This window comes from Balaenoptera physalus (assembly GCF_965194825.1).
Source record: "Balaenoptera physalus genome assembly, chromosome: 9".
NCBI classification, from domain to species: domain Eukaryota; kingdom Metazoa; phylum Chordata; class Mammalia; order Artiodactyla; family Balaenopteridae; genus Balaenoptera; species Balaenoptera physalus.
The window spans coordinates 43383665-43505470 of record NC_138888.1 but is presented as its reverse complement, the minus strand read 5'-3'; the positions used below and the strand labels follow the sequence as shown (position 1 = coordinate 43505470).

At 38.9% G+C, this 121806-nt stretch overlaps 1 protein-coding gene, 1 long non-coding RNA gene and 1 pseudogene across 3 annotated transcripts; 2 read left to right on the top strand and 1 right to left on the bottom strand.

Annotated features, from left to right (window-relative positions):
* Nucleotides 1–9283: 9283 nt before the first annotated feature.
* Nucleotides 9284–37084, top strand: NUS1 (NUS1 dehydrodolichyl diphosphate synthase subunit). Its single transcript, XM_082475437.1, has 5 exons — nucleotides 9284–9877; nucleotides 24707–24832; nucleotides 26098–26247; nucleotides 30128–30227; nucleotides 34239–37084. The coding sequence occupies exons 1-5, from the start codon at nucleotides 9394–9396 to the stop codon at nucleotides 34327–34329; spliced, it is 951 nt and encodes a 316-aa protein (XP_082331563.1). The 5' UTR covers nucleotides 9284–9393; the 3' UTR covers nucleotides 34330–37084.
* A 24561-nt stretch (nucleotides 37085–61645) lies between these two features.
* Nucleotides 61646–91426, top strand: LOC309667246. The gene is made up of 2 exons (XR_014267657.1): nucleotides 61646–65555; nucleotides 87135–91426. It is a non-coding gene; the product is annotated as an uncharacterized lncRNA (long non-coding RNA).
* A 6046-nt stretch (nucleotides 91427–97472) lies between these two features.
* LOC309666712 (calmodulin-binding transcription activator 1 pseudogene) lies at nucleotides 97473–106661 on the bottom strand (annotated as a pseudogene). The gene is made up of 2 exons: nucleotides 106640–106661; nucleotides 97473–101166 (listed from the first exon to the last, which is right to left on the bottom strand). The product of its transcript is annotated as a calmodulin-binding transcription activator 1 pseudogene (transcript).
* Between the last annotated feature and the right edge of the window lie 15145 nt (nucleotides 106662–121806).

Below are 121806 nucleotides of genomic sequence, written 5' to 3'. Positions count from 1 at the left end.
TCTAAATTGTTGAACATATAATTTTACATTTTTCCTAATTTTAACATTATGTGGGAGTAAACTTATCTGATCGATAACCTAGTATAAGAAGTTCGGTAAGTTCAGATTAACTAGTCTCTTTATGAGAAGACAAATCCAGGAAATAAATTTACAGATTAAAAAAAAAAAAAAATCCAAACTGTCAAACAAGGATAATTCCTCCAAGGATTTTGGATTCTTGTATAAAAATGATTACGACCTAGCAGTTTCTGTGAGAAAGTGACTTTTTTTTTCCTTAAAAAGCTAGTACATAGTTCAGTTTCCTTATTTTCTGGGAATTCTAGTAATATCAGATTTATGCAAGCACTTTTTAGCCTCTATAAACCAATGTGAATAAGGCTCCTTTCACTTAAGGGATTTTGTAGTTTAAATCAGGTGTTGGCCAACTTTTTATGTAAATGACCAGATAGTATATATTTTAGACTTTGTGGGCCTTGTGGTCTCGTTGCAACTACTCAACTCTGCCAGATACAATTCATAAATGAATGGACATGGCTATCTTCCAATAAAACTTTAAAAAAAAATGGTGGTAGGGCTTCCCTGGTGGCGCAGTGGTTGGGAATCTGCCTGCCAATGCAGGGGACATGGGTTCGAGCCCTGGTCTGGGAAGATCCCACATGCCGCGGAGCAACTAGGCCCGTGAGCCACAACTACTGAGCCTGTGCGTCTGGAGCCCGTGCTCCGCAACAAGAGAGGCCGCGATAGTGAGAGGCCCGCGCACCGCGATGAAGAGTGGCCCCCGCTCGCCGCAACTGGAGAAAGCCTTCCCGCAGAAACGAAGACCCAACACAGCCAAAAAAAAAAAAAAAAAAAATGGTGATAGACTTCCAGTTTATGATCCAGCATGTAAAGAGTTTGGAAGTTGTTAATCTGTTGTAACAAGGCAAAGCTAGACAAACTGAAAAATCAACAACTCTTCTTAGATCCATAAGGGAAGTGAGGTCAGAGGGCAAACTGCTGCTCTCCAAATTGGAGAGACAGACAGGGGAATACAGAGAATTGCAACTTATTGGAGCAGAAACCTCCACGGGAGCCAGTGCTGTGGTAGGAAAACCTGAACTATATTGATGAATTGCTGGAGGCTCAGAGTGGACAGGTCTGCGAATTTAAAACTCTGGGGGTCCCAGTCATCGGGAGCCTCCCCCCTTTTGTGAGTTTTACCTCCAGGAACTCAACCAGGTGCTCAACTGAACACTGGAGAAAAATTCCCTCATGCTTCTGGCAATAGGAGGGGGAAAGGGACCATTTTGAAATATGCAAGAGCATTCTGTTATTCTTAACGAGACGGGCTCTCAAGAGAAACTATTTTACCAGAGCCTCAACTGTTGGGGTTTTATCAGAGCCTAACCGACCTAGGGGAAGACAAATACCCAACTCCAGCCCACTCTAGCCTTTCATGTGGGGGAAGGGAAATACAGTTGGCCCTCTGCATTTACTGGTTCCACATCCATGGATTCAACCAACTGCGGATAGAAAATATTCGAAAAAAAAAAATCCAGAAAGTTCAAAAAAGCAAACCTTGACCCTTTGCTGCACTCCAGCAACTATTTACATTGCATTTACAACTATTTACATAACATTTACATTGTATTAGGTATTATAATAATCTAGAGATGACAAAGTATATGGGAGAATGTGCTTAGGTTATATATAAATCCTATACCATTTTATATAAGGAATTGAGCATCTGAGGACTTTGGTATCCACGGGGGTCCTGGAACCAATCCCCTGTGGATACCGAGGGATGACTGTACCCAACTCTAGCCCACTCTAGCACCCCAAAAATGAAATACTTAGGTATAAATCTAACAAAATATGTATAAGATCTCTATGAGTAAAACTACAAAACACTGATGAAAGAAATCAAAGAGGAACTAAATAAATGGAGAGATATATTCCATGTTCATGTATAGGAAGACTCAATACTGTTAAGGTGTTTTTCTTCACAACTTGACCTATAGATTCAATGCAATCCCAATCAAAATCCCAGCAAGTCAATTTTTGGACATCAAAAAATACATCCAAATATGTATTTGATAATTCTAAGGTTTATATGGAGAGGCAAAAGACCCAGAATAACCACCTAAATATTAAAGGAGAAGAACAAAATTGAAGGACTGACACTGCCCAACTTTACAGCTTACTATAAAGGCACACTAATCATGACAATGTGGTAGTCATGAAAGAATAGACAAATAGATCAATAGAACAAGATAGAGAACCCAGAAATAAATCCATATAGTCGACTGACCTCTGACACAGGAGGAAAGGCAATACAGTGAAGAAAAGATAGTCTTTTTATCAAATGGTGCTGAAACAACAGGACATCCACATGCAAAATTTGAATACAGAAACAGACTTTACACCCTTCTCAAAAATTAACTCAAAGTATATCACAAACCTAAATGTAAAACATAAAGCTATGAATAACAGATAGGAGAACACATAGCTGGCGTTGGATATGGCAATTACTTTTTAGATACAACACGAACATGTGATCCATAAAAGGAATAATTTGTAAGCTGGACTTCATAGTATTAAAAACTTCTGCTCTGCAAAAGATAGTGTCAAGAGAATGAGGAGACAAGCCACAGACTGGTGGAAAATATTTACAAAAGACTCATCTGCTAAAGGACTGTTATTCAAAACATACAAAGAACACTTAACACTCAACAACAAGAAAACGAACAACCTGATTTTAAAATGGGCCAAAGACCTTAACAGACACCTTACTAAGTAAGATATACAGATGGCAAATAAACATATGAAAAGAAGCATCATGTAGCATCAGGGAAATGCAAACTAAAGCAACGAGATGCCACTACACACCTATTAGAATGGCCAAAATCTGGAACACTGACAACGCCAAATGCTAGCAAGAATGTGGAACAACAGGATGTGAAAACAACCTAAATGTCCCTTGACAGATGGATAAAGAAGATGTGGCACATATACACAATGGAATACTACTCAGCTATAAAAAAGAATGAAATAATGCCATTTGCAGCAACATGGATGGACTTAGAGTTTATCATACTAAGTGAAGTAAGTCAGTCAGAGAAAGACAAACACCATATGATATCACTTATATGTGGAGCCTAAAATATGATACAAATGAACTTATTTATGAAACAGAAACAGACTCACAGACATAGAAAACAAATTTATGGTTACCAAAGGGGAAAGTGGGTGGGAGAGGGATAAATTAGGAGTTTGGGATTATCAGATACAAACTACTATGTATAAAATAGATAAACAAGGTCCTACTGTATAGCACAGGGAACTCTATTCAGTATCCTGTAATAAACCAAAAGAAAAGAATATGAAAAAGAATATATATATACACATATATATGTCAAATTGAATCACATTGCTGTACACCAGAAACTAACACAACATTGTAAATCCACTATACTTCAATGAAAAAAGAAAAAAAGGAATTGGAGCAGCAGGAACGTTCAGTCTTAATGGCGGGAATGCACATGGTACAGCCACTTTGAAAGACAGTTTGGTAGCTTCTTCCAAAGCTAAACATACTCTTACCACACGATCCAGTAATTGTGCTCTTTGGTATTTACCCAAAGGAACTGAAAACTATGTCCACACAGAAACTTGCACACAGGCTTTTATGGCAGCTCTATTCATAATTGCCAAAACCTGAGACAAATAAGACGTCTTTCAGTAGGTGAACAGATAAATTGTGGTACATCTAGACAATGAAATATTAGCACTGAAAAGAAATGAGCTATCAAGCCATGAAAAACATGGAGGAACCTTAAATGCATATTGCTAAGTGAAATAAGTCCATCTGGAAAAGCTGCATACTGTATGATTCTAACTATACAGCAATTCTGGAAAAAGCAAAACTATAGAGACAGTAATAAGATCTGTGATTGTGAGGAATGGGGAGTGGGGGGAGGGTGGGAAGGATATACAGGTGAAGCACAGAGGAGCTTTAGGGCAGTGAAAATACTCTGTATGATACCATAATGATGGGTACAGGTCATTATTCATTTGCCCAAACCCATAGAACATAAAATACGAAGAATGAACTGTAATGTAGCCTATAATCCTTGGATGATAATGCACGTTCATCAATTGTAACAAATGTACCAGTCTCGTGGGGTGTTGTAACGGAGGAGGCTATGCATGTGGGGATGCAGGAGGTAGATGGGAAACCTTTGTACCTTCCTCCCAATTTCGCTGTGAACCTAAAACTGCTCTAAAAATAGCCTAGATCTAAAGACAAAATACAATAATGTCCTGTGGGATTTAAAACATATGTGTAAGTAAGTACGTTGCAACAATTGCATAAAAGGCAGTAGCGGGTAAGTGGGTTTGTGTTAGTCCAGGTCCTCTAAAAGCAGATGCCCAGACTGGAGTAGCCATGCAGGAGATGCGTTAGGCCAAGGCCTGTGAGGGGACATAGGGAGGGAGCTGGGGAAGGACAAGAGAGCTGTCAGGTCAAATTGTACACATTCCATGTGCTTCTCACATGTGCAGGTGACACATTTACCAAGACTGACTGCAGGTTGGGGCATAAAATATGTCAAATAATGGAAATCGTTCATATATGTTTTCTGCACACTGCAATTAAGCTAGAAATTGATAAAGAAAAATCTCCCAAATGGCTGGACATTAAGCAATGTATTTCTGAAAAACGCATGTTCAAAAACATCATATTGGAAATAAAATATTTGTAATTGAGGGATAATGAAATATTACATATCTGGAATGCCAGAAGGAATGGAGTTTGTTGGGTTTTTTTTTTACCTTTTATGCAGACAATTTCAAACACATTAAAGTGTAATGGGACCCCTTGGTACTCTCTGTTCTATTTTGCTGTGAACCTAAAACTGCTCTAAAAAATAAAGTCTGTTTTTAAAAAATAAATAAACAGGGAATGGGACAGATTTGGTCCGTGGCCATGGTCTGTTGACCCTTGGTCTAAATTTTTAATATCCTACAAAGGATGGAGGAACATACACAACTACACCAAAATACAGACAGTGGGAAACTCCACAGGACAATCTGGTTTCTTCGTATATAAATTGGAAAGGAAAACAAAGAGAAGGAGGTGGGATGAATAGACTGAAAGAGACCTAAGAGGTATATCAATCAGTTGCAAAGTGTGGCTCTCACATGGATCCTGATTCAAACTGCAAAATATAAAAATTTAAAAAACTTTAGGATTATATAAACAACTGAAAATTTGAACACTGATTTGATATTTAATGACATTCAGGAAATGTTGCTAACTTTTTTAGGTGTGATAATGTACTGTGGTTATATATTAAAAAAGAGCTCATCATTTGAGGTATGATGAAATTTTATGATGTGTAGGATTTGTTTAAAAATATTATGAGGGATTTAGCTCTGTATTTGGGGGAAGTGAATGGGGATATAGGTTTGTTCATGAATCAGTCACTGTTTAAGCTGGGTGATGATACATGGAAGGTCATCATGCTTTAACGTATTTGAAATCGTTCACATAAAAGTTAAAGCAAACAAACTCCACTACATTTCCCAGCCATATTTGCTTCTTCATCACCTGCAATTTCCTTACATTTTTTTCAGTTTATTATATACTTAAAGTGCACTTTTTTCAAACTAACTACACATAGCTAATCTAGTTAGCTGTGGGATTAAATTTAGACAACACAACCCATCTTTTATAAAAATGCATTGCCACATTCTTACATCTGAAGTGTTGTACAGCTTGCAAAATCCACCCTGTCTTGCTGGTTTGCACTCTCCATAACATGTTTTAGCTGAGCATTCAGCGTTGCTTCTAAATGTTCTGCAATTGAACAGGTTTAATTTTTAATTTATCAGTTGATTTATCATATAAATCCTATGTACTAGATCCGTAACTGCTCGAAGAATAACTTTCCAGTAGCTGTATAGATCATTTTCTCTTTTGCTCTATAAATGATATGCCACCAAATGTGGTGATATTAAAGTTTTCTCTTGAATGACCAAGAAATTGTTCTGATAACTGTATGTCTTTTTCTTTGTTTAATTTTAAGAACCTTATTGACAAATTCAGCATGCTGTGTTTCCAAGTATTTTTTTGAAGGTTTTAAACTTTCATTTGCAAAGATATCATTACAAATTTTTTTTAAAAGTTCAGGGTCTCATTTTTGGAGCTTACATATTTGACAAAAATATATTTTAAGATAATCTTCTTTTTAAATTCTTATGTCTAGTTCTATTCTTGCAATGTGGCTTGATGGAAATCAAAGTTTACCCTTTGAGCCAACATTTTTTTCTTAATATTGTCATTCTTTATGCTTCAAGATCCAGCAGTTGAACCTGGACCAGGCCTAGGTATTTTTTACTTAAAGAGGCTTTTACCTTTTAATGAGAAAATGATGCATTTTAGGGGCTATTTGTATTAGCTCAACCACAAGGTTACAACTGCCAATAATGAAAACTGTAGTAAATGATAATGTCCTTTCTAAAAAAAAAAAATACTGAAATTTTGTCTCATTTTTTTTCTGTAGTAGATTAAATTACTGAGCTCTTACTACCGAGCAGACATTGTGCTAAACACTTCACATACACTATTGCCCTAATTCTGACAACAATCAAATGAGGACTGGAATAGCATCACCTCCATGGTGCCATTGCCACACTACAGATAAGGATACAGGGAAGGGAGTAAGTGGATGAGCTAGCCGAAAGGATCTTCCTTAGAGCCCAGCCTCTTACACATTATCCTGAATTGTTCATCTCTAATAGTTTTCTGTAAAACTGAGATGGTTCTACCTGGCCTAGAGAGATCATATGTTTAGTTGTGAAGATTAAGTAAAACTTAAAATATTTTTGTAAACTGAAAAGAAATCAAATACTGTTCCCATAATGTTTGGGACGTAACATCTTTCTGAGGCTGTGCAACTCTTTCTGCATTTTTCTGTACATGGTAGAATTTGAGGAGTTTAGATATGCTTAAGTCCAAAATTTGTATTCTGAACCCTTAAAGTTCCTGAAAGTGCCACATTTACCCCCTTTTGGGGGGGGGAGAATGACAAATAAGAAATCATTTAGAAAAGAAAGAAGTTCAGAAACTTCTTTGGATTGAATGTACATATATATCTCTCTATATATAATAGGACATGCAGTGCAGTTTTCCTGTTGTCCCAGAATTGTGGCTGAAAACAAAAGGCAATGAATCTGTCTCCTTCTACGCGCAGGGATGCAGCCTGAAATGGGAATAACCACAGGGCGCCTTCATTCTTAGCCCACTGAAAGGTGTCAAAGGAGAGACATGGGCCCCCATCTCTTCCCACCTCCTCTTAGGAGACTGAACATCCCTTAAGCCAGGAGACCTGCTAACCTACCTCTGGCTTTCTAGTAGGAAACAAACAACAGGAAAGATGCCAGGATCTGCATACTGGGGGTGGTGGTAGAGACTGTCAGATGGAGATGGTTTGCTTAAGTTTTCAATTCAAAGAAGTAGAAAAGTTGCAGTCTGCATGTGCCTTCACACCTGAGTTGGCCATGGGGAGATAAGATTGATGCCTCTAATCGTGGCAGAAGAGGCAAACAGTGGGACAAAAAGGTGAGGATAGTAGAGAAATATGGCAGGGTGTCAGCTGGGGGTGCCGGGGTGCCCTGTGGAATATGTAGCCAAATTTCAAAGGGACGCTGGTGCCCGGGGAGCTTCCTTAGCAGGGCATCCTGGAGTCCCATAAGCAACAGCAATGGCCAGTGAGGAAGAAGACTGCAGGCTTTCCTGGTCATGGCCTTTCCCCGCCTCCTCTTCTCTGCCCATCACCAGAGGAGCAGGTGCAGACGAGACCGAGGGAGGTCAAAGAGTGTGAAGGGGGTGCCTGTTGCCCAGCCCTCACTTCCTCGGGCTGAGCTGCCAAAGGGAGGAAAATTTTGAGACGAACATGAGATTCAAGTTTTAAAATAAAGTGAAGTGAGTCTTAGAAATGAAAAGGAGACTAGTTGAAAAAGTGACAATGATTGAAACATTAAGGCATGGAGCCAAGTTGTTAACAGATGTTTCCCAGTGGAAAAAGGGGCCCTGAAAAAACAAGGATTAGGTAGGTATCACAAAAAAATGCAACTGTGTGATTTCATATATAGGTTATGTATATGTATATATAATAAAATATATAATATATAACACGTAATAATATTATATATACAGACCCACATATTTAGGACGGTGAGAAGTACTATAAATAGAGCCATGAAATTTATGAGGAGCCGTGAGATTTACAAGGAGGGAGAGAGAACTTCAGGTTAGGGAATCAGGGAAGTTATATTGAGGAGGTGGCATATAGGATGAACCTTGAGAAATGGGTCGGGATTTGGGCAATACCTAGTTGGGAAACAGGAATTCGGGAGAAGGGAAGATCTTGTGCAAAAGGGGCAAAAATGGTACAGAACTGCTGCAGGGAAGTACAGAACTGGCCTGGAGGACCACTTTGTAGTCCTGATTGGCTGCGTGAAGGGGATGATACCGCAGTATGGACAGTTTACATCAAATAGAGGTGGTGACTGAGGTCAATCGTGCTGGTAGTTAATAATCGCTGAATGAACGAATGAATGAATTGAAGAATGAAGTGACTGGAGCGCCAGGCGATGTAACCTCTCTTTTATGAACTAAGCAATGAACAGCCTGTAAGGATACCGACTAGAGAGGAACGACGTGGGCAGAAAGCACTGTGTTTCAGTAACATTACTAAATATCCTCATTGCCACTCTTGGAAGAATTAGCCTCAGCTAGAAGATGTAACCGAAGTACAGACCTCTCTACGGGGCACACTTCCGCCTCTGAAGGCACTTCCTTCTGGCGACCCTGGTTGACCTCCAGCATCAACACATGCTGAAGGCTACTTTCTACCCCTAGGTTCCTTCTGGCATTTGTAATTTCCAATCCACTTGGGCCACTTTTACTCTTTGGAAGCCGTTTCTGGGGGGGCTATGAGAAGAGACAGACCGTTTAAGATGCCCAGGATCCGAGGGACGCGGGTTCCCGGGAATCGCCCATGCTAACCAAGAAGACGCGCGCCTGACTGACGTCCTGCTCCGAGTGTTGCCGGCGTCTGCTCCTCGCCCTCCACGCGACGAGGGGGCGCGCTCGGTCTCCGGCCCAGCTAGTTCGCAGCCGCACGCCGTCCCTCCCCGCGCCGGGCTAGGCCACATCCTCGGACCCAGAGGCCGCGTCAGAGTTCCACGTCGACCAATTAGAACTGTCCATGTAGTGAGGGGGGCGGGGCTGCCGAGGCAAGAGGAAGATGGCGGCGGGGGCGAGGTGAGGTGTTGGCAGTAGAAAGGGGTTTGGGTGCGGGGGGCGGGGTAACGCGGAGTGATGGCCCGTGCCGGCTGCAGGGCCGGATGAGAAGCGGTCGCGCCGCGGCTGTAGGAGAGAGGAGGGCGCCCGGGCGCCACGAGAGTATGACGGGGCTGTACGAGCTGGTGTGGCGGGTGCTGCACGCTCTGTTCTGCCTGCACCGCACGCTCACCTCCTGGCTCCGTGTTCGGTTCGGCACCTGGAACTGGATCTGGCGGCGCTGCTGTCGGGCCGCCTCCGCCGCGGTCCTAGCGCCGCTCGGCTTCACGCTCCCCAAGCTCCTGGCTGTCGGCAGGAACGGCAGGAACCGCCGTCACCACCGGCATCCGCGCGGGGGGCCGACCCCGGCCGCCGCCCACCCGCGTCTACGCTGGCGCGCGGACGGCCGTTCCCTGGAGAAGCTGCCTGTGCACATGGGCCTGGTGATCACCGAGGAGGAGCAGGAGCCCAGCTTCTCGGACATCGCAAGCCTCGTGGTGTGGTGTATGGCCGTGGGCATTTCTTACATTAGCGTCTACGACCACCAAGGTAAGACCGGGAGGGGGTAGGGGGGCCGGGGCGTCTCCGGCCGTGGGTACCGCGCATCGGGCAGGTGGACCCGGGGCGCGTCGCTCGGCACAGCCATCCCGGCTCCGCGAGTTACCTCGTCCGGAGGCCCTTAAGTGCAAATTATGGTGCTGGCGCTTTCGAGGAAGGGAGATAGGCTTAATTGGACACCTACTAAGTTCCTGAATTCGATTCAGTTGCCTTCTACATATTTAAAAATATTTCTTATTCGTTATAATGTCCCACTAAGGTGGATGATGTTTCTGTACCCTTGTTTCACAAATGAGGGAGCTGAGATAACATTCATTGATTTGTTCGAAGTTAGAGAGGTAGTAATAGGAGGATTGAAATTTTAGCCAGTCTGTGCTTTTCCACAGATTTACCTTTTTGTTACACCGCAGTGGTTCCTCAGAGAGGCTCAAGGCACTGTTCTTAAGTCACAGCAGGTTGTGGAGGATTTATGCATAAGCTAAGTGGTTGGGGACAGGTGGCATTTGAAGTGGGTTTATGAAGAGTACGTGAGAGACTGGATAGACAGAAAGGAAAGTGGTCACCGTCTGTCTTCGGAGGTCTGAGATGTTGTGCGATCCTTGATCCTCAGGGGCCAACACAATACTTGTCCTCCCATAAGTTTTGATTGAGGAAATTTTCACTGTAGGGAATTTTTGTAGGTACAAGACTTCAGCATTGCTCGGGTAGCTACAAACCTAAAGCGCAGTGCTAGGCATATTCCTTGGATTTTTACATTTAATTTCATGGATTCTCAGGCTTGTGGGGTGGAGGGTAGACACACTCACATGAGTGGCATGGGTAGCAACAAATGTTGGGAGTTAGTAACTGCTATGAGAAGGGGGAAGAGAAATTCTCATTGGAGAAACTTGAGAAGTGCCTCCAGAGATGGCGTTTAAGCCGGATGTTGAAGAATGAATAGGAGATAAGGTTGGGGAAGGCTCTAAATGTCATGTTTGGGTTTCAGTCAAATCCTGAAAGCAATGGTATTTCCTTAAAGGTAAGAATGATTTAGGAGTATTGGTATGAAGGAAAGAAAACTAGTGTTTTAGGCTCTGTTCAGTACCTTAAGTTACTGGTATGCTCACAGAAGCTACAACTTGATTTTTAATCTTTAAGTCTTTGTTAGACAGGCAGGTTTAAGTGTGACATTTTGTCAGAAAGGTTAAGTGGAGGTCAGACAGCACCTCTTGCAGGCTATTAGAGTAATCTTTGGTTGACTGATTGCCTTCCTTGCAGCCAGCAAGGAATATGGTGACTTATAGCCTGTCATCATCAAATGATAACTTACCCTGAAAGGTAAAGTTTAATATAGTCAGGGGCTGACATTTTATGGAGCTTGCCAGAACAATAGAAATCACAAGACTGTTATAAGGCGATGCACTCTTTGCTTAAGCAGTGCAACAGAAACGTTGGGGGAAAAAAAAGTAAGTGAAGCAGAAACGGAAATTAATTAAAGCTGTTGAGCAATGTGGTGAATTCACTTTAAGTGAGTCACTTATATCCAGGGGATTCTTTTAAAGCAAGTACCTTTACCTTCTAGTAGAGAAGGAAAATGAATAGCTGAATAGTTTAAATTGGTGGCTGCCTACGAATGCAGATTATAATATTGCCACACTTCCTTGTTCTGGCAATTCCTGTTCTTAAATTGCTGATGTGATTCAGAAATAGCCTGTGTCATATTCGCTAAAAGAAAAATGATTGGTAATGAAAAGGAAGAAGTCAAGCTAAGCAAAAGGAGTTTTACGAAGCATTTTCAGTGCATGGACTCGAGCATTTTGTGTCTACTGTAAAAGCAATTTCAATTATTTTTTAAGGGATAAAGGTTAATTTCATTGTTTGAAATAAGAGGCTTTCGATTTACTCATCCTTGGTTTTGACTGATTGATTCATTCATTTAACAGGTGACAGATTGGGTGTGTGTTAAGTACCAGATACCGTTCTAGGCATGAGAGTGCCCCAGTGAAAAAAACAGACAAAAATTCCTACTTTCATGGAACTTACATTTTAGTGGAAGTCTGACAAATATCATAAATGAGTAAGATGTATTAGATCATAAAAGCAAAGAGGAAAAATAAAGCAGGGGTCGGGGAGAGGAATGTTGAAATTCAGTGGTGGAGTAGGGGGTGCAGTTTTAAATAGAGTGGCCAAAGAAAGCCTCCGTGACTTTTGAGTAGACCTAAAAGAGGTGAGCGATCAAGCCATGTGGATATGTGAGAAAAATTATTCCTTTTTCAGGGGAACTGTAACTACTTAAGCTATATTCGGTTTTCCCAAACTTTCACTTAAACCTATTTCTATGTAAATATTTAACTGATTTTAAAAATCCTATTGACATACTCTTAAACGTCAATTTATTGAGTACCTACTGGGATACAAAGAAGTACAAGAAATTGTCTCTCTTAAAGAGTTTATACTCAAGTTAGGGATAGCTGCTAAAAATTAATGCAAGCTAATATATAAATGCTAGTGAATGAAAGAGACTTTAAGGAGAAAAAAAGAGAAAAATCCCTGAGGAGCGAGGTAACCTCCATATGTCCATAGGAGGTGACATCTGAGATGGGCCTTGCAAAAATAGGTAGAATTTGGATTAGCATAATCAGTACAGTGTTCTTTGTGTGTGCGTGTGTGTGACAGAGAGAAAGAGAAAGAGAATGGGGAATTCCCCATTGGCAGCATTCCCATTAGAGTAGATTAAACAACAGCATCGAGCAGTGTGTTGGGATCAGTAAATATAATAGGTAAGTTTATGTAATGAAAGGTTGAGAAATGAGGTAGGATGAAGGCTTGGCCACCTGTTCTGGTTATCTGTAGCTTTGTAGTCTACTCCAAAGCATAGTGTTTTAAAACAATTTATGAGTTGACTCGGTTCAGGTGGACAGTTCTTCCTTGGGGTTGGTTCTACTCGTAAGGTTACAGTCAGGTAGTAGCTGGGACATAAAGGTTTCTTATCATACATTTAGTGCCTGGTTTGTGATGGCTGGAATAGGTGAGGACAGGTCGGTCATCTGTCTTCACATGGCTAGCTTAAGCTTCCTCATTTAGTAGTGGCCTAGGGGTAGTCATACTTCTTTTCTAGGTGTTCCCAAAGAATTAGGCAAAGGCCAAAGCTGCAAGACTTCTTATGACCTAGCTTAGGAAATCATACAGTGTTACTTCTGCTGTATTCTCTTGGTCTGAGAAGTCACAGGTCTGCCCCAAATCACGAAAATGGAGAGGAAGACTTCACCTCTCGATGAGAAAATGGCTTGTGCAGCAGGAGTCGGGGCTGGGCTGGTGGCAGCCATCTTGGAGACGAGCTCCTGTACCACCTTGCATTTTCCCCTGTCTTGTACCCCTTACCCTCCCAAATTTGTATTTAAATCAGTGTTCATTCTAATTATAGTTGGATTTAGATTATATTTAATTCTTAGACTAAAAAAAAATCCACTGATATTTACCTTGGTTTGACTCTGCCAACAGACTGATCTTTTCATTTTCGTCTACCTGCACTCTTTCTTGATTATAATCAAGAATTTCTGCAAGTAATAATTTCATCTGTTAGAAATTGGAGTTGTTTTCTCAGGTATTTCTTGAGCTCAGAATTCTAGAAGGGAGATTTGGCTATTTTGTCTACATTATTATAATTTAAGAAATGACCATAATTGGGCTGGTACAAAAATTGGAGTTTGGGGCTTTTGGTGCTGTAGCCTTGGGGGTGTTATGCTTGCCTGGGTTCACTTGAAGTACACCTAGATCCAAGTTACCTAGAGATACATTATTATCTTCAGTGACGGAACCTGTTCATGTTGCTCAGCTGTATTGGTGCCATGCTGAGAACCTTGCTGTAGGGCAGTAGTTTTCAAAACATGGTCTGTGGACCATCTGTGAATGAGTCATTGGGGGTGTTTATAAAAAATACAGATTCAGCACAGTTATTGATCAGACCAAATTAGGGGAATGGGACCTGAGCATCTCTATTTTTATTAAGCTACTTATATGATACATTTGCACATTGAAGTTTGACCCTAACACAAATGAAAGGATAACCTACTAGTATTACATCAAATTATTCATTCATCCTTCATGTTCCTTTTCATAAGTGAAGATAATCTTGGGTGGGTCTTAATATTAATTATTACTTAATATTACTTTTTTTCTTTCTATTTTATTTTATTTTTTAATTAATTTTTATTGGAGTATAGTTGATTTATAATGTTGTGTTAGTTTCTGCTCTACAGCAAAGGGAATCTGTTATACATATACATATATCCCCTCTTTTTCAGATTGTTTTCTCATATAAGTCATTACAGAGTACTGAGTAGAGTTCCCTGTGGTATACAATATGTCCTTATTATTTATTTTATATATAGTAGTGTGCATATGTCAATCCCAATCTCCTAATTTATCCCTCCTCCACCCTTCCCCCCGGTAACCATAAGTTTGTTTTCTACATCTGTGACTTTATTTCTGTTTTGTAAATAAGTTCATTTGTATCATTTTTGTAGATTCCACATATACGCAATATCATATATTTGTCTTTCTCTGTCTGACTGACTTCACTCAGTATGACAATATCTAGGTCCATCCATGTTGCTGCAAATGGCATTATTTCATTCTTTTTTAATAGCTGAGCAATATTCCATTGTATATATGTACTGTATCCTCTTTATCCATTCCTCTGTCCATGGACATTTAGGTTGCTTCCATGTCTTGGCTATTGTAAATAGTGCTGCAGTTAATTATTACTTAATATTACTGTAAATTGGAGTGATCCAGAATAAGGCATTGCCTTCTATGTGAGAATTCAGCAACAAAACCAATCTTTTGTGTTGCTCTTTTTAGTGTTATTTCCGTAGTTGTAAATCTTATACTAGGTATCGTAGGAAATGGTTTTTGGATTCAGATTTCTTACACTAGAATTAAAAAGATCTGCCCTGTGTACTCCCAGCCTTCTCAACATATTTCTCACTATTTTATATGCCTTTTGTTGCATCCATAATTAGGTTACTTGATGTTCCCTCCTTCTGGAGTGTCCTCTTCTCCTCTTCTTGGCAAATGGCTATCTAGCTTTCAAAAGGCTATCATTGATCCTTTTAAGTCTATCCAAACTATCACCTCTTAGGTAGTCTCTCTCGGCTATTCCATTCCTAATCTTGCTCTGTCCTTGAATCTCCTTAAATATTGTACATCTTTAAAGGTACTTCCATTCTCCATTTTGTGAAGTAGTAGTTGTATGTATATGTGCCCGAACTTTCTTACTAGATTGTAAGCTTTGCAGATGCTAGCTGTCCTTCTCATTGTTGCTTCACCTACAGATTGTAGCTTGGTGTTTGCATGTAATGAGTAGGTCAGTATATATTCCTTGAATTGGAAGAAGGGGCTGCATTTCTTGTAGATAAGAATGATGAACTGAGTTGTAATTTGTTTCCCAACACCAGTACCCAGAAGCCTTAATTAAAATAGTGGGGGGAAATGAACATAGTTTGCCCTAGTTTACTTATTTGGCACACTGACACAGATGCTGTTGGGAAATATAATTTTATCAAGTATTGTTCTCCTTACACTGAAATACAGAGTTACCAGAAGTGTTGAAAGTCTAAATATAAATGTGATTAGATTTGATATACAGACAATACAAACTAGAGTACTTGTCTTCCCTCATGTGGAAACTCATGTAAGGGAACATTCTATTTCTAATCTTCACCTTTGTATAGTACATTTCAAAAATAATACAGGATTTCATATTTATCTTAACATCCTGGGATGTCCTCTTCCCTTTTTCTACCAAAGGGCTAGCTAGCTACCTGTCAAAAGCTATCAGTAGATCCTTATACATCATTCTCACTATTACCTGCTAAGTAGCCTCTCTTGACTGTTCCATCCCCAGTTTTGCTTTGTCTTTGAAAAGCTCTATCCTGCTTTTGAACTGACCTCATTCTCTGAGTACCTTTCTATTTAACTGTACTGGATTTATGTATGAAAATAAACCTTTCCTTAATAATAATAATTACTCTTTGTTGCACTCTTACTATGCACTAGATGCTATGCAAAGAAGTGAATTAAATCCTTAGCACTTTTAGCAGTCAAGAAACTGAGACTTAGAAAACCAAGAACCCATATATAGGAAGGGGCAGATCTAGAATTTGAATCAGATTTTATTCCAGAGCTTTTGTACTTAAGCATTATGCTGTACTGACTTCCACTGAGAAAAGAATGTAACCACAGTACAGTCATGTTAGTACTCTTCCTGATTATGTTGTGTCATCTTAAAGTCTTGGTAAAGTGGGTACTTATCTAGAGGTAGTAGAAATAATCTGTAAAAGATATTTAAAGGTAAATAGAATTTTCTTCATACTACTAATATAAACATTCATCCTTTGAGTTGTAGGACACACTTGACTTTTTTAATCAACTAACTTTAATTTTATGGAGCTCCTGCTCTGTATCGAACTGTTTCCTTGTCAGGTGAGCAGAGTCTGGGAAGACATTCTCATTTTAAAAATGTGCAGCCAGAGGCTGAGAAAGCCCACTTGGCTAGTTTATTTTACACATCTCTCCTGCTAAAGAACTCGGACTTAAAATTTAGCCAGCGCTCGTTCCCGTATGCTGTGCCACCATCACACATATCTTTCTTGGTACAACATGCTCATTCCAGTATAATTGTTGTTCTATGAGGTATCCTGGGGCTCGCGCTCTCTCTCTCTCTTTTTTTTTTTTTTAATTTATGTATTTTATTTATTTATTTTTGGCTGCATTGGGTCTTCATTGCTTTGTGCGGGCTTTCTCTAGTTGCAGCGAGCGGGGGCTACTCTTCCGTTGCGTTGCGCGGGCTTCTCATTGTGGTGGCTTCTCTTGTTACGGAGCACAGGCTCTAGGCACGCGGGCTTCAGTAGCTGTGGCTCATGGACTCTAGAGCGCAGGCTCAGTAGTTGTGGCGCACGGGCTTAGTTGCTCTGCGGCATGTGGGATCTTCCCGGACCAGGGCTCGAACCCGTGTCCCTTCCATTGGCAGGTGGATTCTTAATCACTGCATCACCAGGGAAGCCCTCCTGGAGCTCTCTCTTGAAATAAAATTGTTTAATGGCTTATAAGATTTGTTATGACTACTTCCGTCGTGTAAAATTTTATTGGTAGATTTTTTTAAAAAATTATTGTTCCATAAGTATATGTTTTTTTCTCTGAAGGTTGCCTCTAATAGTGTTATAATTGGATTGTTAGAGAATTAAATGAGGATAACCACCAGATAACTTACTTAGGTGTCTTGTTTAAAAGAAGAAAGGTAGACTATTTCGAAGGATGGGCGTTTGTTTGCAAAAAAGTATTACTTTAGTTCCTTAGCTGGTGAGATGCTTTGTAACCAGAGAGATTGGTTCAGTGTTTATCTCACTTTTCTTCCCTTCCTTTCCCTTGTCCTTATAAACACTTGCTGTTAGATATTTCTTTAAAAATCTGTTTCTATAGAAGGGAAGGAATAATCACAGTAAAAGTTCAAATTTCAGATCTAAAAGAAATATTAAACATATTTTGAAAGTCTCATTTTCTAGAATTGATTATTCAGTTCACGTAAATTTTAGAAGAAGCAGTATTTAAGGGATACAGATAAGATTTGCTGATTGAATACTTGTTTAATTAAACTCTTACTTGGTTCCCTTAATTCGAAAAAACTATTACATCATGGCGTTATTACCCAGTTAATGTGTACATAGTTGATTGTTAGGGTAGACTGAATATTGAAACTTATAAATAACTCTAAAATGTAATTTTAACTATTAAAGACCCCAATAAGGTCTTTATATCCCGAACAGTATATAACCTGATTGGTGGATAGGACATACTTAATTCTACTCTCTTTGAAATATTTTCTCTCCTGGCTTCCATGACATCATGTTTGGTTGGATTTCTTCCTTTCTTGCTGACTGTTCCTTCTGAGCCGTATGTCTGGCTTGTTTTCTCCACTTCTAAAAGTTGAGATGTCCTAGAATTTTGTGCTGTATGTGTGCCCTTGTCTTTCTGATGTTCACCCTATCTCTTAGATCAGGGGTCAGAAAACTTTTTCTTAAAGGGCCAGCTAGTAAATATTTTAGACTTAGTGGGCTGTATGGTCCCTGTCACAAATACTCAACTTTGCCAATATAGTCAGAAAGTGGCCATAAACGAATGGTGTGACTGTGTTCCAGTAGCAGTAGTTTGCTGACTCCTGTCCCAGATGGTTTTTCCAGTCCTTTGGCTTTAACTGTCACATGTATGCTCACACTCAGGTTTGACTCTCCAGTCCTTATCTCTCCTATAATTCCAGGCTCCTGTATCTCACCCTACCTAACATCTCCACTTTGATTTCTTTAGGCATCTCAAATGCTTAACATGTCCAAAACAGTACTCTTGAATTTCCCCCCCAAACCTGTCTTGCTCAGCCTTTTTCCCTTCTCAGAAAATACTACTACCTTCCAACCAACTGCTCAAGCTAAAAATTTAGATGTGAGTCTTCTACATCATGTTCTACCTCTAATCTTGATCTTCTAGAATATATCCCAAATTTCCCACTTGTTTTGGTTCTTCATTGTAGCCATCCAAGTTTGAGTTTTCATTATTTTTCACCTGGATTGCTGTAGTAGCCTCTTAATTTATCTTCAGTTCTGTTCTGACCCCTGTATAGTCCATTCTTCACCCACCAGCAAAGTGATCTTTTTTGGTAATATTATTCAAACTCTGAATAAAACCTTCCAACGGCTTCCCATTGTACTTGGAATGTTTTCTGAATTCAGAGACCTTTATTGTTAAATAATGCAATTGTTAAAATAATCATGAGACTACCACCAAAGAAGGATACATGTTATACAAGTGAAAAAAGCAGGATACAAAATTGCATGGTCATATATGCCAAGATTACACATGCATGTGGACAAAGGCTAAGAAATATTAAAAACCAGAAATAATTGTATTATGATGGTAAGATTAAGGGGCATTCAATTTGTTAGGAAGGATGGTTAAGGGACATATCCTTATTGTCTAAACTTTGAACATCTTATACAGTTTTTAATACTAGAATTCAAAAAGGATATTTCTTAGGATATAAAAAGAAATCTACATTTGGTATAGTTAGTGTTTATCAAAAACACCAAAAACATTGTTGTCTTTCTGAGGTCCAGCTTTCCTAGCATAATATTTTATTCTTTCATGGAAATTGTAGGTTTTTCTGGGTGTGTGCATGTGTGTGTTTTAAAAAATTTCTGCTCTTTCATGTAGCTTTTCTGTATATGTTTCCAGTTAGTTTACATGTGGGAAATTGAGAGTGCATGAGATATAGTTGTAGAGCAACAAGCATAATGTAAAATTCTTTAAGTCATTATTGCAAAAACTTATTTTATATTCCCAAGTCATTCTTAAAGAATTCAAATATCTGTTACCTTGTGACTTCTTAAAAGCCTTTTTATTTATTTATTTATTTTAATCTTCATTGGAGTATAATTGCTTTACAATGGTGTGTTAGTTTCTGCTTTATAACAAAGTGAATCAGTTATACATATACATATGTTCCCATATCTCTTCCCTCTTGCATCTCCCTCCCTCCCGCCCTCCCTGTCCCACACCTCTAGGTGGTCACAAAGCACAGAGCTGATGATCTCCCTGTGCTTTGCGGTTGCTTCCCACTAGCTATCTATTTTACGTTTGGTAGTGTATATATGTCCATGCCACTCTCTATCTTTGTCACATCTTACCCTTCCCCCTCCCCATATCCTCAAGTCCATTCTCTAGTAGGTCTGTGTCTTTATTCCCGTCTTGCCACTAGGTTCTTCATGACCTTTTTTTTTTTTTCCCTTAGATTCCATATATATGTGTTAGCATACTGTATTTGTTTTTCTCTTTCTGACTTACTTCACTCTGTATAACAGACTCTAACTCCATCCACCTCACTACAAATAACTCCATTTCGTTTCTTTTTATGGCTGAGTAATATTCCATTGTATATATGTGCCACATCTTCTTTATCCATTCATCTGATGATGGACACTTAGGTTGCTTCCATGTCCTGGCTATTGTAAATAGAGCTGCAATGAACATTTTGGTACATGATTCTTTGAATTATGGTTTTCTCAGGGTATATGCCCAGTAGTGGGATTGCTGGGTCATATGGTAGTTCTATTTTTAGTTTTTCAAGGAACCTCCATACTGTTCTCCATAGTGGCTGTATCAATTTACATTCCCACCAACAGTGCAAGAGTGTTCCCTTTTCTCCACACCCTCTCCAGCATTGATTGTTTCTAGATATTTTGATGATGGCCATTCTGACCGCTGTGAGATGATATCTCATTGTAGTTTTGATTTGCATTTCTCTAATGATTAGTGATGTTGAGCATTCTTTCATGTGTTTGTTGGCAATCTGTATATCTTCTTTGGAGAAATGTCTATTTAGAAAAGCCTTTTTAAAAAGAGCTCTAGTCTTAGTTTTTTTCAAAAGATTCTGCTCATTTGTAAAGGGGTCAGCTTTATTTATTTTATGAAGTTTAACTTTTTGGGGGGGGAAATTCAAAATTTAATAGTAAGATGGATTTAGCCTTGGTTATCAGCATTAGAAGTAGTTACTGAACTGAATAATTAGAAGCCAGGAGACCTGGATTTCAGTCCAAAGTCTTAGACTCTTGACCAAGGACAATTGCTTGACCTTTCTGGGTCTATTTCCTCATCTGTAAAAGGATGGGATAAAATAATTCTTGCAGTTCATTATTATATAACTCTGTAAAATACAGGTTTCTCAGAAATTTGAGTATTTGCTAATGTTTTTCCCTTAGTTATTTCTAAATGAATACAATCTCAACTTCCTTTTGCATAAAATGACTTTTGTTATAGTTTCTTTACTTTTATTGATATTACATCATTTTGGCTTTAGATTCTGTGAAGGCAAACAAGATGAATTATGGTATGAGAAAAAGACTCTTCCACATATCAATATATTATATTGCCAGAGGAGTTGCCTGTCTCAGTCAAAGGCATTCTTATAACTTGTTGCATTTCTTGTGACGTGAAGTGTGTATGTGTAGACTTTGAATCCTGAAGAAAATTATAAGCTGAGAATATTGCTTATGGGAAATAAGATAAATACCATAGAGTATAATCAGGTTTCTGGATGGGGGTCAAGCTGTGAGGTATCAGGAATTATTTTGCTAGTAATCTATCTTATTTATGCATTTAGCACTTCTCAGAAGCTATACTTTTTAATTTCATGTCTTCATCCAAATCAGCCAAGATAAAGGTTCAGTTTAAAATAACTTTATGGAGGTCTTTATAGAAGGTACTTTGTGCCTCTAATATTTTTTCTTTTTAACAGAATTTCTGCCTGTATGCAATAAGGAAGTGTCTCCTTTTATTGTGAGAGTTTCCTGGAAATTTCTTAAAAATTCCATTCAGTGACATGTCCATTTAGGTTTTGTTGTTGTTAGGTGGCACCCTGTGCACTGATAATTCAGTTTATTAAGTAAACATTGAACTCCTGCTATGTGGAAGGTGCCTTAGGGGGAAAGAAATGGGTAAGACCCAAGTTCACAAGTAAGGCTACAGTTCAGTGGGGTGGGGGAGAGTTAAGCTGTAACTAATAAAAAGTAGAATATTGGTTTGTTAAGGAGTTTGAGCAAAATGTGGGTATTTGGAGGGAGTGAGGTAAGTCAGAAGAGAAATTGAGCCTGGCTCAATCTGGCTGGGGAACTCAAAGTTTTCTTGAGGGTAAATGACATTTCAGCTGGCCTGTGAAGAATTAGAATTTTATAGGTGTGGGGCTGGGAAGGTAACAAAGGATGAAGGTTGGAGTCGCTCCAGGTGTTTGGGGGGGCAGTATAAGGCAATCTAATTTGCTGGGGATAGAGTACTGTAGAGAAATTGGAAGCTTCAATTATTTCATAAACATACATTATTTCTACCTACCGAGTATGGAAGCATAGGATGGAATGTTAATGCTGATCTGAGCAGTTTGTTCTTGATACATTAAGCATTTTGGGAGCCATTGAAGATAATAAAGTTGGAATGTGCCAGGATTACAGATGTACCCTAGGAAGATCAATCTGGTACTTAATCTAGTGGTCCATGCTAGAAGGGGCAGGAATACCCATTAGAAGGTGGTTCTAATATTACAAAGAAGACTATTGCTTGAAACAGTGGGGACAATGGACAAAGGGAAATGGGTACAGGGAAACATTGCTGTAGAAGAGTAAAGGGTGTAGCATCTTAGTAGGGCACTGGGGGTGGTGGTGATAATGCTGGAGTAGAGAGGGTGCCTGGGTGACTGAGCAGGTAGTGACGTCTTTATAAGAAATAGAACAACAAGAAGAAGGGCTGAGTTTTTTGTTTTTAAACAAAAATATAAACAGCTTTACAGCAGTTATGATTTTAAATCACCTATTGTCCCATCAACCTTACATATTTACTGTTCTCATATTGCCTGTTCTCTTTTAGGCCTTATCCTTAAGTGCATATAAGTTTCACACTTACAGTACTGTTTCTTTCTTTCTTTCTTTTTTTAACCTGATGTAATATAAGTGTTTGAGAGCTAGCTTTAAAAGATAAGCTGTAAGCTGCCAAGTTTTAGATTTGTTCATTTTCAGATGCTTACACAACTTCAAGGTGAGATTAGATGTTTGAATGAACTGAAAATGTTAGGAACAAAATGCTGATCCTGTTTTTACTTAAAATTTTAGTATTTTGTTCATCATGGATGTTTTGCATTAATTTTAATTTTTAAAGACAGTTATGTAAGTATCTTTACACCAAGTTATTATTAATCTTAATTACTGGGTTTTTTGTAAACTACCCTCCACGCAGTCCCCCCAGTTTTGTCTTACTCATATTACCCTGGTCCTGACGCTGAGTGGTATTAAAGTCCCGTGAGTGACTAGAATCAGAGAGGGAGGAGCACATGGACCCAAAGAGGGCTGAAGTAGGAACTCTGAAGAGTAATCTCCATTTAGAGGTGGAAAGAGGAAAAGGATTCAGTGCAAAGGGGCCATTCAAGGAGCAGATTGGGAGTCGATCCAAGGGAAGATCCTCACACGAGCTGGGATGAGGGTAGGATTCTGAGAAGGAAACAGGCCTCTGACCTGTCATCGTCTTGCTGCCGACATTTATTGAGTGTCTGTTCTGTGCTTGGCCCTGTGCTAGCCTCTGGTAAGCAAACAGTAAGAGTCCTACCCACGTGGTGCTTATATGACCTCTTTTGAACACCCTTTCCTCATGTCTCTTAATCGCTTTTACAATAACCCCACTTAAATATTCTATCATCACCTGTCTAAAACTAAACTTGTCTTTTCCTTCAAACCAGTTCTCGTTGTAGAATTTCCCTTCTTTTTAAAAATGTTATCGTTTTCTGTTATCCAGGATTAAAGTCACGGAATTTTCTCTGTGCACCTCTAATCAAGTCATATTCTTTATTCTCTCAACTCGTCTTTTGTAGTGAATCCTTTTCCACAGCTTTATCAAATTATGTGTGGAATATTGCAGTAGTCTGCTGCCAGACTTTCTCTATCACCAAAAACCAAACTGTCACCAGGTTGGTTTTCCTAAAGATAAAGATTTCCACACATTTCCACAGGAAATGAGTGGTTACCCATTGGGTAGGCAAAATGAATGAAAATTAGGCCTATTCCCTTGCCCCTTTTCTCAAATCATTTGTACCAGCGGCATTTGTCTGCCCTTTGAGCAGTCAGTGCTTGTTTTCTTAAGCATCTTCCCCATCTAACTATCCTCTCCATTTTCTTCTCTTTAACTTTCTGAGGTCAGCTCAGCTTAAGTCTTGCTTGTTTTTTTACAAGGTGTTTCCCTAGCGAAGGAGACTGCTTTCATCCTTGAACCGCTATTACACATATTCAACCAAGTTGCCACTATACAGCATATTCAGCAGATTCTGTGCTATTTTATATATATACTTATTATGTTCTCTCTCCCAGTTAATCTTTGAACTGTTTTAAAGACAGGACTGAGAATACAGAGAAGGAACACTTGATAAAGATCAAAAAGGCAATGGCCACTAGAAAGCTGGCCTCTCTGAAAATAGCCAAATTATTTTTAATTAGAGCTCTCTGTATTAGTTTTATACTAAATGTATGTCACATAGTTCCTTCATCTTTCTCAGTGATATGATAGTAATTATAGTTTTAATTTTTCTGTACATGGTTGGAGGATCAGAAACAATTTTATGTAATATATTTTCATGCTTTGTTTGAATTTACGAAATTTTGCTTTCTTTACTTTTGTCTATTCTCTACTTTTTACATAATTCATATTATTTCTTCTTACCATAAAAACAAATGAATCAAATTGAGGTAATAGTATTGTGTGCACAGAGTAAATCTGTAGGGGAATTACATTAGGCTGGGAGAGAGGAAGATAGAAGCTTTGGATCACTGCTGCAGTTTATAAGTTCTCTGACAAGTCTCTTTTTTTTTTTGCCAGTTTTATTGAAAAATAATTGACGTATGTCTGACAAGTCTCTTAATGGTCTTACTGAGACTTGGGTATCAGTTTCTTAATCTGTAAATAAAGGTGTCAAGTAAATGGTTTCTTAAAATTTCTTTCTAGGTCTAAATGTCTCTCATATTCATATTGACACAAAGTTGTTACCCCTGTCCTTTTTTTGACTTTAGCCCAAAGCCAGACTCTTGTAATAACAGAGTTTTGTTGTCATGTTTTCCTTTTAGATTCTAGTTTAGGGTTAGTCATCAGTGATTCATTTGGAAATTGTTCAGTTCTGGATCCAGGGTTGTTTTCACAACAAGTATCCGTTAATCATTGAAGGGAGTAAATTAACCTAGTTGGGATTCCCTTTTTTTTCTTTTTAAGGTATTTTCAAAAGAAATAATTCCAGATTGATGGATGAAATTTTAAAACAACAGCAGGAACTCCTGGGCTTAGATTGTTCCAAATACTCACCAGAGTTTGCAAATAGTAATGACAAAGATGATCAAGGTAAGCGTGAGTGTAAAGTTGAATATCTAACATATGCAGATATGTTTTGTGTTTCAAGGTACTCATTCATTTACTTATTAATTTTGCCCTGTTAGTCTTTATTATCACCATCTTTAATCATCAGAGTTAGACTTTTCTTTCTTCATCTTGTTAAAAGATAATATTTAGAAAAAGATAAAATCATGATTCATGGATATTAAAAAATAAACACATGTTAAAGATTTTATTTAACTCAAACAACCAGGAGCCAGGTAGATTTTACAGCCAGTTCAAAGAGAATCCAAAGAATGGAGATATTTATAGATCAGAAATATTGAAATAAATATATGAATAGAGGCAAAACTTGTTTTTCAATGGGATTAGAATGAACATAATTGAACCTCTACCAGGCAAAGAATTGCATAAACAAGAATAGGGCATTGGGACTTCACTGGTGGTGCAGTGGTTAAGAATCTGCCTGCCAGTGCAGGGGGACATGGGTTCGAGCGCTGGTCCGGGAAGATTGCACGTGCTGCGGAGCAACTAAGCCCGTGCGCCACGACTACTGAAGCCCCCGCGGCTAGAGCCCATGCTCCACAACAAGAGAAGCCACCACAATGAGAAGCCCGCCTAGTGCAATGAAGAGTAGCCCCCGCTCGCCGCAACTAGAGAAAGCCCACGCACAGCAACGAAGACCCAATGCAGCCAAAAATTAATTAATTAATTAATTTTTAAAAAAAAGAATTGGACATTGCTATCGGTTACCTAGAATCCTGTCAATTGTAAAACACCTCCACAGAATCAGAATTTGATAAGGTGGATGTGTGTGCTATAGACAATTCATATTCTATTGAAGCACATTTTTTTCCTACAGTCTTCATTTTTGTCTTCTGTGTTATTGCTAACTGTACTATAATTGTAGATGGCATTTTGAGTAGGAAATTGTAAGTTACCCTATAATTAAAATTTCTGTTTTCTAGAGGATTTATTCACAGATACAAGGTCATTCTGAGCACTTTGAAAAGAAGGCTGTATGTAAATATATACACAAATGTTATATATTGGTTCTTTCAGAGGAGAGTAGCCAGGTATGTTTTGATATTGAAATTGAAGGGCTTAAAAGATTCTTGTTTACTATAAGAACTGTACTTTTAGTCTGAGCTTAATATTTCTTAATATCATGGGTTGTAGACCCATGACAAATGAAAATGTACATAGTCCTTAAGTTATTTTGAAATATATCTGGAAGAGGGTATTTTTTAAAATATCTTGTTTTTTTCCTCCAGTTTTAAATTGCCAATCAGCAGTGAAGGTGCTGTCCCCAGAAGATGGAAAAGCAGATATTGTGAGAGCTGCTCAAGACTTCTGCCAGTTAGTAGCTCAGCAGCAAAAGAAATGCACAGATTTGGATGTAGATATGTTAGACAGTTTACTTAGTAAGTCATATATGTTTGTTCTTAGTTTTGTCCCACAAGGATACAGTATGAAGGAGACTAAGTTCCATTTTATTGTTGTTGTCATTATACTTGTTATGTTTTTGAAGTTTAGAGACACAACATGTGAAAATAGTTTTGAGATAATGAAATTTGTAGTCCCCTCACTTGCATGAGGAATTATTGGTAAAGGAGAGGATCTGAAAGGATTTGGGGGGAAGTGATGAATATTCTTAAAAATAGGTCTTCTGCTTCTGCCTCCCTCTTTTAAAATTTATTTTGATTTATCTTTTCCAGTTTTATTGAGATATAATTGACATACAGTGTTCCTCTTTCTTTTTAGTTTGAACTCTCTTGAATATTAAGTTTGAACTTAATAGCTATTTAGGAAACAATCCCAAGAATATAATAACTGCTATCATCCGTGACTCCTTTTTAAGTATTCCTTCTATTATGTTATACCAACTATACCACTATATTTGTCACGTTATACCAAGTGTAACATTATATTTTATATATTTTTCTTCAATTGTTTATAAAAGCCTTTAGTTTACTTATTCTCTCTAAAGTTCCCTAGGAACTTTTTGCCTTAACTTTATGGTCTTTTTTGCTTATTAGCATTATCCTTGATCCTTTTGAAGAAAGGCAATATTTCTAACAAATTCATGTCTGTTGATAGCTTCTATAGCCATACAATTTCAGACATGTTTTTCATTCATTCACATAGATTCTCCTTTTACCTTACTTATTAATCATCCATTTTCTAATTCTCAGTCATTTATTTAACTCTCAGTTCTTTGTTTCTTTTGCTTTGACATGTCCATTACAGAGCACAGTCTCTCTCTGGCCTCTTGGTCTCACTAACTCCCTACTTTAATTGACTATTCACTTCTTACCCTACTTTCCTATTCTCTGCTCTGTCATTGCCTAACTATTCAGGCTGAATGAATAGGCTTCAAGTAAACCATTGTAGGGGTTCTCGAGGCAGAGGTTACTGGGGTGTTGACTGCTTCCTGGATCCTGTAAGGCCCCAACCAGAGAGTAGTTTTGAGGATGTCCTAAAAGTGGTGCAGGGACCAAAGAAAGGTAGTCCTTCAGATAGCCTTTGGAGGCCATGTATTGACTGCAGGGGTTTTAGACCCATGATAAACGAAAATGTACATAATCCTTAAGTTAACTCATTAATCTGACAGAAGCAAACCCTGTGAATATTGTCACCCCCAAGAGTTCCCTTGTGACTGCAGTTAATCTCCACTCCTATTGCCAATATGAAGCAACTGCTTTGTTTTCTTCTAGAATTTTTATAGCTTTAGCTATTACATTTAAGTCTAATCCATTTTAACTTAATTTTTGTGCATGGTGTGAGGTAAGGGATACCAGTTATTTATCCACCACCATTTGTTGAAAAGACTGTGTTTTCCCCCTTTAATTACTGTGGCTCCTTTATTGAAAATCAGTTTTTCATGAATCTGTGAGTTTTTTTCTGGACTTTCTATTCTATTCCATTGGTCTATATGTCTGTCCTTAAAATGCTGCAGTGTCTTGATTACTATAGCCTACCATAATGAACTTTGAAATTCAAGCAGTGTAAATCTTTCAACTTTGATTTTCTTTTTCAAAGTTTTAGCTATTCAGGGTCCTTTACATCTTCATATACATTTTAAGATGAGTTTGTCAATTTAAAAAAACAAACTCTGTTTTAATAGGGATTGAGTTGAATCTGTAGCTCAATTTGGGGAGAATTGCCATCTTCACAATCTTCACTATGTTCATCTTCCAATCCATGAACATAGTATATCTCTCCATTTATTTGGGTCCTAATTTTCCTCATAACAGTGTTTTATAATTTCAGGGTATAGAGTTCTACTTCTTTCAGTTTATTCCTAAGACTTTTATTCTTTTTGATGCTACTGTTAATGAGATTTTTTCTTAACTTTATTTTCAGAGTGTTTGTTGATAATATATGGAAATACAGGTTGGTTTTTTTTAATACTGATTTTGTATCCTGCTTTGCTGAAATTCACTTAGTAGTTCTAGTAGTTGTTTTTGTAGAGTCTTAGAATTTTCTAAATACAGGATCATATTGTCTATAAATAAAGATGACTACTGCTGTCTCTGCTCGGTTTTTCTATTTTTAATTTTATTCTTTAGTCTGGCATTCTGTGTCTGCATAGTTTAATGTGTCAGACAGTGGTTTGCACACTGGTTGTGCTCAAACACCTTAAATTTGTAAGGCTTCCAAGATCTTTGTGTGATGTTGGAGGGTGCATTCAAGTCAGTTCTCAGGTCTCCTTGACTGTACCTTTCACTGGACTTTCTTGCCACCCTGTCCTGTCTGCCCTCCTTCTTCCCTTGCATGTGGTATTTTCCTAGTCAGCCTGGATATATGGAGAGCTTATATGAACCAGTGTTGCCAGCATCTCCCTGTTAAATTTCTGTCCATTGTTCTGCTTGCCCTAATGGTGGGCTACAACCTCGGGGTAACAAAGCTGTGGGTTTTCCTCATTTGTTTCCTTTTGAGTCCATAGGTTTTCACCATTGCTCCCTCCCTCCTGCCCACAACCTCCAAATTGAGTCCATATATTTTGGCTACAAGCAGCAAATCTGCTAGCTTTTGCTGTCAGTCCCCTGCTGGTAAAACTACTGTTTCCTTCAGTTGATGGAGATAGAGACATGGGGGTTGGGGGCATTCCCAGGCAGGAAGACCAAAAGACCTACAGTTCTTACCTGAAGCTCTAGCTGGTGTTTTGTTTTTTTAAAGAATAATCATCTGCTCTGGTTAATATCCAGTGCTCTTAAGTGATTGGTTTTGTCCAGTTTAATACATGTTATTTTTGGAGAGGATTCGTCACCCTCTTCACACCACTATTAGTCAGAAGTCCCTTCTTGCCTTTTCTTTGTGTGTGTGTGTACTAAGGAGGATTTGCTTTTTTAGCAGGAAGAAGAATATGTGTTCTACTTAGTCTGTTCACTCTGCCAACATAGGCTTTTAAAGAGACTTTGTTATGGAAATAATTCTTTATTACTGCTGAAGGGACCTGTCTAATCCAGTCTCCTTATTTAACAAATGAAGAACTAAGCCCTGGAGAGACTGTGTGACCAGAAAGTTAGTGGCTGAACTGAGGTTATTAGAAGCTGTTAAAACCTGGGTCTCTTGGATTAAAGCATCTTTCCTGTTATACCAGTGATTCTTTATTTTAAGATTTATTTTACTTTATTTTTAAGCAGTTGAAATATTTCTATCCCATTTTTCTCTCAAGCCAGATCTCATATGGAAACCAGTCTGTGAAGCAAAAAATGGCCAGACCTTGGTTGAGGCAGGTGTACAGTCTCCTTTTCCCCTCCTAGGGAGCTTGGGCTCTGGGGAATACTGAGAACATTTGTACTATATAGCTAGAAGTTGGTCTTTCTGGAGTTGGTCTTGCTCTGTAAAATCAGAGCATGGGGAAGGAAGGAGAGTAGATAACTTTTTAAGTTGCTTTTCATCTCTGAAGTTATTTAGTTCTGTGGCCAGAATAAGTATTAAGTCCTTAAAGCAGTGAGGGTCCCAGGATGCGAAGAGAACACTTAAGTTGAGTCTTGAAAGATAGATGGGATTTAGGGGCTACTAGTAGGGTTTAGGGTGGGAGTTGGGTTACCTCTCCTTATCAGGTAATCAATCCAGTTAAATGGCCTTTAGAGGAAACTTCCACATTTGGAAATAACATAGATATAAAAGTATATGTTGGGCCGTGGAATAGGGGTATGGAAACATACAAATAAAGCTTCTGAAGAGAACAGATACGTAAAGCATAAGAAACCAATTTGATGAACAGATTTTGCCATTGGTCGTTTTTTGGTAAGCAATGTGTATTAAGTTCATGTGTCTTTTTATCTTTCCAAGGTTCAAATGGTTTCCCTGATCCTGATTTAGTATTGAAGTTTGGTCCTGTGGACAGCACACTAGGCTTTCTTCCCTGGCACATCAGGTTGACTGAGATTGTGTAAGTAATTAAAAGTGTACTGACTTTGGTTCGATCCAGCAAGAGTTTCTTGAACCCAGCACCGTACTAGATGTGGTGGGAATTCCCAAAGAATTATAATACTGGATCCTTTCCCTCAGGTATTTGACAGTATCAGTGGTAAAATAAAAACCTGTATCAGTGACTCAGACACAAGAGAGTGTATGGTTGTGCAAATGTTTGGTATTGAAACTAATCATCGTAGGAGATCAGGAGTGAGAGAGAATGCTGTGGGCCAGAGTTGTTGATTCCACAGAAAAGATGTGACTTGATCCAGGGTATATAAAATGGGTAGAATTTTTGTAATTAAAGAAGAGGTGGGAAGTGTAGGGGGTGAGCAAGGGGAAAAAAAAAAAAAAAAAAGAAAAGCTGGGTGGGAGGGGCAGGGCGTGAACATCACGTTTGAAAGAAATAGGGAACTGGCCACACCAGCGCAGAGAGTTAGTGTTAGATAGCAGTATAAGGTGAAGTCAAATTGTTTGGGGGTGTTGACCTTGGGAATGCTTTAAATATCAGCGTAAGGAATGCGTATAATTGTTTAGAGAGGCAGTAGGAAATTGATGAGCCTGTGGGTAATGTGGGAATGGTGATTCTGGAAGATTTGTTGGGCAACTATGTACTAGAGTAGATTGGGTTTGGGCAAGGGTGAGGTAAAAAGACAAGTGACGAGGCCATGCCTATAATTTATGGGAGAATACATTGATGAGAATGTAACTGCTTATTTGGCAAACTTTTTGTATAAAGGGCCAGAGGGTAAATATTTTCGGCCTTGGGGGCTACATAGTCTCTTGGAACTGCTCTTCTCTGTTGCCACTAAACACTTGCTAGTATAGCTAAACAAGCATGGACAGTATGTCAACAAATATGTGTGACTGTGTTCTAATCAAACCTGGTTTACAAAAACAGGTGGCAGGCTCCTGGGCTGTAATTGCAGACCCCTGATTTAAAATAAAGGAGAGACTTAGGAGCCTTAGAATATATTTAAATTCTGAGTCTTAGGAGGAATATACTACAAATTTTCTTTCTCATGAGAACTAATTACCAAGCATACTTGCAGGCCTAGCACTTTACTATCAATTAATTGCAGTAAAAACTAGAGTAGAAATGAAGTGATTCCTAAGTTCTTAAGCCTAAGTGACTGGGTGAATTATGGTGTTATTGAGACAAATGGGAAAGTCAAGGGACCATTGATTTTGAAGGGAAGATGTTGAATTCAGGAATAAGAAGAGTTTGAGGCCAGAGTCTGTTTATATGGAAATACTTAAGAGGGCAGATGAAGATGTAGAATTGGTGCTTGGATGAGAAGTCAAGGCTAAGAATGGATCTTTGGGAGTTGTCAGTAGGAAGTAGAAGTAGTTGAACCTGTGAGAATAGAGGACTTCCCTAATGTGTTCATAGAAGAGAACAGTACCAAGGGGTCCTGTATGAAATGCTTCAAGCTGGGGGCAGGAGGGAGACGAAAAGAACACGTAGCATGTTAGAGTCAGAAAGGGCTGTAGGTCGTCTGGTACTGCCTCCTCATTTCATAGGCCAGGAAAATAGGGAAGAGACATTACTCAAGCTTGTAATAAAGTGGAATTAGAACCCAAATCTCCAAACTCTGGGTTTCCTTATGGTGATATGTGTTTCTCTTATCTCTTCCTCCCCCCACCCCCCGGCCCCCAAGGGTTTTCCAAGTCATTTCAGATGGGCTCTAAGAAAGGTAGCAGTGATATTTTGTAAGGTTGGGAGTGGTTTGGTAGGAAGAGTATGTCTTAGAACATAGATCTTGGTTTGAATCTTGGCTATGCAGCTTGGTAACATGACTTTGGAAAGCTATTGAAACTTCTCTATATTTGTAAAATGGGCATTTTAATTCAGAGTTGAGGATTTAAATCTGATCATGGGCATCAGATCCTGGCACATAACAGGCTTTCCCACAGATCTTTGTACATATGTCTATTATAGCTGTATAATGTTATTTTGAGGTTTGCTCTGTATTTGTCTACTGTCCACCAGACTGTAAGCACCGTGATGACAGGAGAGGTGTCTTAATCACAATGTAGAGAAGAAGACTGGAGCCCTGACGGGACAGACCAGGAAATAGCAAGACTGCTTCTGAGTCACTGAGGGGTAGTGACACTAAGTGCTTCTTGAGGAGTGACAGGAGATGAGGCCGTTGATAAAGGGGGTAAAATGAAGACAACCTAGGAAAGTGGGTAGTTTGAAGAAGACATTGGAAGCAAGCTTTAGCAAAAAGAAAGTCGTTACGTTTGTCCTTGAATATCATTTCAGTAGAGTAAATAAGATAAAAGATTGATAGCAGAGATTATTAAGAGATAAGGAAATGGAGGGAAACAGGAGGCTTATTTCAGAATTCTTAACAGTAAGAGGAAGGATAAAGATTATATGTCAGTTATATCTCAATAAACCTGGCGAGGGAAGAAAAGGAAGGATAATGAAAATATAGCTGAAGAGAACCACAGGGTCAGGCAGGAGTTCATTATGGTAGGTTTGTTTAGTCCTTTTCTTATGTGCATGTGACTGTAGAATTCTGAATGTGAGTCTTGTAATCTGACTGGATTTTGGCTCTGATACTGTTTGAAATGTCCAAAACATCAAAGTAAAGCTATATAAATTAGAGATTTTTTTTAATGTTAATTATTGAAAATTATTTTAAGTCTTTAAAATACTTAAGGGGAAACCCTCTGGCTGTGAATACACTTGGTCTTAAAAGTGCTTGTCTTCACATTGTAGTTGCCCCCTTGAGCGATCGAAAATGGTGGAGATAAATATTGTTCATTTATTGGTTGCTCACTACATGGCTTCAGTAATCATCATGTGGGGATGCTGTGTTGCTCTGCCAGCATTCAGCCTGACTTTTGTAAACTGTTCAAGTAGCACTGGCTTTACTCTGAGAAAGCCGAGTTCTTGAAGTAAATTTGAGTGAGATCCTTTATAAATAGCTCTTCAGTTTTGCATTAATCTGGACTTATGCTTTAATAGGCTCTGAATCTCTCTAGCACTTCATTGTGCCTTCATCTTGGAGGATAAAAGAATATTCCAAAGTATAAAAGTGTCAGAATTGAAAATGGTCTAACATTCCAATGAATTCATTGTAAGTTATGTCTCTTAGTAATTTTCACTTTATCCTTAGAATTAGAAATATAATGTAAACCAACAAGGACCTACTGTATATATAGCACAGGGAACTCTACCCGATATTCTGTCATAACCTATATGAGAAAAGAATCTAAAAAAGAATGACTATATATGTATGTTTAACTGAATCACGTTGCTATATACCTGAAACTAACACAACACTGTAAATGAACTGTACTCCAATAAAATTAAAATACTTTTTAAAAATCCCTTTAAAATCTCAAAAAAAAAAAAAGAAACGTAATGTATAAATTTTTTGTTCGAGTGGTCCATAGATCTGTGTGAGCAAAGGTAAGTCTTATCATCCTAAGTAGATTGCCTTCAGAAAGGCTGAAGTCCAGTACAGCGTTTATGGTACTTTGCCACTTCCGTGCTTGCTTTAGTCTTTTGTAGACTCACCTACCAGGTTTAATAAATTTAAATAAATTTCATCAGCAGAATCTTGCCTGTGTTCTTTAAAAGTAGTATAGAAATTCATGGTTTAGACACAAGTTTTTTCAAAGGAGGGAGATGAGATCTATCAGATGACATTTATGTCTTAGATGCCTGGTGGTGCAAGATTGTTAGGGAGCCTCAAAAATAAAAATTAGAAACTTGGAAATAAAAAAACGTTCTGAATCTCCATCTCACTACAATTTGCTTTTCTCTTCTTGTGAAAGGAGGGATTATTTTTTACTTGAACTGTTTCACAGTGAGTTTAACAATCATTTAGTAGAAATAGTTTGACGTACTCTAGGCTTATAATTTACTTTCTTCTGTCCTTAATCTTTTTGGTCATTACCCGTCTGGTTCCCCCTCCAAATTACAGCATATCATCTAATTGCTTTTTTTCTCCTTTTATTTTTTTTTCAGCTCTTTGCCTTCCCACCTGAACATCAGTTACGAGGACTTTTTCTCTGCCCTTTGTCAATATGCAGCCTGTGAACAGCGTCTGGGAAAGTAGTGATCCCTGGTTGTGTAATTTGATTTCAGGCTTTTGGAGAAAAGGACTCAAGTGACTCTGATGTTTACAAAGCACCTATGAAACCCTGTACACACCTAGTTCATAATCCTCATAATTTATCAACAAACACAAAAAAGTGTCTTACTTGAGAGTAAGAGTACATGTGAGTGAGCGTGAGTGTGTGTGTGAGTGTGTGTGTGTGTGTGTGCGTGCGCATGCGTGTGCATGCGTGTGTGGAAATAAACTTATAAATGGGGGAAGTATTGGAGGAGGAAATATGTGGACTTGCACCTTTGAGCAAATAGCAGCGATGTTTTAGGAGCTGAAATTTCAGATTTACAGGCTTCAGCCCCAACTACTTCCCTTTTTTGTGGGGAGAGAAAGGGGTGATTAAAGCTGTTTTGTTGTTGTTTGGGGGGGGGAGGGGAATAACTTTTGTTCAGTCTTTCCAAGTGACCAAACTTTAATTTTTAAGAATAGTATATTGACGTATTAAACGGAAGCATTCTGAGTTTGAGGGATCTCCAGAGGAATGGAGTTCTGTGTTGTTCACATGTTAAAAGTTTGCTCACCTTCGGAGCAGAGGGAATACCTATTTTCAGACATCCGTCCATTTTCATCTCTTTGTTATTGTCAAACAATGTGACTTGAAAATGTCACTCTGTTGTCTGTGTTCTGGGTTGTGAAGATCACTTGAAAAAGAACTCTTACAACATAGAAATGCAGAATTTGAAAAATTTTAAATATTGTATGAGGCAGTCATAAAAGGTGAAAAGGTTGTAATCTTAAAAGTAAAGGTGAAACTTTCCTGAATAAGGAAAGAAAGTTTTGATCTCCTTTTCTGTTTGGTGGGCAGTGGGCTAGATAGTACCCAAAGCTGGTTTAAAAAATTTCCATTAACTGTGTTTATTTAAATAAGCATTTGAGGGAAATTACCGAGGCAGCTCTTTTCCTCAAAAGTAACCTGTTCCTCTTTGGAATAGCGCATTTAGGACCATGTTAGTACCCAGGATTTTTACTTAATAAATCCTGACGGTGACTTTGCGTAAAAATATGATCTTTAAGTAAGATTGAGGCCTGTGTAGGTAATAAAACATTACCAAAGTCTACAAAAGTAATTTAATTTTGCATGTTCTCTTTCATGGCAGAGAACAGCACTGGTTCTGTTACTTTTTAAATGAAGAAATGATTTTCTGATAGGTGTTCAGTTTTTCTTCCCTCACTGCTGATACTCGGACAGAAACCATTATTCTTTATATTTGATGGGCTGTTTTCAGAAGAATCTTATTAACAAGTGCACAATAGTTATCCAAAATTGTATGTTTAGAATGGAATAGTTTAAAAACTAGGTCTCAGAGTCTGAAAAATAGCAAAGAAGACTGGATTTGGAAAGCAAGGTCTGGAATTGCTTGCCAAATTCTGAGGCTACGAAGAATAAATGTTTTGACTTTGGATTCCAAAACCCCATTTATGATTTTAAAAAACACTTGAAATAAAATGATTATAAACTAAATTTTGGTTCAGTGACGTTACTTTGCACATTGTAGTTCTTTTGTACATTGTGAGACTTTTTTTTAAGTCTTAATTTATTGCTAAAAGCTTTGTGTGATGCTACAGCATATCTCTAAACTTTACCAGAGAATTTTTTATTTCTGTTCCCCTGTACTGTCATGCATGTTCTATTGAGGCTTTTTGGCCTTAGTTGAAGACTGAATTTTTGCCTTTTATAAACATGTGTCTTTTTTAAACATTCTGGAATATATATGGTTTTAATGAATTAAATTTAATGGGCCCGATTGAAGTGAAGGGATTTAATAATATTTGTTAAAATGAAGTTAGTCAAATAAATTACCCACTGGGATATAGCCAAAGCCACTACAGGTTTAATAGTTGAGTCTTTGTATTTTTATTTCTCCTTATATTTCACAGCAGTGTAGTGTTACACATTACAGTAAATCTGTAACCTGTGACCTGAGTCTGTTATAGCCCTAAGTAGGAAGAGACCCTTAAAACAAGTTGCTGAGGATTCTGATTTCAGATATAGGCATTCCAGATCCTTCCCATGAGTTTAATTGCTAGTATAGTCTCCACAATTTGAATGACATCAGTCATTCTGTAATTCCTACCCAAATCATCTACTAGTTATGCATTATCAGCGGTCCCTTTGCACTCCCAAGAAGAACTGATAAAAACTTTAAAGAAACGTGTTGTTTGTCTTGATGTGTTTAGAAGAATATTGTCTTTAAATTGTTTCTTCTTGACACTGCCCACAATGGAAAAATTATCAAGTTAAACCTACCTTATGGATGGCAGCTTGGAGCTTAGCAAGAGGTTGGAGGGTTTGAATTCCATTCCCAATTCTGGTTGTGTTTTGTTTCTTAACACTGATTACTGTTAGAAAGTTTGAAAGCTGGTTTTGATGTGAATAGCAAATTCTGGTATATTGTGACTAAGGCTTAATAATGCCTGTCTTAAGAGAGGAATGTGTTATAATGTTAATGAACAGTGCCAAATACACTGTACACATCTACAATTTAATCTTTGAATGTATGTTACTTGATTAGTTCCCTCCTGTGTGATGGTACCATGCATAGAGTCAAATCCTTGTGATGTTTTGTATGGCTTTAGACTTTGGCAACATGTAAATAATGTGTAAAGCAAGTTTTTATGATTAAGGAATCAAATTTATTGAATTTTACTATTGAAAGTTGAAATGACATGTATGAACAAAAACAATAAAAGAATATACACTTTTCATGGACTATAGTATTATGTGAATGCTACATTCTAAACATGTAGGGACTGCAAAAATGTAATGGGAAACTCATATGACAAGATAGCAATACTGTTTTTTTGGATGGTAAGTTCTTGATTGAAGTATATTCTCATTTTTACCAGATTAAACATTTGGAATCGTAAAATGTTATTTGCTTTTTGCTAGGTAACAGGTAAAATTCAGCTTTGCCATTGGTAAAATTGTCAAAATTCCACAGTGATTAAAATCTGAACAGTTTTTTACTGAATATGGAATGCCAAGTTGAAAATGTATATGTGTACTCTTTTAAAAAGGAATTTGACGTTCTCGTTAAACCAGGAAATAGAAGGGTAAGAGCTGTGGTTTGTCTTACGTTGCATAGAGTATTCACTTTCTAACTCGAGGATCTAATTATAAGATAGCTGGCTTTTTGTGCATAATTTTTATCTGAAATTGTTTCTCAAAGGTCACCTTTTTAGTTAATAGGAAATGCCTTTAACAAAAGTTAGTGTAGGAAAAGTTCAAGATAGTTTGAAATAAAACCCAGGAAACCAAGAATACGGCCAGCAGTTGTCCAAGAATCCTAGTCGATAGGACATAAACTGCGATAAAATTGGTGGAAAAGGGAAGTGCAAAAAATTTGAGACTTGAATAAAAAATACACATTCATTCTAAAAAAAAAAAAAAAATTAGAGAATTCAGAGAAGCAGATGTAAGGGAAAATAACTTCTAATTCCATCGCTCATTGATTACATTTTTGGTGACAATCCTAGAACTTTTTTGTATTTATATTTTGAAACGTGGATCGTACTGTATAATAAAGGTTTAATAAAGAGATTCTTTTTAAACTACAAACCATAAATTGAGTCTTGCATTCTATTTTGTATTTGGTTATTGTGTCTGGATATAAACAATTACATGACATGAAAATAAAATGTTTGGAAAAAATTATAGTCCACATTCAGTTGTCCTTAATGAGTATTTAACCTTGGCCCAAATTCTTCAAGTAATTTTATACTCATCTCTCTTGCCTCCATCTTCTAGAGATTCAGGTACTGTAAGTTAAATTTTAGCATCTGGATTCATATCCAGATGATTGCAAAAAAAATAAAAAGTGTATGTCCTCCCAGGTCAAACTATTTGGATTATCTGCTATTGACCATGTTTACACTTTCCTTCATTAGCATTAATAATTTAACTTGCTTTTATGAGGACAAGAAAAAAAATCTGTCTCAGGAAGGAAAGCCTGATCAAAATGATAAAATCAGAATTAGGTGAGTGCTAACAGCATAGTTTTACTTGCACAAAGTATTTAATATTTCCTTTCTGATGATTGATTTCAACTGCTAAATCTTTTATGCATTTGGTTCTGTGAACTATTCCTTTATTTTGATACATGTATTTTGCCATGTTATTCCCCAGTAGTAGGTGTACATAACAACTAAGTTTCTTATTTGTACAAAATTTAGTGAAGTAGATGGGTAATGGTATAGTAACCAACTGTTTTCCCCAGAGAGGAACCTATATTTTAATTAGGTTTCAGATAATTAGAAAATGGAACATAAAAATGTGGAAGTTACTTAACTGGAGATGTTTGGCAGCATTTATCCAATGTAGTTGTACTCAACTGGAGTGATTACGCCCGACAATGGACATTTGCTAATGTCTGGAGACGTTTTTATTTGTTACAACTGGGGGAGGACAGGCCAAGGATGCTGCTAAAAGTGCTGCAATTCATCCGACAGCCTTCAGAACAATTATCCGGCCTCAACTGTCAGTCAGCGGTGCTGAGGCTCAGAATCTTTGGTCTAGTGTAGTTTATTTGAAGAGGGGTGGTGAGGATGTTGCCTAAACTATGCTATATGGTAACTGTAAAAAAAAAAAGTTTGTTTAGATTTGACTATAGATCATAGTTTAGAGATGAAATGTTATATATGCATATTTTAATTATATGAAATGATATATTAAGTTTTTTCCACTCATAAGTTCTATTTATTATTTTTACATTTATCTTTGGCATTTTGAGATGCCTACCAATTTTCCAAAGCTTGTCAGCTTGTTGCCTGAATTTATTTGAGAGAAAGTAATGTTTTTTGAAAGATAGTAATGTTTTACACCGGTATGATATTATAAGAAATCTCATGCTTCAAATTACTCATTGTATAAACAAACATCAAGTTAGCAATTTCTTTTATGCATCCTGTAGGTAATTGATTTCCACATTATATAACCATTTATATTGTTCTTAAAAATTATCTTTAAAATGCTTGTTGTATATACATCCCATGCTTATTTTTGAGATACATCTCCAAGAATAATAACTAAATCATTGTTATATTTCTTTACCTCTTCCTTTTTTAGCCCTCTGAAAGTGACATTGATAGAAGTGGCTTCAGTCTAATGTGATTTTCCCAAATATTACCTGCAATTCAAATAAGTAATTGAGAGTGCTTCTTGTAAAGAGATTTTGCTTGGCCTGGACCTCAAAGAGGACTTTTCTGAGGGATAATTATAGAGGTATAAACCTGCTTATGTTCAGGTGTACATGGGATATATGTATATGTGAAAATAGTCCTGGTAAGTCTGTCATTAATTTTGGAGTGTGAGGTACAACAATATAGAGTCTTCAGGAGATTAATAGGAAAGCATAAGAAATATCCAGGCAAATGATTTCATTACATATTAATTTATGAATTACTTGGAAGCTGAAGTTCATCTACGTAAATATGCAGAATATCAAGTTTTCAAAATCAGACTTTATCAGTTATACTCTGAGATCCTCAGCTTATCAGATGGAATATAAGACCAGCCACAATGCTCAGCATATCAGTTGATGATGCTTTTAATTATTTTTAAAGAAAGAAAAACATAGCTTCCCTACTGCTTACTCTTCTGTGCCCAGGGAAAGCAAAGCGAAGTTAACACAACCAGCATGTGTACATATTCTATTCATGCAGGTAGAAGTAGGATTGTGATTGATTGCTGTGTCCAAGGGTAATCATTGCCAAATTCCCCTTTGTAGGTCCTATACCATATTCTATTATACTTCCACTTGCAGTGTATGAGATTGCCTATTTCTTTAGAGTCTGCCGCCATCAACTTTTAGATTTTTGCAATTTGATGGATGAGAAATGTTTTTTGTAGTTTTAATTTGCATTTTATGGTAGATTGTGTTTGCAAAGATGGTGTAACAGTAGTTCCCATTCCACATGCTTTTTTTTTTTCACATGCTTTTTTACTGTGTTACTTTGCCAGTTTTTCATAATGCGATAGAGTCTATTTCCCTGTTCCTTGAATCTGGGCTGGCCCTGTGACTGACTGTGATTAATAGTACGTGTCAGAAGTGACACTCAGCTTGCAAGGCTGCATCTTAAAGATCTTGCTTCTTCCTCCTTGTTCTTGGAGCACTGAGCCATCACATAACGAGGTCTGTCTTGCTGGAGAGACCACATGGGGGTGGAGGGGGGGGAGGGTCCCAGAGGGAGGAGGAGGGAGAGGGAGAGAGACTTAAGAGGGGCTATAAATGGAAAGAGATTTAAAAGACATCAATCAATTACCTTGCGTAGACCTTATTTTAATCCAAACTTCTGTTTGTTATTTTTATTTGTTTCAGGTTAAATGTATATATTAGCTTGGAGAGAACTGACATTTTTATGATGTTGAATTGACCAAGAACAAGGGATATCATGGCATTTGTTCAAGTTTACTCTTGAATTTTTCAGTCTTTCAAGACGGTTTTAAAATTTTATTCATGTAAGTGTTGCAGATTTCTAGTTTGCAAGTATTTAATCTTGGTTTACACCCAAGTATTTAATCTTGGTTTCTTTTTCTTTTGTATTGATTTTTGTATGTTGATTTTATATTCCACTACCTCATTGAATTCTCATATTGTTTATATTAGTTTTACTTTTGTTTTTCTTAGGTTTTCTAGGTATTCTATCATCAGCAAATAGAGATAATTTTACCTCTTCCTTTCCAATTCTTATGTTTTTAACTGTTTTTTCTTTTCTAATTATGTTTGCTAATACCTCCAATGTAATAAGTGGTGGAGATAATGGGTAACGAAGCCTTAAACTTGACTTTAGTGAGAATGCCCGTACTGTTTCTCCTCTTATCAGATGCTGATTTGGAAGCTAAGCATATGTGTATATTTATATTTATACATATAAATTGTGATAAGGAAGTATTCATCATTTCCTATTTAAATACTTGATTAAATAGTAAATCAAGAATTGATGCTAAATTTTGTTCAAGGCTTTTTAGAATATATGGAGATGATTGTATGATTTTACTTCTTAGATCTTCTAATATGGTGAATTATGCTAACGGTTTCCTAATATTAAATCTTCATTGTATTCCTGGAATAAACCACACAGAGATGTATTGTTCTTTTTTAAAAACTGAGCTTTTGGATTCTCTTTGCTGATATTTTAATTATAATTTTGCATTGATGTTCATAAGTGAGATATGTCTGAAGTTTTCTTTCCTTTGCAATGTAATTCAGGTTTTGGAATCAATGTTATATTTTACAAGAATACATTGGAAGTTTTTCTTCTTTTAGAACAGTTTAATAGGGTTGGGATTATTTGATCTTTGAAGATTTGATAGAATTCCCCTCTGAAACCACCTAGACCTGGTGCTTGTTTTGGGGTTAGTTCTTTGATAAGTTTTTAATTTCAGTTTATATTTTCTATCTCAGTAGAGGCCAAATTTGGTAAAATATATTTTCCTAGGATACCTATTCAAGTTTTCAGATTTATTTGTAAAGACATGTACTAAGTAATCTGTCAGTGTTTTCTTTTTTCTTAATATAGCCTTTGTTTCCAAGTTATTTTTCCCTTTTCATTTCTATGTTGTGTATTTGTGTTTTCTTTTTCTTTTTTTGATTAGTTATGTAGTGGCCTCATTTATTTTATTGATTAATTTTTAAGAACCAGCTTTTTAATTTGTTAGTTCTATTATTTCATTTTGTTTCTAAACCATTATTTGTGCCTTATCTGTATTATTGCATTTCCTCTTTCAGTTTTCTCTGTTGGTATTTTTATAGCTTTTGAAGTGCATATTTAATGCAGTATATTTATTCTTTATTTTTCTTAGTATAAGTATATATATAAGCTCTAAATTTTCCACCAATCACTGATTTAGTTGTATCCTATACATCCTGTTTTTATTATAATTTTTAAAGAAATTTGGCGATTTTGGCTTGTCTTTTTGCTCTTACCTAAGTTGTGTGTTTAATAAGTGGTTTTTAAAATTTTCCTGTTAAAATGACATTTTTGGCTTTAAAAACTTGTTTAGTGGCTTCTAATTTTACCATATTGTGATCAAAGAAATATTGTTTGTATTTTCCTACTTTATACAACTTTTTGAGGTGTTCTTTTTGACATAATATGTAGTCAGTTTCCTCAACTGTTTCATGTTTCTTGAAAAGAAGATAGATTCTTTAATATCAGGGTACAGATTTTGATATATATTCATATATATAAGTATCTACCTTACTGAGTATGTTATTTAGGACTTTTCTATACTTACGTATATTTATTTTTATTTTGTTTTGGACTAATAATGATGTATTATTAATATGTGTGTCAATTTGTCCCTGCATCTTCTCACGTTTCTGCTTTATGAAGGTGGCCACTATGTTATTTGGTATAGAGTTATTCAAAACTGCTATATTTTCATTATGAATTGTGAACTTAATGTTATAAAATGTCCTTCTTTGTCTTTGTTCAATGCTTTGGGACCTGAATTCATCTTGTTAGATATTATGCTCACAGCCCTGCTTTACTTTTGTTTGCAATTGCCTAGTCTCTTTTGCCTATTTCTCTATTTTTAGCCTTGTTTTAGAGGTGTCTCTTGAATACAGCATAAGCTTGGATTTTGCTTTATTAAACTATGTGGGAAAAGATAAATAGTTTGTTAAGCCTATTTATATTTATTGGTATAACTTACTTGGTGAGTCTATGCATTGCTGTGGAGACAGTCCAGCTAAGACTTCCAAATTCATGCTTCCTAAGTGTTCAGTAACGTGTATTATTTTTATAAATGAACACCTACATAGAGTAAACTTTTATATTAAAAAAGCCAGGGCTTTATATTTTATGTGTATGGTATATATTTTGTTTTACTTACATAGAATTTTTGTATAATGTTTTTTATTTCAAAATATTCTACGTGACTTTATTTTTCTTTGATTGACAGTGTTGACCTGAAATAGACTCACAGATATTTCTCCAGGAAAGGTAGGTTTACTTGGGATCAGCAGAGAATTGCAATTGTGGGTCTGAAACCACGGCAAGCTTTGTTCAAGTCCCCGCCACAGCAGAGGAAGGAGGATGCTTTTACAGAGAGGAAAAGGAAGCTGGGAGGGCTGTAGTGAACAAAGGGTCCGTGGCTTTTCATTGGCTGAGTCCTTGTCAGGACAGGAGTCTTCCTTCTTCCTGTTGGCTCTGCTGTCGTTTCAGAGCATGAGAGCGCCCCCTTCTGGTTGCACAACTCTGTTCAATTGAGGTTTCTGTGTATTAATTTTTTTTTTACAACAGTTTAAAAAATCAAATGCGCTTGGTATTTTCATTGACATTTTCTTTTGTTCTTTTTTGTTGTACCGTCTCTCCCACCCCATAATAATAATCTGCTCATAGTGGGTACTTGGTGAATACTAGGTACACAAATGACTGTCCCTAGGCGACTTTAATCCGTGTTTGAATGTGTCTACTGGAACCGAATCTGTGATCTAGAGACCATCAACACTGTGCGGCTCAACATGATCTAGCCATTCTGTTTTCAGGCAGAATTTAAAACACTACTGTTCATCATTTCCTTGAACCCAATTTCCCCTTAAGCTAAATGTGTCATTCTTATTTTAGTGGGCACTTTTGTCTTTGGTATTCATATAAAATGTTGAGTAAATGGAAATTTAAACAATACTATTTAGCGACAGATGATGGTGGTGTTCTAAGTTGAATAATGGCCACCCAAAGATAGCAAGTCTAAAACCCTGGAATTTATAAACCTTACCTTAAACTTTGGAAAGAGGGTTTTGCAGATGTAATCAAATTAAGAATTTTGGGAAGAGGGGATTGCCCTGGATTATCTGGGTGGGCCCTAAATGCCATCAAAGTAGCTTTAAAAGAGTGAGGCAAAGGGAGATAACACAGACACAGAGGAAAGGACATGACAGATCAAGGAAACAGTGTGATCATGGAGGCAGAGATTGCAGTGATGCTTTCCCAAGCCACGGAATGCCTAGAACCACCAGAGCCTGGAAGAGGCAAGGCATGCTTTCTCCCCTAGATTCTTCAGAGGGAGTGTGGCCCTGCGGACACCTTGATTCAGACTTCAGTCCTCCAGAACTGTGAGAGAAAAAATTTCTGTTGTTTTAAGTCACCAAGTCTATAATATGTCACAACAGCCACAGAAAACTAATATAGATGGAAAAGTTACTAAAGCCGTATGAAAATGGCTATTGTAGTAGGAGATAGCCTGGCTGTATAGTGTGTGTGTGTGTACTGATGTGTGTGTCAAATATATTTATAAGTAACCAATTTGTCTTCCAATGTAATAAGTTATTTTAAATCTTTTTACAATCTGTTGCTATTTGTCTATATAATCTCTGAATTGACTGAGACTATTGTGCCAGGAAGACAAAGTTTTTAAGGCTAACTGCTTAAAAGGCAGAGTGCATTTAAGGCTGAAGGAATGTGAATTTGGCTAAGTAAGGTATGTTTTGCCCTCAAAGATCATTGAACTGACAACCACCTGGTAAAACCAAAAATTTTTGAACAACTGGTTATAAGCGACCAGTCTCGTGTTGCTATGTCCGACAATTCAGAGGTGTAGTGGACTGTCAGCATTTCTACGGCTGTCCACCTTCCAAACTTTCCCTCATTTCTGGGATAATCCACCATGAGTCTCAGTGGAACACAGGCTGCTACCTCCAATGATAGTTAATGGTTAATTTGTCCCTCTCCTCTTCTTCTTGGAGCCAGGACTTGGTCATATGACCAGGGCTTAGTTAATTAAACATTCCAAGTCAGGACCCTGAATCTTCAGTGACTGCCATATGCATAGGGACGGTTAGGCAGGATTCACAGCAGCAGGGGCAGTTGTTTCTGCTAAAAGCGCCCTGTTTCCTCACTTCAGCGCTGTCTTGGTGTTGGCTCCTAGTCCAAGTTTGGCCCCCTCCCCAGCATCCCACCAATAATGTGAATTCCCAATATCCTTCCAGTAATTTCCCTTTTGACTTGAGAGAACTGGTGTCAGTTTCTGCTACTTTTAGTTTGAAGGTTTCTAACAGATGTATTGGCTCTTCTTAATGTCTTAGTATCTATCTTAACTATCTTACTGTTTTCTTAAGAATTCAGGCTTCATTAATCCAATAGGATTTCTGACTCAACAGAAAGTGAAAGTGAGCCTTGGACAGGCTTAAAATACTAGTGTTGATTATCTTTTCAAGGCATACCAAATTGTATAAAGTAATCGAAACATCTAAGGAGGTCTTTGTGACAAGTTAGCTAGTGTTTTAGCATCCTTATTATCCCCAGGATAATTAGAATTCTGCTCGATACTTTAAGATAAAACTGATAAGTTTTTTTGTTAATTAATTAATTATATGGCACGTACAGAAAAAATTATAATAAAATTTATTATTGGTTGCTTCATGCCAGTCATTGTTTTATGCGTTTTATACGTTATCTTATTTAATCCTCATTAAAATGAGTCAGGTACCATTAAAATTCCTAGATAAGGAAATGGAGACATTGGCAAAAGAGAAAAGAGGGGGCAGCTGATAGTTTTGTTACCCTCTAAACAACTTCAACCATCACTAGTAAGTCAAGTACAGTGAAGTCCAGACAATCCAGTCACTGCAAGACTTAATGCATCCTATATTTGTGACTTAAGTGTGGCTCTCAAAACAGCACCACATACAGATGGTGCAGCTGGCGTAGCAGATGTAGATTGAAGCCAGCTGCAGAATTGCACAAATGAATCTATAGTTTAATTTGATATATATGTATATATAAAATTGTATAATTGTGTAACATATAAATATAATTTTTTTAAGGAACACCTTCCTCATCTAGAAAATCATTTGGGATTACTTAAGGCAATCTCAACTTCATAGCTTAGCTGAAAACCATATGGAGAATCTTGATATAGAGGTAGAGACTAAAAATAACTTTTAAAGAAGTTAGTATGGCTTACATTTCATGATCAAGCTGGCAGAAATAGCTAACTTTTTAGGCTGTTCTCTTCTTGTACCATACTTTGTCCCAGTGATATTTTACCTGTTTATCGTGGCATATCTCATACCTCCAAGTGGAAGTCTCCAATGGTGAGGGCCTGAATGACTCTGCTGGGGTTATATGTTTAGTGCCTGTTTTTCCTGTTGGCTAGGTTCCTCACCTCTTCTCCGTGTAATCTCATGACCTCTCCCTCTCCACGTGGTGTCTTCGAATTGCCTCTGTATATGGTGTTTCCAGTAGAGTAGCCAGACTTCTGACATGGCAGCTCAGGGCTCCCAAGAGTGCAAAAGCAAAAGCTGCCAGGGCTTCTGCCTTATTGTATTGGTTAAAGCAGGTCACTGGGCCAGCTCAGATTCAGGGGGAGGAGATTACAGAAGGACTACTTTGGGCGTCACCAAAGAAAGAGTGGAGCACATGGTGTAAAGGCAGCATCCCAGCCATGTTTGTGTCCAGCCGTTATGTGCATGCACATGCTGGACGTTCGATGAAAGATTTTTCTCCCTTCTCCTTGCATCACATCAGATCCTTATTTCAACTACCTATGCACAGATGCAAAAATAAGTACCTCACATCCCATATTTATCATGCTATTAGTATTTCTTTGTGTTAGGTCAGATTTGTAATAATTTTCGTCAGAGGTTAATGCAGAATTTAGAAAGCAATGAATTGTGCCTTATCGTCAAAATAAAGATCAGATCAGAACAGAGTGAGAATAATTTTCTGAGAAAAAGAATAGGTACATCCTATTGGTTGATTTTTTTTAAAACCAGCATTCTTAAGGTATAATTTATGTAATACAATTTAAGGTATAATTAACATAAATAAAATGCATAGATCTTAAGTGTTGTTTTACTGAGTTTTGACAATTTTATACACCTACCCAAAACGACATAAATCATTTCTATCACCAGAGAAAGTGTTCTCATGCCCCTTTCCAGTCAGTTCTCTCTCACCTCCAGGAGCAGCTATTGTTATGATGTCTATTACCATAGATTCGTTTTGCTGGTTCTTAAATTTCATGTAAATTGTATAGATTATACAACCTGTTGTGTCTAGATTTATTTACTTACCATAATGTTTTTGAAATTCTTCCATTTAGTTGAGTATATCAGTAGTTCCCTTTATTAAATAATGAGTAGTTTTCCATTGTATGGATATACCACATTTTGTTTATCCATGCTCCTGTTGATTGATTGACACTTTGGTTATTTCCAGTTTTTGGCTGCTATAAACACTCTTGTATCTCTCTGTCTCTCCCCCTCTCTTTCCCTCCCCCCATACATACTTGCTGAATCAAAGAGTAAATGTATATTTAAGTTATAATAAATTGCCAAACGGTTCTCTAAAGTGGCAGTAGGGAATTCCCTGGTGGCGCAGTGGTTAAGAATCCGCCTGCCAATGCAGGGGACACGGGTTCAAGCCCTGGTCTGGGAAGATCCCACATGCTGCAGAGCAAGTAAGCCTGTGTGCCACAACTACTGACCCTGTGCTCTAGAGCCCGCGAGCCACAACTACTGAAGCTCGCGTGCCTAGAGCCCGTGCTCCGCAACAAGAGAAGCCACCACAATGAGAAGCCCGTGCACTGCAGCAAAGAGTAGCCCCCACTCGCTGCAACTAGAGAAAGCCCGTGAGCAACAATGAAGACCCAATGTGGCCAAAACTAAATAAATAAATAAATAAGTATAAAGTGGTAGCAATGAAGAGAGTTTTAGTCACTTCCTATCACCACTAATGTTTGGTGTTGCCAGTCTTTTTAGCATTCTAATGGACGTGAAATGGTGTCTTGTAGTTTTATTTTGCATTTCTCTTATGACTAAAGATGTTGGACACATTTTCATGCACTCATTGGCCGTTCATATACCTTCTCCTGTCAAGTGGCTTTAAGACGTTTTCCCACTTGTATAATTCTTTATATATTCTGATACCAGTACTTTGTCAGATCAATGTGTTAAGATTATTTTTATCCTCAGTCTATGGCTTGTCTATTCATTTTCTTAATGATATCTTTTGATGAGCAAAAATGTTTACTTGTGATTAAATTCAAGTTATCAATTTTAAAAATTTTACGGTTAGTCCTTTTTGTCTTGTCTAAAAATATTTTAATGGTCCAAGGTCACAAAAGGTATTTTCCTATGTTTTTTAGTAGACATTCTATGGTTTTAGCTTTTATATTTAGGTCAACTTCCATTTGAACTGTAGTCAGAAAAGATACTTGTTATGGTTTCAATCTTAAGTTTTTAAGACTTGTTTTGTGGCCTAACATATGATCTCTCCTGGAGAATGTTTCATGCAGACTTGAAAAAAATTTGTCTTCTGTTGCTGTTGGATAGAATGTTCTGTGTGTGTATGTTAGATCTATTTGGTTTATATTATTGTTCAAGTCCACTGTTTCCTTATTGATTTTCTGACTGGATGATCTATCTGTTATTGAAAGTAGAGGTACAATTATTGTATTGCTGTCTATTTCTTCCTTCAGTCCTATTAATATTTGCTTGATATATTTTTGTTCTCCTATATTGGGGTGCATATATATTTACAATTGTTATATCCCCTTGATGAATTGACCCCGTTGTTGTTATATAGTGCCGTTATTTGTCTTTTTTGAGAGTTTATGACTTAAAGTCTATTTTGTCTGACATAAGTATAGTCATTTCTCTCCCTTTTGGTTATCATTTACATGGAATATCTTTTTCCATCCCTTCACTTTCAGCCTATGTGTGTCATTAAAGCTAACGTGACTCTCTTGTAGGCGCCAAATTGTTGGTCACTAAGGCAGGCCAGGTATTGGGGTCCCCCATGACATTCACTTCATTCTGTCACTCTACCGTGCTGCCTGGGCTTCGAGTGGGGTGAAGGGTGTAATGTGAAACTGTCCTTCCTACCCTCTTCATTGCATCTTTTCTTATTTCCGTGCTCCATCCAGGTGCTGTAATCTCTCACCTGGAATCCTTCGCTCTTGTGAAGGTATTTTTGTGAGTGGTTAGTTGTTCAAATTGATGTTTCGGTGAGGGGACCAGTGGTGGAAACTCCTATCTCACCATCATGCTGACTTCACTTCAAACTATTTAAAAACTAGACGAAATAAGGGCCACTTTTTGATGCAGTAATCTTGTTGCTATCCATGGCTTGTTGTTATAAGTCCCATTTCTCAAAAAGAGTTGCAGCATCAGCAGATTTCAATGAAGTGGTTGTTAAGCATATTTGGCTCATGAAGGCCGATTCCCTTCCTAGTGATCTTTATCCAATTGAAAATAGCAATCTTTGAATATGCTAGTCTTTGTGCAGTGAATATTAATGTTTTCTTTATTTCTCCCAGTGATAGTGTGTCAAAACGGCATTTGACAAATCAGTCAACTGAAACAAAATTCTGGGGTCACCTTAATGCCTATCTATTTCATTAGGGGTGGAGTCACATCCATTGTGTTCACTTTTCTTGTTTTATTTTCATAGCTAGATACATGATTTAAGGGCAGTTTACTTGGAGAAATCACATTTCTCTTACATATGTTACGTGAAATAGGAAAAACCTAATTCTTCCATCAGAATATAGGAATCTATTAGACATATACACCCCTACTTCATAGGAGTGAAAAGCTTCCTTTTGTGTCTCCTGAAAATATTAAGGTATGGGGCTTCTGGAATGAAGAATTTGTTGTACTTCTGAGTTACTAGTTGATGTTTCTCCTATCTGCACTGTACATCTTTATGCAACAGATCCTGTTTCTCCCTTTGCATTGATCACTAGGGTGCTCAGAACCAAATGGGTATTCTACTTTTACTGAATATGAGTATCAATTCTGCTTTCACATTATAATTTTTAGACTTATTTTTCACTAAGCCCAGTTTCCTCATTTACTTATTTTAGTTTTTAAAAAGCTTAACTGGCCATTTTTAGGTTGTCCTAAAAAAGTGGATCTCACCTTTGCCTATATTAAATCACAAAGTTTTGAGGATGGGGTGAGGGTGTTACCCAGGCTTCATCAGGAAGGGTAACCCAGGTCTTGCTGGCTCTTGCCCTTGCACTTCTTCTGTCCTCTGGGCTCTGATCTCTGTCCACCTGGTGACAGATACATGCTCTCTCTCTCCTTCCCCATGCACCTGAGCACAAGCTTCTCTGGCAGATGTTCTCCACCCACCCCCTCCCCTATTCAGATCATCTCATGCAAATAAATATCACAGGCTTGCAAATGCTCTACTTCATAAAAATTCCTGAAATCCTTTTAGCTCAACCCAGATCCACACTACAGATTTATTCAACCTAGGAAGCCAGGAAATGTACAGAGCACAGGGGAGTGACCAGACTTGCTCTATTATTTCCACCTCTGTTTTGTTTCTCTGCAGCCCCAGGGCTGTGTTTCCATTCCAGGTACTCCAAACATTTTTACTGCTCTCTTTTCTACAGTCAGTCAGGTCACAGCCAGGGTGCACCCATGCTGGTGATACCCTCTCATGAAGGCTTCCTATCCATGATTTTCTTGCCTCTGATGCACATGCTATTCATGGGATGTAGATGGAAATTGCTCCATTAATTTCCTGACACTTGGTTGAATATGTGCTTCTTGAGAAAAACTGTGTGCACCGATAATTGGGAAACGTATAGGAGTCCTGTGCCCTTTATGGCTTCAAAGAAAAGAACATTAATTAAGAAAATTATTCTCCTTTTTTTTTAATTTTTATTTTTTTTATACAGCAGGTTCTTATTAGTCATCACTTTTATACACATCAGTGTATACATATCAATCGCAATCGCCCAATTCATCACACCTCCACCCCCACCCCCCGCCGCTTTCCCCCCTTGGTGTCCATACGTTTGTTTTCTACATCTGTGTCTCAATTTCTGCCCTGCAAACCGGTGCATCTGTACCATTTTTCTAAGTTCCACATATATGCGTTAATATACGATATTTGTTTTTCTCTTTCTGACTTACTTCACTCTGTATGACAGTCTCTAGATGCATCCACGTCTCAACAAATGACCCAATTTCGTTCCTTTTTATGGCTGAGTAATATTCCATTGTATATATGTACCACAACTTCTTTACCATTCGTCTGTCGATGGGCATTTAAGTTGCTTCCATGACCTGGCTATTGTAAATAGTGCTGCAATGAACATTGGGGTGCATGTGTCTTTTTGAATTATGGTTTTCTCTGGGTATATGCCCAGTAGTGGGATTGCTGGGTCATATGGTAATTCTATTTTTAGTTCTTTAAGGAACCTCCATACTATTCTCCATAGTGGCTGTAACAATTTACTTTCCCACCAACAGTGCAAGACGTTTCCCTTTTCTCCACACCCTCTCCAGCATTTGTTGTTTGTAGATCTTCTGATGATGCCCATTCTAACTGGTGTGAGGTGATACCTCATTGTAGTTTTGATTTGCATTTCTCTAATAATTAGTGATGTTGAGCAGCTTTTCATGTGCTTCTTGGCCATCTGTATGTCTTCTTTAGAGAAATGTCTATTTAGGTCTTCTGCCCATTTTTGGATTTGGTTGTTTGTTTTTTTAATATTGAGCTGCATGAGCTGTTTATATATTTTGGAGATTAATCCTTTGTCTGATGATTTGTTTGCAAATATTTTCTCCCATTCTGAGGGTTGTCTTTTCGTCTTGTTTATGGTTTCCTTTGCTATGCAAAAGCTTTGAAGTTTCATTAGGTCCCATTTGTTTATTTTTGTTTTTATTTCCATTACTCTAGGAGGTGGCTCAAAAAAGATCTTGCTGTGATTTATGTCAAAGAGTGTTCTTCCTATGTTTTCCTCTAAGAGTTTTATAGTGTCCGGTCTTACATTTAGGTCTCGAATCCATTTTGAGTTTATTTTTGTGTATGGTGTTAGGGAGTGTTCTAATTTCATTCTTTCACATGTAGCTGTCCAGTTTTCCCAGCACCACTTATTGAAGAGACTGTGATTTCTCCATTGTATATCCTTGTCTCCTTTGTCATAGATTAGTTGACCATAGGTACGTAGGTTTATCTCTGGGCTTTCTATCCTGTTCCCTTGATCTATATTTCTGTTTTTGTGCCAGTACCATATTGTCTTGATTACTGTAGCTTTTTAGTATAGTCTGAAGTCGGGGAGTCTGATTCCTCCAGCTCCACTTTTTTCCCTCAAGACTGCTTTGGCTATTCGGGGTCTTTTGTGTCTCCATACAAATTTTAAGATTTTCTGTTCTAGTTCTGTAAAAAATGCCATTGGTAATTTGATAGGGATTGCATTGAATCTGAAGATTGCTTTGGGTAGTATAGTCATTTTCACAATATTGATTCTTCCAATCCAAGAACATGGTATATCTCTCCATCTGTTTGTATCATCTTTAATTTCTTTCATCAGTGTCTTATAGTTTTCTGCATACAGGTCTTTTGTCTCCCTAGGTAGGTTTGTTCTTAGGTATTTTATTCTTTTTGTTGCAATGGTAAATGGGAGTGTTTCCTTAATTTCTCTTTCAGATTTTTCATCATTAGTATATAGGAATGCAAGAGATTTCTGTGTGTTAATTTTGTATCCTGCAACTTTACCAAATTCATTGATTAGCTCTAGTAGTGTTCTGGTGACATCTTTAGGATTCTCTATGTATACTATCATGTCGTCTGCAAACAGTGGCAGTTTTACTTCTTCTTTTCCAATATTCCTTTTATTTCTTTTTCTTCCCTGATTGCCATGGCTAGGACTTCCAAAACTATGTTGAATAATAGTGGTGAGAGTGGACATCCTTGTCTTGTTCCTGATCTTAGAGGAAATGCTTTCAGTTTTTCACCATTGAGAATGATGTTTGCTGTGGGTTTGTCATATATGGCCTTTATTATGTTGAGGTAGGTTCCCTCTGTGCCCACTTTCTGGAGAGTTTTTATCATAAATGGGTGTTGTATTTTGTCAAAAGCTTTTCCTGCATCTATTGAGATGATCATATGGTTTTTATTCTTCAGTTTGTTAATATGGTGCATCACATTGATTGATTTGCATATATTGAAGAATCCTTGCATCCCTGGGATAAATCCCACTTGATCATGGTGTATGATCCTTTTAATGTGTTGTTGGATTCTGTTTGCTAGTATTTTGTTGAGGATTTTTGCATCTATATTCATCAGTGATATTGGTCTGTAATATTCTTTTTTTGTAGTATCTTTGTCTGGTTTTGGTATCAGGGTGATGGTGGCCTCATAGAATGAGTTTGGGAGTGTTCCTTGCCTTGCAGTTTTTTGGAAGAGTTTGAGAAGGATGGGTGTTAACTCTTCTCTAAATGTTTGATAGAATTCACCTGTGAAGCCATCTGGTCTTGGACTTTTGTTTGTTGGAAGATTTTTAATCACAGTTTCAATTTCATTACTTGTGATTGGTCTGTTCGTATTTTCTATTTCTTCCTGGTTCAGTCTTGGGAAGTTATACCTTTCTAAGAATTTGTCCATTTCTTCCAGGTTGTCCATTTTATTGGCATAGAGTTGCTGGTAGTAGTCTCTCAGGATGCTTTGTATTTCTGCGGTGTCTGTTGTAACTTCTCTTTCATTTCTAATTTTATTGATTTGAGTCCTCTCTCTCTTTTTCTTAATGAGTCTGGTTAATGGTTTATCAATTTTGTTTATCTTCTCAAAGAGCCAGCTTTTAGTTTTATTGATCTTTGCTATTGTTTTCTTTGTATCTAGTTCATTTATTTCTGCTCTGATCTTTATGATTTCTTTCCTTCTGCTAACTTTGGGTTTTGTTTGTTCTTCTTTCTCTAGTTCCTTTAGGTGTAAGGTTAGATTGTTTTTTTGAGATTTTTCTTGTTTCTTGAGGTAGGCTTGTATAGCTATAAACTTCCCTCTTAGAACTGCTTTTGCTGCATCCCAAAGGTTTTGAATCGTCGTGTTTTCCTTGTCATTTGTCTCTCGGTATTTTTTTATTTCCTCTTTGATTTCTTCAGTGATCTCTTGGTTATTTAATAATGTATTGTTTAGCCTCCATGTATTTGTGTTTTTTATGTTTTTTTCCCTGTAGTTCGTTTCTAATCTCATAGCATTGTGGTCAAAAAAGATGCTTGATATGATTTCAGTTTTCTTAAATTTACTGAGGCTTGATTTGTGACCCAAGATGTGATCTATCCTGGAGAATGTTCCGTGCGCACTTGAGAAGAAAGTGTAATCTGCTGTTTTTGGATGGACTGTCCTATAAATATCAATTAAATCTATCTGGTCTATTGTGTCATTTAAAGCTTCTGTTTCCTTATTTATTTTCACTTTGGATGATCTGTCCATTGCTGTAAGTGAGGTGTTAAAGTCCCCCACTATTATTGTGTTACTGTCGATTTCTTCTTTTATAGCTGTTAGCAGTTGCCTTATGTATTGAGGTGCTCCTATGTTGGGTGCATATATATTTATAATTGTTATATCTTCTTCTTGGATTTATCCCTTGATCATTTTGTAGTGTCCTTCCTTGTCTCTTGTAACATTCTTTATTTTAAAGTCTATTTTATCTGATATGAGTATTGCTACTCCAGCTTTCTTTTGATTTCCATTTGCATGGAATATCTTTTTCCATCCCCTCACTTTCAGTCTGTATGTGTCCCTAGGTCTGAAGTGGGTCTCTTGTAGACAGCATATATATGGGTCTTGTTTTTGTATCCATTCAGCAAGCCTGTGTCTTTTGGTTGGGGCATTTAATCCATTCATGTTTCAGGTAATTATCGATATGTATGTTCCTCTGACCATTTTCTTAATTGTTTTGGGTTTGCTTTTGTAGGTCCTTTTTTTCTCTTGTGTTTCCCACTTTGAGAAGTTCCTTTAGCATTTGTTGTAGAGCTGGTTTGGTGGTGCTGAATTCCCTTAGCTTTTGCTTGTCTGTAAAGCTTTTGATTTCTCCATTGAGTCTGAATGAGATCCTTACTGGGTAGAGTAATCTTAGTTGTAGGTTCTTCCCTTTCAACACTTTAAGTATATCATGCCACTTCCTTCTGGCTTGTAGAGTTTCTGCTGAGAAATCAGCTGTTAACCTATGGGAGTTCCCTTGTATGTTATTTGTTGTTTTTCCCTTGCTGCTTTCAATAATTTTTCTTTGTCTTTAATTTTTGCCAATTTGATTACTATGTGTCTTGGCATGTTTCTCCTTGGGTTTATCCTGTATGGGACTCTCTGCGCTTCCTGGACTTGGGTGGCTATTTCCTTTCCCATGTTAGGGAAGTTTTCTCACATCCTTTCTCTCTCTCTTCTCCTTCTGGGACCCCTATAATGCGAATGTTGTTGTGTGTAATGCGAATGTTGTTGCGTGTAATGTTGTTCCTGAGGCTGTCTTCATTTCTTTTCATTCTTTTTTCTTTACTCTGTTCCACAGCAGTGAATTCCACCATTCTGTCTTCCAGGTCACTTATCCATTCTTCTGCCTCAGTTATTCTGCTATTGATTCCTTCTAGTGTAGTTTTCATTTCAGTTATTGTATTGTTCATCCCTGTTTGTTTGTTGTTTAATTCTTCTAGGTCTTTGTTCAACATTTCTTGCATCTTCTCTATCTTTGCCTCCATTGTTTTTCTGAGGTCCTGGATCATCTTCACTATCATTATTCTGAATTCTTTTTCTGGAAGGTTGCCTATCTCCACTTCATTTAGTTGTTTTTCTGGGGTTTTATCTTGTTCCTTCATTTGGTACATAACCCTCTGCCTTTTCATCTTGTCTATCTTTCTGTGAATGTGGTTTTTGTTCCACAGGTTGCAGAATTGTAGTTCTTCTTGCTTCTGCTGTCTGCCCTCTGATGGATGAGGCTATCTAAGAGGCTTGTGCAAGTTTCCTGATGGGAGGGACTGGTGGTGGGTAGAGCTGACTGTTGCTCTGGTGGGCAGAGCTCAGTAAAACTTTAATCTGCTTGACTGCTGATGGGTGGGGCTGGGTTCCCTCCCTGTTGGTTGTTTGGCCTGAGGCGACCCAACACTGGAGCCTACCTGGGCTCTTAGGTGGGGCTAATGGCAGACTCTGGGAGGGCTCATGCCAAGGAGTACTTCCCAGACCTTCTACTGCCAGTGTCCTTGTCCTCACAGTAGACACAGCCACCCCCTGCCTCTGCAGGAGACCCTCCAGCACTAGCACGTAGGTCTGGTTCAGTCTCCTATGGGGTCACTTCTCCTTCCCCTGGGTCCTAATGTGCACACTACTTTGTGTGTGCCCTCCAAGAGTGGAGTCTCTGTTTCCCCCAGTCCTGTCGAAGTCCTGCAATCAAATCCTGCTAGCCTTCAAAGTCTGATTCTCTAGGAATTCCTCCTCCCGTTGCCGGACCCGCAGGTTCGGAAGCCTGATGTGGGGCTCAGAACCTTTACTCCAGTGGGTGGACTTCTGTGGTATCTATTCTCCTTTTTTTTCATTTAAATCCTTCCAAGTTATGTAATCAAAATATGGTTTTGTAATTTTTCCCATTCATTAATTATCCCCTTTAGCTATTTGATTCAAGTTAGTTCAATTAAATATTGAACTATATGTAAGGCAGAGTTATAAAGTATAAAATAAATAAGACATTTCTCCTACTCATAAGAAGTTTTAGAGTAATAACGTTTTTTCTCACCTCTGGCTGCAGGGAAGAATCCCTTGGGCAGGACTTAAAAACACTGATGTCAGCACTCTAGTCCCAGGAACTCTGATTTAAGTTGTTTGGGGTGGGGTCTATGCCATTTTTTAAATATTGAAGTATAGTTGATGTACAGTATTATATTAGGACATTGTTTTAAGGTGATACTAATGTGCAGTGAGGGCTGAGGACCACTAAGGTAGGCACATGGGTTATGCACGAAACAGCTGTACTGCAAAGCAGAATATAATTTAACTGTTAGAAGACAGATACCATCACTAAGATAAGGTCTCCATTCCCCACAGCTTCCTTATAACCACCTGCCACTCTCCCCACTGTGTTCTGGGTTCGTTGCCTCACCTCTCTTCTCTCATAACTCCCTACGGTTACTCCAGACAGAGCATTTATCAGTAACATTTTTTTTTTGTGCCATTTATCAGTAACCAGTGTTTTTGCTTCTGGACTAGATTCCTTGAGTCCAGGGACCAAGGTCTGCGGTCAGATTAACGTTATTTCACATCTGGGCAGCTCATGATACAGACAAGTTTCTTAACCTCTATGACTCCCAGTTATTTTTCTATAAGGTGTCAAAAATAAGAGTGCCTAACTTATAGGGCTGGCATGAGGATGAATGAAGAAATGCCTGTACAGCACTTAGTTCAGTGCCTGGAACATAGTGAGTGGACCATGAATGTTAGTTATTGTCATTACTAGTTTCTCTTGCCCCATACTGATTTGTACTTGTTAAGTACTTAATAAGTAAAAATACCACTATACTTGACTTCACAGGCCAGATTTATTGAACTCCTACGAGTGTTAAAGCACATCTTTAACAAAAGGCAGGCTGCTGGTAGTCCAAACAATGCCTCTGTGCATCTTAGAAAAAGGATCCTGTGCTGGTTTTGCTGTTCTCCACACTTCCCTGCCCTGGTCCCTGCCAAGTCCCTGCCTTGGGTGGCTGACCTCTCTTCATTGCATCACTTGGGCTCCCTTGCCAACAGACTGGAGTTCTGCCCATGGGAGACCCCAGAAAGAGAGTAGAAGGGCAGAGGGAGAGATAGGACATTTATCTCTGCTCCCTCCCTGCTTGGGGCTGCATTTCTGGTAGGGGCTGCATCTGTCCACACCTGCACCTCCTGTTAGGAGAGGGGCCCGTCCACCATCACTGCAGCTTCCACTGGCTTCCGAGAACACCATTTCCTTCCTTTGCTCCTGCAGGTGCAGGAGTGGTGATGGCTTCCTGCTCTTGCTAGTTTCCAAGTGCAATATCCCTTCTTGGTTTCCTTAGCCCTGTCCACACATGGGGAGGGAGGGGAGGTAGTCTCTTCATTAAAGTCTTTTGAGCTGTCTGAATTGAAATATTTCCGATAAGGTGCCTGGCTGATACCTGCTCCTTCCTCAAAGACATTTTACTGCCCTCTGCTGGAAAATTGTGGTAAGCAATGTACGTTTATTAGGTCTCCAGTGAGAAATGGTGCCGCTTAGATGTGGGTTGAAGTAAACAACTCAAAGCAAGCAAAGTCAGAGGTCAAACATTTATAACTTAATATAACTCACCACCTCGTGCCTCATAAAGGAACACCAAAGCCTCCCCACTTAGTTATTCAGAATGTCCTCTATGGACACTTCCTCATCCTCTGTTTCTCTCTCCTGTCCTCTCACTCAGCAGCCCTCCTCCAGGTCTTCTCATTGACTAGTCTGCCCTCCTTCCCCACCAAGTAAATGATAATAATTTGGGGGAACATATTTACATTAAAAATTATTTGTGTTTATCTGAAGTTTAAAATTTAATGGGGCATTCTGTACTTTTATTTGCTTAATTTGACAACTACTCCCTGGGCCATTAGCTGTCATTGGCAGCTCAGATCGTGTTCTAGGTTCAAAGCCATAAGAGGAATGTGGTTGATTCCAGAGTCACATTTCTACAGGGCAGGTCTGATTTGGCCTAAAAAATATATTCCCTTCCCATTGCTTGTCTGTCACTTAGAGAAACTTCTCTTTATCAGCACTGATTTGTTTCTTCCAAGTGCAGCCATGCCCTTTCCAGGATGTCAAAAGAACTAATAGTACCATTTACAGTTGAAATGTTAATTATATTTGTTTCCATAGGACCCAGATAATGAACTCTGTGAAGTAAAGGAAAATTTTTGTTATGATTTGTGTAATTTTTAGTCTCAACTTTAATATCTTAATATTATTTATTGATAATTGATAATAAATGGTCATTTAATTACTCCATTTTTAATATGGCATTTTGCTTATATGCTGGTATACATTGCCACATATCATCATTTATCTCAAAGGCCTTATTAAAACACTGCCAGTTATTCAATTTTCTACCAGTTCAAAAAATTACAAAAACACCAAAAATAAGAAAACAGAACGATTAAGGATCTTTCTGTGTGATGTGTCTGTCTCTTTGTTTTGCTTGTATTTACCCAATCATTCATCAATAAATATTTTAGATACATACAGTGAACAGGACATTTGATAGGTGCAGTGTGCAAGCAGTGTAAGAACCTCTCACTGGCTCTCTGAACTTCATACTTTGACAAGGGCACCACAGATGCTTGGCAATTTGTATTAGTTATTGATATATAACAAATTAATCCACCAAGTCTTCGTGGATTAAAACAACAGCATTTATATCTCATGGTTTCTGCAAGTCAAGATGTGGGTGCAGCTTATCTGGGTCCTTTGCTCCAGAGTCTCTCACAGATTGTGTCAGGTTTGCCAGGGCTCTGGTGTCGTCTGCAGGTGTGAGTGGGGAAGTTGCTGCTCCAAGCTCCTTGGGGTTGTAGGCAGGATTCACTTCCTTTGCGGTTGTTGGGCTGAGGGCCTTAGTTCCTCACAGGCTGTTGGCTGGAGGCTGATCTCAGTTTCTTTCTACACAGGACTCTCTCTACAGTAGCTCAGAACATGGCAGCTAGTTCCTATCAGATCAAAACAGCAAGAGGGCCAGAGAGTGCCGGCAAGGTGGAAGTCACATTCTTTTGTAACTTAATCAAGACAGAAGTCACAGTCTTTTATAACTTAACATCCTAATACTTTTATGATATTCTATTTGTTAAAAGGAAGTCTCTAAGTCTAGCCCTTAGGAGAAATTAATGTCGGGTGAAAACTGAAGTCACCTTTATTAACTTTACTCTCTAGCTTTTGTTTTCCAAAAACTCTGACCTTATTGAACTGTTTACTTTGAGGGACAGAGGAGAAGAGAAGGGAGTGCTTTTTAAGTGACGAAGAGGGGGCAGGAGAGATTTCCTCAGGAATAGAGAAAAATTGGAAGTCAAGGAACCTATTGAGAACTACAGGCCTAGGTTTGAGTGGAGTGGGGGATTAGAGTTGATTTTAAGTGGATTTAAAGATAATAAATGGATATTTCTTACATACACATGTAAATTTATGGACTGAGAGGCATAGTCACTTGTGGTATTTGTTTATTCATTTTAAGAGTAGGTGTGGGATTGAGAGGGAACTAACACGAATGTTTTAAACTAAATGCATTTATGGATTTAAATCTTGGTGTGTCTAATTTAAATTGGTTGTTTGTAGAATTCTGTAAAGCCTATTAAATCATGTTAGGTAGAATTAGTTCCAGAACAATTATTGATGCTTCCATCAGACTTTGTATTCCTTTTCATAATTATTTTCCAATACATGAAATGCCATGAAAAGACCAGAACAAATGAGTGTTTGCTCCTTTAACTTGTTATTTTGAGTTATAGAATACGGTGTTTATTGGATTTAGGAGATAAAAATATTACAAACATTTTCAAGTTTGAGATAAAATCTCAGTAAAATGAACAAAACCGATGCACCCCATGCCTCATTCTTAATTCTGTTGCTCCTTTCATTTGAAAAAAAATTCAGACATTTAGTATGACCTCGCGTTTCCTCTGCCTTGGGCCCCCTAACCAGCCCGCATTCCGATACTGCCATCCTGGTCTCCGCTGGACTCCTGCCAGAGCCTCCCAGAAGCTCCCCGCCACTGCCACTGCTGGCCCTCAGACCGCTCCTCTGCACTGTAGGAGAGCGATTTTAAAACAAACAAACACACACATGATGTCAGACCACCCCACTCCCTCCTCAAGACCCACCCAAAACATCTCATCCAACTTTGAGTAAAGCAGAGAGACTCCTCAGCTCTCCCGAGCCAGCCTTTCCAGTGTCAGCTCCGCTCGCCCCTCACTCCGTCCACCCTTTGTTCTGGTCCTTCCTCAGGCTGACTAAACTCTAGAGCCTATTTCAGATGAGTCCAGCACACTGAAAAATGAACCAATGAGTTCTAAAAAAAAAAAGAAAATCTCCCCAAGGTGGTCTAAGTGTACATACTGATTATTTTTAATAGATACATTTCCCATTAGCTTTTGCCTGCATCCATTCAGGTTCTGTCTCATGTATTAGCTTCTAGTTCATTCTGTCAAATGACTGAATATAATCGAGAACCTCGTGTGGGAAGCAGATTAACGCAGCCTTCTCTGATATTACTCTCCGAGGTGAGTGAAGATGACCTGTTTGGCTGTTCAGCTAATTTTTGCTGAGAGTTAAAGGATGGATAATGTATCTGTGTGATGAAATTTAGTAATAATACCTGTGGGCTAGATATGTCATGGTATTTGGGCTCTGGATAGTGGATTGTGAGTCCAAGGCACATTTATTTGCTATTAAATTCTCTCTCCTTCAACTCACCAGTCCTCATGAGTAGACATCTTCTAGTTTTCAAAAATATCCTACCTGTCAGCAACTTTGGAAGCTCCCCCCACCCCCACCATTGGCCATGTCCTTAGAAAGGAGATACATTTTCTTGATTAAGAAATATACTATCAAGCTGGGCAGGCTTGAATGGGATGGAGAAAATGGAGGTATTAATCATTCTCAATGCTCTTGGAAAAAGCAATTTCTATTTTAGAAAAGCAAACCATTTCTCTTTGGTTAAATAACAAAAGTGGACTCTAAACTCTCCTTACCTTTGGGTCCTGTCTGAGAGCCTAAATCTGTGCAGATTCCATAGTGCCCAGTTCCTTCTCTATGGTATTCTTTCTCCCAGCTGTCTCTGTGTGGTGGACAGAGTTGAGGCCAAGCTTAGGTCACTTTTCCTGGAGATTTTATATTGACTCATATAGTTCTCCCAGAGCACATCCTGCCTAAAGGGCTTCAAGTTCTCAGGCGAAAAATATGACTATTTATAAGCCATAGAAATATATATTAAGAGATGATGAAAACACAAAATGGTACATTAAAAGCTTTCATCACTTTCTCTAGAGAGTCAGTGATATGCCTGTCAGGCACCTACAGTGTGCTTAGTACTTCTCTAGGATGAATAAGCCATTTATTTGGGCATTCTGTACTGACAAATATACAACAATGAGTAATACACAGCATGATAGAAGGCGAAACCGGAGACTGCAGGAACCAAAGGATGGAGATCAAGAGGACTGAGGTAATCAGCAAAGCCTTCAAAAGTCTTCACTGGTGAGAATGATTTGCCTTGGAGTCAAAGACTGTTTTCCTTATGGAACCTACACAGTAGCTTCCCTAGTTTTTTGTGTTTGTGTTTGTTTTTTATTTTTCAAGCTATTGTTCCATTCCCTCAGAAATATGATCATTTAGGCTACAGCTGGCCGCTTCTAAAGAGACCTAAGTCCTCCTCTATCCTCCTACTTACTGGGGACTCCACATGTTTGCAATGTACAGTTCGGCTTATAGAACCATCCAATCCCATTTCCGCCTTCAAATCTGGACTCAGGTTTCTTTGGAGGCAGCACAATAACTTCTTACCAACACTAGAACCCGATCACCACAGATGACTTATCCTCTGTCCAAGAGCCTCAGGATGGGGGCTGAAGGGCACTCTCCTGACCCCCAGCACCACTAGTAAACCATTACTCCTGCATGCTCACATGCAAGGCTTTCTCTTTGAAGGTTCAGGCCTTCCACCTTTCTCCTCTTCACGGCTGTCTTAGCTGGTCACTCTTCCACACTCAGTAATGACTGTGGGCTGTGGCTCATATCTTCCTTTTCATCCCAAGCTCCACTGTCATTCCTGAAAGAAGCACAAGCGTTAGAATCAGAGAGCTAGGTTTGAAACACAGCTCTGCCCTCTACCAATTGTGTGACCATAGGCACATTGCATAATATCTCTGACCCTTAGTTTCTCATGTAAAACACGATAATGGTGCTTCCTTCAAAAAGGCTCAGAGACAAGTAAATTGCTCACCACAATGGCCAACTCGTAGAAAGTGATACATAAATTTTTGCTTGTGAGGATTGCTGTGACGTGGACAGCTCACCGAGCGCCCTCTGTTCATGGTTCTCAGATCTCAACAGCTCAGCCAACCTCCACACCACCCTGCCGCTTTCAGCTTTGGGCTACACCCAAGCAACCTGAATCATTCCTTCTGCAAAATCCTAAAAATCTACATTTTTTACACCACCTTTTTCTATTGTTCTAGTCCTCTTATTTCTCTGTTCTTCAATTTTTCTTGATCTTCAGTTCCTCCGTGTTCTCCCCCCTCTCTTTTCTTGTGTCTCAAAGAAGTATAGACCTCATGATGTGATGTTATTAATAACATTCTTTGACAATTCTCTTGCTTTCTCGTCTTTCCTCTGCATCTTTCTGGCAAAACCCTACTGCTAAATCAATGCCCAGTCTCCAGAGAGCTATTAGAAAAATGAAGTTACACTTCAGTGAGGATCTGTAAGTTCACAGTCTCCAGCCTAGCTCTGGTGCGCTGCCTCCATCATGCCTTACATTTCAACCCATGATGTTCTCCTTGAGATTCCTACATGTCACCTCCCTGAAAGCTCCCAGCTGAGGCTCTTGCCATCTACATCATAAGAGTCACTCCCTTAACTTTCTGCTACATCCCCTCTCTCAGTCCTTTCCCAACTCCTCCTTCTCCACTTATACAGATCCACCTGCTCTTACAGTAGAAGATTCTGTACCCCATCTTTTCCTATTTCCTTAGGGTTGTCATTCCACTGTTCATCTCTGCTCTCTTCCGTTGCTTTACGCTTCTTCCACCTACTTGCTTTCTCTTTCAAAATATAAATGTGTTCAGGATCTTCTCTCCTTCATGCGATCCCCTTCCCCAGACACTATTGGCTGTGCTCTCTGAAACATTCCTCCTGGTATTTCCTGCCATAAATCTCTTACCTCTCTTCCTTCTCTTTCCTCCTCTCCCACTCTTCCCACTCCTCTTCCCCCTCCTTCTCCTCCTCCTCCTCCTCTATCTTCTTTCTTCTTCTCCTTCTTTCCTCCAATAAACACATGAACATTTTTCAGGCGTCTGTCCTCCACCCTTTCCTATTGTTATCCTGGGTCATCTCATACAGAGGTGAGAGCCACAATGTTTAACAGCTGGCACAGTTGGGCACTGACAAATCAGAACAGGTACTGGCCATGAGCATCAGATTTAGTTGTGCCAGAGCATACCAGCTGAACATCAGTCCTGACTCCATGGTGTCCACAGTCACCTTTGTCCCTGGTCTGTGCCTCTTATCCCAAACCTCTTTCATAAATCAAAGTGGACACACTCACTTGGACAAATGTCAGGCACCATAAGTTCAAGATTTCCAAAACTGAGCTCTTCTTTTCCTCTTGTCTCCAAATGTTTCTTCTCCTGTACTCCCTGTGCTTCTATTGATAGGGAATGACACCCTACTCTACCCCAAGCAAATTGGTCTTAACCACTGTGATCTTGGCTCCCTTTTCTACCTTTGTTGCAGTGGGAAGAATACAAATCTTAAACTGAGAACTTCCCTGCTAAAATCCTACAATGGCTTCCTGCTACGTTTAGGATAAAATTCAAACCCTTAGGGCATACAAGGCTCTTTAGGTTCTGGCCTCTGCCCACCTCTTTAACCTGACCTCAGCGCTTCCCTCACCACCCTTAGCCCTTTGTTCTCTCCATTCCATGCTAGATGAACCCCAAATACCAGCCCCAAAAAGTCATGCTCATTTTTGTCTTGTACCTTTCCACGTCATCTCTCAGCTACCTGGTCCATCGTCATCACCACCAGCTCACCGTGACCTCTTTGATAGATTAGCTCCTACGTATCTTTACAAACTTAGATATGCCATTTCTTTTAGGAAGACTGTCTTCAGCTCCCCACCATCCAGTTTGGGTTAAGTGTACTGCCCCTGCTCTCATCACTCCTCATGATTGCCTCTTCCTTCTCACTTAGCAGAAGTTCCTGTTTCTCTCTATTTACCTCTCAAGCTCTTCCCTGCAAGATGAAGTCCTTGAAGGAAGTCCGGATTAGTGCTTTGCGCTCAGTAGAAGCTCAACAAGAGTTTATGGATTGAAGGGCCGATTACACCAAGCAGGAAGATTATAAATGATGAACACCAACACATCGGGTCTGTTCATTGTTACTCTATGGATTGTGTTTATCATTTGAAAAGACTTGAAATTAACAATGCAGAGAACACTGCCTGGTCTTTGTTCAGTGTTTGGAGAAAGTATCAAGACACACAGAGTGTCCCTCAGGAATTTCTGAGAATCTAAAATCGATTAGAGGGCTCTGTGAACACCTGCTGCCTTCCCCTGGGTACCCGTGGGTGCGTGATTAATCTTGACTGACTGACTCCACCTTTCTCTGTGTTTTGCCAAAACATGCCCATATGCTTTAAGTTAGTTTCATCTGCCACTGTCCTCCTGTCTGCATTTTTCTTTCACGGAGTAGGAATTGCAGCAAAATGGTTGTAAGTTATATTCTCTAATCATCTTGTTTGATATTTTTAGTGCTTTCTCAAATCCTGCTTCTCTTTTAATCATTTCAGTAAAATGAAATAATTAATTTTTATATGCTTCTCTGTTGCCCTGTAATTTTGTTACATCAAAAGTATGTTCTAGACACAAATTATAATTTATCTTGTTTTTCTGGATCCTGTATTGCCTGTAACCATTTGATCTACGCTATTAGAGAGGGATGCTACACTTTCTAGAGGCCCAAGCCTCTGTGTCTCTGGTGACATGGGAGTGATGGGAAACAGGTGGGGAAAATACAATCTGTGAGTTACAAAGGGAGAGGTCAGCAGAGGAGGCAAAGTCATTTGGAGCACCTTAACCTCCACAGTAGTAAAGGACTCTTTCTTCAGGGTCACCATGCAAATTATTGTCCAAATTGTGGTTAAAGCATTTCCCCCCTGGCCCTTATATTTTTATTTAATCTCTTCTCATCATTGCCGCCGCCCCGCCCAAGGGAGATTCACAAGTGGAAAAAATGAATTTCTCAAATTCTTAAGATAGAAGTTCAAGCTTATTGTATTAGAGCATTTTATTTTTGTTATACAAATACTGTTGGTAATTTAAATGTTGCTTATGATTGAAATGCAAAGTAACTGTTTTTCCATCATGTGATCCTTCCTGGGGTTTCCTGAACTTGCTATCTGTCTCAGACCATTCTCATGTTCTCTCTCTCCAGAGCTGGTCACCAATAGACCTTGTGTTGTATTGTAAATGGCAAGGCTGGTGTTTATTCATTTCATATTATCATTAAGGAATGTAAGGAAATCGGCACTTACTGGTCACACAGAGTGCTAAAGCAGAGCTACATGCTTTATATATGCTATCTCATTTTAGTTCCCACCATAATCTAGTGATGAAGAGATTATTTTCATCCTGTTAGATAAGTACACAGGGGTTCAAAAAACTTAAGTAATTTGATTGGACCAACAGACCACAGAATGGGGTGGGGGGGAGCCTGGATTTGAATCCAATCATGGTTGCTTTGGGAAGCCCATTATTATTCTACTATACAAGGCTACATCCTATTGTGACTACGGAGTACGACAAAATTTAGTATTTAATTTTTTTTTTATTCTTGTTGATTTTTTTTCTCTTAAAAAATTCACCATGGTTCCTAATGGATTCTCTATGTCTCTTGTAAACTGCTTTGGAGGGTACTGTATGTACACATAAACGTACATGTTTATGCATGAGAAATGAGAGATAGTTTTGTTGATACGTTAGAATATTTAACCAATAGCATTTTCTACTGAGCATTTTTCTCTTTTCTGTATTCCCAATCTGAGAGCTTTATAAAATAGTCTCTATCTTACAAAATCAAAATGTACCAACAAATGGCTTCTCTTCACAGATGTTGGAGTAGTTGACATGGTCCCAATTCTTCTGTCCTCTGTCGGTCCTCATCTCCTTCCCACCTTATTTTCCTTTACTCGCCATTGTGTTCCCCTCCAACTTGGTGTCAACTGAAACCAGTTCCTAGAAGCTGATTCCACCCCTCCTGCATCCTTCTCTTTTGGGGGTCAGCTTCTCTTCTTTCAGTGAAACCTTTCTCTACCTACTGTAATCTTTGATCTCTTTTTAGTCGGGACCACACAGTTGAAACAGTGAGATAAAAGTTAAGGGATTGTTAGCAGTATTTCTACAACTAAATTACAAGAGCAAAGACTTTGATTATGAGGTTTTATCTTTTTCAAACTCATCTACGGTGGCTGGACAATGCTCGTATATGGTGAGCCCTCAAAAAACATTTCCAGATGGTTGGTCAGGGCTGCCTGTGTGGCTATACAGATACAAGGACTATACAAATTGGCGTCTTTACCAGTTGTGGGTTTCCACATCATGCACTTTGAAAATGACCAACCCAGTGAGTGGCGTGAGAGGCCTGCCGTCTGCCAGGCACATGTAGATTAGGAGTCTTCAGTGAAGAAAGTCTCCTTAATACCAGGAACACTTTGGCATTATTACTGCCAAGTTAGATGATGTGATGTAAATCGTAAGCAGGGTCTCAAGTTACTCAAAGATCTTTTTAGCCTTATTGTTCTTCTGTCCTAAACAAAGCCAATGCTTTGGCCTCCTAACACCTGCTTTGTGCCACCCAACCCAATCACAGCCTTTTCTCCATTTTCACTTGCTGAAATTCTTTAAGGCCTCTGTGTGTTCCCAGAGCATCCCATAGTTCTGCTAGCGAAGCACTTACAACAATTTAAATTATGCACATGGCTGGATAATATATCATAGCCTCCCTGGGAGGCTATTATGTGCTCATTGCTTCAGAGGAGCCATGTGGAGAGCAGAAAGCAAAAGGCTTCTACAACATTTTGGAGGAAGAAGCGTTTCCCCCATAGCAAAATTTGCTGTTGTGCTCACCAAAACCTGTTTCTTTTTTCTCTTGGGCATAACAGCTAAATGATATTTTTCAGACTCACCTGTAGTCAGATGATACCATAACTAAGTCTGACTTATGGAATATTGATGAAAGTGATCTGTGCCTCTTCCATACCTGGCCCGTAGAAACCTCCCAAGCAATTTTCCACTCTCCATCTCTCTTCCTCTGCTGGCTGCATGGAGAGCCACTAAGGACCTAGAGGACAGTGGAGCCACGGAGGGGAAGGAGAATAGGTCCGTGAATCACCATATGGGAGGTTTCCTGCTGCATAATTCCAGTGAACTATTTAATGAGGGGATGGAGGATGGAGGTGGGGGACAGAAAACCCTGATACAGACAGGGTTGTGGAACCTGAAAACGAATGTGGAGACCAGCCAGGTTGGTAGGAGAACTCTACAAAGGGAACACGTATGTTCCCCAAACACCATGCAGCCCGGGTCAGGCACAGGATAGAGAACTGCAGGACACGGAGGCCACGATGGGCCAGGGGCCACTTCTCAGTGGTGACTGCAGAGGCCGATACCAAGCATCAGAAGGAATGCTGGATGCCTCAGCAGATGCAGATGGGCAGGTAACTGCAGGTGGCCTCAAGGGACAGTGTTGCCCTTCCCAACCCCTCCCTAGCAACTCTTCAACACTTTGTAAGACCCACCTCCAAAGCTATATGCAACCTGTGGAAAGAGGAGGCCTCTAATGGGCTGAGATGACCTTTCTGCTACGCTGGGGGATTGGGAGCTGGAAACAGAAAGTAGGTTAAGTTATCAATTAAAAAATGTGTATATTTTCCACCACTGAGTATAAGGACGAAGATTCATCCTGACTCCCTCATTTGCTTGCCTGTCTTTCCTGCTGTGCTGTGAGCTCCGTGAGGCCAAGCCTGTCCGGTTCACCAGGGGTCCCCAGTGCCCAGCACATGGTAGGTGCTCAGTGACTACGTATGAATATGTGAACAAATGACCAGTCTGTGGGTGAGAGGATGGTCCCATTTCTGTCTGTCAGTGGTGGCTGTGGGAAATAACTTCACATCAGCAAGAGCCGAGGACCAGGTTGAGAGAGTCTTCTATTGGGGATTTCGTCCTTCCCTTTTAAAGGTCAAAGCTAAACGTCACTGAATCTATTTCCTGGGAGACTATGTTAGCTCCTGGGTCTTAAAATAAAAATGACCAACGACAGAACACTGTCATCTTTGTGAAGCCTTCCTTTCATTCACGTTTAACTGTTAGGGTCCTAAGTTCAGCAGACAATAAGCAGATTCAGTGGCAGGCTTCCACTGTGATACTTGTTTTTATAAAAAACGAGCTTATACGTTTCACATACTGTCTCTCCTTCACTCTGATTTCAATCATAATGATCACAAGCAAGTACCAACAGTGTTTTTATATGAGCTGGAAATACTACATTTGTTAATGATTTGAGAGGGGTTATTTTTGATGTATGATGATTTAAGATAATTTCAATAATGGGTTTTCATTTTACATGATAATTATAATCATGAGAATAATTATTAACGTTGTCATGGTGAGGACCGTTTATTGAGTGCTTACTTGGAATATTAGTTGTTTTTTAGGTACTTTTGAGCCTATGGTTTAATTGGTTTTGAACCTATCCTCAGGGGAGGAGGTCCCTTCCCCCATCCCTCTTGGGATCAATCTTGAGAGGCGTGCAGGGGCAGGAGAAACTCCCAGAATGATCTAGAGGAATCAGAGTATTGGAGGCTGGTGCCTCATCCTTGTTCCCAACATAGGCTGGGAGGTCCCAAGACTAAGAGAAGCTGTGAGTTCAGGGTGGTAGAGAGTTGAATGGTGGCTCCCAAAGGATATGTCCTCCCAGAACCTCAGAATGTGCCTTTATTTAGAATTTAGAGTTAATGTAAGAATCTTGAGATCAGGTCATCCAGATTAGGTTGGGCCCTAAATCCAATGAGGGTCTCTATAAGAGACAGAAAAGGAGAGGTACAGAGAGAAGAAGGCCGTGGGAAGATGGAGGCAGAAATTGGAGTTTAAGCCTTAAGCCAAGGAACGCCAAGGGTTGCCAGTAGCCACCAGAAGCTTGGAGAGAGTCATGGAGCAGATTATCCCTCAGAGCTTCCAGAAGGAACTACCCCTTGAAACAACACCTGGATTTCAGATTTCTGGCCTCTAGGACTTTGAGAGGATAAATTTCTGTTGTTTCAAGCCACCCAATTTGTGATAATTTGTTACAGCAGTCCTAGGAAACGAATAGAGGAATGAAGCCAGACAGGAGCATTGATTCACTGCGGTGGGAGGCTCCTGGAGCTGACAGCTGCGGCAGCTGGGTTCTGATCCCCTAAAGTGTTGGCCATTTGCCTGTTTGCTCCCAGGCCACCTCAGCCTTTTGTGCTCTCTGTTGTAGGGGGTGTGGAGGCTGCAAAAACTACATTTGCAGATTCCCTCTCCAACTGGTGCCTAATTAGGTTTAGCCAATGGATGGTGTTAAAAAAACAAAATTCAACTGAGGAAATTTTAAAGATCTTAGTGGTTTTATTCAACTATTTATGAATCAGGCAGCATCCCATCTAGCAGAAAGAAAAGAATTCTGGGGAGCTGTACAAAATCAAAGACTCTTATAGGTAGAATGGAGCGAGAACAAGGCAGTTACACTAGTCAAAAGTGGATTGGCTGTGACAAGGTCCCTTTCTTTTAGCGGAAGGCAGGGTCTGTCAGGGAGCTGACATCACTAGTGCTGATCAGGTGATTCCTGATTGACTGGGTGTATGATTCCATTGCTGGAAGAGCCAAAACTGTAACTAAGTCTTAAGTCTCAGTTTGGTGCCGTGGGGCTTAGCATAAGTGACTTCATTTGGGGCCTGTTGTCTTGTTTTTAACACTGGCAGTGTCAGACGCCTGGCAAGGCAGGGATCGGGAATAAGTGAGCTCCATCTGTCTTCCAGCGTCTGGAGGCGCAACGGTGGTGTCGGCAGTGGCTGAGGCTGCTCCAGCGGCAGCAGTGGGCGGAAGGCGGGCTCTGGCTCCTGCGCACCTGGGCTCCAGCAGGGACCCCAACAGCACAGGGATCCTGGGCTCTGGGTCATGCGGTCTGCCCTTCTGCTCCTCCAGCTACGGGCAGCCATGGTTTCCTGCACTTATGGATCTTTGGGGAAACTTATTATCTTCCTTCGTCTTTCCAGCCATTCTAACACCCTTGCAACCAATGCCTGTATTGTTTCCTCTGTTTGAAATGTCAAGAGAAGTTTTGTTTGTTTGTTTTCTTTTCTTCCCTGATCGAGCCTGACTGGTACACCTGACGTCCAGCTGTGGCAGAGAATGCTGCCCCCTGGCAGGCAGTCCTGCAGAGCTGTTCTAGGAAACATTTCTGAAGCCTCCATCTAAAGACTCTCCTCCAGCCCTTGTTCTCAATTTTCCAGGAAATACCAAATTTCCTACACTAAAGCTCTTTCTGCTTAGATTAGCCACAGTGATTTCCATTCTCTGCAACTAAACCAACCCTGACTGAAACAGCAAGATGCTGGGATCCAAGGGCTTGGTCATCTTTCTAATACTATGTCTCTAAAGCATCTGTACACCCATCTCTCTGGCCCAGCATGGTGCTGTGGCTAGCAAGTCACACATACCTTCTGGTGACCAGAGATCCAAAATCTAAGAGTAGCTGCTGACTGCTGCTGAGGACACAGGGCAGACAGGTCAAGAGGGTTTATGGGCTTCACTTTGTTGGGTACTTGTGATCACAATGATCAGTTACAAGGGGGTCATTTGGAGGTGGTTTCTTTATTTTGCACACATTGACAGTAAAAGAATGTGTGGCAGATAGGCACACAAGTTTTAGTCAGACAGATCTGAGTGAATCCAGCTCCTCCATGCGTGGCCTGGAGTTCTCAGTTTTCTTATTGGAATAGGGGTAAAATGTCAGCAACAACTTCGGAAGATTCTTGTACAGGATTAAGTGAGATAACCTATGTATACTTATAAAGCACTTGGCTTGGTAACTGGCATATAGTAAGTATTCAATTTTTTTAAAATAGCTATTTTGTTCCTAACTTTGCAACATGGTTTTGCTTGTAGGTATACTTTTAAGAACATGGAAGTGTAAATTAGTAATTTAACCAAGTCCACCAAACTTCGATGAGACTGCCTGGGCCGGGGCCAGTCTGTGTCACCTCCTGAGATACAAACCCAGAAGTCTGCTTTCAGGACTAGACGAGAAAACGCCCACTTAACTCCTGCCGGCCACAGTGATGATTGGTTGTTCAAGAAAGAGCATGAAGGAGCACATTAGAAGGAGCCTAAGTGTACTCTGGGCTAGACTCATCCACAGATTTTTCCCAAAAGGGAAATGTGATTACAGAAGACTGTGAAAGGTTGCTGATGAGTTCCTCTTTTTCAACAGAGTGCAAGTTTTGACTTTGGGGACAATTTTCTAGGAAAGTTTCCCTGAAACTAGTTGCTGTATCTGGGGATATGACTCCCAGGAATCACTCTTAGGAGGGATTCTGTAGAGAAAAATTTGAACACCAGGGTGGTCAAAGGGCTTCCTGGCCCGTTATGTGGGAACGTTGTTTTCTCTGTAACACGCTGCTGATGGCCTGCTCAATGGTTGTTCCCCTCCTCCCTTCTAACAGAATTCGGTTTTATTTGGACTACAGCTTGTGATGAATCATGAATGAACTAAGTCAATTACAGCAATCCTGTTTCCCTTTGCCAATGATTGGTTTAGGGGGTCTAGCCAGTGACATAAGAAGTCAGGTGGGGATTTCTAGGGGGCTTCTGCTACAGGAGAGTCACCCCATCCTTCCTGCTTTGGAACTTTTCATGTACAGTTGTGATGCTTGGAGATGTTGCAGCCATGTTGCAACCATAAGGTCATAAGAATCCCAGACATGAACATGTAGAGCTCTTACACCACTGATCCACTGACCCCACCCCAAAAGTGCCTACCTTCAGACTTTTTTGCTAAGTGAGATTATAATGAAGGGGCTAATTTGTTAGGCTGCTTTGATCCTGATTCAGTCTGGTGCAGTTTGATGTCTTAGTTAGAGTTTGAGAATATAATTTAGTACAAGATCTAGTTGGTAATTTCTGGTTAAGTGTTGATCTCAAATTTTCCTGATTTTACTCTCTGTACTGGACTGTGCTTTATAATATATGGCAAAGGAGCTTGACTCCATATTTTCTGTCTTTTTTTTTTTAAATTTATTTATTTATGGCTGTGTTGGGTCTTCATTTCTGTGCGAGGGCTTTCTCTAGTTGTGGCAAGCGGGGGCCACTCTTCATCACGGTGCGCGGGCCTCTCACTATCACGGCCTCTCTTGTTGCGGAGCACAGGCTCCAGACGCGCAGGCTCAGTAGTTGTGGTGCACGGGCCTAGTTGCTCCGTGGCATGTGGGATCTTCCCAGACCAGGGCTCGAACCCGTGTCTCCTGCATTAGCAGGCAGATTCTCAACCACTGCGCCACCAGGGAAGCCCTATTTTCTGTCTCTTAATCAGCTAGTACAGAAGGAGACTGAGCAGGGTGTGGCTGCTTTTGATCCTGGTGTATCTCCTGTTAACAAGTTTATTCACACAATTGTATTGGGACAACAGAGATTTCCATACTGAGAGTCTTCAGGTATGTTATCCGTACCGTAGTTGCTTGTAGACAGCGTCATGCTTGCTGCCATAACCTCAATAATTGGTTTTACCAAAACAACAACAAAAAAACCCCAAAACCAAAAAACCTCACAAAAAAATCCAAATGATATCTTCCTGATGGTTACATATTTTTTCTTTATTTTGGCTCTTTACAGTCTTTCTTTGCCATCCTTTTTTTTTTTTTTTTTTATTCTTGAAATCTGCTACATGCTTGACACAAAAACTGTGTTTTGCTTGTCCTAATAGCTAATTACTTGAAGTGGGAAAAAAACCTCAAATACAGACTGATTAACAGCATAAGCTTACAAGTTACCACGCACACATGGAGCCACACTTCTTCAATGAAAATATTTCATAGAATTACATAAATTCACAAAGAAGCTTAAACCATATATTTTGGGAGAAGAGGAAGCAGGCTTCCTGTAGGAAGACCCTAGATACCTCTTTTTAACCATTCTAAAGACCTTTTTATATGTTTATAGCCTTGGCATATTTTAGAGTCAAGAATGGGCTGTGAAGCTGCTGGAATTTTTGCTCAAATAACCTGACTGGATGTACATTTTTAATAAGAAGTTTTAGAAAAAGTTATTATAAACCAACAATATTCCATAAAATATAATATTTACACAAAATACCATTTCAATAACATCCTGTAAACTGGTAAAGGAGTCTTCCCCCTTTTTAAGAGCTATCTTGGTTTTGTTTTGAGTATAAAAGTAACATATGCTCCATGACAAAAATTCAAACTACACATTCAAATGTTCAAATGTACAGTGTGGAAGTTCCCTGTAAGCTCATCCTCCCACAGACAACTACAGCTACTATTTAGTGCACAGACTTCCCATTTCTTATGCATACATAATATATCTGTATAAATGGGATCACACTCAACATACTGTTTATAAACTGCTTTTGTCACTTAAAATATATATCTTGAACATCTTTCCAAGTCAAAAGTTATATACTTCATTTTTTAAAACAGATGCACAACAGTCCAATGGGTAGATATACCATATTTTATTTAACCAAATAAGTAAAAATTTTAAAACATTTTTTTAAACTGTTTTAAACAAATCTATAGGGGACATTCTATGTACCTACATCCTTGTGTACTTGTCTGATTATGTTTCTGAGGATATATTCTAAGAAATGGAATGACTGTATTAAATGATAGTGCTTTAAAATTTTAATACACATTAGCAGATTTCCCTAGAAAATTTATATCAATTTGCACGCTTGTACACAATGAATGAGAGGACCCCCCTTCCCAATATCCTTGCAATTGCCTGGTAACAGTCATTTCAATACTTGTTAATCTGAAAGATGACATCACTGATGTTTTGTTCTGTATTTAACTAATGACTAGTGAGGCTGAACATCTTTTCATTGGTTTATTGGCCACTTGTATTTCATACTTTGTTAACTGCTTGAGCATATCCTTTGCCTATTGTCAATAGGAGGATTAATCTTTTACCTGTAAGAGCTTTTATATAGTAAGGGCCTCAATGGTTTGTATTTATAGAAGTTACTTGCTTATTGAAGGATTCTTTATCCAATTTACTGAGGGTTAGTTACTCACATAGCCCCAGTCTTCTTGGAGAAAACACGTTGATTACGTGGTGCCTCCTCTTTGTTTCTGTGGCGCTTTGGATGTGTATCCACTAGACCACTTGTCACTCAGTAGTGAGTGTTTCAGGAACTGATTCCTTCATTAAACCTGTAGCTCATGGAAGGCAGGGAGAATTCTTGTTCATCTTTGTACCTTGGAACCAAACATGACACTCCTAGAAAGTAGTCATTAAAATGGTAGCAAAGGCAAAGCCATTTGGCTTTCTTTTTTCGGCTCTCTTCTAAAATGCAGCCCAGGCTGGATCTGCATAAGAGTAGGACATGCAGTTTTGCTCTCTTCAGCCCAGTTTTGAATGCTAATGGTATGCCAGCATTATTCCAGAGGCAGCTACCCAGAAAGGAAGCACTAGATACCCCTGGTCATATGTCTATTTTTCAATTCAAGGGAAAGGGGTCTGTCCCAAAATTTGGAAAATGAGGACCAAAATGCTAAAGCCACTGTCTGCATACATGGCGCTATATATGAAAGGAGAAAATTAAAACAAATGACTGATGCTGGGAAGATTTAGCCTGACAACGCCTCAAAAATGATAGATATGGAAAAGACCATGCCATATTTGAAACACAGTTAGATATTTACTCATTTATTTCTAGCTGCAAACGTATCTAGCTTTTGTAGATTAATTTTGCAGCTTATTCTCTTTTTAGTGATCATACCGATAACTGAAACTTCTAAAGAGCTGTTACTAAGCAATGTAACTTGAAGCATGTAATGAAGTTTCCCCATGACTACTTAAATGTAAAAAAGTACTATCTTAAGTTTACTACTTCATAATCAATCTACTTTTAATGTTTGTGTGATTGCATCTTTCCCTCTTACCTAATTAAAATTTTTGTACAGTCGTCTAAAACTGATCTAACAATCTAACAGAAGACCAAGGGGGGAAATCTCCTTCAGAGAAAAATGTTTATAGAGTGACAAGGAGACGTGATTTGGGTATTAAACATTGGGTTAGCTGGCATTATCTAACTGGTAACTTTGAGGATGTCCTTCCCTCTTTGTGAACCCAAGACTTTATTGGAAGTCCCAGCCAATGTCATAAGACATAAAAGACATGGAGTATAAGCATGAGAAAAAGACAACAGTTTCTATATAGATTATACTCTGTTATAAATTTGAGAATCCAAATGACTTTACAGACAAATTAGTAGATGTAATAAAATAGTTCGGCAAATTTGCTATATAAAAGATTAACATACAAAATAATTTGTATTGCCATATCAGCAATAAGCAAATAAGAATAGAACAGGAAAAAAGATGTCATTCCAAGAGCAACAAAAAAACCAAAGGTAACCTAGGAAGGAATATGTGCAAGTTATCCATGGAGAATATTAAAATACATTACTGAAGGACCTAAGGGAAAAAACTGAATAGATAGAAGTATATACTGTGTTTATAGATGGAAAGACTGGATATCGTAGTTTATGTTATTTTTTTTCCCTGAAAAAACTTAAAAACTCTATAATTTATTCCAATAAAGTCCCAATAGAGTTGTTCATGGAACTTGACAAATTGATCCTGAAATTCATATGAAAAAGGCCAAGAGGCCTTTCGTATAAAGGGCCAAGAGAAGCTAAAATAATTTTGAAGAAGGGAAAGAGGAGAGACTTGCCCTTCGGAAATGAAGACAATTTATAAAGCTAGGGTAACACAAGGTGGTGCTTTTTTCCTGAGATAAACAAAAAGATTAATGGAACAGATTGGTACAAAGTAGAGCTCAGCAAAAGCCCGCACTCCTAGGAACATTTGATACATGACAGGGATACCACCATAAATCAGTAGAGAAAGGATGGGCCTTATTAAATAATGTCAGTACAATGTAATAGCATTAGATAAATTCAAAGATAAATTCCAGGAAGATTAGACAATTAAATATGAAGGACAGAATTTTAAAACTATTAGAAGAGAATATAGATGAATATCTTTATAATCTCTGTATAGGGAAGGATTTCTTCAATATAAAGACATGGAAAGCACAAGCAAAAAGGTTGATAAATTTAATTATATTAGCATTGAGAAGCTTTTTCATTACAAAAGGTATTTAGAGGGCTTATTTACTACCTACAGACTGGGAAAGATCTTTGAAATAAATATAATTGGCAAAGAATTCGTTCTAGGATATGTAGAAAACACCTATGAATCAACAGGCAAAAGGCAAACAACCCAATATAAAAATGGGCAAAAGAAATGTATGAATAGGGCTTCCCTGGTGGCGCAGTGGTTGAGAATCTGCCTGCCAATGCGGGGGACACGGGTTCGAGCCCTGGTCTGGGAAGATCCCACATGCCACAGAGCAACCTGGCCCGTGAGCCACAACTACTGAGCCTGCGCGTCTGGAGCCTGTGCTCCGCAACAAGAGAGGCCGCGATAATGAGAGGCCTGCGCACCGCGATGAAGAGTGACCCACGCTTGCCACAACTAGAGAAAGCCCTCGCACAGAAACGAAGACCCAAAACAGCCAAAAATAAATAAATAAATAAATAAATAAAATATTAAAAAAAAAAAAAAGAAATGTATGAATAGCCCATCACAACAAAAGAGAACACCTGAATGGCCAGTGAACATATGAAAAACCATTCAATTTCTAGTGTGGGAATTGAAAATGAAAACAATCCTGAAATAACACCTTAAACACGTAAGATTGGCAAAAATTGGAAATGCTTGATAATAGCAAATTCTGCAAGTCTTTGGAGAAATAAGCACTCTCTTCCATGACCTTTGCAGCCCAGGGGGAGGAGAGCTTAGTGTTTAAGAGGGTGGACTCTGGAGGCAGCCCTCCTCCGTTGCTGGCTGTGTGACATGGTCAGTGTACTTCAAGTACCTGTGCCTCAGCTGCTTCATCTGTGAGCCACACGTGACTGGAACAGCCAGATGTAGAGAGAGCTTACTTATTTCAAACCAGGCCCTGTTCTAAGGGACCTCACTGAGTTTGTGTGAGGATCAAATGAAAAACTTTAAATAATTTCTTCTCACAGGGTTAATACTATACAGGTATTAGGCATTTTCATTTGTTAATATATAGTAAAACTAAAGCTGTCCATACACTTCAATCCGATGATTGCATTTTGAGGTGCAAATTCTTGAGAGACTCCCGTACTTGTGCTCAGGGGGCCTATATGTTAATTTTATTGCAGTATTGCTTATTACAGCAAAAAGTAAGACTACCCGAACAAGTAGGAGGAAAACAGATAAGTAAATTGGATGTGTTCATTCAATCTTGAAAGAATTAGAGGTAACAGCATGGATAATTGTCAACCATATAATGTGAACTGAAAAGCAACAACAGACTGATAAACACACACAATAAGATACCATTTGTTTAAAGTTTAAATACATGCAAAACAATATGATGTGTTTATGACAAATATAAATGTGGCAAAAGTATAAAAACAGGTATGGAGGACCTTACCAACATCAAGATAATGGTTACATGAAGGTAAGAGAGGGGCATCCGGAATCAGGGGAATAAAGGACCCAGGCTGATGGGAACTCAGTCATACTGTGGTTGCATCATCTGGAACATACAGCTCCTCTGTTGCTGCAGAAGCAGACAAACAAGACAGGAGAAGCACTGATGGGCTTTCTACCACCTCAGCCCAGAAATGACAGGTGCTTTCAGTTCACATTTCATTGGCTAGAACTAGTCATGTGGCCCCACCCATCTGCAGAGGAACTGGGAGAGGCTTGCTTGTGGTGAACACTAGTGATGTCCTCCACACTTGGCCTGTGGACTAAATGTAGACAGAGCACACTTAGCTTCTGAATAAATAACCTCATATTGTCCTTTTTTCCCCTTCTTGATCTGTAAATCCTGAATAATTCAGTTTACCTGGATCCCTGAATCACTGGATCTTCAAGAATTAGATCAAATGCCTTGAATACCTTTTTTTTTTTTTTAATTTATTATATTTTTACTTTTGGTTGTGTTGGGTCTTGCAGTGCACGGGCTTCTCATTGTGCAGGCCTCTCTTGTTGTGATGCACGGGCTTAGTTGCTCCGCAGCATGTGGGATCTTCCCGGATCAGGGCTCGAACCCGTGTCCCCTGCATTGGCAGGCAGACTCTTAACCACTGCGCCACCAGGGAAGTCCCTTGAATACCTTTATAAAGACCAGCTGTTCATTTCATAGAATCACCAGATGGGAGCAGAGGTTACTAGGATTTTCTTCAACAGGTTACTAGGATTTGACTCAAAGAGAAAGTCTGGAGTGGTTCTACATTTTTTTAAGGTTTTGTACAAGTGTCTAGAATATTTTGGGTCTTAAAAAGTAGATGTTAAATAGTAATTGTTGTTGTTATTCTTTTTAAATAATTTAGGATTCATCCCTTAGTGACTTAATAAGGCTCTTTGATTAGGGAGTCTTTGAATGAGGTACACGCTGGCTGGTAGATCGTCTATGAGCTTGGGAGGCTTTGAAAGGCTCATTCATCAAAGCCAGCAGCTTTGGCAAACTCTGAGCTACAGCTTTAATTAGCATTATGTTGCTTTCTTCAGTTTGGATTTTGCATAAGTTAAAGCAGCCAGGGAAATATTTTACTAAAATCCACCTGCTCACTCAGCATCAGCTACCCCTTCGGTTTTCCATAAATAGCTCAGAATGAAGAGTTGACACTTTACTTGTTTCCGTACTCACAGCTTGGGTGCCTCAGTTGAACATATGGAAAAGTAGAGCTTACGACTCTTCTTGAGCCAGGGAAGTGGGTACCTGAGGCTGTTTTCTTAGTACCCTCCTCGATCCCCATTTGGCTCTCAGGTTTGGAGCTGGACTTGTATTAAGTCAGAGCTCTAGCTGGCTTTGATGTTGCCCTGACATGATCTTTTTTCTTTTCTCTGGATATGCTTAAAAAACCATCTCTCTCATAAGTCACTCTCAGAACTGCCTAGATCTTTTACTTAGGCACCTGTGTCAATCTGTCTTCAGTTAAGTATAGGTGATAAATAATTTGGGTCTATCATTAAGCCAAGTTCTATAAACATAGTATTGAAATAGGATAAAAACTATTCTGATAACACAGTGTATTCTGTATTTTGCAGTTGGTCTCCCCTATTGGTGATATATTCTTCACCCACTTCCATTCAAATAGTCTGTGAGATTTGAGAGTTTCTCTCTAGTACTGGAGGGAAGAGGAAGAGGCATATGGATGGAGGTGTGCCGGTTGTGACGGTGCTAGCAATTCACTATGACAGGAAATAGTTTAATGCTTCACGGCAGTTTGGGTGGATTCTCTTTGTCCTCCATGGTTTCTGGAAATGGATCCCTGACTGTACAGGGACCCCTATAGGTTGCAAAGTTTATTGATCCCCTTAGAACCAATTGAGCACATTCAATGCCTTTCAGGATAAAAAGGAAAATAGATTCCTGCCTTCCACATTCCATCTTCTTTTCTCCAGTATAACTGGAGCAGACAGAACAGGAGCGTGTTCACCTTAATTAAGCAAGGGTGTGCTGAACACGGAGACGCGCCTCCCAGTTAACCTGCAGTGGAGGACTCATTGCCCAGCTGTCTGCTGAGAGCCTCCAGCTGCCCCTTCAGGGTTTGCCTCCGCTTCCGGGAGTGGCCTCTCTCACGGGCCCCACTGGTCAAGATGGCGGTATAAAGGCCTGGAGAGTTTGGCCTGATGTGGTTCAACTCTCATGGGCAATATTTGCTCCTGAGGTCCCCATCGAGTTGGCTGAGGCTTCATCATGCCTGCATCACAGCCAGTTCCCTCCAGTGGATAGGACTTCTTTCCTCTCCCTTCCACAGACGTGGCTCCTTAATAATTCCCTGTATGCCAAACTCTGTCTCAGCATCTGCTTTTGGACAATGCAACCTGCAACACAAAGCAAAGCTCCTTCCGTGCTAGTCAAGCGCGTATGCTAAGCACAGCTATTCAAGAGTGGAAGCCCAGGTGGGGAAAGGGGTAGAGCACCTGGAAGGGCCATAAAATTGTGGATTCCTGTGACACTGAAAACTGAACATGTGGGTCCTTTGAGTTCATCGAGTCCAGATTTTCTAAAATTGTCTTCTAAGGAAGATATTAAGGAGCACTGCTTGTGACAGAGGTCCCATGGTGCAAACATTTGGGAACTACAGCATACTACGTTTCTCCTTGGAAATTTGTAATTCACGTTAATGAGAACTCCTATTGTAAAGAACATAATTTAACTTTAGCTTAATGACAATTATCCAAATTTATTTGATTTTAGAATGCTTTTATCCCCATGAAACAACCATTAGCAGTCCACAGCACTAGTGTTCTTTTGATAGCCCTTTGGGAAGCTTTGATGGAGACATATGTAGAAATTGAGTCCCACATAAACAAAGTAACTCCCAAAGGCTACAGAATTATTCTTGGCAGAATCAGGACTAGAACTTAGGCCCCCTGAGCTTTTCCCAGTAGTTTACCTGTGAGGTCCAGCTGCCTCTCTCATGTAAGCTTAAAATGATAATTTTTTTTTTTTTTGGTCTCATTTTCAACTGAGGCTCAAAGGCTATAAGAGTAAACTACTCCTGCATTCTAAAATACAGTGTCAGACCTCTGAGCAAGACTCACAGATGGTGAGGCTGACCACAGGTATCCAGCTCTCACCAAGACACTGAAGTTGGAAATTGGAGCGTTGTCTTGAGAGACTGGTGCAATGAGGGGGGGTTACCCCTCCCTTCAAGTAAAGTGACAGTGGCTTCCAGAGACCACCCCAAGGGCTGGGTCGCATCTCCTGCCAAAGGGAGGCTGGAAATCAGCCTGGGGCTGCAGATCAGAAGGCTGTGGTTTAGGAAATAACAACAATCCCACCAGTGATGGGACAAAGGGGGACATTTTCCATGGTGGGCTTGAGAGACAGCCAACCTGGAGTCCTCAAACAGGACTTGGCACAAGAGGGCTGCCTGGAGGGGAGATCAAAACAGAAGAATTGTGCAGGTGGATTACTGAGAGTCAGAGCCAAAGGGGAGTTTTAAGAAGCTAGTCAGAAGGCACCTCCCACACGGGGGACTGCGGGTGCCACCTCGGTGATGGGGGCTCTCCCAGAGCTCATAGTGGTCTGTTCCTGAGACCACGTTGGTTTTAAACATCTGCATGGCCTGGGGAGCTAATGCTAGCTCATTGTAGGAAGGAAGGGTCTCCTCCCCCTTATCTACCTTCCTTTCTCTTCCAAATAACCAGAGCTAGCTAGAAAGTGTGAGCAGCCCCCCAAGGCCCCTCTCTTACGCAGCGTGATGCCTGAGACAGCCACTAGCTGGAAGGTGCTAGATGCTAGGAGATGCTTGTTTGGAGCATTAAAAGCTAATATTACATTGTAGCTCATCTATTATTTACTTAATGGTGACTCTTCTTATGCCTTGAAGTTACTGGAAGCCTTTTCTTCTCTAGGAGAAAGGCCTTGACACCTGCCCAGGATTTCATTTCAAGGAGGGGGTGGGGCACGGGTATGCATAGAAGGGAGCTGACAACAGATTTGCAGAAGCAGGACTGAGAAAGGAAAAGTCGCTGTATGAATCCACAGGGTAGTGGTTAAAAGTAGAGACTGTGGAGGCAGACCACCTGAGTTTGCATCCTACACTTAAATCCTCTCTGCCTCCATTTCCTTACCTATAAAATGGGAATAATAGTAGAACCTACCTCATAAAGTTATTATGAGAATTAAATTGGTTGACACATAACAAACACATAGAACAGTACCAGACACCATGATAAGTGCTTTATAAATATTGGCTATTGTGGGTCTAGCACTCAGGTTACCTGTTATATAAGCATGTACGAGGGTCCCAAGGATGACCATTCCAGTAAGCCAAAAAGTAAGTGAATTTCCTCCCCTGTTGGACTAGGAAAGGTTGGTCTGTACCCTGTTGTCCATAATAGGCAAGCTTATTATCATTCTATTGATAGTTCTGCAGATTTCCTTTCTCTCTAGGAAAACATATGACATATCTATGTCCAGCTAGGGGTGTAGACACCGGCATAACTCCCTACCAAACACTGAAAATGCTGTTTTATTTTAAAATAAATAGCACTTTACTTTAAAATAAAACAGCATTTTAAATTTTATGCTCCCCTTGCACCAGGGCTAAATTTTGACTTTATCTGCACATCAGCAGGAGGCGCTGTCCCTGAGGAAATCCAGTAGAGCTGGCATGTGTCATTCAGCATTCAAGACACTGTGCTCTAAAGTGAATGTTTAGCATCACTTGAATAAGATTTCTGGTCTGTTTTGTTGATTCTCATGGTCTGTGAATTCCAGTGTCAGCTAATAGGAAATCTTTTTCGCTTCCTTGCCCGTGACTTCAATCTGTATGCTTACAAATGAGGAGGGAGTGGAAACTTAGATTTTTTTCTCATCTCTTGGAAATGAGATGTCTGAGGTTTGGAATCTGTCTAGTGGTTTCCAAGTACTCAAAGCAGAATTTAAAACAGGAAATTTAAAGAGATTTGACATTTAATTTCTATGAGTCATGTCACTTGTTCTTAACTATGACCTACACATTTAGCATTTAAAATCAACATCCATCTGCACCACATGCAATTGAGTTAAGTAATAGCCACATATGAACAAGAAGGTCAAGGATGTATATTTTTTTTCATTCTGTGTTCCCAGTTTGCTTGTCTCTGTTTTGTATTTACTTATTCTCTTATCATACAAACAATCTGAAACATGATTTTTCAGTACTAGGAAAGTGACTGAGATTTCACTACGATGACATATGATTAAATTATTATAAATACAGAGCAGATATTACCTTGCCAATGTGGGACACGCAGATACACACATAAATTAACTGGAGGTGTGTAGTTTGGGCTTCTTATGTATCTTTATCTCTGTGACAAATTTGAGTTAAGAAAAATCTAACTGAAGTTAATGACTTGTTCATTTGATTCCTCATATTGACCTTTGAAACAAAGACCCAGATTGAGTGACTTTAGTTAGTTCTGTTTTCCCAAGATTGCTGTTACTTCACTGGGAACCTCTGAAGGAGGTTTTGCCTGGATAGGTTTATGTCTGAAAGAGTGCTTCAGCCAACTTTCATCTGGAATGACTGGGCCACCCTACAAGGTTAATTTTCTGGCAGTTTCTTTCACATTCCCATGCAGTTATTGGAAGGAGCAACTTGTCCACAGTTCTGGATGTGGCAGGAGAGTGCTTGCAATATAGTGGTGACTGAGCATTCAATGCCTCTTAGTATTAATTTCATAAAATGTAGTGGACAGTGGACTCCTACACACAAAGGGAAAACATGAGAATATGTGTTTCCTTTAATGTGAATTCAAGGAAAAATGTTTTCTAAAACTCCATATCTCTTATACACATTGAATATTAAAATCCATGAGCAAAGCTCTTACCCATCATACATAGTCTAGATAGGAAAGAGACCCCAAGCAAGCTACTGATTTCATAAGAAACAACCATTGGTCTCATGCAATTTAACATATCATAATTGTAGCTGAACTAAGTAGCAGACCTACCTGGCATAAAATATAGTACATTTAGCCTGTTTTTGGTAATAGGTCTCTATAAACTTTCTGGACACGTCTCAACCAGGAATGGAGCTAATTGGTGAGTCAGTTGCTGAGGGTTCTAATGCACCACTTAAGGGGGAGTTAAGTCAGATAGGACTGTTGCTAGCCCCAGGAGTTGAACCCTCAGCCAGGTGACTGGAAGAAATTTGCTCTGTAAGGCTTGGTAGGATTTAAGTCAGTCCAATTAAACTTCTGAATTAGATTGTACATCTACAAGAGGCCAGAGATAGTAGTAGAAACCCAAGGCCCTGTGGAGTAGGAATACACTACTTTTCCATTATTGTCTGGTAAACTCTTCACAAAGGCTAGGGAGACCAAACCAAGAGCTTCATAATGACCCATTAAGGGCAAGAGGGTAGAAGCAGGTTTAGAGAACAAGGAAGATTCTCTTTACTTTGGAGGATAACTGAAAATTCACTTGTGTTATTTCTTTGTTTCATCTTCTCTTTCCCCCTTCTTCTCATTCATTTCCTGTCTCCTGTGGATAGGTACAGTGCAATGAACATTTGTGGTAATAGACCCCATGTAAATACTACGGTTGCCATACCATTTGATGTCCGATATTATTTTAAGTAGAGTCCCAGGTCATTGCTGAGGATTTACTTGGCATTTTTAGAGGATTCTCTAGCATTTTAGTTTAATTACTAACAGACAACAAAACAGCAAAAATTCTGAGTGATGGCATATGTGTAGAGGTAATTATAAAAGTGAGAAAGATTTATTCCTTAACACTTTAATGTGGTTTACTTTAATCTTAGTTATAGCAACTCCTAAAGAGTTTTCTTCACTTGAGAGTAGTTATTGGCAACTCATTAACAACCCACTTAAGATATTAAAAAGGGTCAGTGATCAAAATATGTCCACCTCATTCCAGTTGTGAATTAAGTGAAAAATACTCATCCAATTTTGGTGAATTTTTCATTATTACCTGATTTCTTCAGATGGACCCTGAGTGCAGTGGTGGTAACATTTATCCAGTTAACAAGTGGTAAAAAGAGCTGTATACATGGTAAAAAGAGGACTACATTTATGTACATCAGAAGTGCCATCCTGGGTCAGACTATATGCGTGGCTAGGCAGGTGCCTGACAGTTGAGTCTAGAACAATGCTGTGAGCGGCCTCACGTGAGAGGTAGGACAATGTGATTGAGAGCATAGTGACCTTGATCTAGGCAGACGCCTTGGGGAAAACTTCCAAGCCATTGGGATTTTATGAATTAGGGTCTGAGTTTGAGTTGGAGAGGTGGTACAGGCCGTGATGTTTTGCACAGGCCTAACTTTCTTCATATGAAGGTCTTCTATTTCAGATTTTGATGTCATTTCCAAATCAGGCTGTCCCACTGTCACAGAGATACTGTCGCCGCATTGAAAGGAGAAGCCATTTATTACCAACTTCCAATTGTGTCCTGTTCCTAGACTACATTGACTGTACTAGGCTATGAGTTAATGTTCTATTGTATATGTTCTATTGTATTTTATATCAAAGGACTTATTTATTAAATGAAAACATTGAAAATATACAGAAATTTATAATTTCATATTTTCAGTATAATGGTAGCCTTGTAAAAAAATGAAAGTAGCTTGGCCTCTGTTTTATATATATGTGTGTATATATATATATATATATATATATATATATATATATATATATATGGTATGTAATTTACAATCTACTTAAAAGTGGTTAATTAGCATTTTTATTTTTTTATTTTTTATTTTTTTTATTTTTATTTTTTAAATTTTATTTATTTATTTATTTTTGGCTGCGTTGGGTCTTGCTGTGCGCAGGCTTTCTCTAGTTGCAGTGAGTAGGGGCTACTTTTCGTTGCAGTGCGTGGGCTTCTCATTGCAGTGGTTTCTCTTGTTGAGGAGCACGGGCTCTAGGCACACGTGCTTCAGTAGTTGTGGCTCGCAGGCTCTAGAGCACAGGCTCAGTAGTTGTGGCTCACAGGCTTAGTTGCTCCGCGGCATGTGGGATCTTCCCGGACCAGGACTCAAACTCATGTCCCCTGCATTGGCAGGTGGATTCTTAACCACTGCGCCACCAGGGAAGTCCCAATTAGCATTTTTAAAATGCTAGTTAGGAGTCCATACCCCAGAGGTAGCTAGTTAATATTGTTATCTAAATCTGCACCAGTGTGTTTTGTTATTTAGCCAAAGGGATGTTATAAATAATTATTCACTGAAGAAATGAGTAATGTTTAAGGTGTATGGTTGGCTAGAAAGATTGTACAGGCATCTTTATCCTTTTATGAAAAAACAAACAAACAAATCAAGGACCCAGCAAACATCCTGCAAATGCAGCCGCATAAAATGTTTGCGTGATGCCTTAGCTCTAGAACTCCTTTTGGTCATTTGTGACTCCTGTAATGGAGGACTAAAAGGCTTATTGATCCTGTCTTCAAAATATTGTTAGATCTGGGGCTTCCCTGGTGGCACAGTGATTAAGAATCCGCCTGTCAATGCAAGGGACACGGGTTTGAGCCCTGTTCCGGGAAGATCCCACATGCTGCGGAGCAACTAAGCCCGTGTGCCACAACTACTGAGCCTGCGCTCTAGAGCCTGCGAACCACAACTACTGAAGCCCGTGTGCCACAACTACTGAAGCCTGTGCCTAGAGCCCGTGCTCCGCAACAAGAGAAGCCATGGCAATGCGAAGCCCTCACACTGCAACGAAGAGTAGCCCCTGCTCGCTGCAACTAGAGACAGCCCGCACACAGCAACAGAAGACCCAATGCAGCCAAAAAATAAATAAATAAATAAAATAAATCTATTAAAAAAAATATTGTTAGATCTGCTTTGTAGTTTCCTATGGGATGCTTTTTAGAGTCAAGAGTTGTGTTAGCTGGGGCTGTTATAACAAAACACCACAGACTGGGTGATTCAAACAGCAGACACTTATTTCTCACAGTTCTGGAAGCCGGGAAGTCTGAGGTCAGGGTGGCCGCATGGTTGGGTTCTGGTGGGAACCGTGTTCTTGACTTGATGGCTGCCTTCTTGCTGTAGCCTCATAGGATGTAAAGAGAGAGAAGGAAAGCTCTGGTGTCTTTCCCTTCTTATGAGGGTACTAATCCTGTCATGCAGATCCACCTGTGGATCATTTAAACCTAATTACCTCCCAAACCCCACCTCCAAATACCATCCTATTGAGGGTAAGGGCTTCAACTATGAATCTGGGGGGAACACAAACATTCAGTCCATAACAGGGTTACTTTGAGAAAAGAGTTTACTAAGCTTAAAAGAACAGGTTGTATGACTGTTTCCGTACCTGCTTGTAAAACGATGTTTGTATGTGTGGCACAATTTATTCTGACTTGTTTTCATTTAACATACAGTCTGGCAGCCACGTGGTGGGGAGGAAATGTAGAGTTCTCAGTTCTCCAATTGTTGCTGTCAACCTTGGAGGGCCCTGCTCTGGTGTAACAACTCCGTTCTGTATCTTTCATTAACCTTTCAAACTGGAGAAGCAGGCCTTCTCAACTGGATTATATTTTTTTCCATCAACAAACTCAAACCATGTAAATATGTGAAATCAAATTAGTGAACTGTGTAGGTAAAGAGCCTCAAACATGGCGTTGAGATATTTCTTCCTGCAAAGCAATCATTCTTTTTTTTAAAATTATTGAAGTATAGTTGATTTACAATGTTGTGCTAGTTTCTGGTGTACAGCAAAGTGATTCATATATATATATACACACATATATATGTACATATATATTCTTTTTCGTATTCTTTTCCATTATGGTTTGTTACAGGATATTGAATATAGTTCTCTGTGCTATACAATAGAACCTTGTTGTTTATCCATTTTATACATAATTGTTTGCATCTGCTAGTCCCAAACTCCCAATCCAACCCTCCGCCCGTACAATCATTCTTTATTACTCTGAGTCCTGAACCACAGGGATGGTTCAAGATAACCACAACAGAGAGTTGTCAGGCATTGAAAACTGTCCTCAGTGATGTGCAGAAGGAATGGGGACAATCAATTGATTATTTAATTATCAGTGACTCAGATTCTTCCAGGGATGAACCGTAGAAGTCTATTGAATTTTCACGTTCGTAGTCTGGAAGTCAGAAAGACATTCTTTAGTGTAAGTACTGCTGTGCCCATAAGAAACAAATTATTTGAAGTTTATCTTTATCTTATTTTTCTTATTTATTGAGACATTCCGTAGGTCTTATTTCCAGGCTTGTGATTTTAAAAGTGTGACCATTTTGAATCTCTTTGCAGGGGTGACAATGTGTTTTTTTAGAACAATTTTGGATACCTTGTTGATACTATTGACTCAGGGATGAGGTACTTGGAATGTGGAGTTTGAAGTAGAAATTCAAAACGTGAAGAAAGGAACAAATAAATAGGAGTTTCAAGGCACAGATTGGTGATGAATTACTCTGATATGCCTTAGGGCCTTGCTTATGCTAGATTAAGAGCCTTGTCTTTTAAAATCACTGTATATGTGGAAATGAGTTTAGTAACGTGCACAGTTAAGAAATTTGTACATTCTTAAACAACAAGGTCCTACTGTACAGCACAGGGAACTATACTGAAAATCCTGTGATAAACCATAATGGAAAAGAATATATATATATATATGTATGACTGAATCACTTTGCTGTACAGCAGAAATTAACACAACATTGTAAATCAACTATACGTCAATAAATTTAAAAAAAAGAGCTTTGTACATTTTCATTTGATCAGTGTTTGAAAAGAATATCTTAAACTGCCCTGAGGCATTTGATCAGCCAGGCAGGATTTTGCCTAACAAAAAACAGGTTCCATTTTCCACACTGGATGTTTACTTATATGTCCAGAGACCCTATTCATCAGTATGGAAATGAGGTCCACCGACTTTAGAACCCAAAGTGTCCTCTGGAGTCTTTCATGTGGATGAATTTTGAGGGCAATTCATCAGACCCCAGCCATGAACGAGGTCTTATGGAATATAAGTTTCATTGCCAAGGATTCTATGATTAAACTCTCGAGTTTCTTCAAAAGCTTAGCACAGATTTTTTTTTTAAATTAATTAATTAATTTACTTATGGCTGTGTTGGGTCTTCGTTTCTGTGCGAGGGCTTTCTCTAGTTGTGGCAAGCAGGGGTCACTCTTCATCGCAGTGCGCGGGCCTCTCACTATCGTGGCCTCTCTTGTTGCGGAGCACAGACTCCAGACGCGCAGGCTCAGTAGTTGTGGCTTAGGGGCCCAGTTGCTCCGCGGCATGTGGGATCTTCCCAAACCAGGGCTCGAACCCGTGTCCCCTGCATTGGCAGGCAGATTCTCAACCACTGCGCCACCAGGGAAGCCCCAGCACAGATTATTTTTTATCTCTACTTTGTTTCCTAATGTCTCCTGATTAGGTGTAGAATATTGGTGTTTGTTATTGTTATTTGATGTAATATCTTTGATCTATCTCCTTCAAACGACAATTGAAAGTAGAAATCTTCCTAACTTTTTCCAAAGTGAAGACCAAAAAGGCTATCAGATGAGCACATATTTTAAAATCGAGTGCTCCTCATGTTCAAGGCACTGTGCTATCTGCTCTAAACAACCAAAGACATATTGCTTTTTGCTTTTAAATCTCCTGATTGCATCCTTTGCTCTCTGATTATGAAATATTCTCTCAGAATTTCTTTTCTTTGAAATTTTAAACATGCATTTTCATTCTTTGCTAGGTTGTCCTTGAATTCCTTCTTTTGGTTTCTGCATAATTTCTGGTGTGTGCCTTAATTTCTAGTTTGAATTTGCTTCTTCTCCTCTCTTTACCCATCTTTCCATTTTAAAAAGATACTTTCTTATCTCTGATCCTCCTCCACCCCGACCCCACCCCGACTCCCAGGTCTGGTTATTTTGTCCCTTGGTCCATATTTATTCCAGGACTTTGGGAAGTTGTATTAGGTTATCTCCAGGCTTCTTGCCTACTAACTTTGCCTTTCAGTCTCTTAAAAATTCTCCGTTATTATTACCTGACCTATTATTACTTCTTCTTCAATGTCACATAGCTTTTTCAGATCAGTTGTATTTTCCAGTTCAAGATTAATTTTGTCATGTACAGAACCACCCACAGAGAGTCTGTAGTTCCTTATTTGTCCAGCAAGTTATTTCTGCAACATTTCTGTTTTTTTCTTGCGTACAATCCATTATTAGTACCCCCCCTTTTTTTTTAATGTATCTGTATCCTTCCTTTAGAATTCCTGACTCTACCAAATTCCATTGGCTGTCTTCATTTCTTAAAGTCTCCAAGATGCTGTCTTTGTCAGCTTGGGCTGCTATAACAGAATACCATAGACAAGGTGGCTTAAACAACAGACATTTATTTCTCACCGTTCTAGAGGCTGGGAAATCTAAGATCAAGGTGCTGGCAGATTCAGTGTCTGGTGAGGACCTCTTCCTGGTTTGCAGATGGCTGCCTTCTTGCTGTACCCTCACATGGCACAGAGAAGGCTCTGGTCTCTTCTCCTTCTTATGAGGGCATTACTCCCAGCCTGGGGACTCCACCTTTATGACCTCATCTAAACCTAATTATCTCCTAAATGTTCCACCTCCAAATACCATCACATTGAGGATGCAAAGTGAGGATTTAGGGCTTCAACCTATGAATTTTAGGGGGATAGAAACATTCAGTCCATCCCAGATGCCCATTATTTCAAAGCCCTTGTTTCTTTCCACAGAAAGCTTTAGGAATACACACACACACACACTTTTTTTTTTTTTTTTTTCATGTAATGTCTGAAACATTTATATTAACATATTTCCATACAAATAACCCAATGAAAGTTTAGTATTAGTTGTTTTGTTTGTTTTTTTATACTGCAGGTTCTTATTAGGCATCAATTTTATACATATCAGTGTATACATGTCAATCCCAATCGCCCAATTCAGCACACCACCATCCCCACCTCACCGCAGTTTTCCCCCCTTGGTGTCCATATGTCCATTCTCTACATCTGTGTCTCAACTTCTGCCCTGCAAACTGGCTCATCTGTATCATTTTTCTAGGTTACACATACATGCATTAATGTATGATATTTGTTTTTCTCTTTCTGACTTACTTCACTCTGTATGATAGTCTCTAGATCCATCCACGTCTCAACAAATGACTCAATTTCGTTCCCTTTTATGGCTGAGTAATATTCCATTGTATATATGTACCACATCTTCTTTATCCATTCGTCTGTTGATGGGCATTTAGGTTGCTTCCATGACCTGGCTATTGTAAATAGTGCTGCAATGAACATTCGGGTGCATGTGTCTTTTTGAATTACGGTTTTCTCTGGGTATATGCCCAGTAGTGGGATTGCTGGGTCATATGGTAATTCTATTTTTAGTTTTTTAAGGAACCTCCATATTGCTCTCCAGAGTGGCTGTATCAATTTACATTCCCACCAACAGTGCAAGAGGGTTCCCTTTTCTCCACACCCTCTCCAGCATTTGTTGTTTGTAGATTTTCTGATGATCCCCATTCTAACAGGAGTGAGGTGATACCTCATTGTAGTTTTGATTTGCATTTCTCTAATAATTAGTGATGTTGAGCAGCTTTTCATGTGCTTCGTGGCCGTCTGTATGTCTTCTTTGGAGAAATGTCTATTTAGGTCTTCTGCCCATTTTTGGATTGGGGTGTTTGTTTCTTTGATATTGAGCTGAATGAGCTGTTTATATATTTTGGAGATTAATCCTTTGTCCGTTGATTCATTTGCAAATATTTTCTCCCATTCTGAGGGTTGTCTTTTCGTCTTGTTTATGGTTTCCTTTGCTGTGCAAAAGCTTTGAAGTTTCATTAGGTCCCACTTGTTTATTTTTGTTTTTATTTCCATTACTCTAGGAGGTGGATCAAAAAAGATCTTGCTGTGATTTATGTCAAAGAGTGTTCTTCCTATGTTTTCCTCTAAGAGTTTTATAGTGTCCAGTCTTATATTTAGGTCTCTAATCCATTTTGAGTTTATTTTTGTGTATGGTGTTAGGGAGTATTCTAATTTCATTCTTTTACATGTAGCTGTCCAGTTTTCCCAGCACCACTTATTGAAGAGACTGTCTTTTCTCCATTGTATATCTTTGCCTCCTTTGTCATAGATTAGTTGACCATAGGTGCGTGGGTTAATCTCTGGGCTTTCTATCTTGTTCCATTGATCTATGTTTCTGTTTTTGTGCCAGTACCATATTGTCTTGATTACTGTAGCTTTGTAGTATAGTCTGAAGTCAGGGAGTCTGATTCCTCCAGCTCCATTTTTTTGCCTCAAGACTGCTTTGGCTATTCGGGGTCTTTTGTGTCTCCATACAAATTTTAAGATGATTTGTTCTAGCTCCGTAAAAAATGCCATTGGTAATTTGATAGGGATTGCATTGAATCTGTAGATTGCTTTGGGTAGTATACTCATTTTCACAATGTTGATTCTTCCAATCCAAGAACATGGTATATCTCTCCATCTGTTGGTATCATCTTTAATTTCTTCCATCAGTGTCTTATAGTTTTCTGCATACAGGTCTTTTGTCTCCCTAGGTAGGTTTATTCCTAGGTATTTTATTCTTTTTGTTGCAATGGTAAATGGGAGTGTTTCCATAATTTCTCTTTCAGATTTTTCATCATTAGTGTATAGGAATGCAAGAGATTTCTGTGCATTAATTTTGTATCCTGCAACTTTACCATATTCATTAATTAGCTCTAGCAGTTTTCTGGTGTCAGTTTTAGGATTCTCTATGTATAGTATCATGTCATCCGCAAACAGTGACAGTTTTACTTCCTCTTTTCCAATTTGTATTCCTTTTATTTCTTTTTCTTCTCTGATTGCCGTGGCTAGGACTTCCAGAACTATGTTGAATAATAGTGGTGAGAGTGGACATCCTTGTCTTGTTCCTGATCTTAGAGGAAATGCTTTCAGTTTTTCACCATTGAGAATGATGTTTGCTGTGGGTTTGTCATATATGGCCTTTATTATGTTGAGGTAGGTTCCCTCTATGCCCACTTTCTGGAGAGTTTTTATCATAAATGGGTGTTGAATTTTGTCAAAAGCTTTTTCTGCATCTATTGAGATGATCATATGGTTTTTATTCTTCAGTTTGTTAATATGGTGTATCACATTGATTGATTTGCGTATATTGAAGAATCCTTGCATCCCTGGGATAAATCCCACTTGATCGTGGTGTATGATCCTTTTAATGTGTTGTTGGATTCTGTTTGCTAGTATTTTGTTGAGGATTTTTGCATCTATATTCATCAGTGATATTGGTCTGTAATTTTCTTTTTTTGTAGTGTGTTTGTCTGGTTTTGGTATCAGGGTGATGGTGGCCTCATAGAATGAGTTTGGGAGTGTTCCTTCCTCTGCAATTTTTTGGAAGAGTTTGAGAAGGATGGGTGTTAGCTCTTCTCTAAATGTTTGATAGAATTCACCTGTGAAGCCATCTGGTCCTGGACTTTTGTTTGTTGGAAGATTTTTAATCACAGTTTCAATTTCATTACTTGTGATTGGTCTGTTCATATTTTCTGTTTCTTCCTGATTCAGTCTTGGAAGGTTATACCTTTCTAAGAATTTGTCCATTTCTTCCAGGTTGTCCATTTTATTGGCATAGAGTTGCTTATAGTAGTCTCTTAGGATGTTTTGTATTTCTGTGGTGTCTGTTGTAACTTCTCCTTTTTCATTTCTGATTTTATTGATTTGAGTCCTCTCCCTCTTTTTCTTGATGAGTCTGGCTAATGGCTTATCAATTTTGTTTATCTTCTCAAAGAACCAACTTTTAGTTTTATTGATCTTTGCTATTGTTTTCTTTGTTTCTATCTCATTTATTTCTGCTCTGATCTTTATGATTTCTTTCCTTCTGCTAACTTTGGGTTTTGTTTGTTCTTCTTTCTCTAGTTTCTTTAGGTGTAAGGTTAGAGTGTTTACTTGAGATTTTTCTTGTTTCTTTAGGTAGGCTTGTATAGCTATAAACTTCCCTCTTAGAACCGCTTTTGCTGCATCCCATAGGTTTTGGGTCGTCGTGTTTTCATTGTCATTTGTCTTTAGGTATTTTTTTATTTCCTCTTTGATTTCTTCAGTGATCTTTTGGTTATTTAGTAACGTATTGTTTAGCCTCCATGTGTTTGTCTTTTTTACGTTTTTTTCCCTGTAATTCATTTCTAATCTCATAGCGTTATGGTCAGAAAAGATGCTTGGTATGATTTCAATTTTCTTAAATTTACTGAGGCTTGATTTGTGACCCAAGATGTGATCTATCCTGGAGAATGTTCCGTGCGCACTTGAGAAGAATGTGTAATCTGCTGTTTTTGGATGGAATGTCCTATATATATCAATTAAATCTATCTGGTCTATTGTGTCATTTAAAACTTCTGTTTCCTTATTTATTTTCATTTTGGATGATCTGTCCATTGGTGTAAGTGAAGTGTTAAAGTCCCCCACTATTATTGTGTTACTGTCGATTTCCTCTTTTATAGCTGTTAGCAGTTGCCTTATGTATTGAGGTGCTCCTATGTTGGGTGCATATATATTTATAATTGTTATATCTTCTTCTTGGATTGATCCCTGGATCATTATGTAGTGTCCTTCCTTGTCTCTTGTAACATTCTTTATTTTAAAGTCTATTTTATCTGATATGAGTATAGCTACTCCAGCTTTCTTTTGATTTCCATTTGCATGGAATATCTTTTTCCATCCCCTAACTTTCAGTCTGTATGTGTCCCTAGGTCTAAAGTGGGTCTCTTGTAGACAGCATATATATGGGTCCTGTTTTTGTATCCATTCAGCCAGTCTATGTCTTTTGGTTGGGGCGTTTAATCCATTCACGTTTAAGGTAATTATCGATATGTATGTTCCTATGACCATTTTCTTAATTGTTTTGGGTTTGTTTTTGTAGGTCCTTTTCTTCTCTTGTGTTTCCCACTTAGAGAAGTTCCTTTAGCATTTGTTGTAGAGCTGGTTTGGTGGTGCTGAATTCTCTTAGCTTTTGCTTGTCTGTAAAGCTTTTGATTTCTCCATCAAATCTAAATGAGATCCTTGCCGGGTAGAGTAATCTTGGTTGTAGGTTCTTCCCTTTCATCACTTTAAGTATATCATGCCACTCCCTTCTGGCTTGCAGAGTTTCTGCTGAGAAATCAGCTGTTAACCTTATGGGAGTTCCCTTGTATGTTATTTGTCGTTTTTCCCTTGCTGCTTTCAATAATTTTTCTTTGTCTTTAATTTTTGCCACTTTGATTACTATGTGTCTCGGCGTGTTTCTCCTTGGGTTTATTCTGTATGGGACTCTCTGCGCTTCCTGGACTTGGGTGGCTATCTCCTTTCCCATGTTAGGGAAGTTTTCGACTATAATCTCTTCAAATATTTTCTCTGGTCCTTTCTCTCTCTCTTCTCCTTCTGGGACCCCTATAATGCGAATGTTGTTGCGTTTAATGTTGTCCCAGAGGTCTCTTAGGCTGTCTTCATTTCTTTTCATTCTTTTTTCTTTAGTCTGTTCCGCAGCAGTGAATTCCACCATTCTGTCTTCCAGGTCACTTATCCGTTCTTCTGCCTCAGTTATTCTGCTATTGATTCCTTCTAGTGTAGTTTTCATTTCAGTTATTGTATTGGTCATCTCTGTTTGTTTGTTCTTTAATTCTTCTAGGTCTTTGTTAATCATTTCTTGCATCTTCTCAATCTTTGCCTCCATTCTTATTCCGAGGTCCTGGATGATCTTCACTATCATTATTCTGAATTATTTCTCTGGAAGGTTGCCTATCTCCACTTCATTTAGTTGTTTTTCTGGGGTTTTTTCTTGTTCCTTCATCTGGTATATAGCCCTCTGCCTTTTCATCTTCTCTATCTTTCTGTAACTGTGGTTTTTGGTCCGCAGGCTGCAGGATTGTAGTTTTTCTTGCTTCTGCTCTCTGCCCTCTGGTGGTTGAGGCTATCTAAGAGGCTTGATGGTAGGCTCTGATGGTGGGTAGAGCTGACTGTTGCTGTGGCGGTCAGAGCTCAGTAAAACCTTAATCCACTTGACTGTTGATGGGTGGGGCTGGGTTCCCTCTCTGTTGCTGTGGCGGTCAGAGCTCAGTAAAACCTTAATCCACTTGACTGTTGACGGGTGGGGCTGGGTTCCCTCCCTGTTGGTTGTTTTGCCTGAGGCAACCCAACACTGGAGCCTACCCGTGCTCTTTGGTGGGGTTAATGGCAGACTCTGGGAGGGCTCACGGCAAGGAGAACTTCCCAGAACCTCGGCTGCCAGTGTCCTTATCCCCCCGGTGAAACAGAGCCACCACTCACCTCTGCAGGAGACCCCCCAACACCAGCAGGTAGGTCTGGTTCAGTCTCCCCCAGGGTCACTGCTCCTTCCCCTGGGTCCCGATGCACACATTACTTTGTGTGTGCCCTCCAAGAGTGGGGTCTCTGTTTCCCCCAGTCCTGTCAAAGTCCTGCAATCAATTCCCACTAGGCTTCAAAGTCTGATTCTCTAGGAATTCCTTCTCCCGTTGCCGGACCCCCAGGTTGGGAAGCCTGACGTGGGGCTCAGAACCTTCACTCCAGTGGGTGGACTTCTGTGGTATAAATGTTCGCCAGTCTGTGAGTCACCCACCCAGCAGTTATGGGATTTGATTTTACTCTGATTGCGCCCCTCCTACCGTCTCACTGTGGCTTCTCCTCTGTCCTTGGATGTGGGGTATCCTCCTTGGTGAAGTCCAGGTTCTTCCTGTCAATGATTGTCCAGCAGCCAGTTTTGATTCTGGTGCTCTCGCAAGAGGGAGTGAGAGCACGTCCTTCTACTCCGCCATCTTGGTTAATCTCCCACACACTTTTTTAAAAAAGAAAAATATATAAAGAAAAACAATCTAATTATGATGATCATTAAATTGGGAAAGATCATATGCCATATAAATTTTTAAGATAGAAAATGGTTTAAAACTGATATCTTTTGCTCATCATTGCTAATTATTAGAGAAATGCAAACCAGAACAATGAGATGTCACCTCCCACCTGTCAGAATGGCTACTATCAAAAAGTCTACAAATAACAAATGTAGGAGAGGATGTGGAGAAAAGGGAACCCTTGTACACTGTTGGTGGGAATGTAAATTGTTGCAGCCACTATGGAAAACAGTATGGAGTTTCCTCAAGAAAACTGAAAATAGAACTACCATATGATCCAGCAATTCCACTCCTGGGTATATATATGGAAAAAACAAAAACACTAATTTGAAAAGATCCATGCACCCCAAGTTCGTAGCAGCATTATTTACAATAGCCAAGACATGGAAGCAACCCAGGTGCTCAACAACAGATGAATGGATAAAGAAGATGCGGTGCACATATATTTCTCAGCCATAAAAAAGAATGAAATTCTGCCATTTGCAACAGTATGGATGGACCTAGATAATACTGTGCTTAGTGAAATAAGTCAAAGAAAGACAAATACTGTATATCACTTATATGTGAAATCTAAAAAATAACACAGATGTGTAAGCAAAACAGAAACAGACTCACAGATATAGAAAACAAACTTGTGGTTACCAAAGGGAAGGGAGAAGGGTGGAGGGACAAATTAGGGGTATGGGATTAAGAGATACAAACTACTACATATAAAATAGATAAGCAACGAGGATATATTACACAGCACAGGGATTTACAGCTGTTATCTTGTAATAACTTACAATGGAGTATAATCTGTAAAAATGCTGAATCACTATGCTGTACACCTGAAAATAATATAATATTCTAAATCAACTATACTTCAATGTTAAAAATTAAATAAATAAAATAAAAATAAGACATATTTGATCAGTAGATCTTTGGAAGTAAAGAGATAATTGCAGTGTATGTCTGTGTGCTAATTCTATTAGGATCACTCTGTAACATAGATGTAATCAAAATTGTTCTGTCTGTGCAATGAAATAAATTATTTATTCTCTGATGGACACAGTTATAAAGACTCACAGAGTTTTCTCTGTAATATTTGAAACACAAACCAGAGTAAAGGGGAGGTCAGAGGCTGTTGGTGAATTTACATATTGTTGCTGTGTTTATTTCCTAAGGGAACACTAATAATTTGGCGGGGAAACAGAAAGAAGAAACCCTTTTATTCTCCTCCATGCATAGTCAAATGGAACGTCTTTGTTTTCTTCAAAGACCTCATGTATTCATACTCGAAGATATGAAGTTATGAAGAAGACTGATCCTTCCATTGTTTAAAAATAGTAGAAATGATGGTGCAAAACTTAATGTTTTCTGGTGTTGATTTTACAAACTTTTAGAAAAATAATAAATAAAAGGGAAATATATTCTCTTTGGTGATATTTCTAACAGCATATGTTTTAGTTTGAAATAATGTATTTCAGCTTCATAAGGAATAACAACATAAATAACCAACATATATATTAGAAAGTAAATCCTCGAGTATTTCTCCTGAACCAAATTACTTTCTGAGAAAATTCTATTTTCTAAAATAGAGACTGACTCCTTCAATGAACGGCTCTGTCCCTGTTTCCTGTCACTAGGAATAGGCAGTCCTGTAAGGTGATGGTGGTATTCTAATACTGACATTTAATGAGTGAAAGATAAACACTTTTAATGAGGTTTGCAAACTCTTAATTTCGGTGATTTTTGTCTACATAATGTTCTGCCAACAAATCAATTCAATCAACAATATCAATAAAATCAGCAAAGATAGGCGAATCTCATTGAGCTCACATTCATTCACTCAGTAAATTTTTATTGAATTTCTACTATGTGCTAGATAACTGTTCTAATCACAATAAACCAGAAAAGCCTCCTTGACCTCAAGAAGCGTAGATTCTAGGAGGGGAGACAGACAAAGATAAATAAATATGTAACTAGATACATATCTAAGTACCTAGAAGAATGACTAACATATAATAGGCATTCAGTAGCTTTTACAAAAATGGTTTTTATTGATGTATAATAAAATTTACATAAAGTTTGGTAGGCAGCATGATTTCCCCCTACAAATGTCCAAGCTCTAATCCCTGGAACCTATGAATGTTACCTGACAAGGGGAAGTAAGGTTGTAGATGGGTTTAAGATTGCTAATAAACTGACTTTAGGGTAAGGAAATTATCCTGGATCATCTGAATGTACCCAAAGTAATCACAATGGTCCTTCAAATGCAGAAGAGGGAGGCAGTGTCAGAGCAAGGCCGTGTGAGAAAGGCGTGAATGGCTATAGCTGGCTTTGAAGATGAAAGGGAAGCACAAACCAAGGAATGTGGGCAGCTTCTAGCAGTTGGAGGGGGCAAGAAAATGGATTCTCCCTTAGAGCCTCCAGAAGGAACCAGCCCTGCTGACACCTTGATTTTAACACAGTGATACCTATTTTGGACTTCTGATGTCCAGAATTATAAAATAATAAATTTGTTTTAAGCCACTAAGCTTGTAGTAATTTGTTGCAGCAGTGAAAGGAAACTAATACAAACAGTGAAATGTACATGTCTTAAGCATATAGATTGACAAGTCTTAACAAATATCTTCATTCATGCAACCAACCAAGTTATGGATATTTCCATCGCCAAGAAATTTCCCTCATTGGTTCGTTCTAGTCAAACCATTCTCCCCCAAACAGAGGGAATCACTCTTCTAGTTTCTATCACATTAAATTACTTTAGCCTGTTCTTGAGCTTCATATAAATGGAATCATAAAGTATGCATTCTTTTGTGTCCGGCTTCTTTCAACACACTGGTTTTGAGTTTCATCTGAGTTGAGTCTACCAGTAGTTCAATCCCTTTTTTTGCATAGTAGTGTTGCATTGTAAGCACACAGCCAGGTCAGATCGGGGCCATGCCCAGAACTGACAGGAATATCACTTCTGTCATAATTCATTGGTCAAAGCCTTAACAGAACCTATCCAGATTCAAAGGGATGGAGAAACAACTCTGCGTCCGTTTTGTTTTTCTTTTAATTTTTAAAACTGAAATTAATTGTAATACAGAAAATGAACACAGCATTTTGCAAATGTATTGCTCAAAGGGTTATCTCTATTCGAGGAAATCAGCATGTTACACTTTGAGAGATGAAATGTTCCAGCTCGCGCACCAAAATCAAAAAATGAAATGAAATTAAAAAATGAAGTGGTTACCAAGGTAATGCAGGTTAGGGGATCAAAGGTGAAAGGTCACACATTATTAAAAAGAAATCCAAAAGCCCAGCTGCGTCATGATCTCTCATTAGTGTTCCAAAGATGCCTCTCTTTGGGTAAACTTGAACATTTCGGCAGACATTCAAGCAGCTTTTTCAGTAAAAAGATTTTTACATGACTACCATCGCTGTTCCCATGATCATCTTCTATAGGTGGCAAGGTGTTGAGAACACAGTAGGTGCTATTTCTGCAGAATTCACTTTGGGAAACGCTCCTCCGGCTTGTTTTCGGCAGCCGTTTCCCCTCTCCCTCCGCAGCTTTCTGCTCCTCAGGACTGGCCCCGAGCACGCGCTTCGTACTGCCGCTGCCACCCACGACTCCTGACCTGAGTGGCAAAGGCCCTGTTATGGACCAAACTGGGTCCCTTCAAATTCGTATGTTAAAGTCCAAGCCCCCAGTACCTCAGAATGTGACTCTATATGGAGATAGGGCCTTTAAAGAGGTGATTAAGGTAAAGTGCGATCTTGTGGGTGTGTCCTAAGGCCATATAAGTAGTACCCTTATAAGAAGAGGTTAGGACAGGGACACACACAGAGGAAAAAGACCACGTGAAGACACTGGGAGAAGACAGCCTCTACAAGCCAAGGAAAGAGGCCTCAGAAGGAAACTCTGCTGGCATGGTGATCTTGAACTTCTAGCCACCAGAACCATGAGGAAGTAAGTTTCCGTTGTATAAGCCACCTGGTCTGTGGTATTAGCTATAGTAGGCTTGGAAAATGAATACAGACCCATGCAGAAGATGGGAAATATTATTGTGGCAATATATGGGAAGTACAGTCTGCTACAGTTAGGCCTAAGCCCTCTGTCTTCTGTTAGTTTTCCATTTGTCCCATCTGTTTTTAATGTTCTATTCCTCCCCACTCCTCCCAACCTTTCTTGCCTTCTTTCGGCTTAATTATTTTTTTACAGTTCCACTTTTCCTCCTTTTTAAGCTCTGAATCTTTGTATTCTTTTTGTGGTTGCTCCAGGGATTATGTTTTGCATCCTTATTTTATCACAGCCCACTTAGAATCAACATTGTACCACTTTAACACTTAAAGACTTGTTAACAGTATAATTCTTTTGTGCTCTTGTCACATATTTTTCTTCTGTATATATTATAAACATTATCCTTTAAAGAAACTAGGAAAAAAAGAAAGTAGACTCATATTTACCTATGGACTTAACATTTCTGGAGTTCTTTATTTCTTCTTGTGGATTTGACTTTTTATGTAGCTTTTCCCTTCAATCTAAAGAACTTCCTTTAGCGTTTCTTGAAATAAGTGTCTGGTCGCAAAAAAGTTCCCTGGAAAAAAACCCTTTATTTTATTCTCATTTTTGAAGCATATTTTCACCGGATATAGAATTATAACCTGACAGGTTTTTAAAATTTTCTTTTGCTATGGGTTGATTTGTGTGTCTCTCCATCCCCCCCACAAATTCCTTTGTTGAAGTCCTAACCCTCAGTTCCTTAGAATGTGACCTTATTTGGAGATAGGGTCTTCACAGAGGTAATCAAGTTAAATTCAGTCATTAGGGAAGCCTAATCCAATATAATTGGCGTCCTTAGAAAAAGAGGAAGTGTGGATACAGAGACATGCATAGAGGGAAGATAATGTGAAGAGGCACAGGGGAAAGGCAGTCATCTGCAAGCCAAAAATAGACACCTGGAATAGACCTCCCCTCACAGTCCTCAGAAGGAACCAACCCTGTCAAGGAATCAACCAACTCCTGATTTTGAACTTCTAGCTTCTAGAACTGTGAGACAATAAATTTCTGTAGTTTAAGTTATCCAGTCTATGATACTTTGTTATGGCAGCCATAGCAAACTAATACACGTCTCATCACTTTAAGGATTTTGTTCCATTTTCTTGTGGTTTCCAAATCTTTTCTAATGAGAAGTTAGTTGTTATTCTTATAATTATTTCCCTATATGTTATGTTTCTTTTTTTCCCCTCTGGATGCTTTTAAGATTTTATTTTAATCTTTGATTTTCAGTAGTTTGAATTTATGGGGCTCGGTGTAGTTGTTTTTGTATTTATCCTGTTTGGGGGTTATCTGAACTTCTTGGATCTATGAATTAAGTTTTTCATCAAATTTGGATACATTTCTTCCATTACTTCTTAAAATATTTTTCTCTGCCTCATTCTTTCTCTCCTTTCCCTGGACTTCAGTCATCCAAGGAAATGATATTGTTCCACAAATTACTGAGGCTCTGTTCATTTTTTTTCAATATTTTTTCTTTCTGTTCTTAAATTTGGATAACTTCCATTCATCTGTTTTCAGCTTCACTGACTTTTCTGCCAAGTAAAATCTGACTTTAATCCAGCAAATTTTTAATTTCAGATATTGTCTCTTTTAGGTTTAGGATTTCCATTTAGTTATTTTTTATATTTTCAGTTTCTCTGCTGAGATTCTCCATCCATTTATTCATTCATTGTCCATCTTTTCTTGAACAAATATACAATAGCTTTTAAGACTCTTTATCTGCTAAATCCAACATCTGGATCATCTTGAGGTCTGTAGCTATTGCCAGCTTTTTTTGTGAATGTGGGTCACCTTTTCCTGCCCCCCTTTCTTTTTGCACGTCTAGTGATTTGTATTATGTGCTGGATATTTTGGGTAATAAATTGTGAGGAGTCAGAATCATATTAAGTTTTATTCTGGCAAGCAGGTCAACTTACTGGTGAATCCTCTTGACCCTGTCTGGATTGGTTTTAGGCTTTATTGAGCCAGATATATTTTGCTTTTGTCCTTTGTCCTAGGTTATGACTGTTATTCTCGGGAGTGTTACTTACTCCTAAGGCATGGCCTTTCTGGGTCGTACTTGAATGTCCAGTGCTCAGCAAGGTCTCTCAACTCTGGCGTGGCTGGACTCCATCCCCTCCCAGAACAGCTTGGTAGTATCTCCGTTCAGCCCTCTGCCACCCAGTACTTGCTCTCTGCTACACCCTTGGAGTCTTATGTTGCTTATGGTCTGTCCAGCACTCAGGCAAGTACCCCGGGGTACTCACCACAAAGATAACTGGGAACCCCTCTGTACTGATTTCTCTTAGCTCTACCATGGTATGTGCATTCCAGCCACCTCAACAGCCTCAAAGTACTCTGTCTCCTCAGATCACTGAGATCATTATTCTCCTCTCAGGTTCCACATTTCTGGGTGGTCAGGAAAGTGCCCCAAGGAAGAAAACTGCAGTGAATGTGTAGCTCACTTTGTGTTTCCTGTCTTTCAAGCATCAAACGAGTGCTATTGTCCAATACCTGAAAAAAATTTTTCCACTTATTATTTGCCCAGGTTTATAGTTGTTTTTGGTGAGAGAATAATTCCAATACCACTTACTCCATCATGGCCCAAAGTGGAAGTCCAATACTCAAAACATTTTTATGCATAAATGAATGAATTTGACTTTGCCTTCCTAGTGTTCAGTATAAAGCCTGGCACAATTGGAGCTTAATATACGTTTGTTGGATAAATTTCTAAGATTTCAAAGAAAATCTACCCTCAAACTCCATTATTGGTCCACTATAAATGTGGAAGATAGGAGTAGAAGAAGGTACTAAATGTTAATATGGAAATTTTTTTTTTCTAATTTTAGTTAGCTTGTACTTCATGCAAATGGAAATATTTCTGTATCCAGAACTGTTTTATTGGTAAACTCTCTAGAGGAGATTGAGGAACATTGACACAATGCAGATTACTTTCTTGGTGGAAAGAAAATTGACATCTATAGTAGACTTGGCTGGGAAGAAACAACCATGTTGTTGAGATCAGAAGAAATACACACAGCTTTCTGGGGGAATAAGAAAGGGTGTCTTGTCAAGAGACTCATATCTTGTTTGATTGAAGATGTCATCATCAGCTTTCCGAGAAGCTATATAAAGAGGGCAACGCTCTCTCCTTTTTAGCAATTTTCACCTTGTTTTCTGAGGGATTTTTTTTTGTGGTTTCACACCAGGCCCAGCTGGGTCTAAACAAAATCAGCTGGAGGAATCCTTCTGCACCTGGGTCCTGCAGGTCCATTCTGTGTCACCAACTAGGGTGGGAGCGGCCAGCATCAAGCTTATTCCTCAGTGGAAGTTCTGCCACTTTGAATAGCATGGTGACACCTCAGCTTTATGCTAATGGAATAAAATATTCATTGCTTCAAGTTTCCATAATGACAAAGCATTCACTTTTCTTGTTTTCAAACTGGGAATCCTTCTAGAATATCTATTAGGGGAGTCCACTGTGAGTCACTGTCACAGCTTAGATGCCCACTCTTTTCTTTTAACCCTTCTACTCCAATTCTCTGCACATCACATGTAGATACAAATCTTTGTTCTTGTTTCCTAGAGGAACAAAGAGGCAGAAGAGTTAAAAATTGCTAATAAATCATGTGACCATCTGTAGTACAAATTTTATTGAAAAACGAACTAGAATTCTGCAGCTCTCCCTAGCTCCCTGAGTCCTGACACTTCCTCCTTCAGAGAATTAATTTGATTCAAGACTCTGGAAAGCAAGAAGATGAATTAGATATTAATAAGACTGATTTATGCAAAGGAAGCCACAACAATGAATATATTGTGCATTATGCAAAGCAGAGGCAGTGCGCTTCAGAATGAGAGTCACTTGAAATCTTAATTACAGGTTATATATTGAAGTACACAGCAATGACAATGTCCTGCATTAAACATTTAACCTCAGAGATATCAAATAAAAATGCAGTTTTAAAAGAATTTTTTTAAAGCAATTAAAAAAATCACAGCACCTAAATTGTTATGAATTTATATGTATTTCTTGACTTAAACATGACAAGATGACACGTGATAGAGGACAGTTGAGCACGTTTGACATGTGCCTTTCTGCTCCACAACACACCTTATATGCCTAATGAGGATGTAACTTTCTCTATTATAATACGGCTCACATCCTACTGGGGAATGAGGCAGCCATTAATGCACAGCTGTTGGCTTCTGTGTAATAGATATGGAACAAAACAGCCTCTATTTAGCTGTTGCCTTTTTGTGAAACAGCAGTGAAATTTCCTACAATAATAATAATGATAATAATCTCTTACAGTTACTCAGTGATTTACAGTATACAAAGCGTTTGAACATTTAGAATAACAATGGCTACCATTTATTCACTGTGTTTTAGGCACTTTCTTAAATGCATCACATCTACTTGGTTGGTTTAACTCTTACAGCAACTCTGTGAGGTAGCCATTGTTTTTCCCATTTTCCAGATGAGAAACTGAATGCTGAGAGATGAAGCAACTTAACTAAGATCATGTAACTTGTAAGAGGTCAGAGTTGAGATCTGTGTGACTGCAAAGTCAGTTGTCAAACACTGTGTTGTCTTGCCTTGTTTGATGTCACAAATACATTCTAATATTAAATACTTATAGCTGCTCCCTGCCATGCTCCCAAAGTGTTACAATTTGAAAAATAATGTATTTACATAAAAGGAAAAAAAATGGAAAAAGCTGTTGCCTGGCTAATTTTTTTCTCTTCATTTGCTTAATTTTCTTCCATATCTTCTACACCCCATACACTATCACCTCAGACAGAGCCCACCATTCTTTAGCTTGTCCCCTGCTGTCTTTTAGCCTGGAAATCTTCCTGGCTGCTCAGTCATGAGACAGCTATGTTCAATAGTGGACTCTGTTCTTCCATCATAAATATTCCACTGTGTGCATGTTTGCATGCTTGTGTGTGTGTGTGTGTGTGTGTGTATGTGAGTGAGGGGATGTAGCAGAGAGCAATTAGATCCATCCAGAGCCAAGTTTAACATGCTCACACACAAAGGCAGCAATCTGTTTTTCTGTTGCAATAGTGGTGGCTCCTCTGCACTACCTTTGAGGCTTTGCTGAGTCATGCCTGGATATTATTCATATTCACTCACTCATTCATTCAATCACTGAAAAATATTTGAGCATCTACTCTATGCCAGGCTCTGTATTAGATGCTGAGAATACAGTTAAAAATACAGATACATTATTCCTTGCCCTCATGAAACTTATAGTCCAGCTGGGAAAATAGATAATACCCATTACAACAGAGTGTGGAGAAGGAGGTTTTCAAAATGGGAAGCGTATGTCAGAGACCAGCAAAGAACAAAGCAGCTTTGGGGAGTTGGGGGAACGCTGCCTCCCAACTCCTGATGCTTCCATCTTTGTTGGGGGACATGAATTTGTGTAACTCCAGCTTCTTTCAGTTTGTATTCCAGTCTCTGGTTGTCACTCTTGTTTATCATCACTCCTGCTGTCTACCTTTCCCCATTCCATCTTACCTGATTAGTGAGTTTGGGAGGAGGACCCAGACACATATAGCCCCACTCCTTCCACTTCCTTTCTCTTTGGGAGCTCCTGCCCCCTGGAAGTATATGCTCTTGTCTGCTCCTCCATGCTGCCCTCTGGGAAGTCCTGTGAATTTCAGCTCTGCTTGAGACCAGGTGGGTGAGTCTATCTAATTCTGTGGTACAGTATTAGAAACACATTGCTGCTGCACATTTAAGCCACATTCTTTCATATCAACTTAAAGACTAAGAAAGGTGATATTTTAACCCTAATGCACCTTACTCTTTTTTTTTTTAACATCTTTATTGGAGTATAATTGCTTTACATTGTTGTGTTAATTTCTGCTGTATAACAAAGTGAATCAGCTATATGTATACATATATCCCCATATCCCCTCCCTCTTGCGTCTCCCTCCCACCCTCCCTACTCCACCCCTCTAGGTGGTCACAAAGCACGAAGCTGATCTCCCTGTGCTATGTGGCTGCTTCCCATTGGCTATCTATTTTACATTTGCACCTTACTCTTTTGTATTATTTCTCAAATGGCTCAGAAAGCCATTTGGGTGGGAGAGACTGGTGTAAATTATTGAGTTCCTGTACTGATTATAACAAGTGTCTTTTAAAATATCTCTACTTTAGAGGAGGTCTAAGAAACATAGAATTGTTCTCATAACCCAATTGTCAATATGATTACTGACTGTTATTTTATTTCCTAGCAATGCCAGTTGAATAAAAGTAGTGCTGAAATGAAAAGTCAAGAAATTGTTGAGAGTTCAATTATTGATATTGCATTCCTCTTTGACCTTTACTATATATATAATATAATTATTAATGGTAAATTTAACTTGTAGCTTTTTTATAAATGAATTTTCCTTGTTTCATAATATTAAGCCATGGAAATTTATTGCACTTTAAAAAAATTATTATATAATATTTATACAGAAAAGTTTATGAAATGTAAATGTCCACTAACATGAATTGCATTATTTAATTCTTTGGGTTATCACTGGACATCCACTGTTCAAAATGTAAATTCTGATGAGGAAAAGAATACGATGGTTTTGCTTTTATATTTGTTGATGTCTTCATTTATCAGTGAAATTGAGGAAGCTCTGACATCCACTCACATTTTGGTTCTTTATTCTCTTCTTAGCAGTGCAGTTCTCAGAATGCAGTCATGGTCAGGACAACATCTCCCAACGTGTGAATTGTCTCTTATTGGGCCGCGGAGGCTGCTGTTTCCTCTTACCTCAGCCACATCTGTCCTTGCGCATGTGTAAGTGTAGAAGGTTCATAGAGAGAAGCTGTCAATCTGATGATACTCTTAAATTTCTTTAGGGACTTAGGAGGATTGGAGGGAAAAAAGGGAAATTTTAATCATCTTTTCTTTTTTTTTTCATTTTAAATGATTTGAGTTGTATTTTCATACATGAATCCTCCAGTTCACTTCACTGAGAGCTGCAGCTTTACTTGATTAACTCTAATCTAAATACAATCAACCCTTCCTCTAAACCATACACATGCACATTTTCACCATATAAATCTGCATTTACTAAGTGTTGCTTTAATTATTTACTGAATGTTTAGTAAGGCCTTTCCTCGGTCCTAGGAATGCAAAAATGAATAGGAAACAGAATTATTACAGAGTGACAAGTTCTAGAGTAAATTTAGGGAGTAGATTTGGGAGCACAGAAGAGAAAGTGCTTAAGAGCCAATAGGGAAGATTTCACGGTCAAGGGAGTGCAGCAAACACTCTGGAAAGAGAAGAGTTTATTTACAGAGGATTTGGGAGTTGAAGGGGCACAAAGGAACAGGTAAAGTGACATTCAGAGGTGAGGAGACAGGAACGGGGACAGCCAGGTAGGTGGAAATGAGGGTAGGGAAAAGGATGGATGATCCCAATGGCATGCATTTTGGATGACCAGGCAGAGTGGTGTGAAGAGAATTAACTGGCTTCAAGTTTCCAAAATGTACTATAGGGAAAAGCTATTTTGGACACATCTGGACTTCAGCAATTTTTTTCTACTTATGGGAATGCTATTAAGGTCAATTCTGCTTGCTATCGATCAGAAGGGGGAAATGTTGGAGGAAGAGAATGACAAGAAAGAGTTCGTACTTCAGAAAATGCATTTCTATAATACCTGGGTTGTGATCATTAGAGCTACCCTTTTCTAATACGTGAATGTGATTTTAAATTCTTTTCAAGTATTTGCCTCTGTGCTCTTTTTTTTTTTTTTTATAAATTTATTTATTCATTTTTGGCTGAGTTGGGTCTTTGTTGCTGTGCGCAGGCTTTCTCTAGTTGCAGCGACTGGGGGCTACTCTTTGTTGCAGTGCGTGGGCTTCTCATTGCGGTGGCTTCTCTTGTTGCGGAGCACGGGCTCTAGGCGCACAGGCTTCAGTAGTTGCAGCACGTGGGCTCAGTAGTTGTGGCTCATGGGCTTAGTTGCTCCGCGGCATGTGGGATCTTCCCAGACCAGGGCTCAAACCCGTGTCCCCTGCATTGACAGGCGGATTCTTAATCACTGCGCCACCAGGGAAGCCCCTGTGCTCTTTTTTTCTAAGTAATATGGAAACTATGATATTTTAGGAATCATACTTTCTAATTCCTTTATTTACTTCCTCATCCACCACTATATGGTACAGAATTTTACATATTTTGTTATAGCTATTGGGCACATGACTTAATCTCTTTGGTTAGAAACTTTTTTAAAGCCAGAATTTTAATCATCCTTAGTTATAACCTTATATTTAGCTACTTAATACATGTTTGTTGAGCTACAAAAACAGAGGTAAATTGGACAGTGAAGGTTCAGGTGTTGCTATGGTCCATGAACCCATGGAAGGCCAGAGAACACACATTGCTTCCTGGCACCAAACAAGTCTGCATGAACATTCACTCGTGTTGCCCTGGGCCGCAGATATCCAACACAAATGCTTCCTTCCACCTTCCACCCCCAGGAGAGCATTCTTTGTGAAATAACAATATGCCAAGAACTGTCAAAACCAACAGCCATATATGTTAATGACTTTTCTTGATTTTTTTTTTCCCTGCAAGCCTAGCTTAAATAGGCTTTAGGATAGCAGTGGAGAGAAGGTTTTCCCTTATACATGATACTATCGGCCTTATTGTGTGTCTTGTTGATGTGGAAAAGGAAAATCAAAAATAACAGACCAAGTATTTTCTGTTATTTGCACATTTGCCTCTAAGATGTCTTATTTTGTGTGAAAACCGTGTTGATACTTTATGATCTCCAGATCCCAGAAGGGATATTTTTAATGAACAGGGAAGCAAGCATTTTGGTGCTGAGTGACAATTACTTAGCAATGATTTTCAGCTTTTTTATAATTTTTAAACAAAATTTTTAAATAGTTGTAGATTTACAGAAAAATTACACAGGTAGTGCAGAGTTCCCATATAATTCTCACCCAGTTCCCCCTGCCATTAACATCTCACATTAGTGTAGTACGTTTGTCACTATTAATGAACCAATGTTTATATATTATTATCAGCTAAAGTAAATTGATACTTTATTCAGAATTCCTTAATTTTCCCTGATGTCCTTATTTTATTCCAGAATCTCATTCAGGATACTACATTACATGTAATCATCCTGTCTCCTTAGGCTACTATTGAAAGTTGGACATTGGTATCAGGTAATAGGAACTAAGATGAATGAGCCCTCAGTGGGTGGATTTATATTAATTGGGCTAGAAGTTGGGCTGTTCATGTTTGCTGTTGCTACAGGTGTCAGAGCCTTAACATTTCTTTAGTGCCCTTGTTTTTTGTTTCCCTTCCTGACTCGAGGCTTCCCTAAGTCCTCACCTTCAGAGACAGTCTGTGTCTTGCAGTTCTTTCAGCTGCAATCAGTCCACTGATGTTAAACTGGAGCCCTGTTGGTGTTGTGATAAAGCGTGGAAGTGAAATAGCATGCTATAATCCTGTGACTAAATCTCAGTCTTTTACTGGGCTGTGACCTTCCCAAATATTTCTCAGTGATATAATCCCCCCCATCCCACCCCCCGCTTCCTACTCCCTTTGCTCGCTGCAGTATTGCCAATTTATTTCCCTGAAACTCTGATCTCTATTGACTGTGCTTTTCCCCTTTTGGTGAGTCCATTCAACAAATACTTGTTTAGCTTCTACTATGTTCCAGGCACTACTTTGTCACTGGGGGAGTGATTTAGTGTTGAGGAAAAAAATTGATGTTGCAGGAGAAATTAAGGATAATATCTGGAATGATGTCCTTGATTAGGAGATAAGAGGATGTGACCGAGTTCACAAATGGAGTGGCTGGCTTTAGACGGTAGCTTGTACAGTGGATCATAGGAGCTTGTAACAGGAAGGAAGACAATAATTTGGCCCGGATGCAAGTAGGTTGGTTGATTTGGCTTCATAAGGGACTGAAGCCAGGAAAGTCATCAGAAACAGACAGCTAATTCCTCTGTCTCTCTCTCTCTGATTCTTGGGCTTCATGGTTTCTCGTAACTCTTCCTGTTTGCTTCATTCTCCATTCTCTTTGAAGTCTGATATCCAGTACTTAAGTAGGGATATGATAGGAAATGGCTCTGCCATAATTCTCTCAGGTCATCAACTTAAGAGCTTAGAGTTGCTGAGTCTCAATTACAAACTTCTGGAAGAGAGAACTACACAATTTTCCCTTCTAAGTTTAGGGGTCTACCACTGTTTCAGTTATTTACAGCCAGTAAGTTGCCCCACTACTCACTTTGCAGGGGTTGTGAAGACCAGCTCTCCAAGAAGCAGATGTGAGGAGCTTCTGTCAGGGGATGTGGATTTGGGGAGGAAATGATTTCAATTTCTAGCAGTATGTGTGTGTGTGTGTGTGTGTGTGTGTGTGTGTATAAAACATCCAAAGTTAATCTGTACATTTCATTTAACATCCTTAAAAATACCATATTGCTCTGCTCAAGTGCATTTAGAATTTGATTTTGGAATTAAGAGCCCAAGAATAAGGAAATTGTATTTTAAATTATTGTTTGAATTATTAATTCATAGTTTAAGTTACTGGTGTACATTCATTCTCTTACTAAATTTGAACCCCTTACTCAAAAATATAGTTGAATATATATTGTCAGGCAAATTCTACAGTGCAGGCCTGAACCTTGGCCCTGAATGTGCTGAAGTGATGCATTTTCTGCTTCTAGAGCTTTCACTATTACCTGCCCACCCCCAGTTTATTAAAAGCTAGCCTTTCACTCCAGATGGAATCTCTTGTTATGCTTGATGACCACTTAAGACGAAAGTGAATGCTTCTTTGTCCTAACACTTGATAACACTGGCTGAATTATTTAGACAGCTGGACACTGTTGGAATTATTAACCCAAAAAAGTCCTGTCCCTTTGGGAAAAAGCTAAATTGCATAAGAAGTAAAATGCCATAGGAAAAAATTCTATTTTGGATCTATGAATTAATATTTCTTTAATTATAAAGTATTGTAATTTCACTATCTATCCAGAAAGAAATGTTTGGTAAGTTTAGAAAACTGCTTTCGTTTGATAAGAGCCTTAAATGTGAACAAAAGTGGAGACATAGATAACTTTTTTCCTGTCAGTGCATTTTATTGGCACATGTGGCGTCCAATTGTTCCCCAGTATCGATCCTCCCTTTCTTCCTTAGTGACAGAGTCCCCAATTTTTATCTAGGCACAGGCAATAGGAATAAAGACTGCATTTTCCGGTTCTCACCCCTTGTAGCTGGATGCGACAGTAAATAAGTTCTTGTATAAAAACTTCCAAGAAGTTTCCTTAAAGGGAACATTTGTCCCCTTCTTTACCTCTTCTTTTTTCCCCACTGGCCAGAATTTGGACGCGATGGCCAAGCAGCAATATTGGATCGTGAAATAGAAGCCACAAATTGAGGATACAGAGCAGCAAAGTCAAAGGAGTGTGGGTCTCTAACACTTCTGAGCTTTCACACTTGCCCAGATCGCTTTGTTCCTGCATCACCTCTCCATCGCTACAGTAATACTCAGTAAGAAATGTTCACAAAACTTCAACGGCGTATGGCAATACCTATTTCTTACATGTATGTGGGATTCAGCTGATCTGATGCTGGGCTCCCTTCTGGGGGGCCAGTGGAGGGTTGGCTGATCTAGATTGGTTTCAAGTGGGGCAATTTATGACTCAGCTCTGCTCCATCTGCCTTTCACCCTCCAGCAGAGCACATGGAGCACATCCTTGTAGTGTAATGATAAAGGCACAAGAGAGCCAGTGGAAACACGCAAGGTCCTTGAAGGTTTAAACTTGGAACCAGAACACCAGCACTTCTGCCTCATTCTGTCAGCCAAAGCAAGTCAAAAGACCAGCCCAGATTCAAGGAAGTGGATTCCACCTCTTTAGTGAGAGGAACTGCAAGTTACACGGCAAAGGGGATGATAGAGGGAAGAGTGGAGAATAGGGGCTACCTCTGCAATCTTTCACCTTTCAGACTTCTTTTATGCAAGAGACAAACTTCTGTCTTGTTGAAGCTTCTGTAATTTAGTTTCCTTTCCTTTCGTTTTGTTGTAGGTAGCTGACCCTAATCCTAATTGATTTATTGAGTTTCCACTGGAATGTGAACTTCATGAGGTCAGAGATTTTCTTTTCAAAATCACTGCTTGTACCTACAGAATGGAATAATAGTTCCATAGTAGGCATTCAATACTTTTTGATAGAATAGATAAATGATATGCAATTAAGCTTAATATTTTAGAAAAGAACACATTTGTAGAAAGAACATAAACATGAAGAGTGGTGACAAACAAAAAACCAGGATTATGAATAGCTTTAGAACCCAGTTAGACTGCTATACAATAAATATTTTTTTAAATGCTGATGTATCTTAAACTAATTTGGTGATTGTGGCAGATACTATAATTTGGCTCACTGAGCTCCCATTGCAATTCCTTTAACTTGACTATAAAGACTGTAAAGCTAAAAGCCACATTTTCACACTCCCTAGCAGCCAGGGTCCTGCAAGCAACCTAGCTTTCACCACGGTAGCCCACCTACAATTGATTTGGAGGGAGCAGTGAGCACGGGGTGATGGCTGTGTACACTGCATCTCCCGGCAAGGTGGATGGCAGAGGTGCCCAGCTTTCCTGGGTCAGCTGTCGTGAAGTTTCTGACTTGGGGGTCACGGGATTAGACTGGTGGGGCACAGCAGCTACGTTTCACTGTTTAGATCCAGTGCTGTCTTTCAGCTTTTCTCTGTTTGCTCTGTTCCTGGCTGTGTGTTATTTAAACTTAACACTTGGACACTGCAAGATATTCTGTAGACTACATAATATTTTCTAGAGTACCTTTTTGTTCACAAACCAGCTGGGGGAGATTCTGTTGCCTGTGATTATTTTCAGAAATGACCAGAGATTTGATCAATTATATTGGCACCTCATTTGCTAGAGTGCCATTTTTATGGATCTTTAGTTAAAATGTGGAAACTTATTTTTGATTTAGGATAGAGGCAGGGAAACTTCATAAATAGGTACATTTTATAAATATATCTTTGATTTTTGTCTACCTTAAAAAATATTTCTTACTAGGAAAAAAGTGATCTTACAAAATGGGCTATGATTAAAGCATCAAGAAGTGAGAATGATTCGTGTTTCAAATGTATTTTATGGTAGTTCTTTTCTATATCCGTAAAGCATAAAGGTCAAACTTTGTTTTAATTATTGTTTCTTTTTTCTATATGCCCTTTCCTATATTCTTGAATAAATTTTTATCCCATACAGGACACTGATAAGCATGAAAATATTGGAAATAATGCATTTACTTTCAGTGATCTTTTTGATATGGTTAAATGTTTCTATACAAGCAAATGTTGATTTTTCAAACATTTCTGTTTATTTTGGGAGAAATAGATATAAATGGTAATATGTAATTGTAACAAAAATAAACAGAATTTACACATGTAAGCTTACACCTGGCTTTCTCAACCTCAGCATCAATGGCATTTTGGGTTTGTAACTCTTTGTTGTGGGGAGTTGTCCTGTGCATTGTAGGATGTTAGCAGCATTCCTGGCCTCTACACACTAGATGCCAAGAGTATAAACCTTCCCAAGTTGTGATGATCAAAAATGTCTCCAGGGCTTCCCTGGTGGCGCACCGCAATGAAGAGTGGCCCCCGCTTGCCACAACTAGAGAAAGCCCTTGCACAGAAACGAAGACTCAACACAGCCAAAAATAAATTAAAAAAAAAAAAAAAAAAAAAGTCTCCAAATGTTGCCAAATGTGCCCTGGGAGCCAAAGTCACCCCCCACCTACCCCAATAAGAGCCACTGTGTTACACAAACACACAAAACATGGAAGCAACTTCTAATGAAGTGTTTAACAATATTTTTTCAAGATCTTGAAAAACATCTTAATGCATGAAATATGCACCATAGACAACACTTATGGTGCGTGAAATATGCACCATAGACAACCATATCAAGCACTTGTTAGGAAATAGATGCATCTTCCCCCTTTTTCACTCTATTGAACTCATTATGTAAATTTGGTTTTCGCATCAGATCCAAATGAGCAAGTTGTCAACTGAATAAAGACAAAAAAGCCAGGCATGTATATATACCAAAAAAAACCAAAAAACCAACTAGAAGCACCTAGCAATTACCTGTGATTCATTTTTGAGCCTATGGTGTTTGTATTTTAATTCCTGAGGATAGTCTTAAACAGTTGGAATCTAGTCCTGGGGGGTGGAACGAAAAATTATTTTCTTCTTTTCCCAGCAGCTGAAAAGAAAAATGACTGTTTACCTGAGTTTCATTCTCAAACCATGTGGGGTAGCCCTTGGGCTGTATTGTCACCATTGTTTGTTTATACGTTCTATGATCTTTGTCCGGGAGTGCTTCAGGGTTGCTGGAGAAGTTTTCAGACCCCAGAAATAATATTTAATCTTGAAATACCTTGTCAAAATAAAAACTTTTTCTGACCCAACAAACATTTTTTTGAAGCACGACAGCCTGTTGGAATGAAAGTTTCAATATTTAGGACCCACAGAGAGAGGTTTTTAAAATATTATTCCAGAGTGACAAATTAAAGATGTGATTACAAACATAGACATTTGGCTTATTTAGGTAAATTAAAGAAACTACCTTACTTTTAAAAATACCTGTTATTTAATAGAAATTCAAGAGATCCAAATTTTCATTCTACTTCTGAAACAAACTAAGCCTGTGATTTTGAGAAGAGGGAGAGGAAAGAACTTTTAAAAAAATGAGTCCCTGGGCTCCAATATTTTTCCAACTACCTTATTATGCTATTTCTAGTCACTTAAAACTCCTCTCTCTCTGAGTCCTTCACCTTCAAATTAGGTTGTTGGATCTGGCCAAGGAATCTTCACTGAGATCCATGCATGAGATTCAGGGCGGGTCTGAGAATTCCCTAACACCGCACATACTCATATACTATATTTGAGTATACGTGTATGTGCAGCATTCTGTGGGAGATGGACAAGAGCGTCCATCAGGTCCTCAAAGGGATTCGGATCCTGAAAAATAAAAAATCAATTCACTTAGGACAAACGGGTATGCGTGTCCCTGGGAGTAGACAAATCCAGGGGGTACATGGGGCATGGAAAGCTCTAAGGACATATATTTGTGTTCCTCGATTTCCTCGTATATTATGTGCTAAAATGTAACTGCCCGAGAAAGTACAAGTCAGAAAGCCGCTGTGATGGAGACTGAGTCTCCACCATCTCCTCCTTCATAACCTCCATTCCTCATTTCACAAAAGAAATGTTTACTTCCAGTTCTCTCATACACCCTCCACAGTGCCAAAAAGAGGGATATTTCAGAATATTAGCGTTGGGGTTAAGAAAGTAAATGACTTTAACAACTGGATAACAATTCCTTTGTTCTTTCATGGTTTGCTTTCAATCAAATTGAAAGAAGACTTAAATTGTTAGCTGATAAATCCTTACATTTTTAATGATTTGTCCCAATAATTTTCTCTATTGTGTATTTCTCTCTCTATTTAATTAATTTCCACTCTTCTCTCTATTATTTCTCTTCTCTTTTCATTGGGTTTAATATGCTGTTGTTTTTCTAACTTCTTGGGATAAGTATTTTAACCACCATAAAACCGGGCGACGTTGCTCTAGTAAAATGGTTTTCATTCTCATATACTTATTTATACAAACAACTTAATCAGTGCTAACATCCATGGAAATGAAAAATGGCAGCAAATTTCATTCTAAATGTCTCATTCTAGCAAAAAAATATTTCTATATTTTGATCATTTAGAGCAAGGGTCAGCAGATTATAGCACATGGGCCAAATCTGGTCCATCACCTGTTTTTGTAAATCAAGTTTTACTGGAACACAGCCACCTCTGTGGTTTACATATTATCTCTGGCTGCTTTCAAGCTCCAGACACACAGTTGAGTAGTTATGACAAAGACCAAATGGCCCTCAAGCCTAAAATATTTCCTATCTGGTCCCTTTACGGAAAATGTTTGCTAACCCCTGACTTAGAGCCTAATGGTTATATAAAAATGAAACAATTAAATATAGATGCATATATATGTGTGTGTGTATTGTTGAGAAGTAAAGTAGGATGATGAATAAAATACTATGAAGCAAAAAAAAAAAAATACTATGAAGCATGAAATATTTTATTTTAGTATAAAATTGTGTGGAGAATGTGGGATTAAAATACAAGTTCAAAGAGGAAGAGGGATTATGCACAATTTTCAACTGTCAGAGAAGAGCTAGTTCATGTATATGTCAATTTCGTCATAAACTGCAATTCTTGTTTAAACACAAACTTGTTTGTAATATGTTAACCTGTGCATATTTTAACATTAATTTCTGTTTCTATTGCTATTACTTCCTTTTTTCTATTCTCTTTGGGTTTAATTTGCTGTTGTTTTTCTACCTTCTTGGGAAAACATTTTAATCACTGATTTTTTTAGCTTTAACTTTGTATCTAATAAATACATTGAAGCTATAAATTTTCTTTGAAGCTCTAGTTGGTATCCACAAATTTTGGTATGTAATATTTCGTGATCTTTTGATTACAAACATTTTATTTCCAATATGATGTTTTGAACATGGATTTTTCAGAAATGCGTTGCTTAATTTCCAAGCATTTGGGAGATTTTTGTTGTTGTTGTTATTGATTTCTAGTTTCATTACAGTGTCCAGGAAACATATTATGAATGATTTCCATGATTTAACATATTTTATGCCCCAACATGTAGTCAATCTTGGTAAATGTGTCACCTGCATGTGAGAAGCACATGGAATGTGTACAATTTGACCTGACAGCTCTCTTGTCCTTCCCCAGCTCCCTCCCTATGTCCCCTCACAGGCCTTGGCCTAACGCATCTCCTGCATGGCTACTCCAGTCTGGGCATCTGCTTTCAGAGGACCTGGACTAACACAAACCCACTTACCTGCTACTGCTTTTTGTGCTATCGTTGCAACGTACTTACTTACACATATGTTTTTTTTTTTTAATTGAAGTATAGTTGATTTACAATATTGCTTGCACATATGTTTAAAATCCTATAAGACATTATTGTTTTTTATAGTCAATATTCATTTGCATTTACTTACCCAAAAACTTACTTTAAAAAAAAATTGGTCTTTATTTCTTCTGGCATTTTCATGGCCCCAAAGTCATGGGACTGGAATCATATTTTCTTATGCCTCAAGAATCCCTTTGGTTTTTCCTTTAGTGTTGGTCTCTTTGCTGATAATTTTTTTCCTTTTTTGTTCCTACGAAAATTTGTTTATTTTGCCTTCATTTAAAAAAAATCTTTGCCGGATGTAAAACGTTAGGTCTTCTGCCAGCATCCGTGAAGCTGTGGCAGGCTAACTTGCTAGCTTGCAAGTAGGGTACAGCCTCAGACCATTCACAGTTCTTGATCATTACTACCTGAAATTGCACTTTTGTTTGCCTACTTGTATATATTATCTGTCTCCTTCTCTAGCATTTAAGTTCTTGGTCTCTTTTCACCCTGTATCTTCAGCATGTAAAACAGTCCTCGATACCTAGCAGACACTCAGAAAATTTGCTGACTGAGTAAATAAATAAATGAAAAACTTTTCTTACGCCCTTCCCTAGCATAATGTTTCAAAAATCTATAGAGCCATTTTCCTCATCATATCCTGAAGGCAAATCTTATTTTCTCAGTGCTGCCTAGATCATTTTTCTTCCTGACTAGAATGTTACTTAAAGTCTTATCTCAGCATAGTAATGTTATTCACCATTTCTTCCAAAGCACATTGCTGACACTTGTTCCCGTTGTAGGAGTTTAGCATTGTGGGTAATACATAAGAGTACGAAGGGTGATACTAGGGCCCCGGAGTAAATTGCTTCTCAGTCTAGTGCTGGCTTTACTCTTTACGAACAGTGTATCCTTGAGCAACTTACTTAACCTTTCCACACCTCAGTTCCTTCATCTTTATAATAGGGATAATGATAATGCCTAATTCATAATATTGTTGCAATTATAAGCAGACACAACATAGGGAAAGTACTTAGCAGAGTACTGGGCCTATAATACACTTTGAATAAGTGTGAGCTGAGTTTTCTGTGGAATTTGAATATGGTTATTCCTTCCTGTGATGCCAACAATGCCTTAGCATTAGAACTTGTTGCCAACTTTATTCGCATGCTCTTTGTTCCGCGTTGAAGGAAATTACAAAGCCAGTGAACAATAATAGGCTTACAACTGTTAAGCTCTGGGATGGGCCACTAAACTTTCACCCAGCTTTTTGTTTGCTGCAGGTGACCTGAGAACCCTTCTCCAAGGTAAAAGAGGAACGGAAGAGTTGAGCAAATCTTTTGGAAATTCCAGGAAGTTAAAAGAAATGCCTTTTGGGTTTTGAGCTGCATTTCTATGTTTATGGTAGTTGAAATTTTAATGGGTTTCTTTGGTCAGAATTTCCCCCTGAATGATGGTCTCAGTGCTCAGCTTTATTAAAATTAGAGAATAACAGTATAGTTGAAGTTTCATTTATTTTATTTTATTTATGTATTTATTCATTTATTTATTTGGCTGCGTTGGGTCTTCGTTGCTGCACACGGGCTTTCTCTAGTTCCGGCGAGCAGGGGCTACTCTTCGTTGCGGTGCGCGGGCTTCTCATTGCAGTGGCTTCTCTTGTTGCGGAGCACGGGCTCTAGGTGAGCGGGCTTCAGTAGTTGTGGCACACGGGCTCAGTAGTTGTGGCTCGTGGGCTCTAGAGCACAGGCTCAGTAGTTGTGGCGCGCGGGCTTAGTTGCTCCGCAGCATGTGGGATCTTCCCGGACCAGGGCTCGAACCCGTGTCCCCTGCACTGGCAGGTGGATTCTTAACCACTGCGCCACCAGGGAAGTCCCTGAAGTTTCATTTTACAAGATAGGAGGCTGAGACATTGTGGTGAAATGATAAAAATGTCATAATGAAAATGCAAGTCCTGGCTGAATAGATGTTCATGAATCTATAGCCCAAGTTTAAACATAAAGACCTGTGCTGAATATGCGAAATCATTATGTAAGATGTTTAAAAAATCATTATGCTGCTAGATAGGAATGTAACCACATCATTCTGATATAACATTTTATTTATTTTAACTGCAAAGACTACCTGAGAAAAGTTTCTTGCCAAACAGAAATATTGAAGATGGAGAATGTTTCTTTTGTGAGGTAGCACAGAGACTGAGCAAAGCCTCAGACGCTTAGCTCCCAAACGCTGGCAGACAGCAGTCACGCTCATACATAGTCATAGCTCATCATGAACTCCACGTCAGCACCAGTGCAAAAGATTGCTAAAAAATAGGCTGAGAAGCTGGTGGTTATAGATAGATTTCTAGAAGTAGATGAATTTCAGAAAACAGAAACAGAAAAGGCTTGACATTCTCAGATGCTGTTATATTTACAAGTTGCTCTAGCAAATGAAATTGAAAGCTGGTGACAAAGCATTCGCCAGGAAATAAATAAGTAACAGAAACAGTCCCTTGGGCCTGTGATTGAGTATGGCATTTTGCTACATCAGGCAGAAAACTTTCCTTAACTAAGGCTAAACTTAAGGAGTGTGAGACGGGTTGAATAGAAACAGCAGCTTCACAGACACGGCAATTGGTAACAAATGCCAAATGCAGAAATGCATGGGACACATTTTCCTCTAAGCACATTATTATCATCATGTCATTACTATCAGCAACCCCGTGTGCATGCCAGTTGGACCACACACCACGCATTCTGGTGTGTTTGGACAGTACTGGTTTGCACAAACACGCATTGTTCTCATGACCCTGCCTATTAGAGTTCACGTTCACTCTCACACATGTCTTGGCGTGGACGATAAACTATATGGTCACTCTGTGCATGGTACATTATTAAGGCTAATCCAAGAAAAGCTGTGGCCCCTGGACTTAACGGTACTTATTTTTTCTCCCTTATGGGTACTAAGTCCCCCTGCTGTGTTCTAGAAGAGCAAATGCCGGGGGCGGGTTGGAGGGGAGGGGCACAGGTGTATCGAGTGTCTTGGCACTTGCGAGGCTTAATAGGTGGGTAAGTTGGTTGAGTTAAATCCTTAACCACCCCCAGAGCCTCTTGGATTTAGGTAAATGCTACACCTCTGCTGAAGATTCTTTAAACTCTGCTGAGTGTAAAGAATATTGTAGTTCAAAGATAGGTTGTGTTCAGTCTTACCGTATTGGAAAGCAACCATGACACAGTGTTTGGCTGGAAGGCTGGCTTCTACGGCACCAACAATATGACCAGCCCTTTTCTT

Excerpts from the sequence above, each read along its gene's own strand:
- NUS1 (XM_082475437.1), top strand. The coding sequence starts at position 9,394 with ATGAGAAGCGGTCGCGCCGCGGCTGTAGGAGAGAGGAGGGCGCCCGGG. Across the intron at positions 9,878-24,706 it reads TAGCGTCTACGACCACCAAG|GTATTTTCAAAAGAAATAAT; the intron begins GTAAGACCGGGA and ends TTTCTTTTTAAG. Across the intron at positions 30,228-34,238 it reads ATCAGGTTGACTGAGATTGT|CTCTTTGCCTTCCCACCTGA; the intron begins GTAAGTAATTAA and ends TTTTTTTTTCAG.